The sequence below is a fragment of the Haliotis asinina genome, chromosome 13 (assembly GCF_037392515.1).
Source record: "Haliotis asinina isolate JCU_RB_2024 chromosome 13, JCU_Hal_asi_v2, whole genome shotgun sequence".
NCBI classification, from domain to species: Eukaryota; Metazoa; Mollusca; class Gastropoda; order Lepetellida; family Haliotidae; genus Haliotis; species Haliotis asinina.
The window spans coordinates 28,357,885-28,502,063 of record NC_090292.1 but is presented as its reverse complement, the minus strand read 5'-3'; the positions used below and the strand labels follow the sequence as shown (position 1 = coordinate 28,502,063).

The following is a 144,179-nucleotide window of genomic DNA, read 5'->3' as shown; positions in this document are numbered from 1 at the left end:
ATATTTACAACATGTTTTTTAAAATGTATCCTAACATACTGAAACACATATTAAAGTTACGTATAGTCTCCCTGCTTTGGTATGCATAATGAATGAATGAATGAATGAATGAATGAATGAATCTCTTTATTTCCTCCAGACTGCAGTCCGAAGATCATTGTAAACATATACATAAAATATTTACACATCATTATCACAGCAATATATCTACAATACATTCATATAGTCATATATAACTATATCATATGTACAAAGAAAAATAATGCAAAATCTAGAATGCAAGGTTTGGAGAGGGAAGCAATGAATATAAGTATTTACAGAAAAGGACAATCATGCATCTCCATGACATTTCATCAATATCGTTAGTTATTGGTAGTTCACCCCCAGAAAGAAGTGACAACATTTCATCTTCAGATAGTAGTTCTATTTGTACATAAACATCCACATCAAGGAGATCAATGAGTTTTGAAAAGAAGTTGTTTCTGTTGTTCATAGAGTGTTCACAGTGTAGAATTATGTATATGATGACATATTCCTCTTGTGACGGCTGACGCCGTCGGTTCCAAATGCATTCCCGTGCTTCAAATACTCAATAACACCCGGAAATTGGTCAACACATGATGTTTATCTCCTAAATAACACACAGTTACTTTATTCCAGCATGCTTTAAATGTGAGAAAAACGTATATATTTCCACACTCTGGTATCAGTTAATTCAAAAATCCTTCTAAAATCCTTCTAAAAAACGTGATTTTTGTGTGTATACTTCCCCTTTAAAGTTTTAAAGTAATTATTTCGTTTCGTTTTCATTACTAACTTCCAAGACAATTATTCAACAAGTTTCGGGACTGTAAACTCAAAGGACCAATTGGGCGGATCACATAACCAATGCATTCAGAACATGATAACACCTATCCATAACACCATAAGTCGGCTATCTTTCTGCACTGCTCCTCGGGAGCTGTACATTGATCCTCGAGAAAGAAATACGTGCACAAACTCATGTATGTGTCATTTACAAGATCATATAACGACATCGTGTGGGCGTTGACTCAGTCCTTAAATGGGACTATGGGAGACTTGAAATAACATGTCTCAGTCATCTGATATCACAGATATGGGGCAAAAGAGAGGTGAAAGAAAGAAAGTTTGTACACTAAACACAAAGAACGACTCTTTGATTCGTGTCTGCACAGGTATGTATACAAGTAATAACTACAAAGTACAAAAATACAACAACAAATGAGAATACGAAAAAAAATATTTATGGTTGGACGTTACTGCACCTTACTAGACACCCCAGAACGAGGCCGATGGTCATGTGACTCGCCAGTACTAAAAGGTAAAATCTTCGCCCTGCTCCACAAGCCCTCCACCTACAGATCTGGTCACACGGGAGCTATTTCTCACTCACAATGCAGGCCGAATTTGTTACAAGTTTTGGTGACAAGCGGAAGCTTGTGAGAAATACTGCCGAGAAACCATTCGCTGCCATAGCAAACCTAGAGGGTGTTGGAACTGGATTTCTTTCTAAAATTGATGATACCTTTGTTGTGGTTACTGCTGGACATTGTCTACAAAAAGAGGAACTTAGCATTACCTTTGGAGAGAATTCCCCAACAGTTCAACCATTTCATCCTCTTAAGATCCGAGTTAACAAAATATTATTTGGTCTCCCATCAAACTACAACAAATGCTCTTCTTCGGACTTCGGCATCATTTTACTGAAAGACCAAAATTATTTTAAAGAGAAAAATATATTTCTACCCTTGGAAATCGAGAGAGGACAGCGCCCGGTGATGATGTCCGACTATCCAGGGCTCAATACTGGATACCCTGTGAAAACCCAGTGGGACATTGAGGTCACAGACTGCAGGGCAGACGGTGCGTTTCTGTGGTACAGGGATGCAACAACGGGAGGAAACAGCGGGTCTCCCCTCTTTGTGAACCAGAATGGGAACTACGCTGCTGTTGGAATTCATATCGCGGGTGATTATGAGTAAGAACTGTGGTTTATTCAGTGTTATAGTTCAAACTGATTATTACAATCACTCTGAACCATTATCCAATTCACATTTATGTGCGCTGCGGTGCAACTGTAAGGCCATCTAATACTAAACTACAGTCGAACCCCATTGTCTCGAACTCGGTTGAGACGAATTCTCGGATGTGTCGAACTGACATCTCGGTCCCTGCCGATTTCCTTATATTTATCATTATTTTTACCCTGATGTGTCGAACTAGATGTGTCGAATTCCCGGTTGTGTCGAACTCATTTTAGGGTCCCCAAAGGCTCTAACAAGTACAAATTTACCCTTTTGTCTCGAACTGTCAAAGCTGGTTGTTGCAACTGAAAACTGCAGTCGCGCAATCGGAAGTCATCCTCATAAGATCAAAAGTAACGATTAACGGACTCAACAATCAAGTGACATGTTTAACTACGCATCTATACACACATTGTCAGCACACTTACCAACTGAACTTTACTCAAACAATTAACCATAATTAAGTTGTTATCAGTGACACGTTGATCACGGACCGACAGGATATCTCTAAACAAACAATGGCGCATGTTGTTGTCATGTGACAGTCTATGTTAGCGGTCATGTGATTTCCTTGAAAATACAAAATGAGAAGTGAGGAAAACGGAGTTGGATTATCTAAATTGATGTTTTGTTTTTGGTGTAGTATTTAAGGTGTAGGATCAATTTTTTTAACCAGTACGGTTAGTAACATGGCAGAGCAATTCAGCGAAGGACCCGATCAGCCCTGGCACCGGAGAAACCTAACAATGACAGCGATCCCGAGAGTGACACTGAATCTGATGAAATTTAACCACCCACCCCTACCCTAGCTGCAGCATGGACCGCCCTCGACACCCTTACCCTTATGTATGTTCATATTTAGTTTCGCCTTTTGCACACAATCGTTTTTTAAACAAACGTGATTTGTGTACCTCCAGGAGTGTAACTAAACAATGTCATTTCGAAAGTTGTCAATTGTAACACATGTTGAGTTGAATCTGGGATTCAACAGTGGTAACAATGGTACAGAATCAGAATCTGTACTGAGCTGAGAAAGTACAATTTCAATTATCTTACCCCACACATGAATGTCACATTCTGATTAGCTAAGCGCTATTCTATTATTTTCAATGCACCCCGCTTACAGGCGATTTATTACTTTCAATGTACACCGCTGGGAATTCCGAATTATTCTGGTGCTTCATGGTAGTACTTTTTAATAACATTGAATCACGCATGAATTACAGAAATTACCGATGTTTTGCGATTGAAAATCGATGGCAGGGAGATAACTCTAAATCTGTTTACCCTGTGTCGTCTGCAAAATGGCGATTCGCCTCGCATTCAACAGAAGTGCTTCAAACACTTCGAAATTAAAATTCAGGTGTTCGGCAAGATAAATATGTTGCTCACTGGCCTCTCGCGGGCTATGGGCTCATGTACCCACAAGGTTTGCGGGATCGGGGAACATAAATAAACCCCGAGGATACATGAGTCCTAACCCCCTCGTGACCAGTGAACAACTTGTAACGTACTTTTTTCGAAGGTTGTAACGCACTGACTATATGGGATCAGCAGTAGATAGAGATTGGGGTCGGGACCAGGGGTTGATGATCACGGACGACTTTTGTTTCTGTTTCAGCTCAAACATAGGCATCAAAATAACCAAGCATGTTATAGATGCTATGCGCCGGCTTGTCTACTCCGTGAAACGAAGATTAGAATTGGAAGGTAGCGTAATCCACAAACATGTGTGAATGATCCAAAACGTGAAACGGACGCATATCACCAAACAATCTCTGTAGTCATATGTGCCATTTACGACCTGTGAAGGTCTACCCGGGGTAGAATAGGCCTTCAGCAACCCATGCTTGCCACAAAAGGCGACTGTGCTTGTAGTAAGAGGCGACTAACGGGATCAGGTGGTCAGACTCGCTGACGTGGTTGACACAGGTCATCGGTTCCCATTTGCGCAGATCGATGCTCATGTTGTTGATCACTGGATTGTCTGGTTCAGACTCGCAGAGGAATGTGCATCGTTTTACCTCGAGCATGGTTAAGTGCACATCCTTCTACCCTGACGGTACGTTTGGTTGTGCTTGATTCTACCTCGCGTGTGGTTGTTTGTGCATCCTTCTATCCTGCAGGCGTGGATGAGTGTGCGTCCTTCTGCACTGATGGTGTTGATTTGTGCCCATCCTTCTACCTCAAACGTGGTTTATTGTGCATCCTTCTACCCTGACGGTGTGTTTGGTTGTGCTTGATTCTACCTCGCGTGTGGTTGTTTGTGCATCCTTCTATCCTGCAGGCGAGGATGAGTGTGCGTCCTTCTGCACTGATGGTGTTGATTTGTGCCCATCCTTCTACCTCAAACGTGGTTTATTGTGCATCCTTCTACCCTGACGGTGTGTTTGGTTGTGCTTGATTCTACCTCGCGTGTGGTTGTTTGTGCATCCTTCTATCCTGCAGGCGTGGATGAGTGTGCGTCCTTCTGCACTGATGGTGTTGATTTGTGCCCATCCTTCTACCTCAAACGTGGTTTATTGTGCATACTTCTACCCTGACAGTGTCAATGAGTGTGCATCCTTCTACCTCGCGTGTGGTTGATTGTCCATCCTTCTATCCTAGATGCGATTGATTGTGCATACTTCTACCACGAGCGACGTTGATTGTGCATCCTTCTACCTCGAGGGTGCTTGATTGTCCATCCTTCTATCCTACATGCGATCGATTGTGCATCCTTCTACCACGAGCGACGTTGATTGTGCATCCTTCTACCACGAGCGATGTTGATTGTGCATCCTTCTACCCTGACATTGTGTATCATTTGGCATCATTTCATTTTAGGGAGGAGGGGGCATTTACGTTGTGCATGCTTCTCCATTAAAATCATCTTCAAAGTCATAAATTAGGAACGGTTCCCAATCATCTTCAAAGCCACAAATTAGGAACGGTTCCTTATCGTCACATCAGCACTGTTTCAGACACAGTGAAGGGCGATTGATACCAGTATATGAGTCACAGAATCTGACACAAGTTCTCACGTCAGTCGATGACTGTCACTCGAGTGTTTGTGACACGTACTACCCTTTACCTCATGCGTTATGTCATATTCTTTCAGAAGAACGAGTCATCCAGAAACAAGAGGTGAAACGCACTTTGATGGAACTAGCAGATGAGTTGGACAAACAACAAAAAGACATCCGCATCGCCAAGACCAGTTTTGCATCAGCTGGAGTTGCATCTGCTGGTGCTGCTATTGCTGGGGTAATCCTGCTTCCATTTACTTTCGGGGGATCCCTTGCTCTAACTGCTGGTGGTATTGCTGGTGGCGTTCTCAGTGGAGCGGGGACTTTGGCCACAAACAAAGCTGAGAAGATCATAAACAGTCAGAAAATGAAAGCTGCCCAGGAAGCAATAAGAAAGATCAACGTCTCTCACACTCACTGCACCAACGTTGAAGGGGAAACAGGTGGGCACCGTGCTGCTGCTACTGGCATAACCACAATGATGAGCATTCTTCCACCTGTCCTCATCGGGCTAAACATTGCAGAGATTGTATCCAACAGCATCAAGATTGACAAGAAATCCCCATCAGAAGTTGCAGAACAGATCAGGTCAATCGCCCATGTGCTCGATTAAGGAATTGAAGCAGATATCCTAATGCCCCAAAGTGATTTGCTGTTTTACTGTTTGTTGTAGTGAAAGCATGATGAACAAGACACTACAGTAAACTGTCTCTGTTATTGATAGACATCACCAGGAACAGTGATAACACACATTTTAACACTTGGCGTTTAACTCAGTTGCTCCTTCTAATGGTGTCGAATAGCTTTCCGCCTTCTAATCTGTACTTAACCAGTCTAATATGCTGTTTGGATCCCTATTTAAGATTCTTCATACAAATAAAAAAATATACAGTCTTTTATGTTAACAGAAACAAAGGAAATATATATGTACTGTAGCATGTGTTCATATTCAGTATGAAAATATTGTTTACAACTATATACATGTATCTATTTTCTTACCTTGGAATTTGTATTTGAAATTATGAAAAGTTGCCGATATTGTACCAAAACTGAAGAGCATTTTTTTCAAGTATGATTTCACTTGAAACATCAGGAAGTTATAAAACTCATATAGTGCATAACTGCTTCCCACTACCCCCTTTCGCTAAAAGTTTCTTAAATAACTATTGAAGTTACTTACATGTTATCGCTATGTTTTTGTTTTTCCTTTCAGTTAATTCTTTGAGCTACTTGTAGTTGAAGTAGTTTGGTCGTACTGAGTTTGTTGAAGATAAAGTGTAAGTCTAAATATATTTTGAAGTGATATTTGTAAACAGACATGGCTCTTGCTTTGTGCTTTTCCGTAGAAAATTTATATTTATTTATTATTTTTTTCAAAGTTTTTGCTAACAATAAAATATTTCAAGAAAATTATTAATATGTACCTTCCTAATTTAAATGATCGTTATCTGATTCATGACAAGAACGTGTTCCGTTGATCGATGTTCATGATGTCAATCAGTGGATTATATATAGCTAGAGCATCAAGCATTCATACAAACATAAAATGTAATTCGTTTATGGTATACAGATGTTTCAAGTGTTGCAAGTGCTTAATGAACAGGCCAATATTGTAATTTCACAATAAACTTATAAGCTTGTGCCCACTATTAGTCGTTTTATTGTTTGGATGTAGCACTTGGTGCCTGCTTTCGGCAACTTCATAAATTTTTCTAAGATTTCTAAAAGCACCCTACCATTACAACACATTGTCAAAGGTCATTTGGTCGAGGTTTTGCCATTCAAAGCCTCGATGGAACTTCCTCAAAGTTTTATTTGTCCATCAGTAACAACACATACGTCCAGTTCGTACGTACGACCATGCAGGATAAGTGTAGCGGTTCTCCAGCATAATCATAACTTGACAGTGATTCATATACACAACATCGAACTCTCAATATAATATCAACAAAAACGCTAAATGAGATATACAGCAGAAAGTAACTAAATTGTTTATTAGTGGTTTATGTACAACGTTATGTAAACATTTACTATAACAATTTCTGTTAGCTCGACAGACCGGTACTATTTTGTCGACAGAGCAGATACCTCTCAGTCAATGGGGCAGACACTGTTTGGTCGTCAGGGCAGACACCATTTACTCAACGGGACATTTAGTGGACAGGAGTAACGCCAGTCACTTAAACGACAGGACAAACAACGACAGGGCAGTTCGAAGTTTGCAGACACCATTTCGTCGACAGCGCAGAAACTTCTTAGTCGACAGGGATGGTAAATGTGCTCAACAGAAAGACCACTGGTAAACTGAAAACAGTTGGTAGACCACAGCCACCTTCAGGGTCTAGAACAACAACAGAGAAGACAGGATAGAGCACCAATTCTCTGTGAAGCGCAGCCATTTGTTGATATTCCTGTCGCACTTAACCTGTACCTACAGGATTTGAGATTTGTAGTTAAAAATACGTTCGCTGGTAAATATCAACTCAGAGGCATCAAACAAAGTTAAACGGCACGCCTTCATGCTTATTTGACTTATTTGCACAGATGTTTATTTGACTGTCCACAGATGTTCATATAGATTGAATCTATCACCAAGCGTTTGTCGCCAGACTGGGTACCTGTCTCTGCAATGTAACACACGATAGAGAATCCTAAAATCTTTTTGAAATTATAGCATTTACAAATATTCCTTAATGTTGTTCTCTTATGAGAAAATAAATAATGTCGTTAAAATGGGTTTTTTTAAAAAAAATGAAAATTAAACAAAAAATTAGATTACCAGTTTACATTGTCTCTAATATATGCGTAATCTACGATACTGCTGAATCAACAATATTTAGAACACACATACATTATTAAAACGATGTGAAATAGCCGAAGAAGTAATAAGGAACATGTGTTGAGACTAAACAGTTACTCAAGATGCCTTTACTATTAAATCATAATTAGAGTTTATGTCGTTTAGGTTTTTAAGGATGTAATCTGCGTGACGTACATGTCAATGTAAAATGCTGGATATAACCGACAACAGCGAGGCAAGCGAGTCAAGAGGATGCAGCAGATATGTAGTAATATGTCACAGATGATATATACAAGGAGACAGCTTGTAATACTCAATACACGTAAATGTAATCTCTGTGATGTAACATACGTGATGTGATGTGATCCATCCACCTGGCAGCCCCACTACATTCTTTTCATATACAACTAATGTCTATCATCAATATAATACCTATTACACAAAATCCATGAATTTGCTAGGCTATGTTTTGCAAGCCGCCTTGACCTTGGTAACGGATTTACACAGAATAAACATTCTTAACATTATCGGACAACCTCTAATAATACTATACTTCGTTACTTTTGTTGGGCATCTATTTCTATTGTTTCATCAATACATATATATTGGTTTATGGTACAATTAATTTATGGTGTACTTTGTAGAATTTATGATAATAAGTGTATCGTAAGCTACAGAGCTACCATACAATGAGGGGTAACGTAGATTACTGAAAGTGTCATGTTTCTCGAAGTACTTCTGTTTCGTCATCAGCAAGAATATTACAGATTTCCGGTCAGTAGTGGACGATAGTCTGTATTTCTTAAAAGGGAATATCAACATTATTGTAATTACATGTATGTTTTCTTAATCTTAATTCGATTTGTAACAGAACTTAAGTAGATTACACAACACAAAGGATGCCTGCATCCTCAAAAGACTGTAACAGGCGAAGGTGCCATTTGCATCAGAGTATGGTCACGAGGGGGCGATGGGTTGACGTGCCCTCTATGTTTGTTCATGCGCCCTCAACCCATTGACCCCTAGGAACCAGTGAACACCTTAACCAAACTATTCCAACACAGAGTTCCCGAATGTGAGCGGATACCTTTTGGTAGTTTCACAATTTACATAAGTTACTTCATAGATTCTCATATTCTCCTGTTTTTCAAGATGTGTTTTTGACAAATTATACATCATTATGAACGGAGTAAAAGCCACATCTTCAAACGTATTGAAATTACCGAAAATGGTACCACATTTTAGCTGACGTCATGTTGTGTGCATTTTGTGACGTAAGAAAAAGACGACACTGGTATGTTGATTAGTATATATCTCTCCTAAAACAATTTTCATTGATTGTGTAAAAGGTCTCGGCTTCTATATCAGAATTCAACACTCTCTAGACAAAACAAAATGAATGGTTTTACCATTGAAATAGTGTCCTGAATATTTCAACAATTTGACCTTTTCACTGCGTATCTTATTGTGAGCAACACGCGCACCTGTTTGGCATCAATTTAGCGTAAATGGAAAACGCTATTTCACAACACCTGAATATTCATTGAATATTCATTTAGGATATATACTTTTCTTCTTATGATTATGTAATTATCCCTCTTCATAAGTATGCAATGAAAGGTACAAAAGATCTCCTTTATACGTTATCACTATTAGAATATTGACGTAAGGTTTGTCCAAATTAAGACATGATCTGAGTTACATATTTTTAAACAATTTTCGTTTGAGTTAGATATTCTGCCATCACAATATGTTTTAATCGAATTTGAATTGATTGATAACAATGATAATGAATCATAACACGACTTTGACAAACTCGCACCTGGTCAATCAATATTCATAACTGTTTTGTCTATAAAAATGACACAAACAAACTAAATGAACAAGACAATTCCTTGAACTATGTGTGCCTATACATTTCATAAAATGTACAAATCATTTTCATGAATGTTATCACTTGTACTTATAAGGTTGAATTAAATCGCTGTTTATTAACCTGTTCATATGAAACTGTAAGAATACTTCCAGCGTACTGAATATCGTACACAACCGGAAGTAGAGCACATGTTGCAGAAATGTACATGCACACACATTTGAAGAATGTTAATTTTGAATTGATTCAAACACAGATACAAATCGTTTTTTAGCCACTGCTAGATTTAGAAAAAAAAACAGATTTAGAGTTCTCCCTTCCATCGATTTGCATTCGCAAAACATTGGTAATTTCGGCACATCATACGTAAGTCAGTGGTATTTGAGATAGAGATTTACTACCACGAGGTACCGCATGAGTTGCCACTGGCAGCGGGGTACATTGAAATGTACCTCGCTTGTAAGCGGGGTACATTGAAAATAACAGAAGAGCGCTCAGCCAGTCAGACAGCGACATTTCTGTGTGTGGTAAGATAATAAAGAATGTAGCAATGACATTTTACACGGTTACATAATCTATCCTCTCTTTTTAGGTTGTCCTGTGAAGGTCCCGGGGTAGAATAGGCCTTCAGCCATAAAAAGGTGACTATGCTTGCTGTAAGAGGCCACTAACGGAATCGGGTGGTCAGACTCACTGACTTGGTTGACACATGTCATCCTTTCCCAATTGTGCAGATTGATGCTCATGTTGTTGATCACTGGATTGTCTGGTCCAGACTCGATTATTTCCAGACCGCCGCCATGTAGCTGGAATATTGCTGAGTGCGACGTAAAACTAAACTCACTCACTCACTCACTAATTGACGAACCCGTGAAAGTCCCGGGGTAGAATAGGCCTTCAGCAACCCATGCTTGCCATAAAAGACGACTCAGCTTGTCGTAAGAGGCGACTAACGGGATCGGGTGGTCAGACTCACTGACTTGGTTGACACATGTCATCGGTTCCCATTTGCGCAGATCGATGCTCATGTTGTTGATCAGTGGATTGTCTGGTCCAGACTTGATTATTTACAGACTGCCGCCATATAGCTGGAATATTGCTGAGTGCGACGTAAAACTAAACTCTCTCACTCACTAATTGACGAGCAGCTAATCTTACTCTGACTTTCTCTAACCTGACACATAACAGATGTGAAACATAACAGAGGTGACACATCACAGATGTGACACATAATAGATGTGTCAGTATTAATGCATTGTTTAAAAGATGAAGAGTGATCACATTTATTATATTACATGAAGACATTGTTTTATCAGTATCATTGTCGAAACTGTTTTCGCTGTCAGGGGTGAAAGCGTGTTGTAATTTTACAATGTGCAGGTTCAAATGGCTCAGTCTACTTAGGATAGGAAAGTTTTTCAAGTCAATTTCGTTGGTGTATGTCTTTTAACCTTTGCGAAAATATACTAGTAAACGTAGGCGGAAACTTTCTGCTGATAGCACATGTGACTAAAAAGTGTTATGAAAAAAAGATTCTTTACATTCGTTACCCAATTCGCGTGTCCATTTCTATCACGTAAAAAACATATTTGGAACCAGAACAGAACACTGCACACGCATGACTCATACAATGTTTGAAATATCTTAAATTTGTGCCGCGAGAAATTTGAACATCGGGGGTGTTTGGGTAGCGTAGAGGTTGGCTCGTCATGCCAGGTTCTATTCCCACATAGATCTAATGTGTGATGTCCACATCTGGTGATTCCAGCTGTGGTATTGGAAAATGCGGCGTAAAACTAAACTCGCTCACTCACTCACTCACTCACTCACTCGAACTTCCTGGATGAAATGGTACCTGGATGCAAAGACATTTCATATTTATTGCTTGGTAAGATGGCTCTCTTGCAGTTACCAAAACCAGTTAGTCAAACAAAACATGCCAGGGCTCCGTTTCACAAAGCTCTCCTAACTCTTCTCGTAGCATTGCACTCCCTGTGTTACAGGGTAGGAAGTACGAATGCTATGAGAAAGGTTATGAGATCTTAGGCTTACGAAAGCTTTGAGCAACGGGGCCCAGGTATGTAACTTTGTTTAAACATAGTTATGGCGGTGCAGACGACATTACGTGTTGAAATCATCCTCAAAACTGGACACATACTTAAGTGAGACCTTGTGTAAGTAAGTCCTTCGTACTCGTAGCTGTCGTCGCCATTGCAGTCGCCGTTCGTCGTATTCGTGTTATGCTTTGTTCTGTGACAGATTGAAAGTGAGGGACGCCGAGAACGTGTTAGAAGTAACCACAGCAGGTAGAGCCCAGTCGTACTTCAAAGTAATGGCTGTTTAGAAACTGAGAGATGTACTGGGGTAATCATTTTCTATTTTGCAGTACAACACGGTAAGCAAGTGTGATGGCCCTCTTCATTGACGTCACGCTCAATTGTTTGATGACGTCACAGACGACGAAATGCTGAAACAATGTTTGCCAGGAAAAAAGTATGTGTGTAGTTATATATTATATAAATAGATTAATACACGAGCGAGTGGTGTCATATTGTTTTTACGAAACTCGTGTCAGAACAAGTACATATTATATATATATATGCATTTTTCTGACACGAGTTTCGTAAAAACGATATGACACACTCGCGAATGTGTTAATTTCTTTATTATCCATTTGTATCTAACTTTTTTTTATTTCTAAACAACTCCACGTAATCCGAAATCAGCTGTTGTCGTTTGACGTAAAGGTCAAGGTCGTGTAAGAATATAATGATACGGCACTATAGACGTACGCTCCCTGTGTAATGCTACTCAGAAAAGAGCGCGACATATTGACTATGTACTCTTGCACGAAGACAACAAAATGCAATCACATTTTGAATTGAAATTTAATCTTTGTCAACTTAAGCAAGTGTAAGAATTGTATAACTGGAAACATTGTTAATGGGAAAGTTATTCGTCGTCAGAAGAGTGAGAGGAGAGCGAGCAACACGGCGACGGTTTGTAACGTCTCGGTCAATTTTGATGTGGAATGTCCCCCCACCCCACCCCCGATCCCGTATACTTGACCTCCGAAGATAGTGTGAACAACATCACTAGACAAGGTTTTGCTTTTGTATGTGTTCGACATGCATTGGGATGTTAGATTTATTTCGGACAAACTGCCGATGACGGAACGATTGAAGACGCGCGACGCGAACATGGAAACATGGCAGGCTGATTTCCGGTCGAAGACAACAGATTTCCCAGTTCCCCAGTGTTGTGCATCAGAAAGACGTGAATAATTCTTCACACTCTGTACATTTGTATGTGCAGACACTTGCATGATTTACGTTGGAGCTACGTTATTGTCTTGGAACTTCTGAATCAAATGAATGCGGGCATTGTGATTAGTTAGCCGTTTGTCGCCTGTGACGTATGCTCCACTTGTCGTTATCGAGCCGAATTTACTTTTACCCTTTCATGAAATCTCATATCAATAAACACGGTGTGTGAACAGTTTTTTGTTTCTGTTTGTAACGTTTTGTTTCTGTTTGTAACGTTTTGTATTTGATAGCATTTCATTGGTTTGTTCTCGTAGTAGCGAGACTGAACATTCGTAGTAAATTTGTAGTAAAAAGTTATGAATGAAAAGAAGTAGTTCCACATTCCATTGGGGTCATGGAGGTCATGGTCAGATAACTGACCAATGAAATTCGTTTTAGGGTTTATTACAATTGTGCAACATATGATTTTTATGTACTCGGTTATGTTTCACTGTATGGATAATAACTCTTTTATGTTCCACCATATAGATGACGTGTGTTATCGTTATCCATGGAAAGTCAAAGTTTATACGCAAGATACTGTAGACTGGTTCCCCTGCCCTATTCCGCGCTGCGCTCTCGCTGCACTTTGTGTAGCCAGCTTGCTAGCTTGCTGAGCGTAGCATAGGCAGAGTACCAGTCTAAAGATACTGTCACCTCACGATGAGTGATGGTTTGGGCCATGTATCCATCACTGGTTTTGTTCTGATTGTTTCCAGGGTAACCAAACTTGATTCCTTCTCAGACAAGAGCAAATCCAGTTCAAGCACCAAGTGGCACCCAATCTGGCATGAAGTAATCATCGTCAGTGAAATGAGAGGCAAGCCAAGAACCGGCTCTGGGGTAATCTTTGTAGTACACGGTATATCCATTACCCAGCCACGCGACCCACCACCCAAAAGTCCCCACTGTCACGATCATGTGATCACACAAAGTCAAGGTCGCAAAGTCCAAATAAGGATTTGTGTTGTCCATTAGAACAACATCCGGGAACTGTAGATTTTCCCTGCACCATCTTTTGTCATCGGTTGCAATAAGAAAAATGGGATCACGAAACTTGGTCTTCATGTGTCTCATAGCTTTGAGCATGTAGGACAAAGGGGCCGATGTGTAGCCAAGCTTCCAGTCCCGGATCATGTCTGTCCTTCGTACATGAAACCCTACGACCGTTCTGTTTCCATACTGACCTGTGTATTTCTGGAAACATTGAGCACTGAGATCCTTGTATTTTTGAACGAACGTAAACTCTTTTCTGATTATAGCTCTGATAGAGTAGAAGTACTTCCACGATTGCATGTACCCCTTTATCTCGATATTCGAATCAGACAGGTTGTATAGCTGGCAGTCATATGACGCATAGTTCGTCTCATCGAAACGTATCATGTCCTCTTTCTTGACATTTCCTATGAAGGATATGTTGAAGAGTGTGGTAAGACTTTGGGTTGTTAAAGAGTTTTCCAAAACCGGAACTCTTCCCGACAAGAAAGCGATTCCCAAGAGGGAGGCATATTGAAACATGTGGTTTCCTAGGCGACCTTTCAATGATATTGTCAACATCTTCTCTTGAGGTTTGGCAGTCCGCCATCTTGTCAACACTTTGTTGATCGTTGTGTCAGAAAATGAGAAGTTAAAAAGGCATGTCGTGTTCGTTTGTATATTATATGAAGACATTATTTTATCAATCTCATTGTCGAAACTGTTTTCGTTGTCAGGGGTGAAAGCGTGTTGTAATTTGACAATGTGCAGGTTCAAATGGCTCAGTCTACTTAAAACTATTATCAGCATTGTTAGGTTTATAAGTAGAGCGCCGAAGACAAGGAAGAGCTTTTTAATTTTCATGGTTTCAGTCAAAGACAGAACAAAGCAAAGACTTGCGAGTCAAATCGTGGATATATAAAAGGGGTACAATTGTTCCAGAGGTTCACAGGTCGTTTCCAGTGTGCTCAGTTCCGCTTATACGAAAAACACTGTGTTCATGATCTGATTTACCTCTCGAGGTATCCGTGATTGGCTGTACCTTCCGTGATTCACTCAAGGGCCTATTCCTTGGCCAGCGTGGCTGACATTTCCTTATGAAGATGCCGACAAGTCGTTTGCTTCCTTGTGTTCTTCGAATTCTAAGTATAAACCTTTGCGTTTTTTAAACAGCATCACCTGAAACTGATCATCCTCATGTTAGACTAGGGCGGCATGTGGATAAAGTGCTTGCTCGTTACGCCGATGTACCGGTTTCGATTCCAACCATGGGTAGAATGTCTGAAACCCATTCCACATGCCTGTCTCTGGAATATTGCTCCATGGCGTAAATCCAAGACGCGAGTTTGGCTGTTAGTTACAATCAACAACAACAAGCGGTTGCCAAGAATGGACTGCAATATACAGACCCGTGCCAGTTATATTGGGCCACTTGACGTAATTTCCATTGACTTACGTATTATTTCAGTGTAGCATAAATAATTTAATGGACATAATGATAAGACCCAAGTCAAAATTTACACATTAGTGAGGAATCATCTTTCTTATTATTTCTAATTTCTGCTTAATTTTCCGTTGCTTATTTATCGAATGACAAAAATTTAATCAACATACGTTCAGTGCCGTGAACACCTTCAACATGGCGGCCCATGGGATTGTGCATTGTGGAACCGTAGGTGAGTTGATAAATGTGATGTCTTTAGTTAAATAGTGGTCGGAAAACTGAAATGACATTGAGCAGAGATGATTTCAAATTTGCCTGTCAAATTTGACAACGATCCATTCTAAACCCTCTTCGTGAAAATTACTAATGCTGCACTGAAATAGCATGATACACAATGGAAATGACGCCACGTCGCCTAGTATGGCGAGTCTTTACACTGAACGTCCCGAATGTTCTTCAAACGAGCTCTGACGTCATCAGAACATCGCCAAATCGCATAACAATGTAGCCACCTGGCACTGAAACGTCAGATAGCATTTGGGAGTCGTTTACTTATAAAGCTTGAAAATGTTTTTTTTAACATTCTCTCCCAAATGTGGTTCGATTTTTTAAATTATATTTTTTCCCGCTTTACAAGCCTTTACAAGGAAGGCAAGGGGTTAAGCACAGAAGCTACGTTTATAACGAACTCAAAAGGACCACTATTTGTAGTTCAGTTTGTCAAAGGCGCCCTTGTTATTATCAGTGATCATGAGGTAAGTTGTTCAGACACATAGATAGTATTTCACTCATACCGTGGCCATTTTTTTAAAAACATCTTGCTGCATAAAATCAGATTCTAGAAAGCTGTCGGCAAAGGAATTAAAACAATTGTAATATAAGAACTTAACTGAACTGAGTGAGGCTATATGCAGTGGCTGAGTGGGTTAGATGGCTGATTAGTGAGTGATTGAGTTTAGTGTTATGCCGCCTTTAGCAATGTTCCAGATATATCATGGCGGGTGAGACCAGAGATGGGCTTCACACATTATATCCATGTGGGGAGTCGAACACGGGTCTTCGGCGTGACGAGCAGACGCTGTAACCATCAAGCTACCCCACCGCCCCAAGTCACCATACAACAGTCCTGTATTTTTAGGTACTTCCACTATTACTAACACTCTTTAAAAAGGCCGTTTAAGGGTGAAGCGTTTTTCCGTAGATTTGCTTGTTTCTGGGGATCAAATGGGCTTCACACATTGTATTTAGGTGGGAATAGAACGCGACCATTCATTGTGCCGAAAGAACATTTCAACCACTAGGCTACCTGGGTCTATATTTTCGAAGCTCTCTAGAGCTAAGATAGTCGAAAGTTAATGTTAGTGAATGGCACTCATGACTATCTTAGCGCTAAGAGAACTTCTGTATTTTAGACAAAGTTTTCTACTTCTGAAATCATGACTACACAATATCACTTGGAGAGTGACCGCATGCATCGTGTATTGTGATCGGGATTGTGCTCTCTTGTCAAAGGAAAAGCTTCAATCCAATACAACTTAAATTTCACCGTTTACAAGAAAATATGTTTTTCAAAGTGTAAGTACATATAGTTAAAACATATATATATATACTTACATTACGAATGCGTATTACGCTTGCAAGCGATAGATGTCGTCTGTTCGTGGAGAGTCGGACTTTAAATCTGTTGACAGGCGTTGTTCAAGTATCATCTGGTATTGACAAAATGAATCAATATCGAAAGTAATTAAATGCTCACAAACTCAATTTGTATACATACTGTGAACACGTGATAACTTCATGCTGGAAACTGAATGTGCCGCGTTTATTTATAGCGTAATTAAAATATTCTCACACACGGGTGCATGAAATTGCTCCACGGGCGAAGATATTCGCGTTTCATCATAAGTCATGTGTTAAGTGTTGTAAATAAATGAAAGCACAGCAGCAGGTATCAAGACACATGAGGTAACTATTCTTATCTGATTTTTTGTCATGAGATTGCTACAATATCCCGCCGTTGGGCGAGACAATTTGCCCTACTGGCGATAATATGCTCCACAAAGAAACTTTGAATACTTTGTGTCCGAAACATACCCATATAGAGCAAAGTGTGATGCTCGTGGATAAATCTGGCTTACGGATGTAATGAGCCTAAACTACCCGTTTTCAACTGAATGCATTTCTCCCAGTGTTGCGTTTTTGCCCAGCATATTTTCATTTGCTCAACGGTGATGATCCATCTGTCAACACATGTTGCACGTGCATCGTCAGGAGGCAGCTAAAGTAGCATTGCCTAAATCAGTCCCAATGGTCCCAAACTGATCTCACCTAGGAGACATCATTTTGACAGATTTTGTACAATTCCCTGACAATGCTATGACGTCATTAACTTGATGACGTCACAATGCTGTGAGATCGATGCCCTACATGCCTCACGGCAGAACCGTGTTCAGAGATATACATTGTTATTTAAAACTAATGCAGAGTGATTTTTGATGATAAATAAAATCTCAACGCTCTTTGAAAAAAGCAACCCGAAAGCCACCTCGGCAAACTCGTTTTTTGTAACTTTATGAACCCCTGGTGATATATTTGATATCAAAAGACACTTAAAATTGGATCAGATGTTACCGACATATTTGAAAAAATGGAAGGAACAGAAAGGTATATAATATAAGGAACCGTAAGCTCGATCAGAGATGAAGGAAATTCGACACACGGACGAACATGTGTATCGGTGTCACTGGCATCGATCAAGTCATGCCAAATATGCACGATCGCCTTCAGATCATACGATTTGGAAGGTCATGGAAGGACGCTGAGTGAGTGAGTGAGTTTAGTTTTACGACGCACTCAGCAATATTACAGCTATATGACGGCGGTCTGTAAATAATCGAGTCTGGACCAGATAATCCAGTGATCAACAACATGAGCATCGATTTGCACAATTGGGAACCGATGATATGTGTCAACAAAGTCAGCGAGCTTGACCACCCAATCCCGTTAGTCGCCTCTTACAGCAAGCATAGTCGCCTTTTATGACAAGTATTGGTTGCTGAAGGCCCATTCTATCCCGGACGTTCAAGGGTCATGCGTGATTCAAGCCCACACCCTCAGAATCAGGCCAGCTCACAAAGTCAGCCGCCTATCCCGCTAAGCCATTAATCCTGGATGGGACCCAACCAAAAACGTACTAGACTATAATGTAACGTACACTTATCAGAGGGGTACACAAAGTACGCAGTCTAGACAACCAGATGTCCAACTTCCATTACTGTGGAAGTCGCGGTGGCTGAGGGGACTAGGTGCCTGACTCTGTGTGCTGGCGATTAGGTGCCCGACTCTGAGCGTGTGGGTTCGCATCTAGAATGGGACTCAAACAAAATAGTACTAGAATGTGTACTTTACTAAGAAAGTGTAATCCCAAATATGATACATGTTACATGCACACAACCCCCCTCCCCCCCCCCCCCCCCCCCCCCCCCGCCCCCTCCTCCTCTACACACACACACACACTTATGTCTTATGTCTTATGACATACGTTTATAAACACATTGTGGGACGCGTTTGCGCCAAATGCATAACAACCACGACATCATCGACGGGATTCGGATTATCTTAATGACGATTGCTCTCACGATTATATATCGAACTGAACTGCGGAAAACGTTTGTGCGGTTCTTTTTATGAAGAGTATATCTCTGTTAGCCATAAAATGGAGCAAGTGCTGCACATTCAGCTCATCCGGTGACCTGAGCAGCTGTGCAATGTTGCAACCAATATTTATATATTATATATCAATTTTCTTTTTGTGTCATACGAATGAATCTAATCAATATGCTAGTACACAAGCCTTATAAAGAGTGGACCCGAGAAGACCGGACCGGAGAAGACCTGGATTAGGACTGGTCTTCGGCAATCCATGCTTGTCGTAAAAGGCGACTGTGCTTGTCGTAAAAGGCGACTGACTCGAATTGGGTGGCCAGGCTCGCTGACTGGAGTGACACATGTCATCGTATCCCAAAATGCGTAGATTGATGGCCATGCTGTTGATCTCAGGATTGTCTGGTCCAGACTTAATTATTTACAGATCGGCGTAGAGCTATAATGAACAGTGAGTGTTCTGTCGTTTTCAACAATGTTTATTATCATGCTAGTATTTGTATAGCGCCAATACCCAACTCAACTGCCCAAAGCAGTCTTTCCCTCGATCTTTGTATGTCAATCTCAAACGGCAAATTGTATTATTTATCTCAACTCGCTGGCAATATCACGGCGGAGGGCACCATGACACACCACCACGTCGAACAAAGTATCCACCTTCACACAACTGACATCTGTCAGTCTCCACCTCATGCTGATAAGATTCGATTTCTCAGCGTCAGTTCCTGTGGATTATGAACAGAGTGATATCTCACTTAAAACTGCTGGCCAACATCGTACTAACGAGACTACTACTAGCTGTGGTAATATTTCAAGTGAGTGAGTGAGTGAGTTCAGTTTTACGCCGCACTCAGCAACATTCCAGCTATATGGTGGCGGTCTGTAAATAATCGGGTCTGGACCAGACAATCCAGTGATCAACAACATGAGCATCAATCTGCACAACTGGGAACCGATGACATGTGTCAACCAAGTCAGCGAGCCTGACCACTCGATCCCGTTAGTCGCCTCTTACGACAAGCATAGTCGCCTTTTTATGGCAAGCAAGGGTTACTGAAGGCCTCTTCTACCCCGGGACCTTCACGGGTCATATATTTCAAGTGTGAGTGAGTGACTTGATAATTTTCAAATTGAGTTAAATGTATTATTTATAAAATTAGTGTAAATTTCCAACATAGCTGAAACCATGTGCCTACCTTTGTCCACAGTGTAATATCTTTAACCTATTTTAATCAATAACATGTCTCAGATAGTAATAAATATATTGTAAACTGTGATATCTGAAACTATTAAATATTTAAAATTATTTATTTGATTAAATATTTAAGACTCCAAAAGCTGTTAAACAGGAAACATCTTGTCCATTTCCCAGGCTTAGCTCTAGAACAGCTTCATTCTCCAGCAAATAACGCTTATCATCTCACCACCATTGTGTCCTGTCGTCTTGAGCAGCAGCCCAGAGCCAGACCAAGGAAATTCGGCTACATCAGCAAAACAACATCACGACACGATTCACACGAGGAAATTGAACTTTTCAATATTTACATGACAACCTGTTTCCCCCCGTGTTTCAAATAGAATGTTCTGGAGGGTGTTCTCAAATACACAGATTGGGGTCATTATTTTGTCAGGTCGTGGCTCGTTTGATACTTGTCAAACAGTAATGTATGATCTCGGATGTATATTTTCTCGATCATTTTCAATTAAATTCCAAATTTTTTAAAAGGACACTTACAGTTGTGTCAAAATATCAGTTTTTGGAAGGCTTGAAGAATCAAATAAGATGAAATATCAGGAACATATTTGAACAATCACAAAATAATCGATGAAATAACGAGAAATTTGCTGAAATATTAAAATCATGCCACTAACGAGGAACCAGCTTTATTTTCCTCCATAACCCAGTGACATATTCTGCATTTCCGACCCGTGAAGAACCCGGGGTAGAATAGGCCTTCAGCAACCCATGCTTGCCATAAAAGGCGACTATGCTTGTCGTAAGAGGCGACTAACGGCATCGGGTGGTCAGGCTCGCTGACTTGGTTGACACGTCATCGGTTCCCAATTGTGCAGATCGATGCTCATGCCGTTGATCACTGGATTGTCTGGTCCAAACTCGATTATTTACAGACCGCCACCGCAGGAATATGGCTGAGTAAAGCGTTAAACTAAACTCACTCACCATAACCCATTGGGTAGCCTAGTGGTAAAAGCGTTCGCTCATCACGCCGAGGACCCGGGTTTGATTTCACATACAGGTACAATGTTTGAAGCCCATTTCTGGTGTCCGGCCCTGTGATGTTGCTGAGACACTGCTAAAAGCGAAGTAAAACCATACTCACTCACTCCACAAGCCATAGTTTGTTATTTAGCTAGTGTTGCTAAGGTACATTGATTGTACATTGTTCTTGATGTCAAGACACAGTAACAGGACAAAAGGTAAGGATTTAGGCTTTTATTAAAATAAGATTGTCAGCTCAAAATACTACAAAGAGCTCAATGCACTGTAAAGTTTATGTACATTTACATTAAAACAAAATAGTCGTTAATATGTTATAGCCATGCACGAAAAACTGAGATCAATGATGACTTATTTACAAGTATACCCTTTGATCAGTTGCAATGCATTAAACAAGGACGGACCACTTCTAATGACATATTTACAAAACATTTTGAAAGACTCCTTCCGTTTCCCCATATTCTTTCTTCGGCAGATTAACAGAGGCAACACTAAGTCGTTCAAACCTACATATTATCCTTAATTATGGGGCCTTTTGTTACTTTTGTCAGTCCTCTAGTAAAGGTTTTGTTATATAAATATTATTTGGAATGGCAGAACGGGAGGAACTGTTACCAATATTTACAACAGGCAAGACCATTATAACTACTTTTAACAGTTGTTTTTCTGAAAAAAAAATCAAAATAAAAAAATCTGGAAGCAGACCTTTCTTCTGTAAATTATAGAGTCCAGACTAAACAATCCTGTGATTGCTACAATGAGGGAACATCGACAATGTACAGCATTATGATGCACCTCCATGGTCCAGTCAAGTCATCTAGGGACACAAGGGCAAAGGGATGATAGCCTGGTGGTAAAAGCGCTCATTCGTCATGCTGCAGACCCTGGTTCGATTCCCCATATGGATACAATGTGTGAAACACATTTCTGGTGTCCCCTGCCATGATATTACAGGAATATTGCTAAAAGTGGCATAAAACTAAACTCATTCACTTACTCCAGCCATTCAACTAGGGTCTACACCTCTTTCAGCAATATTCTAGCAATATCAGGTCAATGGACACACAAAATGGGCTTCACATATTGAACACGTACTGGGAACTGAACATAGGTTTTAGGTGAGATGAGCAAACGCTTTAACCACTTGGCTATCCATGGGACAAACCCCACAGCGAAGAAATTGCAATATTCACAACTGGACAACACATTTTGCAGTTAAAATGGCCTTGGAAAAATACATTATAAAAAACACAGATGCTAAGATGTGTAAATTGTACATTAAAAGCAGTACTGAGAACGTTTTTCAAAATATTCTGCTGAACATGTTCTGAAAATTTACAGCATATTGCAATACATTTCAAACATTCAACAAAAATACATCTATAATACAGAATTTGAAATCGTCCAGCAATTTAAATTCAATATACATTAGGCTACATAAAAAAATAAATGTTTCTTGGGCACATTTTTTTTTCAAAAGTGACAAGGGTGATAGAACTTTAAAAAATGTTTTTTTACGAAAAAAAAAGTGACCAGGGAGGCATATGCTTTTGATTTTCTCTCTCAGAAATACAGCTTGGAAAGTTTAGAGCGTGTTAATGAGTTGTAGATTCAGTCACACTCGTTCTTACAGACACTCATTCTTATTGTGGACAAACGGATGATCGGGATGTGGCAAAGTAAAAGATATCTATTTTTTAATGGCAATAAAAAATTGTTACGTGCACAAATAAAAGTGACATGCAGGTGCCCGAGAAAAATTTCACTTTGTTTTATCTAGCTCTACAATGTGCTCATATACATGGATTATCTCATGCGTTTAACATTTTGATTATCAACATACATTGAACATCTGTAAAAATATGATTCGATGAATTATTTGGGACATCTGTTATCAAACAGTAAAGGAAGAAACTTGTTAGTTTAGTTTTACTCCATTTTTAGCAACATTCACACACTGAACACATGTGGGGAATCGAACCCGGGTCTTCATACCAGTGTTTGAAATTCCCTGAAAATGCCAGAAAGCCCACAGGGTTTGTAACTAACAAATGTTGCCAGCCCAGCTAACATGTAACCAACCAGCCCTGCTAACATGTAACCAACCAGCCCTGTATTAAAAATAGGAAATTGAGATATGGTGTTTAGAAAAAGAATTAATGAATTACTTGTAGTGAAGTAAACTTTAACATCTGTAAAATCAAATTAAATAATATCATAACTTGGTGGTAACTGTTGATTCGTTTAGTGTCACTGCCATCAGAATCAGAACAAATGAAGAACATTATTCACTGGCTGGAAACATTCTCTAGACGGTCAGAGTCTTGCCTGTAACCTCCGCTTGAAATGTATCCTTTATTCATTAGGATTGTTTCAAGGATTTAGGGTCTTAGAGTTAGAGTAAGGATTTTGTTTAGGGTTAGGGTAATGGTTAGTGTTAAGGATTTTTGATAAATAAACATTTGTTCTTTATTATTGAACGATAAAACAGAACAGGGATTAGGGGTGGAAATTTTTCCACACATACCCTTGGAAAATGTATTGGCGCACAGGGCTGGTTATAAAATAAAGTTGTAAGTACACCATCAAACTAGCAAACAACGGGCTGCCGGGCAGATGCTATTTCATACACTGTTGTTTGGCGCAACAAACACGTGGGGAATCGAACCCAGGTCTTCGACGCAACGAGCGAGCACTTTAACTACTAGGCTACCCCACTGTTCGTACACAATCGACAGTTTATGTAAGCAGGGATTGGGTAGTACTATGGCACTAGCCTAGTGGTTAAAGTGTTTGCTTATCATGCCAGGGAACCGGGTTTGGTTCCCCACTTGGGTACAATGTGTGAATTCTGGTGTTCTTCGCCATGATGTTTCTGCAATATTGCTATAAGCAGCATAAAACCATACACACTCATGCATGCCACACAGCATGTGTTTCGTATTCTTGCTCATGTCATCTAACAAAAGTAGTTCCGACAATGCAGCTGTATTCATTCACATGTCATCTAACAAAAGTAGTTCCGACAATGCAGCTGTATTCATTCACATGTCATCTAACAAAAGTAGTTCCGACAATGCAGCTGTATTCATTCACATGTCATCTAACAAAAGTAGTTCCGACAATGCAGCTGTATTCATTCACATGTCATCTAACAAAAGTAGTTCCGACAATGCAGCTGTATTCATTCACATGTCATCTAACAAAAGTAGTTCCGACAATGCAGCTGTATTCATTCACATGTCATCTAACAAAAGTAGTTCCGACAATGCAGCTGTATTCATTCACTAAAGTCAATACATAACAATGTCCTGTGCTTTGTCTACCGTTTAGAAATTGAAAGGAGTGCTTAGATTTAGGTGAAAAGCTCCAGTCAATATGAAACAAAACATTTTTTGTCCATTCCATTTCATGCACTCTCTCAATAAAGCAGATTGGTCATTGTATGTAAAATTTTAAAATGCCATAAAGTGAAAATCAAAATACCCAGGATCAATGACTTCCTGTTTCAAAAATCCAGAGAGGGTTTTCTTTTAACCAAAAAAACCCCCAAAACATGTGGTCCCCTGTCATGGAGAGTCATATTTTCATGTAACACCATTAAGTCAATGGTGGTGTATGAGGGGATATCAAAAAGTATCGATCATCACCCAGGCAATGATATGAATGCAACTGTTTTTATGTTTCATTTTACTATATAATAATCTGTCAACCTCAAGCAAATTGGTTTGCTATGTTCCAGCCTCACGTTCCCCATTTTGTTTGGTATGCCCCAAAAACGCAAAATCTGTAATAAATGCATCACAAACTTCAAGAAACAAACTATGCAAGAAACATTTTGTTTGAGTGAGATAGGCAGAAGTCCACTAGAATAAAACTTATATATTTGAGTACATAAAAATGCAATTTTAAACTACAATTGCTTGATAACGTGACTCTCCCCTCTTCTTGTTTACTGAAAGAGCTTGTTTTGATGACATTACACCCCCACTTTCAGAAGACACAATCATACAAACTTAACTGATTCTGATGTTTTCACTATTCATATATGATGCCAAACTAAAAAATGAATGGTCACACAAGTGTAAGCTCCCAAAATATTGAAAACAGTGCCAACTTGAATGTCTGAACACAATGTTTGTGAAAGATCAAAAAGAGGGTGTCCTTAAAAATCAGCCCATCTAAATGTAAATTAAGCAATCCAAATCTTTGGCTGTTGATTATGACGGGAATTCATCCAATACCATTCTGAACATATTTTATATATTATCTGAGGACAAACCATTATTCAAGACGTACAGAATGACATATCGTTTTCGTTCTCTGCAATCATTTTACAAATATTATACCCCAAAGCTGTGATGACTTGTATCTCATGAACAATATTACCCACATATGTGAAACTTTGGATATGACTCTGCTAATGATCCATTAAAATGAAATGTAAACTTTACAAACATTGGACATTGAGAATATACTTGGGCACACTACTTTTTGATCATTCTCTTCCCACAGAGGTTACTTGTCACATCCTCCTACGAACCTCTGTTCTAATACGACCCTTTCATGGTGCGAGTGTTCAAGACTTGTGATTGGAGGCAATCAGATTTAGTAGTGCAATCAGCGACCTTGTTTCAAAAGTGATCGTTTGCAAGATCTAGGTAATTGTCGGATGCATCGTGAAAAATAGAACCACTTCCCGAGCGCGATACTCAAATGTTTCTTCTAGACAGAACTCAGTCATGTCATATTTGTTTCTCCACATTGCTTGCATTTGTAACCTGTGTGGGAAGAGAATGCTTTTTGATATCCCCTTGCAACATACTGAATTCAGCAGTTGCAGCTGGTGTTGGAGGTTAAACACTGGGCGGAATAAGATAATATGGAATGACATGGAATAGGATGGAACAAGGTTGAATGACATGGGATAACATGGTTAGACATGGATTAAGGTTGAATGAGATGGGATAACATGGATAGAGTAAAAATGAATGAGATGGAGTAACATGGAGAGAGATGGATTAAGGTTGAATGAGATGAAGTAACATGGAGAGAGATGGATTAAGGTTGAATGAGATGGATTACCATGGATGGAGTAAAAATGAATGAGATGGAGTAACACGGAGAGAGATGGATTAAGGTTGAATGAGATGAAGTAACATGGAATAACATGGAATAACACTGAATAAGGTTGAATGACATGGAATAATATGAAATGACACTGATTAAGGTGAATGAGATGGTATGACATGGATTAAGGTTGACCAAGACAGAATAACATGGAGTGACATGGACTAAGGTTGACTACGATGGAATAACATGGAATGTCATGGATTAAGGTTGACTAAGATGGAATAACATGGAATGGCATGGATTAAGGTTGACTAAGATGGAATAACATGGAGTAACATGGATTAAGGTTAAAGGAAACAGAAAAATGTGGGATCATGGCACCAAGATTTTCCAATGCAGAATTGCGCCAAAGATCATCCTAAAAGATTTCACTGCACAGGATCTTCCCACTTAGGATCAACCGTCAAGATGTCCAAAGATAGGTTAACAGATCTCTCAAAACATGTTTTTCTCTGCACAGGGTCAACCCCGAACAGGTACTGCACAAAGGATCTCAGTTCGGGATCAATCCACAACAGGTGCTCCCTGCAGGATTTCTCTTCAGGGTCAACCCTCAACAGGTGCTTCCCATAGTATTTGTTTGGATTGTTCACTCGCTGAAGAATCTTTCTGCACAGCAGTATCCTTACAAAGTGTCTGTCCTTGGACCTATTCCTTCCATGTAGAAGCTTTCTGTACAGTGTCACCCCTACAGGACATCCATGTACACAGGATCTCCTTGGACTGGAACATGCTCTGAAGGATCTTCTGTACAGTGTCACCCCTACAGGACATCCATGTACACAGGATCTCCTTGGACTGGAACATGCTCTGAAGAACCTTCTGTACAGTGTCACCCCTACAGGACATCCATGTACACAGGATCTCCTTGGACTGGAACATGCTCTGAAGGATCTTCTGTACAGTGGCACCGCTGTGGGTCGTCCATGTACAAGATCAGAGCATCTCCTTGGACTGAACACTTTCTAAATTTCTTTCTGCACATTGCCACCCTTACAAGGTGTCCCTGAGCAGGATCACAGGATCTCCTTGGACTGAACACTGACTGATGCATATTTCTGCACAGTGTCACCCATTCCACATGTCAGTGTGCAGGATCACAAGATCTCCATGGACTGGATCACTTGAAGCCCAAAATATCAATCACCATTCCATCCTATGGACCGCCTGAGTAGAAACACTCAAGGCAGAATCACCTTACACTGGATCGTTCCCAAAGGTTCAGTCTTCAGGACATCACTGCATCCCTGAGTCTTTCTTGCCTCAAGACTGGGAATGCAAATACATCAAGCTGAATTGTCCATTGAGCTGAGTCGTCAAAGCATCAGACTGTGAACACATCATCAGTTTATGACACATACTTTACTGTTCCTGGGGGTGGGGGGAGCTGACGGCAACTGTGGCGTACGTCCATTTGCCTGCATTCGCTGCTGCTCTGTCTGTAGCTGATTGAGCTGGGTCTGTAAAGATTGAATGAAGATGAAGATGAAGTGACTAGAACACTATACAATCATAGCAACCTAACTCGCGTATAAGAGGTCATCTCAGACAATCTTTTTAAGATCGTGTTATATACTTATATAATCAAAGATGTGTCTTGTATACCCCTGGGGTGTGAATTGTAAATCCTCTGTATGTGAACTGTAATCCCAAGGATAAGAAATGTAAAGTTGGTTGGTTAAAAATCAAGCAGACCTCTGCTGTGACTTTGCACTGGTCATTTCTAAACCTAGGATATTATTCCTGATTGATACAACTTTTCTTGCTATCACTGATCGTAAACTATGACATTACCAGGACTACATCGAATATATTGTGGCAAAAACTGGTTTAAACCATGTAATCCTTCACTATCTACCTTAGTGGTTTTATCCACTAAGCTACAAAGGATTGCTGTGAACAATGAGACTGTCAGCACGAAATGTGTGTTCCTCAAAAGACAGATAGTGCAGCACAGGTAGCGTGTGCATTGTGCATGCAAGACGAAGTGTTGGTTGTTGGTTGCATCTCAGTTGATGCAAGCTTTTCCTTCATTTGCGAGCTGTCTAGTGAACGTTCTTCTGCTCAGGGTGTATTAATATCGATCGTTTTATATCATTTTAAAACATATTTTGCGCAAAAATGGTTGATAAGTTGGAGAAACCTACTCAGGTATACTAGGGATTAAGAACCCTGAGTGTCGGGAACATCCCTCCACACAGGGTTCAGAATCTCCAATAAACCCTTGTGGTCATGCTTTCTCCTATACATATACCTCTCCACACTCACATAAAGGTTCTCTCCACACTGACATGAAGGTACTCTACACAATCATATACCTCTCCACACTGACCTGAAGGCTCCCTACACTTGACCTGAAGATTCTCTACACAATCATATACCTCTCCACACTGACCTGAAGGCTCCCTACACTTGACCTGAAGATTCTCTACACAATCATATACCTCTCCATACTGACCTGAAGGTTCTCTCCACACTGACCTGAAGGTTCTCTACAAAATTATATACCTATCCATACTGGCCTTAAGGTTCTCTCTGCACTGGCCTGAAGGTTCTCTCCACACTGATCTGAAGGTTCTCTACACAGTTACATACCTCTCCACACATGACCTGAAGGTTCCCTCCACTCTGACCTGAAGGTCCTCTAAACACTGACCTGAAGGTTCTCCACACTGACCTGAAGGTTCTCCACACTGACCTGAAGGTTCCGCACAGCCTTCTGATTGTCCTGTAGTGTTGATGTCTGAGATTCCAGTTCTGTCTTCAAGCGGGAGATCTCCATCTGCAGAGCCTGTTCTCTCTCCTACAAGGTACAACACACAGACACTTCTTAACATGACCAATGTGGTTTCATTGCCTTCATTGGTGTCGGTCTCCTCTCTTCCCCTGTCAAATTACAAATGCCAATACATTTCCTCCTATATATGAATCTTCCTTCCATCCAGACTAAAAATGCCTATACAATCCAGTATTTGAGGAACATTCTATTTATGCTTAACATGTACTCTGACTTGTGCTGCAAGAGGCCCGCCCGCATCTGATACATGTCACCATAATACAGGTGAAAATCCCACTCCCAATACAGGTGCTATTTCCACTCTGACAGCAGGTTCCCCTACCATAATACTAAGGGTGGTCCACCACCCTGCAGTTGCCTATCACCTGCATCTCTTACTCAACAGTAAAGGCACTCACCACAGGTTCTCTTCCTACCCCTTGAAAAGGTGCCCCTTCTATAACATTAAGGGTAGTCCATCACCTTAATGTTGCCTATCACGTGCACACTTCCATCCTGCAACAGGTGCCCGTCCCACCTCACCTGGGCATGTTTCTGCACTTCCAGCTTCATCTCCTCCTGCTTCTGTCGGTGTTCCGCCTCCATTTGACGAATTCTCTCTTCCGCTTGACATTTTTCAGCCTTCAGTTGCTCCAGCTCGCTCTGACAAGACAACATTTTGACAAGGCTAGACAAAGCAAAACTGATCCAAAGCTTCATCTGTTTTCACTCTCAAATTTGTAACACGAGGAAGTAAAATTTTCACAACATGCAAATATAAGCTTGAACAAGTCTCACTTGCATTAGTGATTACTGATGGGCTCAGGGGACTAATTGATATTCATAAAAAGGAAACATCAAATTAAACTAGAAGCAGGATTTTGTTGTTATGTTTGTTAAATCAACACGTACACCACTGATTCAGTTTCTTGACTCATAAATCTGCAATGTAAGAAGAAATATTCAGTTTTGATGTCATCTGACTTTGTGCCTGAGACAAAATGATGAAACTGTTTTTTTGTCATGATATGAAACCAGTGACAGTTCTGACACAATTCTCTTTCATCAATCCTCTGACACAATTCTCTTTTATCAATCCTCTGACACAATTCTCTTTTATCATTACCACTGAGACGATTCTCTTTCATCTAGTTCTCTTACAAAATTCTCTGTTATCAAGTTCTGTGGCCTAATTCTCTTTCCTTTAGTGTACTGACACAATTTTCTTTCCTCTTATCCTATGACCTAATTCTCTTTCATCAAGTCCTCTGCCACAGTTCTCATCCATCTAGTTCTCTGACATAATTCTCTTTCTCTGCTTCATTTGACATGCAGCCCCAGCCTACCATCAAGCATTCTCTCCTGATCTTAAACATGCTCTCACTTGACCACAAGTGACTGCTATATCTAACACAAAGCCCATGACAGTCCTGACTTACCATTAAGTCCTTCTCTCTCCTCTAACCTGTGATGTCTGACACAAAGCCCCTGACAGCCCTCACTTACCATCAAGTCCTTCTCTCTCCTCTTAACTGCAACATCTGACACATAGCCCTTGACTGTCCTGACTTACCATTAAGTCCTTCTCTCTCCTCTTAACTGTGACGTCTGACACGAAGCCCCGTGCAGCCAGCTGCTCTTTCAGGGCCGGATCATGGCTGAAGACAAATTATCAAGGGGTAAACATTGCCATATATATGTTTGCAAGACATTGCCACGAGATGAACAAAATATTAACAACTTTGGTGACAACATTTAGTTCCTCCCCTGGTCACAATGTTTTACAGACCTTTTTTCCTTCCCTTATACCTAGAGTGTTCCTCTTCCTTCATAACTACCCTCTTCCCTCATAACTACCGCCTTTCCTTGTAACTACCCCCTTCCCTTGTACCTAACCCCTTCCCATACCCAAGTACCTATCCTTGTATGTACACTTTCCCCTAGCCTCATATTTATCCTTGCACCTACCCTATTCCTATACCCTTGTACCTACCCTATTCCTATACCCTTGTACCTACCCTATTCCTATACCTTTGTACCTACCCTTTCATCTAGCCTTATACCTAGTCTTAGACCTACGATTTTCCTATACCCTTTTATCTACCCTTTTCCTGTACCCTTGTACCAACCCTTTTATTCAACCCTTACCCTGGCCACATATCCATGACAGTTCTTTAGCAACGGTTCCGCCACTGTTTGGGTTTCACACTAAGAGAAGGTGTGGAACATTTCCCTTCTTTCCCTTACCCTTGTACCTAACCTATCCTTACACCTACCCTTTTCCCGTACCCTTTTCTGTCATGCTCATGCCTACTACATTCCCTCTGTACCTACCCTCATATCTATCCTTATATCTACCCTTTTCCTATACCTTGTACATACCCTTTTCCCCTACCTCATACCTACCCTTTTCCCCTACCCTTGTATCTACCCTTTTCCCTTAGCCTCATACCCACCTTTTTTTCCTACAGTTGTACCTACCCTATTTCCTTATCCTTGCACCTACCCTCATACTTATTCCTGCTCATGTCCTTTTTCTGTACTCTTGTACCTACCCTTTTCCTGTACCCTCGTACCTACCCTTTTTCCAACCTTTTTCCCCTACCTTGTACCTACCCTTCTACCCTTCCCTTGTACGTACCCTTTTCCTCTTGCCTCATACCTACCCTTTTCCCCTACCCTTGCCTTGCCCACGTATGCGTGAGAGGGGTTTAGCCACAGCTCCACCACTCTGTTTGGGCTTTACACTGAGAGGTGGTGTGGAACACTTCCGTGGTGTAATGAGTATTTTTCCTTGAGTATTTTTCTTGGCTTCCAACACCGGTCCATCACTGAAAATGAGAACCATGAATGACTAAGACAGACAGCAAGGGCAATTTGAAAACAGGACCCTTAATCTCGAAGTGTTCGTAGCCTTAAAAATTCTCAACTTTGATTGTAGCCAATGTGTTAAGAATGGGCTTAAGAAGTTTGTAGTGCTACGAACGTTTAGAGAATAGCTAGCCAGTTTCAAATATCACAGTACATCGGTTATTGTTTACAGTGTATAGTTATTGTTCCCTTCAAGGCAACACAAAGACTGCTCCCTTAAAATAACAAAATGACTGCTCCTTCAAAGACTGTTTCCTTAAAAAACCCAAAATGACTGGCCCCTTCAATGCAACAAGAAAAGGTTCACTCCAGCACAGACTTTACATAACATCATTGCCACAAGCTAATTTTATCATGTGATCAGACTGTTTTTTATGTTTGTAAACATACTCACAAATTATAAGAGTCTGGCCTAATTGCTTGCTTATATTGGTGCTTTCTTCATATTGTTTTACTTTTCTAAAACTGAAACAGTCGCGTACATCTCTATGGTCTGTGGCAGAGGTACAATGCTGGCCACAAGGAATTCCTTCAATAAAACTAAATGGCTGTCCCTCCAATAAAAACAAATGACTGTTTTCAATACAACAAAATGACTGTCTGTTTGGCTAAACTAAATGAGTATCCCTTTATAAAAATAAAATGACTCCTCCCTTGAATACTACACAAAGACTTTCTCCTTCCATAAGACATAATGACTGCTCCCTTGAATACAACATAATGACTTTTCCTTCAATAAAACAAAATGATTGCTCCCCGAATACTACACAAAGACTTTCTAGTTCAAATAAAACAAAATGACTGCCGACTTGAATACAACACAAGGACTTTTCCTTCAGTAAAATAAAATGCCAACTAACTTCAATCCAACAAAATGACTGCTTCCTTGAATATGACACAAAGACTTTTTCTTTCAAAAAAACCCACAATGACAGCTCCTACAATGACTGATCCCTCAATACTATACAATGACTGACCCCTTTCCTAGTGTTGCTTCGCTTGAGCTGCTGTCCGATAGGTGATCAAGAGCCAGATCTACACTCACAGTGGATGCTGTCCTGTTCCGTGGCGTCTGAAACACAATCACATCCCATTCTTGCTCTGCCTCGTTGATTTTTATTCCAAAGCTTACCAGTGATCAGTGAATAAATTAACTCTATGTCAGAAATACTCTTAGTCTGCCTCAGTTACGAAGACATTTTACGGCCAAATTCAGTGAGAAAATAATACATCATAAAAGAAACATTCACTTTTCTTGTTAAAACACACAATCATCTCTACTCCTGATCTGAAAAAGCGGACCCATTCAATTTATATGAGGTCAGACAGACAAATCATGTTTCATTACAAAATGGCTAGCCTTTTCATTATGACAAACCAATCTGATTTACGTATTGTGAAGATCTGATGATAAATATCAAATGAGTCTGAGTGAGTGAGTGAGTTTAGTTTTACACCTCCCTCAGCAATATTCTCCAGCTATATGGAGGTGGTCTGAAAATAATTGAGTCTGGACCAGACAATCCAGTGATCAACAGCATGACCACCCGATCCTCTAAGCCGCCTCTTACGATAAGCATAGTCCCATTGTATAGCAAGCATGGGTTGCTGAAGGCCTATTTTACCCTGGACCTTCACAGGTTTAATTATTAAATGACGTTTCTAAACAGGAACTACTTGTTTGCATGACTGACTGCATGATTGACTGATAGATGGATTGATTGTTGTTTAACATTTCACTTTGCAATATTACAGCTAAAAACTCAAGTCTGGGTCAAACAATCCTGTGATCAACAATCCTGTGATCAACAGTATGAGCATCAATCTGTACAATTGGGATACGGTGACATGTGAAAGCCAAGCTACAAAGTCTGACCACCTGAACCCTATACTTGCCCCTTACAACAAGCATGGGTGGCTGAAGATCATGGGTGAGAGAGTGAGTGAGTTTAGTTTTACGCCTTGCTCAACACTATTCCAGTTATATGGCAGCAGTCTGTAAATAATCGAGTCTGGACCAGAGACAATCCAGTGACCAACAACATGAGCATCGATCTGCGCAACTTGGGACCGATGAGGTATGTCAACAAAGTCAGCGAGCCTGACCACCCGATCCCGTTAGTCGCCTCTTACAACAAGCACAGTTGCCTTTTATGGCAAGCATGGGTTGCTGAATGCCTATTCTACCCCGGGACCTTCACGGATCACAAGCATTGGTGGCTGAAGATCAATTCTAAGGTGGTTCTCATTCTTAATGAGTCTAAAAGAATATAACTAAGGTTTCTCATTCAAATCTGGAAATTCTGCAGATTTGGGACAGAATCTAAGACACAGTATATAGGCCTAAGCAACTCTCTGTACAATCAAGTTACTGTCGCTAACTAAGTGCCAACTAGTCCTTGTAAAATCCCTTAATGCCCAGTGCCAGGCAAGGCAACAAGAAGCACAATGATCACGATGCATCTAGGGAGCAAACTGTAGTCTTCTCCTCTCCAAAATGGTTTCAAGGTCAACGTTATCTCTACTCACCTTTTCATCCCTGACCTTTTGCCACTGAGGCCTAAAGAAGCCATAACCTTCTGCTCTCTGAAATAGTTTCAAGGTCAAGGTCATCACAACTTACCTGCCTAGTGACCCATACCATTCTGATGCCCAAATTAGTTTCAAGGTCAAGGTCATCGCAACTTACCTGTTCATCCCCCGACCTCTTGTTGCTGAGGGCCAGTCGTGGACTCAGCTTATCAACTGTCTTCACTGAAACAAAAACAATAACTTCAATAAAAGCCATGTCTGCCATACATCTGGTCCATCACTGACACAAAAGCAAGGAGAGGATGGTAATAAAAGGAATAAACCACATATTCTTGTCACTTAGATACTGTGTCTGTACCAGCACCAGGAAACCACCGACAAGTGTTGTTACAGTTTGTAATTTGCCGTGACAAAAAGCATAACAAATCCTCTAAGAACCAGCAAAATATAACACCGACAAATCTAAAAAATTCAATAATATACTGAGCAAACCATGAGCAAGTTACAATGATTTGCAACAGAGATTTCTAGTACAATGTGACTTAGTCAAATCTAAAGTAATGGGTCACAAATATGATATCAATTCACCAAAGCCTTGGTTTTCATTGAGAAACAGTTGTACTAAATACATAGCGAGCAGTCAGGAACAAAAGTGTCAATCTTGTACGTAGGTCAGACGTTGACAATCAGACAAACAGGCAGACAGATGTATGTAGACCAAATGATAAACACTGTAACTTTGAGTATAAGACAGTGTGTGTGTCCCATCATCACAATAACCAACCTTTATATATGGTCACAAATTCTTGAACATTTGAGCACAGTGTGACCACATTGCCATAAACTTAGAACTTTCTCGTTCTGCCTCGTGTTTAACAACAGTCAAGACACATACTCATGTACAGAAGACAACCTAAAGGGGAGGCAACTCTAACAGCTACCTTAAAAGGCTTGATGCTAAAATAATGTTGCCACTGAACACATAATAACTATCACCTATTCAGTGAGAGAGTGAGTTCAGTTTTACACCACTTTTAGCAATATTTCAACAATATCACAATAGGGGAAACCAGAAATAGACTTCACACATTGTGCAAATGTGGGGAATTGAATATGGGTCTTTGGCGTGATGAGCAAACTATTTAAGATCACCCAACTGCCTTTACTGACAAGGTGTCGTATAGCGTAGTGAAATTTATTACATAATCTACATTTCATGTTTACATTCAGGATCAAAATCAGATCAAAGGACTGGGAAGTGACTGGTCCTGTGCAACAAACAGAAAGCCTTCTGTTTCACGTTTCAGCAATATGGCGTCATTCACGCAAAGCTCTCTACAGGGTTTCTCTTTTCCTCAACATGAACTCAGTGTTGACATGGTGCAGAAAGCCTTTCTTTGATCTGATGTCTCTTGGTTCATATTCATTTCAGTACCGTTCAGCAGTATCGCACCATTAACAAAATCAACATTGCCTCACTGACAAGCGACAACAGAAATCAAGGTTATTTCATCCTGTCAGTGATGCCACGATACATCCATACTTTTTCTTAGATGACATAATTACTGACGCATTCAAACCTGCACCAATATTTAGTTTTGAAAGTGTCGGTTTAAATATGTTTATGCATTGTTTGCATTTTGCAATCGATTATTTTCTCTAAGACTCATATTTGGGCGACTGACAGAGGTAAGTCATATTATTATTATCAGAGGCATTATGTTTTACAGATTAAGATTGAAATGCAGCAGAGAGGGTTCGGGTGAGCTTGGCACAGTCAGGCTGGTAAAGCTCATCATCAGCTCAGGGCCCTCGCCCCTTCTACACACAGCCCAGACAGCAAATGGGACTTCTCCCAGGAAACACTGCCTAGTCGAACCCACCAAGAACCTTCCGGAGAATATGGAGGCTCCCCAACACTGCAGCCTTCTGCATTACCCAGACTGTCAGAAGGGCTGTGTTCCCAATGGAGAACCCGGGCACTCTCGTGATCTGCGCCAAGAGATCAGGAGGTACCAAACCAAGGGCACCGAGAACAATGGGGAGCCTGACGAAAGTGTACTTGCGATGCAAGCGAGACATTTCAAAGGCGAGGTCCGCATATTTATCATGATTTTCCTGAAGCTTGCCAATCATCATCATTATTATTATTATTATTATTATTATAGGTAGTAAAAGTAGTAGTGACATTATTATAATTATTACTATTATTATTACCTGGGGTTAGTTCCCTGTTGATCTGTATGCTGGACATTGAACTGTCAATCAGTCTCATCTCATCCTCTGATTGGTCACTTGTGTCGTCTGCCTCATTCCCATCATTGCCGTCCACCTCCAGACTGACCAGCTCTTCACGCAGCCATGTTGGTATCTGGTTGCCGTAACAACAGGTTTACTTAAAATCGCTTGTTTTATACAAGACTGTTTTTGTTTCAGTGACATGAAACATGGATGTTTCATGTTTCATTATGAAATCATGGATGGAGATATTGATGTGGATGTGTAGATACTGATGCATGCTCGATATCTCCCGGATACACTTTCTGATGACTCTTCTCTATACCATGGATACATCTACGGCTCAGTCCTATAATTTTGTTACCTCTCTTTGCTTGCTCCGCATTCTCACAGTTGCCAATCAGGTAAGCGGCCAATACAAACAAGCTTGGCACTATCAACAAAGAGCGGTCGTAGCTGCAAAGGTTTGTTTGAAGAGCGATTCAGATTTTGGGGAATCATAGAGACAAATTGACGGGTCTGAAGCTTTGAAAAAATATATGCAAGAGCTCCTTCTACATCTTTCAGGAAACCTATGCATGGTTTGTGTTGCCAAGTTTAATTTAAGAATCAAAAGTGAGTTGTGATTGGTTCGCTCAACTTCCCGCGTAAACACCTGATTGGATAAAAATCCAGCCAAGGCGGGCAATAATTTCATCGGCCTGAGCTGTAAGAGCATCCAGGGTATACTGGAGACTGATCTGCACATATACCCTAGGAATATCGAGGTTGATATTAATGTAGAACCCTACTTAAATCACTAGGTTCATACAAGACTGTCATTTGATCTTTGAGCTGAAAATAATTACAGGAAAAAAATGTCATATTGTACAATAGTCTTATATGGAGAACAGAGAAACACTTTACTCCTGAAAGTGACCCTGAAGACATCTTGATTTGGCAAAAAATGCATTTGAATATATTTGCTTCAGTGTTGAATTGTTCTGTGAAATATGTGGTCACTGGTCATAGGGATGATCATGGATGTAGGTGGAGATGTGGATGTGGATTAGGATTTGGATGTAGATGGAGATGTGGATTAGGATGTAAAAGAAGTTGCAGATGTATATGTGAATTTGAATGTGGATATGGATGTGTAAGTGAAGTTGGTCGTATAGACCTTTCCACGGCTTATTCATGGGTGCAGCCATTTTGTGGCTGCAATTAAGCTGCTGCAACAATAAACTGGTCTGTGCTGTTTGTAACGCCATGCAAGGAAGTACGACGTTGCAAACATGTCTAGATGGAGCCCAGTCAACGCTTATGCGACAGTTAAGCAACGTCTCTTTACTGGGTCAATTCGATCTTGTTTTAAGAATGTCTGATATCGTGTAAAACAAATGCTGAAGGTAAAAAAAAATATATAAAGTACAAAAGTTTAAAGAAATGATCAGGTAATGTCAGTATCATGTGCACTTTGTGGTAAGTCGGCGATTGTAATTTTGCATGAAAACCGAAGGTCTTTTAACGCCGATGTATTTAACGTGAAACTGTTAGTCCGCACGTATCTTATAAAGCATGTGTTCTGAACTTGAACTTGCATGTATTTTCAAATCTTTCTTTCGAGGGCATTTAATACTTTCAAAGATATTCCCCTAATCTTGTCTGTTTTTATTATGATTTGTTGTTTCAAGAACCATCGCCAGTATTATTTATTCATAAAGGTTATGTCAAGATTTAGATGAGTAATATCTAACTGAATGCTCAGAAATGACTACTTACTTCTTAAAGTTAATAATAAATCACAATGTACCAGTATGGAATGTATATGTGTTTTTGCTTTTTAAGAAAATTATCACTATATTGATCTGCATTTACAGTTCATGTAACTGTCTGAGCGAGCTTTCTATTTTACAAGCCCAATATTGTGGCCCCCTCTTTCAAATGAAATCAGGAACACGTCTTCAATAGAAACTTTTATGTCTCTGCTAAAGACTCATCTGTTCACTGCTGCCTTTCTGTAAACATTGAACTAATATTTCATATACTGACTATTTAATATGAACTATTTACTTTGCAATATTGTCAAAGCACCACTAAGCATCTTGATGGTGGACATAAGGTGCTCTATAAATATATTAGAATTACCTACACTTATAACGAAATGTTTAAACCGATGAAGCCAGAGTGCTGTTGTCACACATATATCATGGAACCATTCATACATTGATAGAAACTTGTGAGAGTTCCCTTGTGGCCCAAGTGGTGATTTATCAGTAAAAATACTTTTTGTGGCCACTACCTGCAATGTTTTTTCCCCAAATATCAGTGACCCAAAGACAAAACTGTTGGCCATTTGCCACTGGTAGTTTGTATCACCGAACATCACTGTTTATATAATCTTATACATATATCAGTCTAAGGATTACTGTAAAGTGTGAATTACACGTTTGCATTTATTGAACATCTATAGGTTGGTCTTTCAACATAAAACAATGAAACAAAGGTCAAGGTGAGGTGAACACTCAGTTTAATGATTTAAATATCAATTCAATGTCATTATGAGAATATTTATTTATAATCATTCTATTGGTGAAATATCATATTGCAGAATCATTACATCCCTTTAGCTTAAAGGTCACACGTAAGGCAAAACACACACATGCAGATTCTGTTACCTCTCCATATGGTGCCTTCCTTGTGTCACTATCAAAGAGGAAAGTTAAAGCATAACAGTCTATTTTATATTTACAACAATGAACGGTGAAATCTCTTTGACTCATAAAGATACTACATAATTGTCACAAAACCTACAAGTGTAATACATCACTAGTAGGACTGCATTGCACATTATGTTAAACTAAATGTACACTAACCTTCCTTTTATATCCCAAATGTAAGACTGGATCAGGATTTTGTTTTTGGGATGGCAATCAAAAAAGGAACTGAACATATCTGAAGAAAAGTTATAAAAATAAAACAATTACATTCTAATTAGGCCAATGTCACTCGACTACCTACAATGGGTTATGACTTTTTCAATACATATTTTTTCACTCCTGGTAAACACTAGAGCCTTTATGTTTTTGTGAAAAAAAGAAATACTGACAATAAAGTCATTCTTTACTGCTGTGTACGGTAATGATACATGAATGGTAAAGTAACTATGTAATTAGTGTAAGCTAATTAAATAACATAAATATTACGTAAAGATATATGCAATTCTGTGGCACAGCTTTACTCAACTGTACAGCCCTGTACTGCATGAATAACAAAATATTTCAATGTATCTGATTATCAGATGGGATAACCTATTGTGCCACTAATTATCTTGATAAATAGATACCACACTGCTATCAGATGGGTGAAAATCGATCCGATTAACACGTGACATCCAAATATGACGACGATCTTCATTCACATAAAACCTATGCGGATGATAGAGAAACAGACAGGGACAGTCCTTCCGTGGCATTTTTATGGACAGTAAAGAGCGATTCCTTCCATATTTGCAGATTTCTTTGGCTGTTTTTACAGTCTGTCACAGCACAAATTGTCCCTGATCCACGTTCATAAGGTCTACTTTTGTCCTTAGGTATATTTTCAAAGAAACCAGCAAGTTCCAAGACGTCAAACGTCAATTTCAATTTGCAGCTGCTTAATGGCAGACAACACTAACGCCATCACAAAGTGGGAAAACTGCAGTCAGCATGAAGCACTGCTCCGTGGAAAGGCTTATATGTGAATTTGAATGTGGATGTGGATGTGGATGAACATGGAGATGTGTAAGTAGGTGTAGTTGAGGATACTGATGTTAGCAGAAGTACTCACAGTACAGAAGTTTGCTTGTTTGCTTCACTCAGCTATATAGATATTAGTGTAGATCTTGACATACTGGCCAACAAGGACCAGAGAGCGTGTTTACTAGAAGCAGTGCTCCGCTATGAGCAACCCTATTTAGTTTGTGACAGGTAGAGCAGAAGGAAGCTAGTGCACTGCAGTGCATGACAATGAATTGATTGAGGCATTTAGCAGTGCATGCCTTGCCCATAAGACTCTCATATGGTCGGTGCAGCAAGTCAGTAACTTGACTGCGGACAACCTGGGGCACCTTCACTCCCAATGGTAAGCACAAGTTGGCGGCACTCATACATGCTAATATGGATCAATTATCAGGTTGTTGCTCATATTATCCTTGTTTGCCAGTAGATATTGACATAGCTGATGAGGATGCAGAGGAGAATGTTGATGCTGGGTTAAGTCAAGGAAGCTGATGCAGAAGTCCACTAAGAGGTTTATTTGCTGTTTGTTTAACACTGTGCTCAACGATTTAGATGTCACTGTTAGATGCTGGTGATGACCCTGAAGCTGATGAGAGAGACAGAGACAGGGAGAGAGTCGGAGAGAGAGAGAGATAGAGGGAGAGAGAGACACAGAGAGGGAGAGGGCGAGAGAGTGTGAGACAGAAAGAGGGAGACAGAGAGAGGGAGAGGGAGAAAGACAGAGGGAGAGAGAAAGAGGCAGAGAGAGGGAGAGAAAGAGGGAGAGGGAGAGAGGGAGAGAGTGACAGACACAGAGAGTGAGAGACAGAGGGAGAGAGACAGACACAGAGGGAGACAGAAAGGAGAGATAGAGAGACACAGAGAGAGTGAGAGACAGAGAGAGAAAGGAGAGAGAGACAGAGGGAGAAAGAGAGATAGAGAGGGAGAGAGGGGGAGTGAGCGACAAAGAGAAAGACAGAGAGAGGGAGTGAGGGAGAGGGAGAGGAGAGACAGAGAGGGAGAGAAAGTGAGAGAGACAGAGAGAGGGAGTCTGAGAGAGAGGGAGAGAGGGGGAGAGACAGAGAGAGAGACAGACATAGAGAGATAGAGGGAGAGAGTGAGATGTAAATGCAAACTTAGACAGGGATGGACATGGAGATATGTAGGTTGAGGTTTCTTTGTTCAACACCACACTCAGCAGCATAGATGTGAATGTAATGATAAATAATATTAATGAGAGTATTTATATAGCACTGACTCCCACCACACAAAGGTAATGCTCAAAGCGCTGACAATTCACAGTTCATATGCACAAAACAATACACGGATTTATGAAAGATATTGTTGAAAAAGGTGTGTTTTGGGTCTCTTTTTGAAGCGTGTCAGAGTAATTACTAGTTCTAGATCAAGAGGCAGAGAGTTCCAAGGGCTGCAGCTGCATACTGAAAGCACCAAACGATTTGAGTTTTTAAGTAGACATCATCATGAGAGAGGACAGTCCTGGAGGGAGTGTACAGTATAATAAGTTCTTGAATATAGACAGGTCCTTTGTTGTAATTTGCCTGATAAGTGAGAATCAGTGTTTTGAATTCAATATGTTCAGGAACGTGAAGCCAGTGGAGAGATTGGAGAATGGGTGATAAGAGACAAGATGTCTTGTCTCTTGTTATAATATGTAAATGTTGATGCTGATGCTGGTGTAGACTACTGATGTGGGTGTAGATGTGATCATCGAACTCACGGATCCCTTGGAGTCAGATGCCTCTGAGGAGTAGTCATCCCCACCCTCCCTGCTGGAGGCTGTGTGTTGCTGGGAGTCACTCGACTCACTCTGTGGTTTGTTCTTGGAGCGCTTCCTGTTTAACGTTAGAGCCTCTGTTAACATGGGAGTTGGTGCATAACCAGTCACTTCAGAATTATCAGGAAGCATTTGAAATAATACGCTGTATCAACAATTTGTTAGTCTGGGAGTACCTGTATCACAGAGAACGTTCAGCAATTCTCGATCGGGGAAAACCCTGTTTTATGAGTGAACACGACATTGAAACTGTTGACATTAGTGGAATGAAATGTCAGTTACTAATCTGTGAAGTTTTTGAAGAGCGAAGCATGTCTAGTTGTGAAATCAATCTAAAATCCATCTTAAAGATCACAGAAGAAAGCATTGAAGAATTCATGGGCAGAAATAAGTGTCCACATGTCGTAGTACCCACTCACCTGAGGCTGCGTTTCTTCAGTGCCTTCCGTCGGGGTGGCGGTGCTGTCGTCTCCAGTTGGACAAAGAGATTCTCCCCATGACAGAAGAAGTTTCCCAGTAACACCTTCTCATTTACCTGCTCTATCCTGTAGACAACATAACAACAACCATCTGTACCTCTATACTCAAACACATCTGTATCATTCTAACCACACCCACTTGTATACCTGTAACAACATCCACTTGTATACCTGTAACAACATCCACTTGTATACCTGTAACCACACCCACTTGTATACCTGTAACCACACCCACTTGTATACCTGTAACCACACCCACTTGTATACCTGTAACCACACCCACTTGTATACCTGTAACCACACCCAACTGTATCTCTATAACCATACCCATCTGTATCAGTGTAACCAAATCCAACCCACATTTCTGTAACCACACACCACCAAATATCTCTGTAACCACACCCACATATATCAAACCCACCCATATCCCTGAACCACACCCATCCATATCCATGTAACCACACCCACCCATACCCCCGTAACCACACCCACCCATACCCCCGTAACCACACCCACCCATACCCCCGTAACCACACCCACCCATATCCCCGTAACCACACCCACCCATATCCCTGTAACCACACCCACCCATATCCATGTAACCACACCCACCCATATCCCTGTACCACACCCACCCATATCCCTGTAACCACACCCACCCATATCCCTGTAACCACACCCACCCATATCCCTGTACCACACCCACCCATATCCCTGTAACCACACCCACCCATATCCCTGTAACCACACCCACCCATATCCCTGTAACCACACCCACCCATATCCCTGTAACCCACCTGATGATCTCCACTGGCTCCAGGAGGACAACACAATCATCTCTCATGATCTCCTTTTCTCCTTTCTCTCTCTCCTTTTCCTTGTCTTTCTCTTTCAGGTTCTCCCTGCTACTGGCACTAGTTGATCGGCGGGGTACACTACCTGTAGAGAAGGAGAAGACACCTCACCTCTCAAAGGATGGTCGTTCACTTCCCTTCTAGGTTCTTTATGGCTCTAGGTCATTACTCTTACAAAATCCTGTATAGTGGGCGAGCTGGTAAAGGCACAAGGCTTGTGAGCCAATGAGTTTGAGGTTGCCGGGATAAAGCTCTGATGTGACCAGGTGTAAAAACCTTGGAGTCAACTTTGTGTGCAGATTCTTTCCATGTTATCACAACCCTGTAGTGTACAGTAACAACCCTGTAGTGTACAGTAACAACCCTGTAGTGTACAGTAACAACCCTGTACTGTACAGTAACAACCCTGTGCACAACTGTGTGGATATGTACACTACACAAATATCCTATGTTTACAAAATCATGAAAATCCTAGGAAATGTGAAGCTTCAATGATGTTTATTTCACTCAAGCAGCAACATGCTGTGCCACTGGCATCAGCGTACTCAGTCAGTGAGTGTGTATGGTTTTATGCCACTGTCAGCAATATTTCAGCAATACTACGGTGGGGGACACCAGAAATGGGCTTAACACATTGTACCCATGTGGGGAAATCGATCCTGGGTCTTTGGTGTGGCGAGTGAACGCTTTAACCACTTGGCTACCCAACCATCAACGAGATGTATCAGTGGACTCAATCAGTAAAGTGATCGCAGCACTGCAAGTAACAGAAGTCTGAGGTAGAGTCCCTGAGTTTTGACAACAAGATATGCTGAAGTTGCCTTGTAGCGCTGGTATCAACTTACTCAGAGGTCTGAAGCCTGGGTTGAACTCTTCCTGTGGTGTTGTGGGCACTCCGCTGTCGTTAGCTGCAGACATGACGCTGTCACAACTTGTCTGTCGACTTGGTGACATGGGGGCAACGTCTTCTCCAACCCTCACAGCATCAGCGTCAGAACCTGCAGCAACAGCTGCAGGAGTGAAGGAGAGCAACATGAAGGTAACATGACCAAGGCTGCATATGTTCTGGAGGGTCCAGGAGGAACTGATGTTCCCTGACACAGTTCCCTGATGTTCCCTGACACAGTTCCCTGATGTTCCCTGATGTTCCCTGACACAGTTCCCTGATGTTCCCTATGCACAACTACAACAGTTTCACGGAAAGTACATGTATTCATGCTGCACAAGATTCTATGCTACGTAAACTGCGCATGATCAACAGAAATTTTAGCAAGTTGAATTTTTGACACCCATGGCAAAAGTTATCAATTGATAGCTCTCTTGTAACAGATATAAAACAAGGGGAAAAAAAGCTAAAATAAGGCAGTGAATTATCCATTCACAATGAATATTTACAAGATAACAGCTTCTTCATTTCAAGTTTGAACTTTAGCTACTTAGCTGATTACAATGGAATTTCATGGTTGGTTATGTGCAAGGTAAATTAATACTTAGATAGTTTAATGCAGTTTTGATGTATCTACTGATAATAGATGATACTGAATCATAGGACCGCTCATAATTTATGGCTGGGAGGTTGTCAACCATTTTGTTCTTGGGAGGTAGAGGTTCATCAGTTTTGCAAACATATACTTTGGGTGTTGGTGGCCAGCAATTTCATACAGGGAGGGGGGAGGGTGAATTGATTTTGTACATGACATGCAGAGGGTTGACTCATTATTTATATAAACCTTTTGGGGGTTCATTCACATTGTACATCACTCTCCATAAAAATCATCATCACACCCACAAGCTGTAAATAATGAATGGTCCCTAATGTTGTCATAACCAATATAGATATGCTAATGGGAAAAAGTAACAGTGCATATGATAAAAATGGATAAACAAATGTCATTTGGAAAGGAATAATACTCCAAAGTTGTGCCAAACAATCATAGTTTTGATAGTAAATATTACCCGTAAAAGCTGAAAAATATAAATGACATGATATTTCTCAAGGTAAAAAAAACCATGTGGCTTGAGATACTATTCTTTCCACTCACTGTATCACAAAATAGTTCCTTGGGTGGGTTTTAACTAATCACTGATAGATCATGGGTAAATGTGTGAAAAGCTGATAGCTATTTCTGTATAAAAAACAGGTATTTTTCCAATGTGGCTTTCCTAGGAGGATACCATTTCACTGATAGGTAACGGACATGGTACTAGTTTTGCACTCAACCAGATGGTTTGCTGGTTTTCCATGTCTGACTATTGAGATGTCTGACAGATGGGAGGATACCATCTAAATCCCCATATATAAGTTTATCTCCAATATGAGGAGAGTTAAATTGAAATAATGACAAAGGTTACTGGCCTAAACAACTCACCATCTTGACTGCCCATTGTCTGTTGTTGTTTTCCATGTCTGACTATTGAGATGTCTGACAGATGGGAGGATACCATCTTAATCCCCATATATAAGTTTATCTCCAATATGAGGAGAGTTAAATTGAAATAATGACAAAGGTTACTGGCCTAAACAACTCACCATCTTGACTGCCCATTGTCTGTTGTTGTTTTCCATGTCTGACTATTGAGATGTCTGACAGATGGGAGGATACCATCTTAATCCCCATATATAAGTTTATCTCCAATATGAGGAGAGTTAAATTGAAATAATGACAAAGGTTACTGGCCTAAACAACTCACCATCTTGACTGCCCATTGTCTGTTGTTGTTTTCCATGTCTGACTATTGAGATGTCTGACAGATGGGAGGATACCATCTTAATCCCCATATATAAGTTTATCTCCAATATGAGGAGAGTTAAATTGAAATAATGACAAAGGTTACTGGCCTAAACAACTCACCATCTTGACTGCCCATTGTCTGTTGTTCCTTTCCGCTGTTCAGGCTGGCGACACTTGCCGAGCTGTGTGTGCGAGAGTTGGTGGCCGAGGCTTTTCTTGGTGTGATACTCTCAAGTCGGATATCATCCTTTGAGATGACGCTGGAGGACACATTCGTGATGCTGCCGTTTGTGCTTGACCGACTCGTGTTGTCTTCTACAGCATGCTGGGATGGCATCTTGAACCTCAACCCCCAGTAGTACAGCTCGTGGTCACGTGTACTGGCCACAGTGAAGTGTTCTCCACACTGGATACGCTGTAATGAGTGAGTGAGTGAGTGAGTGAGTGAGTGAGTGTGTGAGTGAGTGTGTGAGTGAGTGAGTGAGTGAGTGAGTGAGTGTGTGAGTGAGTGTGTGAGTGAGTGAGTGTGAGTGAGTGTGAGTGAGTGAGTGAGTGTGTGAGTGAGTGAGTGAGTGAGTGAGTGAGTGAGTGAGTGAGTGAGTGAGTCTTTCACGTGACAACCACTGGGCTCACCCAACACTACAGGTCTGTGTACTTTCCACACAGTGTACAGAACCTAACAGCCTTTAGACTCGAGAACCTGTTAATATGTCATACTTCACATAGTTGAGTCTCTTAAACCATAAACCCTTGCTTCTAAGTGGCGACTAAAGGGATTGGGTGATCAGACTCACTGCCTTGGCTGACATCATGACTGTGTAGAATGGTTCTCATGATGCTGATCACTGAATTGTCTGGTCCAAACTTTAATATTCACTGCCATAAAGCTGCAGTATTGCTCAGTGTGGTGGTTTAACAACAAAAACACCAACAAACTCCAGTCTTGGGAGACCTGACTCCACGGTCCACCACTGTTGACCAAACGGTCTGAGGGTGTACCACTCTCTACAAAGCCACAAAAGCTTAACATTCCAAGGGAGACAACTCAGTGCACCGCGCATATTTGGGAGGTATGAACATTATTGTAGTCATCATCTAAATTCAAAACTGTCTGACCACTTTAATTAGAATGCATGATAGGCATCATGATGCTGAATACGCTTCCCCCAAGGGAGACAAATCTACCAAGCAAGCAATAAGAGAGTTATCTCCCTTGTTCATCACAACAACTATACAGAACAGCAGAAGAAACGCATGTTTTGCAAAACAGAATCTCATAAAAGTAAGCGTTCATGTTTTTGACTTTTATTTAAAAACTTTACAGAGCTGCTTTTATTTTGCTGTTCAGTATGCATGCCGCTCAAAGAAGACTCTCTTCCCCCAACAAAATCATTTTCGTTACTCTGAATTTTTAGTGGTGCAATAGTGAATTGTAATTGGAAAGTTAAGTGTAGTCCTACTATTCTTGTATCCTGAAAAGTTTTGATAAACAGACAAAACATAAAATCATTTCAGAAACAGAAATATTTCAATTTGAATGGATTGATGAATCTAGTACTCATTTCCTTACATTGACACACTTGTCCTGAAGAGGTTTGACCTCTACTGGGGTGTTTGATGCCTTGGTGTTGCCCACGCCCAACTGACCCTCAGTGTTACGCCCGAATGTGTACACATGACCAGACGCTACACGCACGGCAGTGTGGTGCGGGCCGATAGAGATGTCAAGGACGCGGTGTCGTGCCAACGCCCTCACCGGGGTCAGAACATTGCGACCTTCAACCTCTGTCTGAAATGAAAAGAAAACAACGTTCTTGTACCAATTCAAGTCATCCCTGTCACAGAACCACCTTTGCTATACATCACCAGAGCAATGTAACACCACTGCTGTTTGTAGATAATCTCCATGGTATACATCTGATAAATCTCCACTATACCCTGAATGCATCTAAGGCTCTGCCCGATAATTATATTAACTCCATTTGGCGACTTTTTGCCAATCAGATAAACAGCTGTTACAAACGAGCTTGCCAGTGTCAACAAAGATAGTGGTCACAGCTGCCAAGGTTTGTTTGCAGTGTGTTTCAGATTTGGTTGGACATCATACACACAGATTGACAGGTCTGAAGATTTTAAAAAGTATATGGAAGAACTCCTTCTACTATTTCCAGAATACCTCTGCATGATTTGTGTTGCCAAGTTTAATTGGTTAGATAATTTAAGAAGTGAAGGTGAGTTTGTGATTGGTAGTTCAACTTTCCAGTGTAGACACCTGACTGGTGACAAAAGCCAGCCAAGGGAGGTAATAAAATCATCCAGCCCAGCCGTACATGTATCTTGGGTATAGTGGAGATTTATTGGAATGTACAACCAGGAGATATCAAGGACGGTGCTGGCTGGACCGGGATGATCTGACCATCAGTTCACTGGTACAAGGACAATGACAAGTAAAGACAAGAGTCATCAGAAGATGACATATTCCCCCCCCCCCCCCCCCCCCCCCCCTCACATATTTGAAAGGACAAATCATCCGACAATTACTTATTGTGTTTTTAGACCAAGTCTCAATTGTTTCCATGGAATTGATGAAAAATATAAATGCCATATATCTGCAATCAGAAAAAGTCATCATTTCAAGATTTGTCTTGCATATCTGCCAAGATCTTTTGAAAGATATGAAATGGTTTTTGAGTTGTGCTCCAAGAAATGAAGTCAGCAACGTGTTCATGGAACCGAGAAAATAACACATCATAATAACCTGTAAATAGCAAAAAGCACCACTTTAGGTTCCGATTGATATATCTACCAAGTTCTGCAGAAAAATATTGAACAGTTTTTGAGTTCTGCTCCGCAAACAAAGCCCATCCCTCCATTTTGAGACTAAGTCCGAAACGTTTCCATAGAAAAGGAGAAAACAATAAATGAGAAAAACATGTAAATAGCAGAAGGGCACCACTTTAGGGTCTGCCACACATATCTACCGAGTAACACTGACAGATATTAAGAAGTTTTTGTTGAGTTCTGCTCCGGAAACCAAACACACCTCTCACTTTTAAGACTAAGTCCGAAACGCTTCCATGGAAACCGAGAAACTAAGAAATCACAAAAACCTGTAAATAGCAAAAGGCACCACTTTGGGGCGTGCCACACATATCTACCAAGTTTTGCAGAAAAATATTGAACTGTTTTTGAGTTCTGCTCCAGAAACGAATCTCATTCATCCATTTTGAGACTAAGTCCGAAACATTACCACATTACAATTTACATACCGGGGGGATAACATTCCTCTTTATAAGAGTCTCAAGACATTGGTAATAATGAAGTGCCTGTATCACACACATGTGCAAGCTAAAAGCAAAATGGCATTATTACCCTTTCAACCATGTGAGGTGCTAGAAGGTTAACAGTCATGACTGATTCCAACAGGTACCCATTTTCAGCTGGTGAGCCCAAATGTGTCATGTGTTCTTTGCTGTTGGACTGGACTAGAAACTATGAGTCACCCATCCAAGGACTGTCTGTGACCAAACAGTTGCCGAGCATATAGCATGTTGTAGTTTAAGGCTGTTCAGTGGTAGTCACTATAGTCCGTTTGGCTCAAAAGTGGATTGATGAATTGCAGTCTAACTCGAACACTAATAAATATAAAATGTTCGGGAGGTTTTGCGGCCAAAATGCACCACCTGCATTTCCTGGTGTGACGTGTTGAGGAAACACACCTTGCTTCATGAAACAGCACGTATGTCTCGTGGGGAGACCGTCGACGAGGGGACATGTGACTGACCCTGGGAGTCAGTTAGATACCAGAGCTTGTCAGTGTAACATCTTATTTTGAAACATAATAAAGTTTGAAACTAACCTGACATTTCTGCTTTTCCTCATATCATAAAATACTTAATGAAACGCTGATCATAATCAAAACATCATACCAACTCTTTGACACAGTTCACTATTTGTTACGAGGGAGGAGTGCAGAGCTAGGAACAGCCTGGTGTGTGAGAAAAGATGGAGACAGCACAGGAAAATGGATCAATAATTTTGTCAGCACTTGTGCACATGCTTCTTGAACACCTGGCTGTCCATATATCTACATGAATGCAAAGACTGTTTGTGTGTCTTGGGGAACATGACTGTGGGCGAAGGCCTGATAACTTGTTTGAGTATACTTACCTTCGTGAAGATGTTCTTCATAGCCATGAGAAACCCCTGCCTGTTGTTCAGCCCCAGCTTATTGTTCTCATTACTTCCACAGGCAAACACGCTGCCGACGTCTGACAAAAGCATAGTTCCATCATTGCCGCAGCGGACATCGCGGAACACCACTGGCTCTGAGATGGACACTTCACCTGGCTGACAACTGTACAATAAGTGAGTGAGTGTGTGAGTGAGTGAGCGAGTGAGTGAGAAAGCGAGCAAGAGAGCGAGCTGGGGGTTTTACACATCAGAACTGAAAAATACATTTTAAGAACCAGTCGCTTTTAAATTCAGAACAAAACTGCACGAGTTGCATTCATTTTCTTTTAGATCCTAGATAACATATTTTCCAGTTTCATTCACTATGATTGTCATGTCATTCATAGAATTAACTCCAAGTACAACTGTAACACATACCCAGGTCGAGTAACCCAACCTCAGGTGCAAGTATGCAAAATTATCATAGTATTATATCATAGTATTATATTATTATTATATAGTATTATATATAGTATTATTATAGGATATCTATATAGCGCACATATCCATGAAACTATTGCTTGCTCAAGGCGCTGGTATTTATTTTGCTCGATCACTGGATACCAGTTTCAGTGTCATATCATATTATCAATCTCAACTCCATGGGGATTATACATCTCTAAGTGTAACACTGGCTCATAACTGCCATGCCTAAACACTTCATTCAAGCGAAGGACTGAAAATGGGGAACCCATGAACACTTCCAGCAATAGACCACTCACATGCTGACTTCATTGCCGAGGCCCAACTGTCCAGAACTGTTGTCACCCCATGAATAGACTTCTCCCTCGCTGCCGACAGCAACTACGTGACTTGGTCCACACGCTAACGCAACTACGTCAACACTGAAATGTGAATACAGTCAGACTTTGAACGTAGAATAATGGGGTGAACTGAGATTTGTCCGGAAGGTTTCAAATATTTGCAAATAAAAATGCACCGAAACTTTTGAAACAATTATTATCCCAACTTGGTGATTTGCATTCAAAAGTGAAGAATGAGCCAAAATCAGCAGCCCATGGTTGTCCTTTGAGGCGATGAACAGGATCAGGTTGTCAGGCTCACTGACCTAGTTGTCACTGTATGCAAAGTGTACGGATCAATACTCATTGTCTTCTTGACTGGAATGGTATGTGATTGTATGCCAATGCTCCTGATGCCAATCACTGGATTGTCTGTTCCAGGGGCTAGATTTTAGAAGCTCTCCTAGTGCTAAGATAGTCGTAAGTTAATGCTAGTGTATGGCACTTACGACTATCTTAGCATGAACAGAGCTTCAAAAATCTAGGTCCGGACTTATTTCCAGACCGCTATCAAAACAAATAAGGAACTTCCTATCCTGTAAGAGAATCTGTGTACCTGAGTAGAGTCTCTATGAGGCGAGGTTTGGAGGTGGACAGCCAATCGTCATGTCCGAGACAACCTCTTGACCCATCACCGCAGGTGAGCACGAGTCCGTTGTCACTGGTGAACAGACTGAAACCATCTCCACAGCACGCCCTGAAAGCACATCCCAGATGGGGTGAGTGAGTGAGTGAGTGAGAGAAGCAATCAAGCAACCAATCAACCAATAAACTAACCAACAGATCAACCAAGCAACTAACCAACCAGTGGACCAACGTAATGAACACAAGAGTGATCAGAAGATGACATATCCCCCCGGCCCCAACATATCTACCAAGTAACACTGACAGACATTAAGAAGTTTTTGAGTTCTGCTCCGGAAACCAAACACACCTCTCACTTTTGAGACGAAGTACAAAACGCTTCCTTGGAAACTGAGAAACTAAAAAATCACAAAAACCTGTAAGTAGCAAAAGGCACCACCTTAGGTTCCGACTGATATATCTACCCAAGTTTTGCAGGAAAATATTGCACGGTTTTTCAGTTCTGCTCCGGAAACAAAATGATTACGGACAGACGGATGGGGGACGGATGGACAGACGAGTCGTTGACTATATCCCCATGCATTACATGCCATGGGGATAAAAATGAATGAACAAACAAGCATTGTAAAATGAAACAAGCGCCATCAGAAGATGACTTATCCCCCCGGCCCTCACATATTTGAAAGGACAAATCATCTGGCAGTTACTTGGTGTTTTCTTAGAGTAAGTTTGAATCTTTTCCATGGAAGTCATGAAAAATATAAATGCCATATATCTGTAAACAGCAAAAGGCATCACTTCAAGATCTGTCTCATATATCTGCCACAATCTGTTGAAAGATATGGAAACGAAGCCTATCACTCAATTTTGAGGCTACCTCAAAACTGTTTCCATGGAAACCAGGAAAAACAAAAATACCAAAACACTGTAAATAGCAAAAGGCACAACCCTGTGGATCTGTCTCAAATATCTGCCAAGTTTTGCTGTAAGGTATTGAATAGTTTTCGAGTTGTGCTTCGGAAACAATGCCCATCTCTCCATTTTGAGACTAATTCCGAAACTTTTCCATGGAAACCCAGAAAATTATAAATCACAAAAATCTGCAAATAGCAAAAGGCACCACGATGGGGTCTGCCACATATATCTACCAAGTTTTGCTGACAGATATTAGGAACTTTTTGAGATGTGCTCCGGAAATGAAACACCCCTCTCACTTTTGAGTCCGAATCGTTTCTATGGAAAACGAGAAACTAAGAAATCACAAAAACATGTAAATAGCATAAGGCACCATTTTAACTTCTGACTGGTATATCTACCAAGTTTTGCTGAAAAATAAAGAGCGGATTTTGAGTTCTGCTCCGCAAACAAAGCCCATCCCTCCATTTTGAGACTAAGTCCGAAACGTTTCCATAGAAAAGGAGAAAATAATGAATGAGAAAAACATGTAAATAGCAAAAGGGCACCACTTTAGGGTCTGCCACACATATCTACCAAGTAACACTGAAAGATATTAAAAAGTTTCTGAGTTCTGCTCCGGAAACCAAACACACCTCTCACTTTTGAGACTAAGTACAAAATGCTTCCATGGAAATCGAGAAACTAAGAAATCACAAAACTGTAAATAGCAAAAGACATAAGATATTGTTATACATGTATGTAATATTTTGTCTTACATAAGGTGTATAAATTTTGCTTTAAAAGCCACTTGCCACTTGCCACTTGACTGATTTCCCACTTGCTCTGATGTGTGTGACATAGAAAGTCATGACGATGTAATTATGAAAGTATGAATCAACATAGTATTTGATGTTAATGTTTACTGGACTATTTATCGAGATGTGACAAACAGCAACAAAAATACATGTACTTTATTATCATTGTAAAATTTAATAGCTACATTTTGAGCAGAAATGAAATGAAATCCAAGTTTATTTCCAGTTTAAAACTGTGAGCGAAAAATTATTTAGTAGCCCGAAATGAAAACTGACTTGTCCCGGCCATCAGGCGATAGTACTTTTTAACCCCTGCTTACATTGATATTGACTTTCCTTTCAAAGCTTCGACTAATTCTGGTCGTGATCGACTTGTCGTGTCCCCATGTCCTAGTTGACCTTTTGACCCCTCGCCCCAAGTAAAAACTTGACGTTCAGTTGTCACGACGATCACATGGTCTGGTCCTACAGCCATCTGCAATGCAGTCAAAGTCAGTGAGTTTACATCATTTACACATAATTTAAATCACATCATAAAAGTCCAGTATGATGTGTGTCAGACATGTTTATCACTTTTGTAAACACTAAGCTTTCAGATTCTTTGCACTAGCATTTTCCTTCTCCACCTGCTTTTTCATATCAGTTGATTGGTAAAGAGTGAGTTACTTTAGTAAGTTACTCTTGCAACTATGCCATTTCATCTTTTTCTAATATAAATTTTACCTGTCTGATTTTCATTCTTGGCGGCAAGTCTGTGAAACAGGTCAGGTTCCCAGTGGCCGATTCCATGTAGTACAGCACTGACCTGGAATATACAGAGTTTAGCAGTGTAAGACATGGCACCATAACGCCAGACTTTGATTCATAAATCCATCAGAATTCAAAAGCATAATGGAAGAAAAACATAAGAAAGATTTTTTTCTGCATACGAAAATTAAGAAAAATGTACACATAAATAAACATACATTCCTGGCACTATCAATGTAATTATATTAAATGTTACAAATAACACCAGTTTAAATAGATCAAAATTACATCAAAACACCATGAATTATGAAAAAGTGAGATCATTGTTGCATATATCAAACGCGCAGCAACCAAGTAACTTGTGACTAAGTACTGCTCGTCTGTTCCCAATTAACAATTAACATGATTTGAAGAACATTGAACACAACATTGTAAGTACAACATCTGTTGTAGGCATAGGAATGAATGAATGAGTGAGTGAGTGAGTTACTTCACATACATCATAGTGGTGAAGTGCTGAAGTGCGGAACCACTGAGTGTGCTCATTGATTCTGCTGCACCCATTTCATCATATTCAAAGGAACCACTGAGTGACCACATTGATTCTGCTGCACCCATTTCATCATATTCAAAGGAACCACTGAGTGACCACATTGATTCTGCAGCATCCATTTCATCATATTCAAAGGAACCACTGAGTGAGCGAGTGAGTAGGTTTTTATGTCACAGCGAGGCACACAAGAAATTTACATGTCACACATTTTTCCCATGTGGGGAATCGAACCCAGGTTTTCAGCGATATAAGTTAATGCTTTAACCAATAGCCAACCCCACTGTACTGTTGCCAGGAATGATTAACTTTGACTGTAAACTCCGAAATTTCTTTCAAAACATTATCAACATTATAAGAAATTGATATCACGATATACGACAAATGATATACGGTGACATCCTACAATGTAACCACTATAGTGTACCAACCACATGTATATTTATTTTTGCAATACGTGTGTATTTCACATTGTGCTGTAAACAAATGAACAACAATATCTCACATGCGTGCATTAAATAAAATGTGTTTTTCCTAAGTTACAATTATTCTAAACAATGCGAGTGAGTGAGGTTAGAACTATATGGCGGTGATCTGTAAATACTTGAGTCTAGACTACACAATTTAGTGATCAAAAGCATGAGCTTCGATTCTACACAAAGATTGACATAAATGGATCTTGTAGTGATCCATTTTGGGGTCTGCAAGAGGAAGAAATGTTCCCAGTCTGGAAGAATATGGCACACTTCACTTGATTGCTATAAAAAAAAAATACCAATCTCATGGCAACACTTTCCTTCCACTTTCATGATATACACAAAGAAATTAGTTAAGCACCCCCTAACATATCTCATGATTGAATGAGCCCAGATGTTTACCCTTTGGAGCATATCTGTGCCATGACTGGTTGTTATGTGATTTGTCGTCATGTACAACAATGGGATATTCCTGTACAGAACCTGGCCTCACTGGAAGCTGCTTTACACGAGCAGCAGCGTAGACTGCCCCTTCAGAGGATCAGGAGGCTTACAGGGGGTATGAGGAGGAGAGTGCTAGGGATCCTTCTGTACAGAACCTGACCCAGCTGGAAGCTGCTTTCAACGAAGAGTGGCGTAGACTGACCCTTCAGAGGATCAGGAGGCTTACAGGGGTATGAGGAGGAGAGTGCTAGGGATCCTCCTGTACAGAACCTGACCCAGCTGGAAGCTGCTATACACAAGCAGTGGCGTAGACTGACCCTTCAGAGGATCAGGAGGCTTACAGGGGGTATGAGGAGGAGAGTGCTAGGGATCCTCCTGTACAGAACCTGACCCAGCTGGAAGCTACTTTACACAAGGAGTGGCGTAGACTGACCCCTCAGAGGATCAGGAGGCTGACAAAGGGTATAATAAATTCAACAATAAATACTCCAGGGCCATACTTGTACAGACATGTTTTTGTATGAAAACAACATAGATTCCAAACATTTTGTCGATATTCTTAAGAGTCAAAAGATCATACAGGTAAAACCAAAGTCATGTCTTTCCCTGCTGGTCACAACAAATTTCATGTACGTGTTGAAAGCCTATCGTTGTAAAACTGCACGTGTGCTTAATATCGTTCTTTGACTTTGAGTATAGTTTCATTTTCATGAAGAAGTTGAGGAATATGCAGGTTTGCACTAGCTCATATCAAGAAGATTGAAACCCCAACACTGACAGGTTAATCAGGAGGTTCACTTGACATAACCTCTCATGGACACGTCCTCAGATCTTTGTGTGTAGAGGTATGGTATCGCAAAAAATCAGACTGAATGACCCTGATGCTAGAATCAGGGGCGTAGCTACCATCTTAGAAGAAAGCCCCGGGTTACATATGATTGCTGCTAGAAAGGCTGGGCAAGCCCTAAATACTATCTAGACATACTGGACAAAATAAGTTCGGGAAATTGGACATCACACTGTATTATCAATCTCAACTTCCTGGGGAGTATCAAATATCAATATCAAAGTAGAAGATGGTTATAAGTCTTAGCTGATGAGTGCAGAGGGAAACGGAAGGGTGAATGGGTTTTCAGTATTTTTTTTCTTTTAATTTTGGTTTTTTTTTATGCCATAAATCAGCAATATATGATGCTGGAATATTCAAGCTATATGATGGTAGATGATGAGCGGTCAGGCATTGAGTGGATATGGAGATATGCTGCTTTTAGCAATATTCCAGCAATATTCCAGCAATATCACGGCAGGGACACCAGAAATGGGCTTCACACATTGTAACCATGTGGGGAATTGAACCATGATGAGCAAACGCCTAAACCACTTGGTTACCCCATTGTCCCGCTCATCAAAGAGCAGATGAATGAGTGAGTGACTTTAAATGCAATGTTGCATATGCATTTCTCCAGCCATATAGTACTGAGACTATGTTTACAATGAGACAATCCGGTCAATGATATCCATGCTTAAAGGTATGAACTTCATTGATTAGTTGAACTCGGCAAAATTCCAGCTATATGGTCTGTAAATAATCTAGTCTGGAAAAGACAATCCAGTGATTGACATCATGAGCGTCGTTCTATGTTACTGTGTCAACCAAGGCTGCCAGCCTGACCATCTGATCCCATTAGTTGCCTTTTATGACAAGGATGGGTTGCTGAAGACCAATTCTAGCCCAAACCTTCATATGTTAATGCACTTTAGATACAAAGACGTGTCAACCGAGTCAACAGCGTGATAACCCGCTGACATTAGTGGTCTCTTATGACAAACATGGGTTGCCGCAAACCAATTCTGACAACAAATTTTCATTGGTCAGATATTTGTAAAAGCTAGGATAGGTTGTATTGTGGCAGGTTAGATTGTACTTTACCACTGACATTTGATTGGGTATCTATCTATCACGAGACAAGCAATGAGGACAATGAACACAGCAACATAACGGAAGGAGCAGAATATGTCCAGGCTACATAACAGGGGAAAAAATATTATGCCCTGTATTATCGAGGATGGATAGGAAAGGACACAGAAAACATTGAATACCTTTTCTCCATTCTTTTTGGACTGATGCAAACAGGGAAGAATAAAACAAGCTGAATATGAATGACAACAGCAAAAGCCAAACAGGGTTAGCAATCACAAGGAAACAATCTGTAGAAGACTGCTGGGGATTTATCCAGATTCCTAACTAAGTGCACCTGCTGGCAATTTGGGAAAAAAATGTCATTTTGTTCAAAGGTGGGATTTATTAATGTTTGTATTTTCATATTTATTGTTGATCCTACAAAAAATAATTATACAATAACCTGCAATTAGACAAGTTCGCCTTTGTTGATTTTCTTTTCACTCCTCAATCCAAAAATTACATTAGTGAGGGAGTTGAGTTTTACGCCACACTCAGCAATATTCTTGTTATATGGCGGCGGTCTGTAAATATTCAAGTCTGGACCAGACAATCCAGGCAATCAACAACATGAACATTGATCTGCGCAGTTGGGAACCGTTGACATGTGTCAACCAAGTCAGGGAACCTGACCACCCGATCCTGTTAGTCACCTCTTACGACAAGCATAGTCGCCTTTCGTGGCAAGCATGCGTTGCTGAAGGCCTGTTCTACCCCGGACCTTCACAGGTCCAAGCATAAAGGAAGAGGCATAATTCTAAGAACGTCAAAACAGTGACATTAAGATATGACTTTGAACGGTACAAATTAGCAACAACAAGTACTCTAATAAATCCCAGTTTGCAACAAAACTAAAAAGAAATTCCCAACAAATCAACCAAGGAATCTTAGTTTTGATAGTTTTAGATAATGGACTTGGATCTGTTAGCATACATAACAAGCATTCTCATCCTATTGTTGAAAAAAGAGATGGATTTACAGTACAGTGAGTGACGGAGGTATACACCTCTTTTGGCAATATGGGGGCACACCAGAAATGAGCTTCATAGATTGTACTCATGTGGGGAATTGAACCCGGGTCTTTGCAACACTACTTCATAATCAGCATCTCCATTGTGACAAAACTTAGGATCTCAAGGTCACGCCAGCTAACCTTTGAACGACCTATGACCATCCCGTCAAATGCGAGACAGATGAACAGATTTCACCAATCAGACAAAGGCTACAGTTTAGGGTTTGGTGGAACTTTCGAAATTCCCATCACTGACATCGATCTCTCAACAAATGAAAATTCGAATCACACACAGATATTTGATCTGCAGTTTATATGCTTAGCGTTTTCTCATTTAACTTATATTTCTGCAAGTTGATATCCTAGAATATCGAGAAAACCCTGTTCTCAGTGACCCATTGTTGTGGTGTGTTCCATGTGCATCACTCAGAATCGATCTTATGGAAAATAGCTTTCGAAATCGCTCGAGAACAAATGTTTTCAAGATAAAGTTCAAAAGGTACCTGTCAATGTCAGCTCTCACGATTTAGTAAGATGTGTTCAAATGAAAAAGTTAGCTGATGCGACCTTCTACTTGGGTTTGTTAGACTCAGTATAGCAGTGTAACGAATATTACTGAGCCAAAGTTTACATAGACTGGTTCATACAATACAGGCTGATATCATAAATATCTAATGGGACAAGATGAACAATGACAATCAACCAAATTTCTTGGCCGCATAAAATCGTTCAAATCACAGATAAAACCAGTCTTTAGAGTTAGAATTATGTCAGTCTCAACATCATCATAGGATTTTGAAGGGACACAACTCTTGTCTTAGACGACTGGCAATTAGAAAATCAAAATTATAGCAATTTTGGATTTAAATGATTGCTCACAGGAACCTGGGACACTGAAATGACAGCATTCTGCACAGGATTGACACATATTTTCATCTATACACAACTTTCTTTTCTTAATATTAAGACATTTATAGTTTTGCATACATGTGATGTTGAGATGTGTAGAAGCTTCACACTGAATAAATAAATTAGCAAATGTTAATCGAAACATTTAAAGATAAACATGTCTAAAGAAGCGAGGGAAGGCAAAAAGAGTAGTAGTTGTCTCCCTTGGGAGCAGCCACAAGATTTCATAGTTTGTCAGACAGTGAAAAGGTATTTTGACAAACCTGATTTTTATCTTTTTGCTGATATTCTCTGTTGACATCATGAGTTCTTCTTCAGGGTCAGAGGTCTCTTCCTTAAACTGGTTCATCAACTAAAACAAATACAACATACATCACTGGTCAGTAGAATAACAATCAACTACAAGAGACAAAGCAACAGTTAATGTGGAACAACAAACAGTGATCTATGTGGGGCAGTAAACAAAAGTCAATGGTGGGGGGAAGAAGAGAGGAAGAGACAAAACAACAATCAATGGACAGAGACAAAATGACAATCAGCTGGAAGGGACAAAACAATCATATTGGAGACAAAACAACAGTCAAAAGGGAGAGACAAAACAACTCTCAACTGGGAGAGACAAAACAACTCTCAACTGGGAGAGACAGAACTAATATTAATTGGGAGCGACAAAGTAACAGTCAATGGGGAGAGACAAAAGAACAATCAACTGGAAGAGACAGAACAACAGCAATGGGAAGAGACAAAACAACAATCAATGGACAGAGACAAAATGACAATCAGCTGGAAGGGACAAAACAATCATATTGGAGACAAAACAACAGTCAAAAGGGAGAGACAAAACAACTCTCAACTGGGAGAGACAAAACAACTCTCAACTGGGAGAGACAGAACTAAAATTAATTGGGAGCGACAAAGTAACAGTCAATGGGGAGAGACAAAAAAACAATCAACTGGAAGAGACAAAACAACAGCAATGGGAAGAGACAAAACAACAATCAACTGGGAGAGAAACAAAACAACAATCAACTGGGTGAGACAAAACAGCAATCAAAATCGAGACAAAACAACTGTGAGAGACAAAAGAACAATCAACTGAGAGAGACAAAACAATAGTCAATGCAGAAAGACAAATCCACCATCAACTGTGAGAGACAAAACAACAATCAAAATCGTGACAAAACAACTGTGAATGACAAATCATCAATCAACTGTGAGAGACAAAAGAACAATTAACTGGGAGAGAGAAAAAACAAGTCAGTGGGGAGAGACAAAAGAACTATCAACTGTGAGAGAAAAAAACAACACTCATCTGTTTGTAAAATGACAATCAGCTGACAACCAAATCCTTGTATTATTTTCCCCTGGATCAGCAAGACTAAGGGAGATAATTAGGTTGCAAGAAGATGGCCAGAGCTGGAAATCCTATGTTTAAGTCAAAGAGATTGAAGACGGTTTTATACCAGAATTTGCCTTCACACATTGTACATATGTGGGAAATAGAAGTCAGGTCTTCACTGTAACCAGCAAATGCTTTAACCACATGGCTACCCCATCGCCCCGTTTACCTCTGGTACATGCTGATACATAATGTCATTGGCACATGGTCTCTCCTCCGGGTCCTTGTTTAACATATCCATGATCAGGTCCTTGAAGCCTTGACTATAATTACCCTTCACAGGAGCAAACTGGCCCTGCAACATGAATTTCAAACCTTGGAATAGATCATCAATTTAAATGGAATAACCAAGCAGTTTGTTAAGAGAAGGTTTGCAGTGAATAATTGTACTAAATGACCCCAAACCATTTGTCTTGTGAAAATTTAAACTATCTTGAGTGGATTTCAGTTAAAGGTTACATGCAACCAAAAATTCAAATATAATAAAAACACAGTTATCACTTATTCATGACATATAAAATGCACTGCTGATTAAGAAAAAAACAAATAAACAAAATTATAAGCATATAATTGCAAATCAAAAGTGCAATATTTTGTATTTGGGTTTACCAGTCTAAGTAAACTTAGCCTCAGTGTATTTCGTCACACTCCACCGAGAGTCTAACAAAACCTAGTAGAAGGTCCCATCAGGTAACCTTTGAGCGACCAATGACCATCCAATCAAACACGAGATACCGAGAGCCATGATACCGAACCCAGTCAGAGCCAATGGGTGTGCACTCAAGTGTAACGATGCCTTGCCATTGGCCAGATCATTTACCGGCTCTTTGTTTACGGTGTATAAACCCAACATGTGTTAATTTCTAATTGCATGTGGTCAATAATTGAAGCTGTGCATTGCATATTGTCATTAGCAGACAGGCAGGCAGACATGTAGGTGTCAATAAACCAGACACTGAGTTTCTTTGTAACAGAGTCCGCTTATCACAATCAACACAGAATTTTTGTGTACGAGTAGATTATTTACTTGTTTTTGTACACAACCAAGATTAGTCTACTGCTCATGACCTCATACTCCGGGCAGGTATACTGTTTCAAGCACTGCGAACCTATTCACTGTCCATGTGTAATGAGAGCAGCATAGCTGATGAAACCACTTTTCCCCTCAGACCTGGGGCAAAATCAGTGAATTGTTTGAACTCCAATTTCGCAGGCTTTTTTTCATTGCATTTTTTTAACTTTATAGGTTGAATTGGCAGTTTTGATGATTTGTTTCGGTAAGTGCATACCGAAAGGTATCATAATCTGCAAAGTTGTGTTTTACGTTGCACGTGACCCTCAACGGTAAATTCAAATGGAGCACCAGGTTTATGCAACATACTAAAACAGCATACATTAGGAATAAATATTGCATACTGAAAGTCTTTTGCAATTTTGAGAATGTATTGTAATTAAAATTCTTTCCTTTTTGAAAGACTGTTCATGCAATTCCAGCTCTTCCATGCATCAAATTAAACACAAAACCGGATTTGTTTAGATGTTTCAGACATTTATTCAACCCCTGAATGAGGAGGCTGAGGTGGCATGTTTTTTCAGCAAGATTAGAGCAATATCAGTACAGGGGATGGGGAGTTCATTTGTTGAAGCCATACAAAGCAATATTCCAATAACTGTAAACTGTCTTATTTCCGTGCCTTTAAATTTTCACGAGTGATGGTCACTAAACCTTTTCACACCTTCTTATTTTTGCGAGGTGATCTTGTTACAGGGGCCTCTCTGAATGTTTTTACACGACATGCAGGTGCATGACCGTTGAGCTGTTATAAAATAAACACATTTGCGAAGTGATCTAACAACAAATTAATGTAATTGATTTCAGAATTATTCCTTTTTAATTAGATGCTAGAGCAATGAATGTAGAACGTGATTGAGCCGTGTTAATCCAGTTTAGCCCAGCGGTGACACGTGATTGAGCAATGACATCTGTATTGTTTTTGTGTTGTTGACTTATTCTTGCGTCATGAAGTCTGACGCGAAGTTCGCGAAAATTAAACGGTCATGAAAATTTGGCTGTTTACAGTATATGGTGGCAATCTGCAAATAATGGAGTCTGGGAACTGATAATGTTTCAAAAAAGTCAGCAAGTCTGACCAGCAGATCCTATCAGTCACTGCAATTCTAATCCGAATCTCAGATGTGTTTCACACAGTGTTCCCTTGTAGAGCACTGAAGAATCTGCAAGCAGCAGAACTACTTTAACTAAATTTAACCACTAGGTGATCACCAGGACGTAGATTTCCAAAGCTCTCCTAGTACTAAGATAGTCGTAAGTTAATGTTAATGAATGGCACTTACGATTGTCTCAGCATTAAGACAGCTTTGAAAATCTAGGCCATGGTTCTACTTTAGTTGAGAGGAGTTACCTTCATTATCTTGTTGACCAGTGCTGGTAGGTTGGAGCCTTCAAACGTTTTCTGTAGACAGGCCATCTCATATAGAATACAGCCCAGAGCCCAGATGTCCGACTTGAAGCTGTACTGTTTACCTTCACACTGTAACAAAAACAAATGAGAGTGTAAAAACACAGAAATACAGTAAGTAATGTTATTTGTTGTTTGTTTTTTAACACGCCACTCAGCAGTATCAACACGTGAAAATTCAGGTTAGAACTGGTTTTCAAGAATCATGTTGTGAGAAGAGGCAAATATCATGCTGGTCAGGCTTGCTAACTTTTTATGACACATCATCGGTTCCCAATTCAGAAATCATGCTGTTGATCACTGGACTGTCTGTCCCAGACATGTCACTGTAACCCAATTGTGTATACTGATGCAAATGATGTTGATCATTGAATTGTTTACAGATCATCGCCATATACAGAAACATTGCTGAGTGCAGCATTAAACAACAAGAACTAGTCTTTTAACAGGATTGATTGAGACTCATGCTGTTAATCACTGGATTGTCTTGTCCCGACTGAACCATTTACAGAGTGCTGCAAAATAACTGGAGTATTGCTGAATATAATGTTAAACAAAAAATAAACTAAACATGCAATATCCATGAAGAATATCTACGCATTTACAGTATGAGTGAGTGAGTTTATATTTAACGTCACATCGGGAATATCGCTGCCATATCGTGATATTTATAGTATGAACATTCTGATACTCTATTGTTGTGATTGCTGTTAAACATCAGCCAGACAGCAAAACACAAAAAAAAAAAACACTGAAAATTTAGAAGGGGGTCTTTAGGGGTATTTTACGGCAGATTTACATTGATCTAAAAAATGTTCAAAATTGAACCATAATCTCAGAAATCCATAGATCCGTGGAAAATTGTCATGTCTGATCAGACTTAGCAACAATTAATTCTATGCAGCTTTATGTTCTCACCATCTCTGGGCTGATATAGTAGGGTGTACCCAGTACAGTAAGTGCTCCCTTCTGGGCCGAGCTCATCATCTTTGATATGCCAAAGTCCCCAACCTTTACAATACCTTCCTTTGTCAGGAAGATGTTGTCTGTCTTCAAGTCTCTGGAACAAAAGTAACCCAATGCCATACCAAGTCAAAAATCACTTATCTTACCTTTAAGTACTTTCATTTCACTGGTCACTGATGCGTTAACAAGTTTCCCTGTCGCTTGAAAAAATATTACCTGCTGCCATGGTAACTGCCAAACTCTCCGCGGAGAAGCTGTATTGTTAACCACTGTATGATGTCATAGTATGTCGCATGGTCTCCGAAAACCATTTAACCGACTTGATCAGCTGTTTTTTCAGTTCACTATGTACACATTTAATTTTCTGACTTTCACTGCATGATTTAAACTACTTCACAAACTGAATCATTTGCACATGCAACTTGAACACAACTAACCATTTTTATAGCAGTTTTAAAGGGGCACTGTTGAGGAGCAATTTCCGTGGACCGGTGGTTTCTTTTGTTATTGTTTTTCTTCCGTGAGTACCCGGATGATATCCCAGAATTTATGACTGGTTCATGATCTCTGCTGCACCTCCCATATGCGCAAATGATAGTTTATGTGTAGACTGATCAACAAAGATGAAGTCATTTTACTTCGCTATTATGCAAACAAATCAAACACCTTGAAGTTTACTCATCTGCCAGTGATATAAAAAAACGTTAGGACTGAAAAATAACAAAGTCAGTGTACTTGTTTATATTTTGTCTTATAAACCTAATCAGTTCCTTGCCACATGGTCTGCTTATACTTACAGTAAATTTCTAACATGATTTTAATATCTAAACATTGTATAGATTGCCAACGTGAATCATATTTTACACACACCCTATTTGCGACCTAGTGCATGTTTTCTGTAATACAGATTCTGCTGAATGCTACAAGAAATAAATTAAAACAAAATGCAAATATTAAATTTAAGACAGATGAAAGTTATAGCAACAATGTTAGGCTATTACCTTGTTCAGGAATGTATCCATCAATATCCACACAAAATAACGATATTCCATTCATCTGCAGCTGGTGAATAATCCTGCTCTATGTCTTGTGTCTTTCAACAGTCTAATATCCAAAAAAGTGACACATCGTTTGATAAGTTTTCACACTGGTGTATACATAATCTCACTGGTCACCCAGGACAGCACACCTGGTTACTAACTGTATGATGTCTGCCATTAGTTAGCCAAAAATGAGCAACAATCCGTCAAGGCAGTGGTGGTTAATTCTTTGTAGGAAGGATGTTGTTTTTACACTCGTACTTTACGACAGGGTGTATTCAGTATAGATTATGTAAATCTACACTCATAAACACTGCCTTTTTGACAAATCTGCTGTGGAAGTAATTAATCAGTGTGTTATCGGTTAATCCTTTGATCGATGTCTGTTTTTGTAACTCAGTTGTTAAACCCTCTTGCATCACTTACATGCACATATTACATAACATGCAATACATTTGCCAATACAGACCCTAATTTATAATGTTGAGTATTTACTCGAGACAGGAGAAATACCAAATGGGAACCTATATCGAGTAGTTATAGTGGTGTTACTACTATTTACATCCATTATAAATTCCATACCAACGGAACTTCGTTGTTACATAAGAAATGCACATATTTATTTGCTGTGTACTTGGCTAAATGGGTATAATCAGGTTTTTTATGTAAGAAAGTTTTCAGATTTACAAATGGAAAAGTCTTTATTATTAGTTTACGAATTCAGATATATCAACTGTGCGTGTTTTATTATCATAGATAATAAACCAGGGTCGTAGCTATGACAGCTGGGCCAACCCCCAAAACTATCTAAATATAAAGCTTTGCAATCTTTCAGACTTATATGAAACAAATGGCTTGCTACATGTATGTAGACATCATATTTTCACATGACATGATTATATATCGAGGTAAAAAACACAGAAAAAGGATCACATTGGATCAGTCACTATACCATCTAGGCATTGGAGAGAAACTACACTGCTGGGATATTTTGTGACAATCAGATAAGGAATACCATGGATATTTTTAAATAACGGTACGTGATGGGCATCCGGCCTCCTCACTTTTTTGGGTGAAGAAATTCTGCTAATGTGGACAGGAGCCCAGTCCCTTTGTCCGTCATGGTCGGGGGAGCAGGTGTTGACCAATTTTCTGCTTGGTTTCGTAATTAGGCCGTTGGTGAGAAACATTATTCGCTCCGCATCAGTGCCCCTTTAAGCTTGTCAGAATATAAAGGAAAACCAAGTTCTATGGAGAGTCAACTTCTTCATTGCAATGGTTGTCACATTGCTTGATGGAATTTGAATGATGAACGCCTTGTGTGGAGGTTACTAACTTCATGGCCATTGCTTGAAGGAATTTGAATGATGAACGCCTCTTGTGAAGGTTATTTAGTTCATGGACACACTTGAAGGAATTTCTATGAGGAACACTTGCTTGATAAGGTTATTAAGTTCATGGACATGCAGGAACAAATTTGAATGAGGAATGCCTGCATAAGAAGGTTATTTAGTTCAATGACATGCTTGAAGGAATTTAAATGAGGAACGCCTCTTGTGAAAGTCATTTAGTTCAATGACATGCCGGAATGAAATTTAATGAGGAATGCCTCTTTTGACGGTTATTTAGTTCATGGACATGCTTGAAGGAATTTCAATGAGGAATGCCTCTTTTGACGGTTATTTAGTTCGACATGCTTGAAGGAATTTCAATGAGGAACGCCTCCTTATGAAGAGTTATTTACTTCATGGGCATGCTGAAAGGAATTTGAATGAGGAACACTTCTTGTAAAGGTAATTAAGTTTATGGACATGTTTGAAGCAATTTGAATGAGGAACACTTCTTGAAAAGGTTACTAAGTTCATGGACATGTTTGAAGCAATTTGAATGAGGAACACTTCTTGTAAAGGTTATTAAGTTCATGGACATGCTGGAAGGAATTTGAATGAGGAACACTTCTTGTAAAGGTTACTAAGTTCATGGACATGCTTGAAGCAATTTGAATGAGGAACACTTCTTGAAAAGGTTACTAAGTTCATGGACATGCTGGAAGCAATTTGAATGAGGAACACTTCTTGAAAAGGTTATTAAGTTCATGGACATGCTTGAAGGAATTTGAATGAGGAACACTTCTTGTAAAGGTTACTAAGTTCATGGACATGTTTGAAGCAATTTGAATGAGGAACACTTCTTGAAAAGGTTACTAAGTTCATGGACATGCTTGAAGGAATTTGAATGAGGAACACTTCTTGAAAAGGTTATTAAGTTCATGGACATGCTGGAAGCAATTTGAATGAGGAACACTTCTTGTAAAGGTTACTAAGTTCATGGACATGCTGGAAGCAATTTGAATGAGGAACACTTCTTGTAAAGGTTACTAAGTTCATGGACATGCTGGAAGCAATTTGAATGAGGAACACTTCTTGTAAAGGTTATTAAGTTCATGGACATGCTTGAAGGAATTTGAATGAGGAACACCTCTTGAAAAGGTTATTAAGTTCATGGACATGTTTGAAGCAATTTGAATGAGGAACACCTCTTGAAAAGGTTACTAAGTTCATGGACATGCTTGAAGGAATAAGGAACACCTACCTGTGTAGAATATTGTGCTCATGGATATGCCTGATTGCCGCAACTATCTGCTGGAACATTGTCAGAACATCTTTCTCATCCAGAGGTTTCTCCTGGGATGACAGGAACTGGGCCAGGGTCCTGAGCAAACAAGATCCATTTGAAATCAATGTTTATTCCTTGAATGGTTTCCCACGTGAAACTGAGAAAACTGATGGGAAATCAAACCTAGGTCAATGGTTTGGTGAGGAATTAAGTTGGAAATTTTACAATTTTTTTCCAACGTCATCTTTGATTCAGAATGATAACAAAATGAATTGTTCCAAAATATCAGCTGATGTACATGTCACCACACATGCATAGTCCTAAGTCCATCATCACGAGTGCAATGACTGCAGACATTTGAAACCATGTCTCTGACTGATTTTGGAATAAAATTTCCATGCTGAAAATAATTTGATTAATCTAACAGCAAACTTGCAAACTGCAAACCAAACCTTTCTACTGCTTGACACGTATCAGATGAGCCGGCGCAGTAAATTCATTTGTGACAAGTAGGCTGGGCAGGGAGTGTAGATGAATATACTGGGTTGCTTGTTTAAAATGGAATGTTCTGGAGGGCAATCTCATACATGCAAATTGAGGTCATTTGTCAGGTCTTGGCTAATCTAATACTGATCAAGCAAAAATACAAAATCCACCACAATCCAACCAACCCGCCATCAGCATACTCAATCTCGATCATGAGCACACCATCCTCCTCGAAGCTGTCGTAGTAGCTGATGATGTTTGGGTGGTCCAGCATTGCAAGGACGTTGACCTCGTTGAGAGCCAGCTGCCGTTCAGCAGCGTTCAGGTCGTGCATGTTGATTTCCTTCAGGATCACTAGGTAATCGTCATCTTTCTTCTTGTACAACACTGCTGCCCCGTACGCCCCTGGAACCAATACACAGAACTGGTGTGAGGATTTATTGATATGCATCGATACCACGATCCATGGTTGCCGATACAATGAATTGATACAACATATTACACTGTTGTATATCATGATACAATACTGAAAATGGGACATAATACATGGATGTTTAACTTTGAATATTGTAGTATCGCGACTGAGATTTCCCAGTATGCATTCCTCCCTGCAACACTGAGTGGAACGATGTAAACTTTCCTCACTAGGCCTTTTTTCATCTGTTTGCTGCAGCACTCTGTGCTGCTCCCCTTATAACTAGTTGTCAGTTACAGCATACATGTGACCACTTTAAACAATCACCCTTGTTCTTGGAGCCACTATCATATCTGAGTAGTGGGGAGGTTGGGAATCCATTGCATCTTGCAGGATAAGTATATAAATACACAATTTATAGTTAAAATTTACAAGCAATAAAACTTAAACTATCTCGTGGTATGCACTTATTCCCCTGTCAGATGCCCTTGATTTTCACTATAATGATCGAGATCTAAATCCCATACTCTAATTTATACTTACGAATAATGAGATCAGGGCGCATGTCAACGAAGCAACCGTAGTGCTACAACTATCATTACTCCTATGCTATATCACAGACTTTATGAATGCTGTAGACGTACAATAACTTTGTGAAGTGTGCCCCAGACAGTCAGACTCACCAACTTTTACTAATACTTGTCATTTTATGCATAGAGTGATGCTCATGATGTCTATCTTTAGATTATCAAGATCCCAGGGATAAAATAAAAATAAAATGCAATGTTTTCAAAGGTGGTCAGACTCATTGCCTTATGAATGCCTCTCATCGTATTTAGATTGCAAGGACAATGTCAGTCACCAGACTGCTGACACTGTATCATTTACACTGACCTTGTTTATGCATGTCTTTATAATCACACACTGATGCTCATGATGTCAACCACTAGATTGCTGAGACTCAGTTAGTTGGAGTCTTGTTGAGAATGGTGTTACACACAAGAAACAATGTAAAAAACAGAATATATACATATAGAAACGCAAATCATATCATGCTTCTGGTATACCTTTGCCAACAGTCCTGATCTTCTCAAATCCTGCGAGAGTCTGTTGATGTCGTCCACTCCAGTTTCTAAGCTTTTCTAGACGAAAGTACAGTTCTCCCACACTGTGTAACAGAGAATCAGAAATTTGACAATACTTGTTTCATCTTCCATTGTGCACTTTCACTTTTCTTCACACCACAGTACTCCAGTGAAGGTCCCGGGGTAGAATAGGCCTTCAGCAACCCATGCTTGCCATAAAAGGCGACTATGCTTGTCGTTAGAGGCGACTAATGGGATTGGGTGGTCAGACTCGCTGACTTGGTTGGCACATGTCATCGGTTCCCAATTGCGCAGATCGATGCTCATGTTGTTGGTCACTGGATTGTCTGGTCCAGACTCGATTATTCACAGACCGCTGCCATATGGCTGGAATATTGCTGAGTGGGGCGTAAAACTAAACTCACTCACTCACAGTACTCCAGCTACATGCCATTGGTCTGTAAACAAGTCTGGACCAGGAAATCCAGTGATCAACAGCATGAGCATTGATCTACACAACTGGGATCCGATCACATGTGTCAGCCAAGTCAGCAAGCTTGACCACCCAATTCTGTTAGTCGTCTGTAAGTCTGAAGTCTGGGAATGTAGACGAAGAAAGAAGCCACAATATTGACCCATATAAGACCACTCAATAATCATGTATGATGTACAGAAACATTTACACATCATTTGGAAGAATATTATCAAAACAGAATCACAGTTCATTCACTGATTGCTTAATAACAAAATGAATATATTTACAAAAAAAAACAAGCATTAATTTTTCACAATCGTTCAATTTTTCATCAGTGCAAGTTTCTCAATGCTTAATGGGGAAGTGTACACGAAAATAATCACTTCTTTTCTATGTGAACCAACTTGGACTTTTTTAATTACTCAATATTAAGGTTTGAAAATATACACACATTTTTATTACAATGAATGTATAACTTTTCTTTAAGTGCAGAGAAATGTTTATGCCATTATGAGGCCTCTGTTTGTGGAGCTAAACAGGTCACAGTTACCACCCTTTGATTATGACATAATTGGTGCCACCTCATTTCGACTGATCTTCTGTCTAGGCCCAAAGCCAGAAGGTGTAAATACTGACATTAATCACATGAAAACACAGATGCAAAAATATGAAAGACAGTGTAAGCAGTAAGGTAACGTATCACACACAGTTGTGTGTATTTTCATTCATAGTCTCACCTCAAAGAAAATGTCAAAAATGTTGATGTGCATGTGACATCACTATCAGGAAGTGACTTTCTCAAAATGGCGTGTTCATTGACATGAGTATGCAGGATGTTTGGGAGGAAACTTTCGTTGTTTCCAGCAATGTATACTCAACACGCACAAGAAACGCAAGTTTTTTATCCAATAAGAAACAAACTCAGACCTAAATGGATATGGGTTTTTGGCATATAGTGATGCCTGATGGTGTCACCAGTAATTATTGTTGCAGTGTGGAAGGACTGAGCATAAACATATCAATAGAAGGAATCACCAAAACGCACCATACCAATGAACAAGTGGGTATCATGCACAAGCTTCTCTTGAAATCCAACTTGCATGAATTGTCACCATCATTTGGTCCTTTACTCCATGTTCAACAATGCCACGCTTACATCAAATTGAAAGAAATCAGGCTATCAGACGTTCAGAAACTGAGTGTCTGTCCAAAATGGTGCCCATCATTTCGACGTAAACAAAACCACAATTTACTGACTCGAGCATCAATACAATGCTAAAAAGGCCACAGATTAACTTCTTTGCAACAGTCGTCAAAGAGTCATGACCCGTCTACAAGATCGGAACCTTACACATCAATACAATGCTAAAAAGACCACAGATTACCTTCTTCGCAAAAGTCGTCCAAGAGTCACGACCCGTCTACAAGATCGGAACCTTACACATCAATACAATGCTAAAAAGACCACAGATTACCTTCTTTGCAACAGTTGTCCAAGAGTCACGACCCGTTTACCAGATCGGAACATTACACATCAAGACCAACAAGATCTGCTCTTGTCAACTCCTTTACCTTTCCCAAACTTAATGATGTCATTATTCTTGGTGGCCAAAGAAATGTCGTCCCTCATTTTCCTGTTGTCTAACTGACCTTGTTTGCATTTCTTGTCTTTAATATTGAAAATTACATATGTATCTAGTTTATACTTGACTTGCGTTACTTTTGCATGTGAGTATATATGCAAAAATGTGACATGTAAGGAGTCATATTCATATGACGTATTCTGACAAGCATGTTGTTATTATCCATTTTGTTTCCACTGTGATCAAGGGCAATAGTCAGAATATGAGGAGAGTTTGTGAGTGAGTTTGGTTTTACGCTGCTTTTAGCAATATTCCAGCAATATCACGGCAGGGGACACCAGAAAATGGGCCTCACACATTGTACCCATGTGGTGAATCGAACCCAGGTCTTCGGAGTGACGAGCGAACGCTTTAACCACTAGGCTACCACACTGCCCCAGAAATGAGGAGTGCCGTCATCATTGTATGTAAGTTTGCATCAGTCGTGGTTTCGTGCTTAAGGAAACTATAAATCTTGTTTTGAATCATGGAAACAATTAGAATATACTTATCTTTATCTATCTCCTGCTACAATGCTGTTCAGATGAATGTTCTAAAACATTTTAGCAAGTGTATGAAACGAATAGGAGAACAGATCACTCACAGTCTGAGAAAATGAAGCACAGCATAAAATCTGAGATGAACTTTGTTTACATTTCAAACAAATGGCCCTTTCACAGCACGACACCTGATATATTTGGTTTTGGTGACAAAGACCGTTTGTGATTTTATTTGGAACTGTATGAGGAATTCAAGGATTCATGTAGGGAAGATGGTTTTGAATTATAGTTGTGATGTCTTGGGCAAATCGACATTCGTGTTGTTTCCTAAACAATATCAGCGATTCTCGGTTCATAGACGATGTTTCAGAACAATCACTGGTGATTTGGACAAACGATAAAAATACAGATGATCATGATGATACATTTTTCTTGTTTTCTGGGGTTTCTTTCATTAAAAAAGTCAATTCTCCCTGCGAAATTCGACATTTTAATTCAGGCATACTATAAATTACGAAAGACTCAGTGAATCTGCCCTGCAATGAGCAGACATGATATCATAGAAAAACGAATTTCAAACAGAATTCAAAAGTGCGAATTGTATCTACAAATGTCCATCTCCAATTTGTGTGTCATGTGCGATACCTGCAACCTTCCATGAACGAACAAACATGCACGCCTTCTTTGTCATTTTTTTTTACTCAACCAACTACCCATGATACAAGATTAGAGTTACCTCCCTTTAGGTACGCCGTTACTGTCAGAAGCAGCCTGCAAATGACTATATTGATGCTTGTAGTGTTCACTAAATTATCTCCAATCCAGTATCTTTGGGATGTATTTGCATATGGTTTCAACATCTAAGTGAAGGCTGAAGAGGGGGGACATATATACAATTTTTGTAGCAATGACCCAAATGCAGAATACTTTCACATTCACCAATGGCAAGCTAGATGTAGTGCATACATGTGTGTTTAGGTGAAAGAAGTTACTGTTGGTTGGAAAGACGACCGAGTCAGGTTGAATGTTATACAGTTTGGTTGCATCGTAACACTTTTTGTACAATGTCACGGTGTGGAACCGACCACATTACTAGCTGATGGCCACGCAACAGCTGAATTAAACTAGAAGCCTGTACATCGAGGCACAAGAACCACAAATACACCTGCAGCTCTTGAAATGGGTCTAATAAGGTGTACCAATGTCATTCGTTTATCATTTGGGCACCAGTGACTTCATTCTCATGAGACCTAAGCCATGGTGTGTTCACTGTGGACATAATACTCTTGGCTAATGTGGGAGCATGGAATTGATATAAAAGCAAAAAATAAATTAGTTACTTCTGACATCTGTTTTGTTTCAGCTACAGAACTACTTGATAAACATTCCTTATGATGAAAAAGTGGAAGACGAAAAAGTTAATTTTCATGTACACTTGCCCTTTGCATAGTGTTGGAAATTGGTTGAAATCTTACAATTGATGATTGCTTTATTACTAACAAGCCATCATCAAAACTTTTGTTTGAAGATTTTTTTTCAAGTTTTCTTATCCAGGTTGCAGATATGTATAACATGACACAATCATCGAGCAAATTTGGTCAGCGTCATTTTTCAGATTCTCCTTTCCGGGTTGCTATTGCAGATATGTATAACAGGATGCAGCTTGTTACTTCAAAGTAATTACTAATATATCATGAACATAAACTTCCTGGAATCTTCAAGAAATATTCAGTCATGACTTTGCAGTAAGTGAAGTTTTCTACGAATTAAAAACGTTTTCAACTTAAGAACTTTTAATATATGTTCCACTGTCAAGTGTTTTAAACACTAAAACTGCAGTTCCAAAATTATTCGTGTTTGATTATGGGAAAAAGTGATCAATTGTTTGGTCGTGTGGTCATTGAGAGCTATCTTCTATTACTTCAATAAATTAGAACACAACCACTTAAATAAAACCCTGAAAGTTCAAACACATCAACACTAATATGAATCACTAACTATACCTGCTGACTCGGAGGTTTTCCTCACTCTTCTTCATACTGGAGTCTACTGCAGCAAAGTCCTTGTAGGCAGCCACTGGCACCTGTAAAACAAATACAGAAACTCACACTATAAATGACTTAAATATTGACTGACATAGGAGAATATTCCTGAGTAGGTGACAAATGTTGCTAAATTTAAATCCAATATACCAGATGCACTACCAGTCTAAAAATAAAGAAACATAAATTCAAAATTTTCACTGCCCCAGTGCAGTATTAAAGGAATATATTGACTGGTCATGTCTCACCCCCAGGACACAATCAAATCATCCAGTACACTCACCCCCAGGACCACGGCCATGTCCTCCAGCAACAGCTTGATGTCTCCATGCTGGTAGACTGTGCAGGCCAGGAAGTCCAGTCTGGTGCCAGTCTGTGTACAGTCCATGTGTTGCTTCACAATCGTGGTGAAGAATTCCTGAATGGCTGGCTGGTCATTGAAGCTCTCCCTGCTCAGCACCTAGACACAAATGAGGTGGATTGTGGGTTAAAGGGTGTCATCGTTCAGTGACATTCAATCCCCAGACATGAAGCTAGCAAAGTTTGGCTAGCAGTAGTCAAATAGTAACAAGGGCTGTAACAATGCATCGAACTATCAATGGATTGCAATTGCGGACAGCAACAGCAATTAATCGATGATACAAATGAAAAATTATCAGTGCATCAATAGTGTGTGCGACTATCAGCTCCCCTGAAAACCAAACAGGCCTACCAGCACCGCCTAAAATGTGTCCGATAATAAACTGAAATCAATGAAGTCCAATGTCTGATTCATGAGAAATGGCTAACAGTAGTAGTGAATAACAACACTAAAACCTATTGACAATGATGATGAGAGAATAATGATACCCAGATTCAAACGCTTGTGGCACATTAAGTTAATTACATCAACTAACCAAATCTGACCAGCTTTTATTAACCAGGTTAGACAATGATATTCAGTTCTAACCAAAAACCAAACTGTTGATCTCCGTCAAGAATCAGTTCCTACCCGATCGTCCTTAGAGCAGAGATATATGGCGGAGCTAGCATGGTTGGAACAGCTGAGGATCCACGCCATACTGTGCACCTTCTTCCCTCCGAGTGTCTGCCCGATCAGATCTGAAAGGAATAACAGTAAATGTCCAAAATGAATTTCTACTGGACCAACGACATAACAAACTGGCTGTTATATCCAACAGATGCTTTGGCAATGTTTATTAATTGTTGTAAAGACCATAGTACCGGAAATGACCAAGTCAAAAACACAATGCCTGTGAGTTTTCTGTATCAGTCGACGTGTTGATTGACACAATGTACTGTTTGTTATGAGGGAAGAGTGTAGAGAAAGGGATTTTTAATTTCGACTTACTGCGCAATTCATCGAGAGTGATGGTGTCATAGTTGTACTGAACGTAGGTGATGTTGCTGTGGATGGCGTTTCGGATGATGGAACTGTTCCTAATCTTACTTGAGACAACCAGCAGTCTAGGTGGCAGCTTGTCCTTTCCTCCATAGATATCATCAATGTCAACTGCATTGTCACGGACAACAATGTAAGTATCATCATCCCCGCTGTCTGCCTGACGACTGCCATTTCCTGTATGTAGTTCCGGCACGGACAGGAAATTTCCACTGGCTGGTGGAACAACTGACTGTGACTGAGTCCGCCTGTGCTTCTGAACCCTGTCGTTTCCATCATGGCTAGCGCTGGATGTCAGATTCTGTAAAGATCTACTTATCTGTCGATCATTGTCATTGCCAGGTGATGTGCTGTCTATGGGAAGTCCTGCAGTCTTGTCACCTGATTGGTTCATGCCCGGTCCTACCAGGAAGCAGTCAGCCTTTCCTTCTCTTCATCCTAGGACGGTGTCTCATCTGTTAAGGAAAGAAGAATTCAGTTGGGTTTAAAGACACACCGTCACACATTTTAAACAATATTTTGGCCTATATTTTATATATTGGGGGAACATGTACTCACTTTAGCTTCCTTTTGATTTAATAAAAGACTTATTATCCCTTCCAACTGGCCAAAAGTCAATAATTGAAACTTCAAGGCAAATACTTTCCAAATAGCTTCTCTGTGGGCTGATAGTATTAATGAGAGAAATGCATTACTATCACATACTATTTTCTAAAAAAAATAACTTGCACCTGGTGCAAATTTGACAAATAACTAGGGTTGTACCAGTGAGTGAGTGAGTGAGTGAGTGAGTTATATGGGTCAATATTGTGACTTCTTTCTCCGTCTATATTCCCAGACTTACAGGCGGCGACTAACGGGATCGGGTGGTCAGACTTGCTGACTTGGCTGACACATGTCATCAGATCCCAGTTGTGTAGGTCAAAGCTGTTGATCACTGGATTTTCTGGTCCAGACTTGTTTACAGACCAATGGCATGTAGCTGGAGTACTGTGAGTGAGTGAGTGAATGAGTCTAGTTTTACGCTGCACTCAGCAATATTCCAGCCATATGGCAGCGGTCTGTGAATAATCGAGTCTGGACCAGACAATCCAGTGACCAACAACATGAGCATTGATCTGCGCAATTGGGAATCGATGACATGTGTCAACCAAGTCAGCATGCCTGAAAACCCGATCCCGTTAGTCGCCTCTTATGACAAAGCATAGTCGCCTTTTATGGCAAGCATGGGTTGCTGAATGCCTATTCTACCGGGACCTTCACGGGTCAAGGTTGTACCAGTAACATACACATAATAACAAAGCATTAAAGCCTTGTATACTTACCAGCGATACATAATTCTATATGCAGGCAATACTTTTAGCTCATAGAGTGATTTCACTTTAGTGTTGAAGAAATAATATTTATGACAATCATGACTGCAGATGACATGTATTGTTGAATTTCATGTCATCAGCATTATTGCACCTTACTATTTGATAATAACTTCATTCATAGGACCGTTTTACTACTATTCTGTATGTTGTCATGAATTGGGTACGATTTAAACGTTGTGATGCACTTTATTTTGTAATCTGTAAGTGTCCATTCTATACCTTCCTTCACATTTCTGTGTAATGTCAGTTCTCAAACTCTTGTCAGTAATCCAGTTATTTGTGGAACATATATTTTTAAACCATGCCTAACTAAACGAGCACTGCTTGCTTGTTACCTGTAAGAAGGGAATAAAGAACTATAAATAATGAACATGAAACAACATGAAACAGGACAAGCTCATTCCAATCGGAAAGAGTTCCGCCGGACACCCCCTCTTAATAATATCAATATTTCCACATTCCCCGGTGTAAAATTCCAACACCGAAATGTGTTAACTGTTTTTATACCTGGTTTTAGTTTATTGACTGCATAATTAGGGTAGGGTATGCATGTCACTTTACAATTTTGGCTTTTGATTGGGGTGAGGCGTACGGAAGGGTCTTTTACCTTCCAGGAAATATGACAATTATTGTTGTACACGTCGTAAAGAAAAATCCACTTAGCAAATCTATTTGCAGTTTCACATACGAGGTTTACTGCAAAAAAAGACACGTGCATACATACGTACATACTGGTATTTAAACAATGATCGAGTATGGAAGACAAAATTCCACGAAAAGTGAACGAAAACAGAAAGCAGTTTTAGAACAAATTAAAGACGTTAAAATAAACTATGACCTAAAACACTTATTTCTAACACACCGCGCCCATGACACGCATTGGCACTGAGTAAAATTCATTTGTACTTTGCTTTTTTGTTGCGTGACAACTCTCTGGGGTGTACTGACTGACACTGAAATACCGTTGAAACAAAGTCGTGCTTTATATCAGTATACACTGAAATCGAAAAACCACACGCACCTGAAACCACTGTAAACAATCCTGCCCTGTCACGTCTCAACAAACCGGAAGTGATGGTCATATAACAACATAGTGCAATATATTCTTTCTGTACAGGCTTAAACTTGAAATACAGTACAGTTCTGCAGATAATATTCCACCAATACATCAGTTTCCTAACATTACATTTGAGGCATACGTTAATTATTCGCGATACATATTTGACATATTAATGCGCACTGGCAAAGTTAAACTGTATTCCCCAGTGTCTAGCGTAGCGTTTATTCTTGCACCATTCGTAACTGCTCGTGTCATTCCGGCAAGGCGGATGTCTTCTTGTTGTAGGCCACGGAAGGAGACGAGTAGTTACGAATGATTCTTGCAACATTGCGCAGACAGTGTACCAGTTTCCAAGTTGGCTGATTTGACTGACGACCGGGATAAGTGACTTGGGTTTTACGCCCGTCCAGCTTCGAACAATAGTGTCAATAATCCAGTATATGTGAAATATCTGACGTTGCACAACCCGGATCTTCAGCTTGACGAACAAAATTTAAACTATACAAAGGATTCCCCGACCACAGCTACAAACCAGCATGAAAATTCGAATATATGGAATCAATCCAAAAATTAAGACATTCATAATTTCATAATTTTCATTATAAACTAATTACACATACATTTCAAGATTTTTTCAAGAAAATATTACTGCCGATCGTTTATGTAAATATGTGCAATGTTATGCGTTCATGATTTTCATCTAAAAATTTCGCCAGTAAACTGATAATTTAAAGTAGATTATTGTTTTGTCAGGTGATATCTGATCTGAACCTTTGCAAAAAAAATGTAGACCTCTACATTGCTATCACAAGTAATGTCTTGTTAATGAAAGATATGATATTATTTTTCATGTTTTCCTAATTTTACTGTTTAATGTCCAACGTATGTACCAGATTGTGGCAAAGTAATTCAGGTGTATGCATGGCTGTGTAGTTCACTTCGAATTCATTCATTTATGGCTATTTAGGCGAGTGAGTTGTTCTACTCTGCATGTAGACAATTCCCGGAGTATCACGGCCGTGGATGGGCCCCACGCAATTTACCTGTGTGGAGAATCGAACCTGGGCCTTGATTTGATGAGCGGTCGCTCAAATCATTACACACACATGCACAGTCCTTCAAGACGACATAATTGTCCACAATGAGGAACGAGGGTATACATATTAACACTGTATTACTACCCTATCATTGAAAGCGGCGTTATTGGAGACTCAACCATCATTTATTTTTCTGTAATGCATTTATGTAGGCGATGGAGTAGCCAAGTGGTTAAAGCGTTCGCTCATCACGCTCTGAGCCTGGGTTCTATTTCCCACATGGGCACAGTGCGTGAAGTACATTTTTGGTGTCCCCTGTCGTGATATTGTTGGAATATTGCTAACAGCGGCGTAAATCCATGCTTACTCACTGAAGCGACACACGTCAGTCAGTCAACGGTTTGAAATAAAATCTAAAATCTATAGAAACAGGTGTTTTCCCGTCATACTTAATTGACATCCTTTCATACTTAAAATCTGGGTTTTGATGTAGTCTAGTGGTTTAAGCGTTTGCTCGTAACGCCGAAGAACCGATGTTCGATTCCCGGCATGGGTAACCCATTTCTGGTGTTCCCCGCCGTGATATTACGAGAGCATACTAAAAAAACTAAACTCTATTCTAAAAAAATTTGTATCATAGTCACAACATATAGTTCTGAGCGTTGCTATGTAGTAGAAAGACTCTACATGTGCCTTAAGTCTCATTCCCTGCCAGACACTTCAGGTCCCAATATATGGCAAGTCAAATCACAATAGAGATACATGTATCAGACAATACAAGTCAAATCACAATAGAGATACATGTATCGGACAATACAAGGTATTTACTCGACCTGTGAAGGTCCGGGTTAGAACTGGTCTTCAGTAGCCCATGCTTGATGCTCATACCTTTGATCACTGGATTGTCGGGTCCGGACTGTATTAGGAACAGACCGCCGACATCCAGCTGGAATATTGCTGGGTGCGGCGTAAAACGTAACTCACTCACTCTATCAATCACTCTATCACTCACTCACTCACTCACTCATTCACTCACCCATCCATCCACCCACCCACCCACTCACCCACTCACTCACCCATTGGGTTTAAACTCGGTAATGGTCAATTTGTTGAAGAAACAAATGCTTGAACTGTTGACACCAAAATTCTACGCATACCTATAGGTTTGGCCGATCCCATGTTATCTGCGTAGACCAAGAACTGTTGTCAGTGCTAAGTATGATGTGGGCCGTTCTTGTGGTCGCCTTGTGTGCAGCAGCAGTTCACGTTGCCCATGGCGTTCTGCCGTACCAGAACACACATCTGGACTGGAGCGCCAGGGTGGATGATCTCGTCGGCCGAATGACCTTGGAGGAGATTCAAGTCCAACTGGCCAGTGGTCACGGTGAGTAACCTAAACTGACGCACAAAATAAAGTACACACTTGGTCCTTTGGAATTATTGCATAAATATTCTTTGTATATATAAGACACAGGAATATTTTCGTACCGTTTTGATTGTGACACAGCATCCCACAGCATCCTAGATTTTAGTTACAACTCTTTGTTTCATATTATTTGTATTGTATTGTATCGCATTGTATCCACAAAAAGAAACGCACAGACGAGAAATCTGTTGCGAAAATGTTGTACATGTATTTTCAAACGTGTATAACTCGTCCACAAATAGACTTTAGTGCATGAAATCTTACTATCAGTTCAGAAGAAGGTAAAGTCTAGTATACAACCAAGTGGTTACTTTTCAATAACGGAGACGCTGAGCGCGATGGTGACGACGTAGCACAAAACAGACGACGAGTTTCCTGGCTCTCAAACCAATCTCTTTCAACCTGTTCCGTACAGTTTGACCGGATATCCTCCGAAGACCAGGTTCTCTGGTTGCTGTGCTCTCACGCGTGGCAGTACCCGAGACGAGTAGTTACGAATGCCGCGGCAGTACGATCACGCAACTGTAGTACCCGGATGTACAGATCTTGGGCTGCAGTGGTAACACGAGCTCTGCCTGTACGGGGACGGTCGTGTGTTATGCAGGCATATTGAAGACTCCGGATTGAACAGGTTGAAGAAGGAGAACACTGTGCTCACTCTGTGTTCATGATGTTTCATGATGTTAATGTTGATGATGTTTCATGTGTTGTTAATGTTGATGATGTTGGTACTGTACACGTCAGGCGAGTCTCCAGCAATCAAACACCTGGGAATCGATAACTACTCCTGGTGGACCAACTGCGGTCGTGGAGATGTTGCTAGGAACGCTACCGGCTTTCCACAGTTTATAGGACTTGGGGCATCCTTTGAGTGAGTCTCTTTGTTAAACTTTAGTGATATGAGTGATAACCCTTGTGTTATTTAACCTCTTTGAAGTGTACACATAGAATGGTCTACACGAAGTTGCTTATGCAAGCAATCACGAGTTTTTTTTACATATTTTCGCAACTGTAGGTGATATTTTTAAGAAGACAGCAGCTAACAAACAATCCAAGAAAAAACCCAAACAAACCAAAAATACCCAACTAAAACCTTTGTCGCCGAAGACCCCGATCCTTACATGGGTACAACGCGTGGATCCGCTGTCAAGCGTTCCATGCCGTGATATGGTTGGGATACTGCTAAAAGCGGCGCAAACCCCGACTCACTTACACACCCAATACACCCTTCAGTGCATGCAATGCCTTCAATGGTTCAATTGGTTTGACATAGGATCAAATTTGATACCATAATACCAGCAAGTGATTGTGATCGGGGTACCAGACTCTGTCAAGGGGTTGATGCATGCCTCGGCATCCCTATTGCTCATGACACCAATCACTGGACTGCCCTGTTCCTAATCAGGTCCAGTCAAAAAGGGGTGGTGAGGTAGTCATGTGGTGAAAGCGTTAGCTCGTCACGGCGAAGGCCCCAAATCTATTCCCCCTTGTGGGGACAATGTGTGAAGCCCATTTCCGGTGCTAGCTAGAATACTGGTAAAGGCGGCGAACCAAATAAACTCTCTCTGTTGTGTCGGAGTTTGATGTGTGGAAATCTAGTATTAAAGTATCAACTTGGTTCCCGCATATACCATATTTGTCATCAGTTTGCGGTAATGTCGTCCTTCAGATAAGCAGAAGTGTATCCGCAGATGTTCGATGATTGAATGTGCAGTGAGCTGAGTGTGGAGTAGTTACACGATAAAACAAACAATAAATGCATGTGATCGTTTTATCGTTTTATCTCATGTTATTTAACATTTAAATGATAAATTACACCACTTGTGGTGTTGCCGAGATCACGTGACTTTGTCTTCAGTGCGGACCTAGTATACCGGATCGCGGAAGCCACGAGTATTGAAGTGCGGGCCTATCACAACTACTTCGTGGCGCACCATGAACGTATCAACATCCACAGAGGCATCAGCTGCTTCAGCCCCAACGTCGACGTCTTCAGAGACCCCCGGTGGGGCAGAGGACAGGTACACACTGTCATTAATCCTCTCAATGCTGCCGTCGAACCCATTCGACAGGAGTGCAGGATAGTGACATCTCCAAATAAAACTTGCAATAATTATTCAACGAGTCGGATTTACGTGTCATATGAATTATGTATGGAATGTACTAATTCTCACCTTTTTAAATACATAATGTTCAATACGTTTGTATACCTTAAAACGAAACGCCCGCGAATTAAAAATGAGATCGCCGAATTTCTCGGCACGCAGTCGAAAATAACGGCCATTGTTGACTTCCAGCGCACCACCATCGTGTGGTACCCAGTCTAATATTTTCTTCATAATGAAATATTTTTTGATAGTTTAATCCATATTTTTTGTTCCTTGACGAAGAGAAAGCCCATAAGTTTCCCATTTTCTAAAAATTACTAACTTTCGGCTCAAATAATTATAAACAAAACCAATCTCAATGTTACATCATCGATTGGACGAACAGGAACGATCATGGCAACGGCGGTAAACAAACAACTCCACATGCATCGTGATGCCGAAGGGAATGTGCCATCCTTTTGACATATCCAACTATTTTATCTGGAATTAATTACACGGTGTTAATAGGTAAATGTTATTGTCTCTGCACAGAAATTACCATATTTAGCGATTTTATTTTGATTTTGTTTGATAAACCTTCCAACATTCACAAAGTTGACAGCCGTAGGTGACCCGAAAGGGCGTGGCCAAACTCGCGGTCTTTCTAAGTTACAAGATACGAAGGTTGTTTGAAAAAACGCGTTCATACGCAGAATCTGAACACATATACATTGAAAGAAAACGACTCAATACCTATATAATGCAGATCATGAAACAATATCACAATATTTGTAATTGTACCCACCCTTGATGAAACCGGAAGCACGTACACGGCATGGCACTCGTGGAAGTAAAATATGAACGAGTTTGAAAACGACCATTGATACATTTTCTAAACGGATTCAAATTCCCGTAAGATCCATACTATACACCAGAATTACCTTTCAGTCATCCTCAGTTATTTACTGTTAGTTGTGTTCAATAGCAGTTGTCATTTGTTGCTTGTGTTGTAGTATTTCTCCTCAAGTTAGCCGTCGATGTGTTGATCTTTAGTTTAGCAAATCCGAAGTCGATGATTTTCGCGGTCTATTTTTTTCGAAGAATGTTCTGACACGGGGAGACTTATAAATTGTCAGTGTGTCGTAACAATAACATTATAATGCTCTGTGTATATCGTCACAAGAAGTACAATTTTGATGATTGAAGATGTCATGAAAAAAAATCATTTTTCCTTGTGCAGAAACGAACGAAACCAGAGCTAGTGTGAGAATGTAACGTACAGTAAATGTATTTCATAAAAATTAATTACTGCTTAGAAAACAACTGTCATCGTCTTAGAGAATCAGTATTTATTTTAGACATTAAAACAGCTAAACACCACATCTTTTGTTCACGAATTTGGAGCAAAATTGAAATTATTTTGTTACTCCAAACGGCAGAGCTTTCGGAGTTAATTCTACCTAGTATAATGCAGGTAATGTTTCAGATCAAATTGTTTGACGTGTGTGCATATTTGTGTAAAAAAAAATCATGTCATGTGGCTCAGTCCGTGGCTCCATAAAGCTTTTAGATATTGCACTAGTGCAATCTGAACTGCAAAATGTACCTCATGTTTATGGCCATACTTTTTAAAGTGTCTATGTTCTTATTTTACTGTTATAACAGACTGATGATCCAAACTCTTGGAGCAGTGATTACACTGACAGTGATTGAAAGACAGACTCATTTGTTTCTTGTGATGAAATTTTATGACGTAATATGAAATTATCATACCAGACCTAGAATAATTTTGTTGTAGTGATGTTTTGAATATGGAACATCAAAACTACAAGTGACAGATAATTAAGTGCTGAGCAGGAGGTGCAACCTGTGTTAGTCTGTGGCATCAAGGTAATCATGTGGTGGCACCAGGGACAAGTAGATTTCTTTTTTCCTAATACTGAGCTCTGCAGTGAGTGGTTTTTGTTGTCCAGTTTGGAACTATTCATTATGATTTCAATTTAGATTTTTTTCATTGCAATACTTATATGACAAAGACATATATATCAAATGCTTCCAGATCTTAAACCAAAGACCTTGGCATTTTGTTATTCAAAGAAGACTGTTCTTGATGTTTCTTGTTTTATGATGGTTTAGGCTATTGAACACTAAATAATTGGAGTATCACCATCAGACACTTCAGCAAACAGAAACAATCCTTGAAAGTTCAATAGACTCATTTGATATTGTGACATTGCTCCTAAACCCAGGAAAAGACAATAAGGTAGAGTAATATATATTTACAGAACATGAAGCCTGTTTACTTTCACCAGAGACAATATAACTTATTATATGTATATGGTTTCTTTTTTTATCAAATGATAACATTTTCTGATAAATATACTGTTACTGCAACAACATAAATGACATTAGTCATGTGCGATTCAAAATAATTCAGTAAACAAAGTGGTACTGTTGAAAACAAAAATAGCTCATCACCCATTTGTATTTGATGTACATTTTGGCATGATATTATAAAGAAATAAAATACACAAAATAATATGTAACATCTATCCATATATTTTATGGCATACATGTAGTTGTATTTAAGAATTGTGTAAAATTGTCAGTTTTCAACATTACTGAAAGACATTAATTATAATTTGGTTATTTACACGTTGCTAATGCATTGACAGACTTTAAGTGTCTTTGCCCTTGTCTATTTTGGAGAGAAAAATAATTGTCATATTATTAATATCAATCAACATATGAAAATATATGAAAAGATTTAAAGTTGTAACCAGTTATGAAACATAAAACATTGACAAATCTATCATAATTATTCAACAAGAACGTTAATTTATTGCATAAAATTATGAATGTAATTCAACTTGTTCTGAAGTGAGACATATAATTTTTCCAATCATGTAATTTGAACGCAATATTTATCAAATCATCTCCGATGTTATGTGAAACTATAACTGAAAATATATTTTAGTTAATAAAACATGTATACTGCAGTTGCTACTACACTAAATCGTCACAAAAAGAAAAGCATGAATGTTATTTTGAAACACAAATGCCACGCCCATATCCGCGCACCTGTTGTTGAGAATGATGTTTGTAAACGTTTTTGTGTCGGACCATGTCAAAAAACAGAATGAGCTAGGATCAACATGCATCACAATTATATCTTTGCTGTCATTATATTCAGTGGACAATAGAGTAATGTGCCTAATATGAACAAACATTCAAATAAAGATGCTGAAAAACTTGCATCGGCAGTGTTGATCGACTACTGTTTCCGGGTCACGGGAGCATACAAGGTCAAACTGGTTCGGCTATTTGCGAATTATATAGTAAAAAATACACCAAGAAAAATCTATGAGCTCTGATTAATCATTTTAGACAGTTATTTGTGCTAAAGTTGGGTTTGTTAGACGAAATATCTCCAACTTTTCTGTTAATATTCAATAACGAATGAATTTCCTCAGACAATCCCTGTCTGTGACATCACATCCGGTGACCTTTGCATTTACTAGAAAACAAGTTAGATTTCACGATCTTAATTTTCATATGTCTCTCGTCATACTAAACGGAAAATGATACATGGAACACTTGTAGAATGAGAAATGCTCCCTCTTTCGCCAGGTCTTACACAGAAGAGTTCTGTAATATTTCTTCTGACTAAAAAAGCTATATTTTATAAAGGAGTTGGACGAAGCGCGCCATGTTTGTTTTTCGTACGTGTAACACGATCTAACACCGTCTTTTTGCGGGTTTGTGCAAAACTTATTGAACCATAACACTTGAAATTTGCACTCATGAATGTTTATAAATCATGTATTTTATTCTGCTATTTTCATGACATGACACGTTTAAATAAACGTAATCGTGCCATTTCAGTGAGACCTGTCATGGCATCGAAAATATGATTTGTTTACGACGAACGTTTTCGATTATTTTTTTCAGAATTAATTTTTAATTTGTCGTCGCGCGGATATTTGCCGATACAAATATACGAAATTAAAGTCAGATACTTATGAAATATCAGTAGTAAGAATATTGAAATCGGTTTGCGATAATTGAACAATTTATACGGCTCCTAATATAAAATGCATCCGGCTGTCAATCGAGCAGTTCAGTTAAATTCAATAAAATTTACTTTATTTATGTTTGTCTTGCAATTAATATCTGTACGTTTGAAATTGTCTGGATATTTTTTGATAATAATGTTTATTTTTCTATCTAGTATTAATGGGCTGAATATTTTTTCAGTTGTTCCTTATTTAGTGACACACCGACTGTTTGAAATCACCCACCCTCTTCTCAGCGCCTTATGCTGAAATTAATTCAGCAGGCTAAAGGTTAATCCTCTCAATGCTAGATCTACCGTCGAACCCATTCGACAGGAGTGCAGGATAATGACATCTCCAAATAAAACTTGCAATAATTATTCAACGAGTCGGATTTACGTGTCATATGAATTATGTATGGAATGTGCTAATTCTCACTTTTTTAAATATGTAATGTTCAATACGTTTATATACCTTAAAACGAAACGCCCGCGAATTAAAAATGAGATCGCCGAATTTCTCGGCACGCAGTCGAAAATAACGGCCATTGTTGACTTCCAGCGCACCACGCCGTGTGGTACCCAGTCTAATATTTTCTTCATAATGAAATATTTTTTGATAGTTTAGTCGATATTTTTTTGTTCCTTGACGAAGAGAAAGCTCATAAGTTTCCCATTTTCTAAAAATTAGTAACTTTCGGCTCAAATAAATATAAACAAAACCAATCTCAATGTTATATCATCGATTGGACGAATAGAAACGATCATGGCAACGGCGGTAAACAAACAACTCCACATGTATCGTGATGCCGAAGAAAATGTGCCATCCTTTTGACATATCCAATTATTTTATCTGGAATTAATTACACGGTGTGAATAGGTAAATGTTATTGCCTCTGCACAGAAATTACCAGATTTAGCGATTTTATTTTGATTTGGTTTGATAAACCTTCCAACATCCACAAAGTTGACAGCCGTAGGTGACCCGAAAGGGCGTGGCCAAACTCGCGGTCTTTCTAAGTGTCAAGATACGAAGGATGTTGGAAAATATGCGTTCATACGCAGAATCTGAACACATAAACATTGAAAGAAAACGACTCAATACCTATATAATGCAGATCATGAAACGGTATCACAATATTTGTAATTGTACCCACCCTTGATGAAACCGGAAGCACGTACACGGGATGGCACTCGTGGAAGTAAAATGTGAACGAGTTGGAAAACGACCATTGATACATTTTCTAAACTGATTCAAATTCCCGTAAGATCCATACTATACACCAGAATTACCTTTCAGTCATTCTCGGTCATTTACTGTTAGTTGTGTTCAATAGCAGTTGTCATTTGTTGCTTGTGTTGTAGTATTTCTCCTGAAGTTAGCCGTCGATGTGTTGATCTTTAGTTTAGCAAATCCGAAGTCGATGATTTTCGCGGTCTATTTTTTTCAAAGAATGTTCTGACACGGGGAGGCATATAAATGGTCAGTGTGTCGTAACAATAACAGAATATTCTGTGTATATCGTCACAAGAAGTACAATTTTGATGATTGAAGATGTCATGAAAAAAAAATCATTTTTCCTTTTGCAGAAACGAACGAAACCAGAGCTAGTGTGAGAATGTAACGTACAGTAAATGTATTTCATAAAAATTAATTACTGCTTAGAAAACAACTGTCATCGTCTTTGTGAATCAGTATTTATTTTAGACATTAAAACAGCTAAACATCACATCTTTTGTTCACGAATTTGGAGCAAAATTGAAATTATTTTGTTACTCCAAACAGCAGAGCTTTCGGAGTTAATTCTGCCCAGTATAATGCAGGTAATGTTTCAGATCAAATTGTTTGACGTGTGTGCATATTTGTATAAAAAAAATCATGTCATGTGGCTCAGTCCGTGGTTCCATACAGCTTTTAGATATTGCACTAGTGCAATCTGAACTGCAAAATGTACCTCATGTTTATGGCCATACTTTTTACCTACTTGCACACTGTCTATGTTCATATTTTACTGTTAAAACAGACTTCATCTGGGAAACAGACTGATGATCCAAACTCTTGGAGCAGTGATTACACTGACAGTGATCGAAAGACAGACTCATTTTTTTCTTGTGATGAAATTTCATGAAGTAATATGAAATTATCATACCAGACCTAGAATAATTTTGTCGTAGTGATGTTTTGAATATGGAATATAATTAAGTGTTGAGTAGGAGGTGCAACCTATGTTAGTCTTTGGCATCAAGGTAATCATGTGGTGGCAAGTAAATTTCTTTTTTCCTAATACTGAGCTCTGCAGTGAGTGGTTTTTGTTGTCCAGTTTGGAGCTATTCTTTAAGATTTCAATTTGGATTTTTTTTCATTGCCGTGTGTATATGGCAAAGACATATAAATCAAATGCTTCCAGATCTTTAACGGAAGACTGCTCAGTCCTTGGCATTTTGTTATTCAAGGAGGACTGTTCTTCATGTTTCTTGTTTCATGATGGTTTAGGCTATTGAACACTAAATAATTGGAGTATATCACCATCAGACACTTCAGCAAACAGAAACAATCCTTGAAAGTTCATTAGACCCATTTCATATTGTGACATTGTTCCTAAACCCAGGAAAAGACAATAAGGTAGAATAATATATATTTACAGAATATGAAGCCTGTTTACTTTCACCAGAGACAATATAACTTCTTATATGTATATGGTTTCTTTTTTATCAAATGATAACATTTTCCGATAAATTTACATGTACTGTTACTTCAACAACATAAATGACATTATTTGTCATGTGCGATTCAAAATAATTCAGCAAACAAAGTGGTACTGTTGAAAACAAAAATAACTCATCACCCATTTGTATTTGATGTACATTTTGGCACGATATTATGAAGAAATAAAATACACAAAATAATTTGTAACTTCTATCCATATATTTTATGGCATACATGTAGTTGTAATAAAAAATTGTGCAAAACTGTCAGCTTTCCACATTACTGAAAGACATTAATTAAAATTTGGTTATTTACACGTTGCAAATGCATTGACAGATTTTAAGTGTCTTTGCCTTTGTCTATTTGAGAGAGAAAAATAATTGTCATATTATTATCATTTAACATATTAAAGTATATGAAAAGATTTAAAGTTGTAACCAGTTATGAAACATAAAGCATTGACAAATCTATCGTAATTATTCATCAAGAACGTTAATTCATTGCATAAAATTATGAATGTAATTCAACTTGTTCTAAAGTGAGACATATAATTTTCCCAATCATGTAATATGAACGCAATTTTTATCAAATCATCTCCGATTTCATGTGAAACTAGAACTGAAAATATATTTTTGTTTATAAAACATGTATACTGCAGTTCTTACTACACTACATCGTCATAAAAAGAAAAGCATGAATGTTATTTTGAAACACAAATGCCACGCCCATATCCGCGCACCTGTTGTTGAGAATGATATTTGTACACGTTTCTGTGTTGGACCATGTGAAAAAAACAATAAGCTGGGATCAACATGCATCACAATTATATCTTTGCTATCTTTATATTCAGTGGACAATAAAGTAATGTGCCTAATATGAATAAAAATTCAAATAAAAGATACTGAAAAACTTGCATCTGCAGTGTTGATCGACTACTGTTTCCGGGTCACGGGAGCATACAAGGTCAAACTGGTTCGGCTATGTGCAAATTATATAGTCAAAAATACACCAAGAAAATTCTATGAGCTCTGATTAATCACTTTAAACAGTTATTTGTGCTAAATTCAGGCGAAATATCTCCAACTTTTCTGTTCATATTCAATAGCGAATGAATTTCATCAAGCAATCCCCGTCTGTGACATCACATCCGGTGACCTTTGCACTTACTAGAAAACAAGTTAGATTTCACGATCTTAATTTTCGTCTGTCTTTCGTCATACTAAACGGAAAATGATACATGGAACACTTGTAGAATGAGAAATTCTCCCTCTTTCACCAGGTCTTACACAGAAGAGTTCTGTAATCTTTCTTCTGACCAAAACAGCTATATTTTATGTAGGAGTTGGACGAAGCGCGCCATGTTTGTTTTTTCGTATGCGTAACACGATTTAACACCGTCTTTTTGTGGGTTTGTGCAAAGATTAATGAACCATAACACTTGATATTTGCACTCATGAATGCTTATGAATCATGTATTTTATTCTGCTATTTTCATTACATGACACGTTTAAATAAACGTAATAGTGCCATTTCAGTCAGACCTGTCATGACATCGAAAATATGATTTGTTTACGACGAACGTTTTCGATTATTTTTTTTCAGAATTATTTTTTAATTTGTCGTCGCGCGGATATTTGCCGATACAAATATACGAAATTTAAGTCAGATACTTATGAAATATCAGTAGTAAGAATATTGAAATCAGTTTGCGATAATTGGACAATTTATACGGTTCCTAATATAAAACGCATCCGGCTACCAATCGAGTAATTCAGGTAAATTCAGGAAAATTTACTCTGTTTATGTTTGTCTTGTAATTAATATCTGTACGTTTGAAATTATCTGGATATTTTTTGATAATAATGTTTATTTTTGTATGTAGTATTAATGAGCTGAATACTTTTTCAGTTGTCCCTTCTTTAGTGACGCACTGAGTGTTTGAAATCACCCACCCTCTTATTAGCGCCTTATGCTGAAATTAATTCAGCAGGCTAAAGGTTAATGTGGATATCTCTAGCAATCCGTAATATTTGAGAGTGAGTGAGTGAGTGAGTGAGTGAGTGAGTATAGTTTCACGACCATTTTAGCAATAATCCAGCAATATCACGGAGAGTGACACCATATATGGACTTTACCCATTATAGCCATGTGGGGTATCGAACCGGATATTTGGAGTGACGAGAGTACTCTTTAATCATTAGGCTATCTCACCACCCATTACACAAGAAATGGACTCCCGATGTGGGGAATCAATTCTGAGTCTTCCACATTAAGTGCCAACGCCATAATCACTGAGCTAGCCTGCGGAGGGATATTGTCATTGACGTTGGTAGTTTAAGAGATTCCATAAATACAGCACTATACTGACGATTGACTTTGGAAAACAATATTTTTATGACTGTGTATATTCGTAAGACTGACATGATATGACAACATGCTGATTTGATGTTTGGAGTTGTGGAAGAAAGTTGTGAAGCTTTGGGAAGTTGGACCTCGTCTTTGCTGGACATCTGCATCTGTTAGGGTCTCAAGCAGAATATGTTTGCCGGAAAGGACCCATAACTTCACCACTAGGTCGGTACGGATAAACTGGTATCATAGTACCCGACTTGGAGGTTGCTATTGAAATCTAAGTGGCTTGTCTGGAAACGTTATTTACACACAGCGCCGTCGTAAATACTGACGTACAAAAGAAAGTACACATCTGGCGCTTTGGGAGTATTTTTATAACTTGTTATCTTAAAAAGATTACACGACTGTTGTGTACATGATGCAAACCAACAAGGGTGAATGTCAGTTTACATGAAATAGTGTTGTGTTGCAATAGACAAACAAATAAATGAAGCCGCGTTCTAAAACTTCATCACTCAAGGTCATCACTCAAGACACGCAGTTACACACGCATTGTTTGGACACTATCTGTGACAGATCTTAGACTGAATGTAAAATATAAAGAGTACCGATTTGTGGGTGAAACGTACTACAAAAAGAGGATAAGAAACATCAATGATTTGTTAAGTTTTGTTTGTAGGATAGCCAGCGTGTTTTGCGCCGATTTGAGAAAGCCATTGCTAGTGCACATGTGGTGTTTTGGGACTGTATTAACCAACACAAAGGACACTTTGAAGATGTTTTTTGGATTGTGACTTAGAAACAAAATTTTACTTACAAAGCACTAGCGGATCTACCATTATAGACAAAAGCCGAGCATTCACCTGATATTTACTTGAAAGGTTGGACAAGCCCTCAATACTCTCTACTTGCTGTGCGCCTGACGAGTTTTGTACTTCTGTTTTAACGTCAGTGTAGTCTGATCAGGAGCAACGACCGAATTAATGCAGAATTGATGCTTGTACTCCGTTTCCACTCTCTCAACATGAAATCTCATGTTTGGAATTGGTACTACCATTCCATTCCGGGGATGTGGGTTAGCCTAATGGTTAAAGCTGAATACTCGAGTTCGATTCCCCACATGGGTACAACGTTTAGAGCCCATTTCTTGTGTACCACATCGTGGTATTGCTGGAATATTGCTAAAGGTTCTGACAAACAATACTCACTCATTCACTCACTCAGGAGACATTCGGGGAGGACCCGTTTCACGTCGGCGAGCTCGGCTACGTCCACGTAAAGGGCCTCCATGGAAAGGACCACCGTTACTTGAGGACCAGCGCTGGTTGCAAACATTACATCCTGTCAGGGGGACCTGAAGACTGGCCCGTGAACAGACACGAATATGACCCCAAGGTGAGACTTGCTATATCTTTGCGACTGCTGTCCTGTTTTTTAGGGTATGTCGTGGCCTATCTTGAAAGTATCTCATGGCAACTAAATTCCAGTTAGGCCACAAGAAATTAATCATAAGATTTTAGCCCTCTTCTTTCAAACTTATCTGACTTTTTTCTGTCTTATTTTTTTATTTATTTTTTTTGTGTATTATATTTGATTTTCATGTTTCATGTTGTTACATAAATTCATTCACATTCTTATTTTATTTTTATTTGTATTTTATAAATTTTGGTCGATTTTATTTATGTCTTATTTTGTTTTATTTTATTTTGCTTCATTAATTTAAGTTTATTCTGTTTTATTTTTGTTTCATTAATGTAAGTTTATTCTATTCTATTTTGTTTCACTAATTTAATTAATCTGATTTAATTTTATTTAATTTATCCAAATAATTGCGTCAGCAATTGTTCTAATTTGGCAGCAAATGTTGTCCCCGTGACTAGATTCTCGCTTTAATATGCATCTCTCATGGTTGCTTGGTATGTTAGTCAGCCCTGAGTAGGGGCTGTATTCTCAGACAGAAAGCAGTGTATACACCTGGAGATTTCCACGTACCTTGCGACAAAAGAATGGGCTGTTTGAAAGTGAGGCTGTTTTACAATCAATTTATGTGGCATGGAAATATCTGGATGGCAGTGACCGACTGAGAGTACATACCACACTGTTCCACAGCTGGAATCTGAACGCTTCGGATAAAGAATTTGGATAGATAACCCCAATCTTGGATTGTTGTGTAATGTGGGTGTGATCGTATTCCAGGACAACAGAAGATATACATCAAGTAGTGACCTTATTCCTATAAACGTTATTAAAAGGTAACCTGCCAATAGCCGAAACACAACAGACGAAAAGTCAAAAACAAAAACAAAAACAATAAATAAATAAATAAATAAAAATACATGCAACTAAACTGAACAGCAAAAGAAACGCAATTTTCGAAAAATCTAAAAAATCTAAAAAAGTAAGCTTTCAATTTTATGTCATCTTTTTAAAAACTTGACAAAAGCAGCGTTGCGTTTCTTTTCTGTTCAGTATATATTATCGTATCAGATACATGTATATCACTATCGAATACACATGTGGTATTTGTTTTTAATGAATTTGTGAATTCCTTCTTTTGACTGGAACTTCATGATCGATTCGAATAAATTCCTGAATATTGAAAATGAATATGAAAAAAAAAAAATAAACAACATAAAACAGGAATGAATATTTATATGTCACACGGGAAGCTTAGAAAAGGTTACAATTCCATCGGGTCAATCTACCAGTTCACAAATCGTTTTTGATGCACCATCTTTGAAAGAATCCGTGAAAGAATCTTTGAACGTCTTCGGCATATGTGTGTATCCGTCTAATGGCGCCACCAGTTCCTGAAGAATCTAAATCGTTTGCTTGTAGCCACTTGAGCTTTCTAGACAAGCAGGACCCATACGAAACGTGGATAGATAAAAGTTTTTTAACACCACACTCGTCCATATTCCAGCTGGATGTCGGCAGTCTGTAAATAATCGAGTCTGACGACAATCGAGTTTAGAGCAGGTATATCCTTTTGAGAATTGAGTTAGAGCATGAGCTTCGATCGGTACAGTTTGGATACGATGACGTATGTCAACCATATCAGCGAACCTGAACACTCGATCGCGTTTGTCGACACTTACAACAAACCAATTCCAACCCTGGTCTTCCTAAAGTGTCTGAGAATGAAGGAATATAGATGAGTATAACGGTTTATAAATGAAGGAATATAGATGAGTATAACGGTTTATAAATGAAGGGATATAGATGAGTGTAACGGTTTATAAATGAAGGGATATGACAAACCTGAACTGTTCGTGTTGGACCAGGTGAGCACACGCGACTTCAGAACGTATTTCCTCCCACCGTTCAGGAGATGTGTCGAGGCAGGAGCGTCCAGCCTAATCTGTTCCTATAACCTGTAAGTATATATTGGCTACATCACACACCTGTGTTGGACGAATATTTAATGACAACCCTCTCAGAACACTGGATACATTTCATTAACTGTATTTTACCATCATCTCAAATTCTTTACGAGATGTAGGATAAAACATTGTAATGGTTGTGTTGTTGCAACCATAAGCCACTACATTAAGCTGAGCAGAGTTCCATCCCTTTAACAAGACAGGATGCTCCGTTTGTGTTTCCGAAAACTGGTGACTGCATCTTTTAGATGTGATGAAAGAGACGATAAACCCGAAATGAATCGATCCTACTAAGCAATCCTTCCTAGTATGAAATATGTACTGAGCATATTTCAATATGTTGCATGACTTTTGACCATGAGTATATCCCCCACAGCGTCAACGGCGTCCCGGCGTGTGCCAACAAGAACATCCTCACCGACATCCTCCGAGGGGAGTGGAACTTCGACGGCTACATAATAGCTGACTCGGGCGAGATCAAGAGCATGATCACGAAACGCCATTACTTCAAGACCAAGATGGAGGCCGCGGTGGCCTGCCTGAAGGCTGGTTGTAACATCGAAGTGGAAAGAGACTCTGATAGAGTGTATCTGACGTTAGGTGAGTGAGAAAGTGTGAGTATTATTTGACGCCGCCTTTTGTAATACTCAAGCAATACCACGGCGAGGGACACCAGGATTGGACACGTTTTTTTCACACGTCGGGAAAGAACATTCAGGGCCGATAAAGTGAGATGGGAAGACAAGGGACAATCTTGGTGTTTTGCATTTGGTTCAAAATGATATTGACCGTTTTTTTCAAAACGACAAGATTAATGATAATGGATGGTATTAAACATCGTATGCAATGTCAGAATAGTAGGTGTCAAAGTGAGTGAATGAGTGAGTGAATTAAAGTTTAACTCCGTTTTTAGCAATATTCCAGCAATATCACAGTGGGGGACACCAGAAATGTTTTTCAAACACTGTACCCATCGAACCCCTGGTCATAGGCGTATCCATGTGATGTAGCTGTCCAAATTCAGTTGAACCTGACAGAGAACAAGTATTGACGTGGTAGGACTAACTGATTATGATGAAGCAATGACCGTTGATGAAGAAGCTATAATTATTGATGAGGGGGGATAACCGTTGATGACCAAGTGATGACCGCTGATGATGAAGCGATGACTGTTGAGGATGATACGATAACTGTTGATGAGGAAGCGATAACCGTTGAGGATGATGCGATAATAAATTTTGACGACAAAGCAAGAACTGTTGATGATAAGCAATAACTGTTGATGATGACGCGATAAACGTTTATGAAAAACGATAACCGTGGATGACAAAACGAGAACTGATGATGATAGTGCAATAATTCTTGATTATGACGCGATAAACGTTTATGAAGAAGTGATAACCACTGATGACAAAGCAATAACTGTTGATAAAACGATAACTGTTGATGATAAAGCAATAGACTTTTATGATGGCGTAATAAACGTTGATGCGGAAGGGGTAAGTGTTGATGATTAAGTGATCACCGTTCATGATAGAGCCATAGTTGTTGATGATTAAGTGATCACCGTTCATAATAAAGCCATAGTTGTTGATGATTAAGTGATCACCGTTGATGATAGAGCCATAGTTCTTGATGATTAAGCGATCACCGTTGATGATAGAGCCATAGTTGTTGATGATTAAGCGATCACCGTTCATGACAGAGCCATAGTTCTTGATGATTAAGCGATCACCGTTGATGATAGAGCCATAGTTGTTGATGATTAAGCGATCACCGTTGATGATAGAGCCATAGTTGTTGATGATTAAGCGATCACCGTTCATGACAGAGCCATAGTTGTTGATGATTAAGCGATCACCGTTGATGATAGAGCCATAGTTGTTGATGATTAAGCGATCACCGTTGATGATAGAGCCATAGTTGTTGATGATTAAGCGATCACCGTTCATGATAAAGCCATAGTTGTTGATGATTAAGCGATCACCGTTGATGATAGAGCCATAGTTGTTGATGATTAAGCGATCACCGTTCATGATAGAGCCATAGTTCTTGATGATTAAGCGATCACCGTTCATGACAGAGCCATAGTTGTTGATGATTAAGCGATCACCGTTCATGACAGAGCCATAGTTGTTGATGATTAAGCGATCACCGTTCATGACAGAGCCATAGTTGTTGATGATTAAGCGATCACCGTTCATGACAGAGCCATAGTTGTTGATGATTAAGTGATCACCGTTCATGACAGAGCCATAGTTGTTGATGATTAAGCGATCACCGTTGATGACAGAGCCATAGTTGTTGATGATTAAGTGATCACCGTTCATGACAGAGCCATAGTTGTTGATGATTAAGTGATCACCGTTCATGACAGAGCCATAGTTGTTGATGATTAAGTGATCACCGTTCATGACAGAGCCATAGTTGTTGATGATTAAGCGATCACCGTTCATGACAGAGCCATAGTTGTTGATGATTAAGTGATCACCGTTCATGACAGAGCCATAGTTGTTGATGATTAAGCGATCACCGTTCATGACAGAGCCATAGTTGTTGATGATTAAGCGATCACCGTTGATGATAGAGCCATAGTTGTTGATGATTAAGCGATCACCGTTCATGACAGAGCCATAGTTGTTGATGATTAAGTGATCACCGTTCATGACAGAGCCATAGTTGTTGATGATTAAGCGATCACCGTTCATGACAGAGCCATAGTTGTTGATGATTAAGTGATCACCGTTCATGACAGAGCCATAGTTGTTGATGATTAAGCGATCACCGTTCATGACAGAGCCATAGTTGTTGATGATTAAGCGATCACCGTTGATGATAGAGCCATAGTTGTTGATGATTAAGCGATCACCGTTGATGATAGAGCCATAGTTGTTGATGATTAAGCGATCACCGTTCATGATAAAGCCATAGTTGTTGATGATTAAGCGATCACCGTTCATGACAGAGCCATAGTTGTTGATGATTAAGCGATCACCGTTGATGATAGAGCAATAGTTGTTGATGATTAAGCGATCACCGTTCATGACAGAGCCATAGTTGTTGATGATTAAGCGATCACCGTTGATGATAGAGCAATAGTTGTTGATGATTAAGCGATCACCGTTGATGATAGAGCAATAGTTGTTGATGATTAAGCGATCACCGTTCATGACAGAGCCATAGTTGTTGATGATTAAGCGATCACCGTTGATGACAGAGCCATAGTTGTTGATGATTAAGCGATCACCGTTCATGATAAAGCCATAGTTGTTGATGATTAAGCGATCACCGTTGATGATAGAGCCATAGTTGTTGATGATTAAGCGATCACAGTTCATGATAAAGCCATAGTTCTTGATGATTAAGCGATCACCGTTGATGATAGAGCAATAGTTGTTGATGATTAAGCGATCACCGTTCATGACAGAGCCATAGTTGTTGATGATTAAGCGATCACCGTTGATGATAGAGCAATAGTTGTTGATGATTAAGCGATCACCGTTCATGATAAAGCCATAGTTCTTGATGATTAAGCGATCACCGTTCATGATAGAGCGATAGTTGTTGATGATTAAGCGATCACCGTTCATGATAGAGCAATAGTTGTTGATGATTAAGCGATCACAGTTCATGATAAAGCCATAGTTCTTGATGATTAAGCGATCACCGTTCATGATAGAGCGATAGTTCTTGATGATTAAGCGATCACCGTTGATGATAGAGCAATAGTTGTTGATGATTAAGCGATCACCGTTGATGATAGAGCAATAGTTGTTGATGATTAAGTGATCACCGTTGATGATAAAGCCATAGTTGTTGATGATTAAGTGATCACCGTTGATGATAAAGCCATAGTTGTTGATGATTAAGCGATCACCGTTCATGATAAAGCGATAGTTCTTGATGATTAAGTGATCACCGTTCATGATAAAGCCATAGTTGTTGATGATTAAGCGATCACCGTTGATGATAGAGCCATAGTTCTTGATGATTAAGCGATCACCGTTGATGATAGAGCAATAGTTGTTGATGATTAAGTGATCACCGTTGATGATAAAGCCATAGTTGTTGATGATTAAGTGATCACCGTTGATGATAAAGCCATAGTTGTTGATGATTAAGTGATCACCGTTGATGATAAAGCGATAGTTCTTGATGATTAAGTGATCACCGTTGATGATAGAGCAATAGTTCTTGATGATTAAGTGATCACCGTTGATGATAGAGCCATAGTTCTTGATGATTAAGCGATCACCGTTGAGGATAGAGCCATAGTTGTTGATGATTAAGTGATCACCGTTGATGATAGAGCCATAGTTGTTGATGATTAAGCGATCACCGTTCATGATAGAGCGATAGTTGTTGATGATTAAGCGATCACCGTTCATGATAAAGCCATAGTTGTTGATGATTAAGCGATCACCGTTGATGATAGAGCAATAGTTGTTGATGATGAAGCGATCACCGTTGATGATAAAGCGATAGTTCTTGATGATTAAGTGATCACCGTTGATGATAGAGCAATAGTTCTTGATGATTAAGTGATCACCGTTGATGATAGAGCCATAGTTCTTGATGATTAAGCGATCACCGTTGAGGATAGAGCCATAGTTGTTGATGATTAAGTGATCACCGTTGATGATAGAGCCATAGTTCTTGATGATTAAGCGATCACCGTTGATGATAGAGCAATAGTTCTTGATGATTAAGCGATCACCGTTGATGATAGAGCCATAGTTGTTGATGATTAAGCGATCACCGTTGATGATAGAGCCATAGTTCTTGATGATTAAGCGATCACCGTTGATGACAGAGCCATAGTTGTTGATGATTAAGCGATCACCGTTCATGATAGAGCCATAGTTGTTGATGATTAAGCGATCACCGTTGATGATAGAGCCATAGTTCTTGATGATTAAGCGATCACCGTTGAGGATAGAGCAATAGTTCTTGATGATTAAGTGATCACCGTTGATGATAGAGCAATAGTTGTTGATGATTAAGCGATCACCGTTGATGATTAAGTGATAGTTGTTGATGATTAAGATTTAACAGTGCTAAGGAAGAACTACACGCTGCTGATGAAGCGTGAGTGAGTGAGTGAGTTTTACGCACCCCGCACTCAGCAATATTCCAGCTGTATGGCGGCGATCTGTAAATAATCGAGTCTGGACAAGAGAATCCAGTGATCAACAACATGAGCATCTATCTGCACAATTGGGAACAGGTGACATGTGTCAACCAAGTCAGCGAGCCTGACCACCCGATCCCGTTAGTCGCCTCTTACGACAAGCATAGTCTCTTTTTGTGACAAGCATGGGTTGCTGAAGGCCTGTTCTACCCCCTCTGTTGAAGCGATAACCGTTGATTATCAAGCAATAACCTTGAGCTTCTGCGTGTACATTGATGGAGGAGGTGGGGAGCCTGGTTAAAGCGTTCGCTCGTCACGCTCAGGTTCGATTCCCCACAGTGTTTGAAGCCCATTTGGAATGTTTCTAAAGGCAGCGTAAAACCCAATTCACTCAATCACTCTTTCACAGCCACGTTTTCCCACTATTGCAGCTGATGCAGTCAAGCAAGGGAAGATATCTGAGAAGTTTGTCCGGGACCAGATGAAGCCATTGATCAAAACACGAATGAAGTTGGGGGACTTTGACCCTCCCAGCATGAACCCCTACAACAAGTTGTCCATAAACAATGACGTGTTGACGAAGGACCATATCGCCATTGCCCTCGAGGCAGCCATGAAGAGCTTTGTCCTGTTGAAGAACCAGAACAACTATCTTCCTATCAGAAATAAACTGAATAAAATAGCCGTGAGTATTGTGTGCCATGCATGATTGCTCACGCCATCATCATCATCATCATCATCATCATCATCACCGCCGCCGTCGTCGTCGTTAACACTGAGGACCACTCTGTTATCTCAACTTCCTGTTCTCTAGAATGTACAAATACAGAATATACAGAATGGTATATTAGAACTATACTCATGGAAAAAAAGAATCGCAGCATCTGATATTTCATAGTATTAATATGTTACCATTTACCACAGCAAAGGTACATACACGAACTTCAATTAATTTACTGTCTGGAGAATTCCCCTTCACGGTGTCGCAGTACCGTTTACCATGTGTACATATGTGTCTCATGACTATTGACATGATTTTGTAGTTTTAAATGTTTATACAACGTTCCTCTAGCACTCAATATATACCCCTGGAAACAAATAAGGAAACACATGAAAGTACAAGTGTTCCTTTACTCTTTATCAGGTTTCTTCACAAGGAATACATAGCACTGTGAGTGGAATTTTGGAAATACATAAAGGGAACACTTGTACTTTCATATGTTCCCTTATTTGTTTCCATGAGTATTTATGGCCGATGTGTAGTTGCAACATGTACTTTGACCTTTGAACATCTGCTCTGATCCCTGATTGAGAGAAAAAGTGAGAGAATTGGAGGGTCAGGTGGAGGGGAAGTACTACTGCTGCTGCTGCTGCTGCTACTACTACTACTACTACTATTGCTGCTACTACTACCGCTACTACTACTGCTGCTGCTACTACTACTACCACCACTTCTACTACTGCTGCTACTACTACTGCTACTACTACTACTACTACGATTACTGCTGCTACTACTACGATTACTGCTGCTACTACTACTACGATTACTGCTGCTACTACTACTGCTGCTACTACTACTACTACGATTACTACGCTAGTATGCTGTTATATGAGTTTGGGTTTTTTATCAGATGAGGTTTTTGTCAAACGTAGAGTACTAAAGATGACCTTGACCTTGACATCTGCCTAGGTCATCGGCCCCATGTCTGACAATAAAACGGAACTCACGGGAGACTATGCCGCATGGACAGATGGAAAATACGTGGAAAGTGCTCTCGATGGGTTGAAACAATTAGCCCATCACGTCAGCACTGCCGCTGGCTGCAACGACGTGAACTGCCAACACCTCGACAGCCATAGCGTCGTCAATGCTCTTAATGGTGTCGATGCGATATTCCTTTGTCTTGGAGGAGGCAAGTTTACGAGTAAAATATACTCAACACAAAAACATTAAGGACTACACCAATTCAGTATCAAAGTATTTAATAGTTCATAATATGATCCACATAACAGATAAATATTGAAGGTTAGGGAGGTCCTTAACCTTTTTTGTTGTGTATATGATACTGGCAATGACAACAACAGTAAGTCTGACTGAACTGACGCACAAAAGAAGGTGAAGTTAAACCGTTGGCATGATGGTGCTAGTTCAGTGTTATACCACACAACAGAAAAGCATGAATATCCAACTCAGACACATCATGTGTCAAGCAGTTCTTGTTGTACAAACTGTATAATGCCGAGCGCCAAAAAGCACGGCGTGTTGATGCGACGCGGCCTGGAGGGACGCTCTAACGGAGGCGGTTCGTACATAAGAAATTTATTTATTATTTATTTATTTATTTATTTATTTATTTATTTATTTATTTATTTATTTATTTATTGTGTGTGCATTACAGCACATATCTTAACCAGTAATCCTAAAGCAAAAACTGTGTACTTTCTTTTGAATGTCAGTATATGTGAACTTTATTATCTCAGGTCAGACCCTGGAACGAGAAACTCACGACCGCCACAGTACAGGCTTGCCTGGACATCAGCTGGACCTTCTCAAGGCCGTTGTCAGCCATGGTACGAATTACGTCATCGATAACCGATGATTATGTCGTTAAGTAATAACAAGTGTATTGTCTACGACTGTTATGAGAAATAGTCCAAACCCACCAAACCCACCCACCCACCCACCCGAATTCAACCTGCATGCCCATACTGTATTTTTCCTGCCAGCTGAGCTAGAGTGAGTAACTGAGTAAGGTTTTATGCAGCTTTTAACAATATCCCTACAACAATCTATCTGCTATGGGGGTGGGGGGTGGGGGGCAGGGCACCAGAAATAAGCTTCATACATTGTACCCATGTGGGGAATCGAACCCGGGTCTTAGGCGTGACGAGCGAACGTTTTAGCCATTAGGCTACCCCACAGCCCCTCGCTTAGCTGGAAGTGTGTCGCTAAGCAACAGACAAACAATATGTTGTCCAAGGTTCGTACAAACTATCAAGCCATCACGTTTGGGGCCTTTTATGGGTTTTCCGGGGCTCAGTCAACAATTGTAAGGAACTATAGAAAAATATAACACATTAGTAGTTCAGTACACACAAGATTGGTCAAATGTGGGACTGGCCATCAAAGGGAAAACACTCTTTGCTTCACTGTTTTGCGATGGTGTTTAATCATGTATTAGTTTCCTGTAAAACTCGTAACTTTACAAGCTTTGTTAAGTATAGAGTCTTTAAGGGCAAATCACTGGCGATTAGGGCCTTTTCAAAGCTAAAAAGAACTCAGGGCCTTTCTAAGCTCATTCTCTTCCCACAATGGTTCCTTGTCACATCTTCCTACGTAACCTCTGTTCTAACACGACCCTTTCATGGTGCGAGTGTTCAAGACTCGTGATTGGAGGCAATCAGGTTTAGTAGTGCAATCAGCGACATCGTTTCAAAAGCGATCGTTCGAAAGATCTCGGTAATTTCCGGATGCATCCTGAAAACTAGAATCTCTTCCCGAGCGCCATACTTAAATGTTTCTTCTAGACTGAACTCAGTCATGTCATTTTTTGTTTCTCCACATTGCTTGCATTTGTCAAGTCGATGTAACACATGTTCTGATTGGACATAAAAAGGCAGATAAATCTGCTGCCATTTTTTGCCGCGAAGGGATTTTATGAGAACCAAGAAATATGGCCGTATTAGAACAGAGGTTCGTAGGAAGGTATGACAAGCAACCTCTGTGGGAAGAAAATGTTCTAGGCTAACATGTCCCAATTTCAGGCCTCTTCAAGCCCGGCGAAACCTGTTGCCTCCCTGAATCGCAGCGAAGTGAGTGAGTTTTGTTTTACGCCGCACTCAGCAATATTCCAGCTATATGGCGGCGGTCTGTAGATAATCGAGTCTGAACCAGACACTCCAACGATCATCGGCATGAGAACTAATATTCGCAGTTGGGAACAGATGACATGTGTCACTCCAAGTCTGACCACCCGATTCCTTTAGTCGCCTCTTACGACAAGCATGGATTACTGAAGGCCAGTGTTCTAACCCGAACCTTCACGTGTACAGGTGTACTAAGTATAATATACAGTGAAATTCTGATGACGTTTTTGCTTCAGTGGGTATCTCCTCTGCTGTTTCAGTTCAGGGTGGTCCGAGTATTATTGGTAAAAGGGCTTCAGCACCGCCTATCGTGCTTCTCCTGTTTAATGGTGGACCACTCGAAGTGTCGTTTGCCGCATCCAATCCTCACGTAACTGCGATACTCGACTGCTTCCTGCCCCATCAAAAAACGGGGGAGGCAATCAGGAGGATTCTGACGCACGATGGCGCCAACTCCGTGCCCTCGGCTAAATTACCATACACCGTGCCGGCCAGTGATAGTCAGGTGAGACATGAACAGCAGTCATGTGAAACAATCGTGTCAAAACATGTTATGCAGGAATTGGGAAAAAGAACTTTGACAACGGGCCATTTTCAGGATTATTAGCCATTTTCTGAATTTAGAATGGGCCACTGCCATAGTATCAATAGTTAACTTCAAATTTTTAATGGGCCATTTTTCAATCTAATGTCTTTCCCGATCCGAGGTTATGTGAAACATTCATGTGAAAATGCATTATGACAAACGGTCATGTGAAAATATGCTGGGCAAAATTAGTCAGGGATATTTGTAAACTTTGAAATTAGGAATAATTATGCATTTATTCATTGACGCACTGATAACATATCAGTCATAAAATACTAATATCCCTGACTTATTTTGTCCAGTATGTTATATGAAACATTCATTTGAAAACGACACTGTGAAAAAATATATTGTGTAAGAGTGTATATTGTGAAACAGTCATATGAAAATATGTTGTGTGAAGTATTCAATTGACAACGTTAAGTTGACGATCATGTGAAAACATGACATGTGAAACATTCATTAGAGAACATTAACAATCATGTGAAAATATATGTGAAACATGTGAAAACATGTAGTGTGAAACAGTCATGTGAAAATATATATGTCAAACAGTCATGTGAAAATATGTTATGTGAAGCATTCATTTGTGAAAATATGTTATGTGGAACATTCATTTGAAAGCTTTAATAATCATGTGAAAAATATATGTGAAACGGTCATGTGAAACCTTATTATGTAAAACTGTCGTGAGAAAGTCAGTTAAGCGAAACATTCGTATGAAAATGTGTCAGATAGAAGAGTCATGTGAAAATATGCTGTGAAAAAGTTATGCCAAACATTCATAGTTAAAGTGGTGCAGTGGGAACATATTCAGAGCTGTCTTCGGATACACAGAATATTTTGATTGGTGACCCTGCCATAAGTCCCCTGAAACAGTCACTCAGAGGTCCAGATAAGCTGCGTATCCGGATACAAGACGCTTGGAAAAATTTACAATTACGTATTGAAAAAAAATTGTTTCAAATGTTTGATATGCAAAAAAAAAAAAAAATCAAAACATATGTGTACGGAAAAAATGTATAAAAATCGCTGGCGTAATAAAAGCGACTATTGCTATCAAGCTGTACTGTTGGTATAGGACCACCGTTGTACTGTTGGTATAGGACCACCGTTGTACTGTTGGTATAGGACCACTGTTGTACTGCTGGTATAGGACCACCGTTGTACTGTCAGTGTAGGATTAGTAATTTGTTATGAAATCATTTCCATGATATTTAAGTTGATTTTTATTAGGTATGACATAAGGAAGAACATGCTGAAAATCACAGAAATACCTATATAGTATTCCCAGAAATTATTGAGAATCATGTTGTGTCATGTAACTCATTACGTTTATTAACTTCTGGCGTTTTACTTACATAAACATGTTAAAACATCATCCTTTTACAGTCTCAGTCTTGTTTTAGTACTTTGTTAGACCTCCTCAGCAACGCATGCCTGAATACGCCTAGGCACACTACCCATCAAAGTTTGTAGGTAATCGTGTGACAGGGTATCCCAATATTGGACCACCTCGGCCTTCATATCTTCAATATTTCTCAGTCCCTTTTGGTTTATTCTGTCCTTCATGACTCCCCACACATTCTCAATTGGGTTTAGGTCTGGGCTGTAACTGGACCAGTCTAAAACTTGAACATTTTCGCCCGACAACCACTGTTTTGTGTAGCGCGCAGTGTGTATTGGGTCATTATCATGCTGGAAAATCCAATCATCTTCATACAATGTTTGTGCTGTCGGAAGAAGGTGACCATTTAGAATGTCAACGTATCTTTCTTTTGTCAAGTTTCCCGTGAAAACACACAATGGCGTCACTCCGCGAGCCGATATGCCACCCCACATGTGAAACTTCGGACTATGTTTTGGTCGCTGGTAGATAGGTTTGACAGTATCTTTGGTCCAAATTTTCACACAATTAGGGAAAAGCCAAACAGAACTTTCATCCGAAAAGAAAACATTATCCCAATCTTGATTTTCATGAGCCAGACACCAGTTTAAACGTTTTTCCTTTTGTGCATCTTTCATCAACGGCGAGGGAATTCAACGTTTTTTCACCCAATTAAGTAATTCCTGCCTAACTGTTTCATTGCATACCTGAGGATTTCCTCTGCTAATCATTTCATTTCTGATGTTCTTAACACTTTTCAATTTGCCCCTACTCACAATCTGCCCAGTCTTCGGCGATCCACAACACTGAATTTCCTAGGCCGACCTGCCCCTGCTTTGTGCTCTATCCCGGTTCCTGTTTGAATATTCTTCAAAGTTCTGTATACTGTAGACAGAGGAATACCATGTCTACAAGCTAACACTTTAGCATCAGCCTCACCCCTTTCAAAATCATCTAGAATGAGCTTTCTTTTCTCTCTTGCTGTAAATTCTGCCATGTCAACACAGGAAGCCATCTGCTCAGACAAGGGAGATAACTCTTGACGTAATGAGCTGCCTTCTAAGCCTTCAAGAGTTGTCTCCCTTATTTAGTATGCTTAGTGCATAGTGAAAGCCCTTTTTCCAATCTTAGCATCATTAGAAAAAAACAAAGATTTTCTCAATAATTTCTGGGAACACTGTATATTTGAAAACGGTGGGTAACGGAAAATGAAGCACACTCAACATTCATCATACCGACTCAAAAAAAACAAACAAACAAACAAAACAAACGGTACAGTAGAGTACACACATGAGCTTAATCTTACCTGAAGCTCTGCTGTCAGTCTACGGCTTCGTTGCTACCACTATGTTCAAAGCACATTGAGGTGGCGTTTCCTTAGGCGAATGACTTTTCGACTTTTGTCTCCTCTCATCCAGCACTGGATGGATACCCGGTATTAACTCTTCTGTCAGCCTTCACTCGTAGCTGTATCTACTCACCACTGTGTTAAGAATGATAATAACAGTATAAAGATAACAATATAAGCATGATAAGGGCCCTCTTTGATCCAGGGAACATGCATGTACATGGATAGACAATGTTGGAAACCTAGCCAAACCTTTACAGGGTTTTTTATACTATGTCCAGAAATTATTGAGAATTTTAGGAATATGTTTGATTGGATTTCTAGTATAAACAGCCTTGACGAGCTATCAAGCGCTTGGTTTCATTCAAGAGAAAAACTCTGTTTTCCTTTTCATTAATTTGTGAAACGTTATCCCCCTTTGTCCCCTTGCTAGCAGACGACATTTTCAGTGATCCTCAGTATGAGTTAGAGATGAGAAAGTTGATTTTGACAGACAGACATCTTTATTCAGTTACAGGGCCATGGCCCACATTACAGAATAGAACACCAATATATAGTTTGTTTTAGAGTATTATAACAAGGACGTCAGATCAGCTAAAGTGATTTTTTTTAAAAAGAAAAAAGCAAAAAAAAAAAAAAAAAAAAAAAGAAAAAAAAAGCAAACAAACCCAAAACAACAGGCATCCCTTTGTCCATTGTTTATCGTATTTTGAAATATTGCAAATACATGTAGGTATGGCACTGAGCACCAGGGAGGCGCACGTAGGCCCAGAAAATTGACTGTCTTTGAAGGCGGCTTGATATTCTTGTTTTTAAAAGCAAACGAAGGGGTTTAGAAAATATATGCCTGGATATGAGTGATAGAGGAACTGGTTGTCTGTAAGGAAACAGAACTGAGCTGCATGCAGCAGGTCAGCAGAAAAGTCGATAGAGGAACTGGTTGTCTGTAAGGAAACAGAACTGAGCTGCATGCAACAGGTCAGCAGAAAAGTCGATAGAGGAACTGGTTGTCTGTAAGGAAACAGAACTGAGCTGCATGCAACAGGTCAGCAGAAAAGTCGAGGAATCTGGACCATGAAACCTGGACGAGAGGGGCAAAGGTTGAACTGATGCTTACAGCATAGAAATGTTAACTGGGACAATGTGATTTTGTCAGATGAAAGTTCGGTGTGGTTGTTTCCTAATACACTGAAATTCTGGACCAAACAAACTGAAAAACCTTTGCAGCAGCGCCCAAAGTACAGTCCGAAATTTAACATGTGTTGTAGCATACCTGTGGTATACGGGCTACGCCCCTCCGTGCATTTGAAGGGAATATGAACAGTGAGCGGTACCCATATATCCTCGAGGGACATCTACTTCCATCTGCTGACGTGTTCTATCGAAATTTTTGAATTTTCCAACAGCACAACGACGCAAAACGTCGTTCAAAGCATTCAAAGTGTCGGACTCAAAATATGACATTATTAGGACTCAAAATATGGCATTATTACATTGGCCAAGCTATAGCCCTAGCCTAAAATCCAACAGAAAATATTTCGTGACTTCTGAAGAAAAGTGTCAATAAAAAAATCTTACAATTATTGGTGAAGTGAAAGAAGAGGTGTCAGCCCACATAGCTGCCGATACTGACTTGACAAAACACTAGTAGTAACTGTTCACCTGTCTTTGAATCTGGAGTCAAGTTCTGCATACCGAAACATAAGTCTCATTAAACTATTCACAAAATGACCTACTTTTCAGACGATCCGAATTTTCTCGTGTGAATATGTAAATTGACACCACAAACAACTCTGGTCAAACTGAATTCCAATTCCTTGTTTCATAAGAAAATGGTATTTACAAATGAATTTTATTCTCTAATTTATGTCGAGGTTGAGGGTTGCGCTTATTGAACGTAGTTCTGTAACGCAGAATGAAGTTGATGTAATATCAGTTCCGCCAGAGCTCCGCTAAACGTTTCTAGTGGCAGAGTCTCGGTTTGATATTTCCACGATTTCCTGGTTTCCGGTTATCAGAGCTCGCTGTACGATATGTACGCCGTACGACATATTTACTAGGATTAGAAAGAACTTAGTGTTGCAATATACAACTGCGTAGGCTTATCAGATCACACTGATTAATATTTATGCATCCAGTTAAATGACATAGTCTAAAAATACTGTACTGGTTATCGCATTAAGCTGCACAATAGGACAGAGCCAAGTAAATAGGAAACGAGACTGTTCTGTAATCAATGTTTTGACATGTAATATTCATGTTTTATACGTGAGTACTGAGTGACAAAAATACAAAACTTAAATCTTCAAATTCTCAATTTCTGGTCATACTATATAATGTATATCTTTATGAATGTTTATAATTATATGTTGCGAAAAAAATAAAATCCACGGTTAATAGGACTATAGTCAAAGCGTGTATTATTTCTCCTCCGAATTCCAGGTACCGCCAATGCTCGACTACTCAATGGACGGTCGTACTTACTGGTACTTCAAGGGAGATCCACTCTATCCGTTCGGATACGGACTTTCTTACACCACCTGGCAGTACTCTGGTCTCCAGTACAGCCACAACATCAACGCCGGCGGCGACGTCAAGGGTCAGGTCGTCGTTCACAACACCGGTCACTATGACGCTGAAGAGGTCAGGAGAAGCACATATACTGTGTAAACTGCAGTACAAGAGTGAGTGAGTGAGTGAGTGAGTTTGGTTTTACGTCGCGATCAGCAATATTACAGCTATATGGCAGCGGTCTGTAAATTATCGAGCCTGGTCCAGACAATCTAGTGACCAACATCACGAGGATCGATCTACGAAATTGGGATACGATGGCATGTGTCCACCAAGTCAGCGAGTCTGACCATCCGATCCCGTTAGTCGCCTCTAAGACAAGTGTGGATTACCAAGGACCAATTCTAACCCGGATGATCATGGGTTTGGATGCAGTATGATGTTACATAAAACAACTTTCATTTGTTTCAGATCGTCCGAGAATGAGTGTATATATATTCTGTTTAATACCGAAGTCATCAAACTGAAGAATATAAACCCAAATTGATCTACTTTCAAACACAGGCTGGCTACACGCCGTCGCCGCCTGTAGAACCACAGGTAAACTGTAGCGCAAATGGGTTGCACAGCATAGAGAAAATTACCTGTCTTCTTACATGCGAGTGAAGCGAGCAAAGGTTGGCAACGTACATCCCTCGCTTCGTATCGAAAAATATTTTGCATGTCAAGATAAAATTTCGCCACGGTCAAAGATACACTCCCTTTCCTCACTTGGTTCTGCTAAGAAGATTGGTCACTTTCTCTATGCTGCGCATCCCATTTGCGCTACAGTTAGCCTTTGGTTGAACGTAACATCACACTGAGTAGCATGACGTCATAGCATTGTTATGATGTGACGTCTCCGTGACAAAGTGATATTTTGCCCAAGGGCGTCGTATGAAAAATATGAACTTTGATATATTCGCCCTAGGTAATGAGACAGCATTCAGTTGTTTAAGATCGTTCAGGAGAATGTGATATCGCGTAAACCCACCTTCGACTGTTTCAGATCGTCCAGGTGTACGTGTCATGGACGGACAGCTCTCTGAACTTGCCCAAATACAAACTGGTTGCGTTCGGGCGAGTCCACGTCAGACATGGTTCACAGACAACCTTCAAGTTTACAATCAGTCACAAGAATCTGGCTGTATGGGGTGACAAGGATGGGTGGAAGGTTCTGTCAGGTTGGTATGGCGATAGGGTAGCCCATTCTCTTCCCACAGAGGTTACTTGTCACATCTTCCTACATAACCTCTGTTCTAATACGACCCTTTCATGGTGCGAGTGTTCAAGACTCGTGATTGGAGGCAATCAGATTTAGTAGTGCAATCAGCGACCTTGTTTCAAAAACGATCGTTCGCAAGATCTCGGTAATTTCCGGATGCATCGTGAAAACTAGAACCACTTCCCGAGCGCGATACTCAAATGTTTCTTCTAGACATTGCTTGCATTTATCAACGTATTCTGTCACACGTATTCTGATTGGACAGAAAAAAAGGAAGATAAATTTGTTGCCATTTTTTGCCGCTGGGGGATTTTATGAGAACGGCGAAATATGGCCGTATTAGAACAGAGGTTCGTAGGAAGATATGACAACTAAGCTCTGTGGGAAGGGAATGAGGGTAGCCTAGTGGTTAAGCTTTCGCTCATCCACACCGGCGACCAGGATTCAATTTCCCCCATTCTAGACAGTGTCCACTGTAGTGATATTATTAGCGGCCTTAAACTGTATTCACTTACTCCATCATGAAGCTTGAAGATTCGGTGGGGTGGCCGAGTGGTCAAAGCGTCCGCTCTTCACGCCGAAGACCCGGGTTCGATTCTCCACATGTGTTTAATGTGTTTCTGGCGTTTCACATCGCGGTATTGCTGAAATATAACTGAAAACTTTCAAACCACACCCACTCCACTCCAGCATCAAGTATTAAAATTTTTTTTAAAAAAACAAGAAAATCAAATGATTGTGGAACTTGCAAACAGGAAAGCAATGGATCAATCTTATTTCTTAATGCAGAATAGGGGCGATATGGCAGAAAAGAGGTTGAAGCGTTCGCTCGTCACGCCAGGGATCCGGGTTCGATTCCCCACTTGAATCCCAATTCTGTCTCCTACCATTGCTGGAATGTTTCTAAAAGCGGCCTAAAACCATTCTCACTCACTACTGCAAAATAGGCAACATGCAAACAGTGAATCTATAAGATCTATGTAGATAAATGTGCACAGAAGAATATATTTGTTTTTGTTTTTTATTTAACGTCGCACTCAGCAACGTTACAGCTCTATGACGGCGACGTGTAAATTATCCAGTTAGGACCAGACAATCCAGTGATCAACAAAATATTTGTCAGTACAGCGATATTGTAAAACAGATGCGCAGTTGCATGGTAACTGTTAAGTGTTCATGTTTAAATGTCACAGTATTTTAGTCTTCTTTCTTAAATCCAAATTACCAGGACTCACAATCTGTTTCAATACCTGAATAGTGATCTGGGTTACTGGACAAGGCCACTCGTGTGAGTGAGTGAGTGAGTGAGTGAGTTGGGTTTTACGCCTCTTTATTCCGCAATATTCCAGCTATATCACGGCGGTGGACACCAGAAATGGGCTTCACATATTGTAACCGGGTCCTCGGTGTGACGAGCGAACGCTTTAACCACAAAGCTGCCCCACCGCCCCTGTGACACTCTATTGAAAAAAACAACAACAAAATGATTAAAAAATATCTACTTTCTTTCGTACTTCAGTTTATGTTGGCGTTTGTTTTGCAGGTAAGATGAACATCTACGTTGGAGGCCAACAGCCACATCAGAAGAAGGCCATGAGTTCCAATGTTTTGAGTGGACAGTTCACCATAACCGGAACAAAGATTCTTGGAAAATACTAGGATGTAAATGCCAAGGGACTGTTTCTGTAATTAAATGATATTTTTTGAAATTAAAACAAAAATAATTGTCATTATCTTTGTACCAGTTTTGTTATTCAGACTCATAATCGCTACCGGGTGTTTATTGACTGCATATTCCGGTGATTGACATCATGAACATCGATCTGAGTAGTTTGTTGCGATTGTATTTGCCACATTGGTGACAGCGATGTTTACAAAGTTTCGTGTGGACCGACTTATTTAACCATGTAAACCAGCTGCTCTTTCGTTTTACAACACTCATCGAGGCGAGTGTTAAGTCTTTCACTTTATATCCTGTGTTCGTTCTCTCTGGGGATCTGTTCAGATCGTGTTTTCACCTTTATTGCTTCATGTCCATGTTTTCAGTCGTCATGGGCAATGAAGTGTCTTCTGAGTCACTGTAGGACCTCTGCCGATACCATTGCCCAGCTACATAGCAGGAGAAGTCGACAAGGACCTGCATTTTCGAAGCTCTCTTGACCCGTGAAGATCCGGGTTAGAATTCATCTTTAGTAACTCATGCTTGTCGTTAGAGGCCACTAACGGGATCGGATAGTCAGACTCGCTGACTTGGTTAACACATGTCATCGCATCCCTATTGCGTAGATCGATGTTCATGTTGTTGATCACTAGATTGTCTTATCCCGACTCGATTATTTACAGATCGCTGCCATATAGCTGGAATATTGCTGAGTGCGGCGTAAAACTCAATTCACTCACTCTGATACTTGTAAGTGCCATACATTAACATTATCTTACGACTATCTTAGCTCTAAGAGAGCTACGAAAATCCAGGCACAGTTTTGGGATGCTGTGCAGTAATGTTAGTCAAGCCATAAAAGTTGTGGCAAGAGTACAGGGTTCAAGGTACAGATACAAGGTACAGATACAAAGTTCGGGTACAGGGCGTAGGTTGAGAGTATGAATACTGGAAATGGTTAGAGAACGATACCATTGTTCAGCTACTTGGCCGGAGACGTGAACCAGGTGCTTTAATGATGCAGCGCCATAAGCCAAGCCATAGAAGTTGATTGTGGACTAGATTGCCCCAGATTACTATTTTTACGAGTTCAGTAATAGCTTTTATTGTCAGTTGTATAATCACTTGGGCAACGAATGTGCAAGTGTTATGAAAATGTTGATAATGTTTTTTTATTTATACCGATAAAATGGTATTTTGGATGATGATTACAGTACCATATTACACGGCCTAGTTGAAAGAAAACATAGTTATTTAGATGTTTGTTTAATTTGTTTAAACTACTCGTCTCACATTCTCTTCCCACAGGGGTTACTCCTGTCATATCTCCCTACGTAGGAAGATGTGACAGTCGTAACCTCTGTGGGAAGAGAATGCTCGTCTCAATGAAGTTATTAACAAATAAACACCCCAAAAAACTAAAAGCGAAAAATAAATAATAAAAAATGAATGAGAAGACTAGGAGAGAGGTTCTCATTGTTAGAAAACATAGTATCCTAGACAAACTGAACACACCACAGTACTCCAGTGAAGGTCCCGGGGTAGAATAGGCCTTCAGCAACCCATGCTTGCCATAAAAGGCGACATGTTTGTCGTAAGAGGCGACTAACGGGATCGGGTGGTCAGACTTGCTGACTTGGTTGACACATGTCATCGGTTCCTAATTGCGCAGATCGATGCTCATGTTGTTGATCTCTGGATTGTCTGGTCCAGACTCGATTATTTACAGACCGCCGCCATATAGCTGGAATATTGCTGAGTGCGGCGTAAAACTAAACTCACTCACCCCCAATCCTGATATTACCACCTCAGACACATGGAGGCGATCAGGAATGTTTACAGAGTCAAACTGTTTGGTATCTCTCTGAACCTCTCACTGATAAGTCCTCTACCACCATACTCTCAGATCTCAAGACCAATGCCTCCTCTCAGTTTCCAAAGTTCGTCTTTCTTCCTTTGGCAAGAGGTCTGTCTATCCAGTTCGCTGGTCCTACTCTGACGAATTATCTCCCTCCCTAAACATTGAAAACTTTCAAACTTATGTTCAAAACTTTCTTTTTTTCCCAAAGCCTTTTTTCTAAAATCAACCTTTTTGTCACCAATTTCAGTGTATACTTATTTTACTTTTTCTCCTTTTGCATGCATTGTATGTATGCTTCAGTGTAGCTCCCTGAGCATGAACCAGTGGGTTTATAATATATTACTTTTTTTAAAAAAAACCAAAACAACAACAACAACAACAACAACAAAAAAAAGCATTTAATTCTATTTCCCTGAGTACCTTTTTTTTAGATTGTGTGGTGTAGACTCGATTACGCACTGACCGCTGTCCTTTAGCGGAAGTACAGTGAAATCAGCCACCACCGGCACCTGTCTAATGAGGCACATTGTCAAAACCGGCATTTTATTTCGGACCCGTGGGGTGCCGGTTTAGACAGGTTTCACTGAATTGCTGACAAACGCTCTTGTGATGACACTCCGACCTGGAGAGGTCAAAGACCTGTACACAGGTAGATTTTATGACCAATGATTAGTATCACTCACTGATCTCATATGAAAAGAATTATGTCTTTGTCATCGAATGTTGGAGAGGTATAACCCGCCTCGAGTCAGCAATCTTTGTCCACGTAAATTGTTGCGAGTTCAGAGCGTCAGTCCAGTCCGAGTGGCATCGGTGGTCAACGAAACTACGTCATCATGGACAGCATGTTGAAGGGTTTGATTCTGGTGATGATTGGCGTTTCCATTACTTCAGGAGAGAAAGAGATGTCAGGTGAGTGGTGTGTATTTAGCGTTATGTATCTTTCTGTGGTAGTTGTGTAATTGGTGTACAGGCTTTGTAATTTTCAGTGTTAAACCGAATGGTATCTTAATTTGTGAAATAAATAAATAAATAAATAAATAAATAAATAAATAAATAAATAAATAACCATACATACATCGGTTATCTTGTCTTGAAGCATCTACGTTACCTATCGTTATCAGTCTGGCACGAAAACCTACATACCCCCTCTTAAATCTAATGATGATCATGAAAGTCCGTCTTGTTTCTCCGATAGTTAAAAAGCTGAACGTCTACCATATTTCGGTAAGAGAACAAGCCCTAATTATATCCAAATATGAAATTGAAGATGTCATTAAATGTTTGCATATGGAAAAAGACATCCGGTTGTGACAGATTAAGCCATCAACTGTTGAAACACGTCGTATACTCAATAAGTAATGTCTTATGTTTGTTGTTCAATATGTCCTTATAAACATCTACCCATGTACCCATCTGAGTGGAAAGTTGCTAATGTCATGCCTCTCTTCAAGAAAGGTGATCCATCTCTAGCTTCCAACTGTAGACCGGCATAGACCGATATCCCTTATGAGTTGCGTTGGAAAAGTATTGTCTTCCTAAGCATAAAAATGTCTGATAGCCTGTCCACCCAAACCCACTATTCTCCTTTCACGGCAACCATAGGTCACTGTAGAACCCGGATTTTAACCAGGATCTACACGGGCACCGAACAGTGCGCAAATAGACACTGACCCGTTAGCCCGTGACTAGCAAATCTCCAAAGTCACTGGCCCGACTGACGAGTGCATTTTCAAGGCATCATTTTGTGAATATCTCATTCTCACTCTAAACATAAGTTTTAATACTCTTTTAAATTATGCAAGATGTTGGCCTGATTGGAAAGTATTTCGCACACTGACTCTTGATCCATTTAGTTCTAGTTGTTCCACCTACACGGGGGCGGTGGAGTAGCCTAGTGGTTAAAGCGTTCGCTCGTCACGCCGAAGACCCGGGTTCGATTCCTCACATGAGTACAATGTGTGAGGCCCATTTTCTTGTGTCCCCCGCCGTGATATCGCTTGAATATTGCTGAAAGCGAGGTAAAACCAAACTCACTCACTCTACCTCCACGCATAGGTAGCTAATGTCTTGTATAAACGCCCACAAATCACCAGTGCCGCTTAGATTACACATTTTTCATACGACGCCCTTGGGCAACATATCACGTTGTCATGGTGACGTTATGTCATGGACAATGCTTTGACGTCAAGTTTCTTCTGTGACGTAGACGCTCTACATACGGCGACTGAGGGTAGCCAGCCATTTTGTAAAAGTAGATTTGGGTTTATTTTTCTCAAGGTGACGACTTCCGTAATATATAGAATATTATGCCGTGTTCATATTGTTCTATGTTTACGACACTTGTGCCTCAATATTGTAGGGGCACTCGTGTCGTAAACACAGTATGACATAGGCACACGTATGATATCCTCTACTTTTAACCTGTATTTGATGGCTCATCGATCAGTGTGGCGTTCTTCAGTCCAGTGATTTCAAATGATCGATTTTGACCGTGAGGTATCAAAGCCTATAACAGTGTAGCGGCCAAATCAAGCGAACAGTCATCCAATTTCAGAGCCGTCTTTGTGTCAGAAAGCCATTAATTCCAGTGGCCCATTAACCCCAATAATCCCTTAAATATTTTAAAGCCAGGGCCTAGATTTTCGCGCTATAATAGCTTCGAAAATCTAGCCCAGTATCATATAACGGAAGTGTGGGATTTTGAAATTATAGGTAAAAAACAAGTATGATACCAACTGGGAACAGCTAGTGAATGAGTCTCCAAAATATTTACTTTCTTCTCTATTTTCAGAGGCATCAATTGTGTACTTTTTGAGAGTGGTTCATCTGAATTCTAGGAGTTCGTGAATGAATAATAAAACGTACAACTTCATGGATAATATGTCCTTGTTTATTGCAGAGAGCGACGTTTCTGTGTAGGTTCTTACACCGTTAACATGTTAAACGTTTTATGCAATTAACAATTAGATATTTTGTATGCTTCATTATCTACATGTAGTAGTCATTATCTGCATGTGTACGTGAGATAGGGAGACACATAGGTGGGGGTGGGGGTGGGATATAGAGAGTCTCAGAGAAAGAGAGGGTGAGTGAGTCTAAGAGAGAGAGGTGGAGGGTTATAGAGTGTCTAAAGGAGAGAGTGGAGAGAGAGTGTCTACGGGAGAGAGAGAGAGAGAGGTCTACGAGAGAGAGAGAGAGAGAGAGAGAGAGAGATGCGGCTCTATGCTATCCCGATTTATTACTTGTCTTTTCATGTGCTATATTTGAATCTGGGAACGAGAGATAGGGGGTGAGAGAGAGAGAGGGGGGAGGGGGTAGAGAAGGTGAGAGAGGCTAAGAGAGAGAAGGTGTGTGAGAGAGTCTAAAGAGAGAAAATCTGAGAGACACGGAGAGTCTTAGAGAAAGAGATACGCCTCTTTGCTATACCAACTTATTGCTTCTCTTTTCATATGCTATATTTGAGTCTGGGAACGAGAGATAGGGGGTGAGAGAGAGAGAAAGGGGGAGAGAGAAGGTGAGAGAGGCTAAGAGAGAGAGGGTGTGTGAGAGAGAGTCTAAAGAGAGAAAATCTGAGAGAGAAAGAGATACGCCTCTTTGCTATCCCAACTTATTGCTTCTCTGTTCATATGCTATATAACATGCCTCATAGTATTGCTCGTGTTTAGCCGTATCCCTTTATCTGAGTCTGACTTTTTATGAGCAACAATTATTTCATGTGCTGTGGCTGACTGCAGACAGGGTATGAACAACCATCCGTGTGTATTGAATCGGTTCTAGTAGACTGAGAATGAACATGCCCTATCACATCATCAAGGAAAATAACACCCTTTACCTTCATTAGCATCACTATCGTCACAAAAAGTGGGCAAACTCCGTACTGTGCGTTTATTAGACCCGCTCGCCTGTACTAATTCTCACGGCCCTGTTTGAAGCTTCAGCTATGATGGAGTTTGTTTTGATCCCATTCACTTGGTTTTATGACGATGTTTTGCAAGCTAGAGTCAGTGTGATCAGTTATATAAACTAGCATGGTGTTATATATTCTGAACAAAGAGGTCAGTGATCATTTCTGCTTTGGGGCTGATTTTATGGTTGTTTTGGAGATTGAGCACAGAATTTCATGAAATAGTATCCTCGTGTAATAATATATCATGTACATGGCATGTTTCGAAGCTAATTTCATAATAAAATATACAGAGGATGTCACATTAGTGCCCATGTCATGCACGGGTGCCTAAATGTTGGCATTTCCCGAGCGAACAAACCATTGCAAAAAATACTGGGGGTGGTTGATAAAGATCTCTGTATATATTACAGATTATGCAAGCCACCCTTGTATTCGTGAGTGTGTGGAGGGAGCGCCCCCTATGACGTGTACCTACGACTTCACCGTAGAATACTACTACGTCTTGACCAAAGCCTGCTACGACTGCCCATACAACGTCACCGACTGCTTCCGGCCGCACTGTGTCGCTGCTGACGGCGTCGAGAGAGGCATCATTACAGCCAACAGGATGCTTCCAGGACCTGCTATACAAGTATGACACTAAGTATGACACTAAGTATGACACTGGCGTATGCCTGAGATGGATGAGGAGCCATTGCACCTGATAAAGCGTCTTTAACGTTAACGTAACAATGAAACTGCACTTGACAGTCAGCGATGGCGTTTTACTATTATGACGTCATAAGTGATATCAATAGTTATCATCATTTGCAATGACTCACAAGGCTATGCCACTTGATTAGTGCATGAAGCGTGACGCTGGGCGCGTGCGTATGTCAGTGCGTGGCTTCCTGCACCAGTATGCTGTACATTATTACCCCAGACACAGTTTACTGACTAGTGTCATCCAGTTATGCGATTCACCAAGGGTAACACCTATCCCTAAACGTCTTTTGGTATCTCGGGGATCAAATCCTAACATGACTGGCACTATCCGTTTCACCATGGACGCACAACATTTCGGAAACACACCCCTGTAAGGATCAGGGTTAAAATTAGTCTTCATCAAAACCAGACTGATCCGATGCTCATGCCGTTGATCACTAGATAGTCTGGTTGAAGTGTTGTTACGCTACATCTCCATTTAACGTGTTGTCACATTTTACGTATGTTGTGAGTCCATAGGCAAGTGGCTTTGTTCGGAATGTGTATATGTGTATCTGGTCACCAAGCGGTACATGGGTACCCGGCAGGAACATATATACATTTTCTGACGAATGGCATACTGTGTTTCTCATGTACAGGTGTGTCATAACGACATGATCATCGTCAACGTGCACAACAAGCTGGAGGGGTCGGAGGGGACGACCATCCATTGGCACGGTGTCCACCAGAAAGGTTATCAGCATTACGACGGCGTCAGTATGATCACCCAGTGTCCCATCACAGCTCACTCCAAGTTCCAGTACAAGTACGACAATTACCACCCGTTAAAGTCTGGGTTAGAATGTGTGTCCAGTTACCCATACTTGTCGTAAGAGGCGACTAACGGGATCGGGTGGTCAGGATCGCTGAGTTCGTTTTCACATGTCATCGGTTCCCGATCGCGCAGATCGATGCTCATGCAGTTGATCACTGGATTGTCTGGCGAAAACTCACTCACTCACTCACTCACACTTAATGATGATAACAAGGACACTTTTTCAGCGCAGAACTCCTAACCTCACGAGCAAGCCGTAAGCTCAATGCAGCATGACGGGCAATAGTACCTCATTTAATCCAAGCTGCCCGAGGGGCCCTAGATGGTTGATAGTCATATGACTTATCCCACCGGGTACCCACTTACTGTTGGGTGAACAGTGGCAAAACGTTAACTGATTTGTGATCTGCGCTCTATGCACAAGAATAATCATATTTAATATATGTAATTATATATGTCTGTTTCCTGAGGGGTGGCAAGATGAAGACCCGGGTTCGATTCCAAACACGTGTGAATCCAAATTTCGGGCTTCCCCAGCAGTCATACTGCTGGAATATTGTTCATAGCGGCATAAAAACTTTTTCACTCCAGCACAAATGTAAAATTGTAGCCAATTCGCTTAGACGTAAGACGTTTTACGCCGCTTTTAGCAATATTCCAACAATATCGCCAGCGGGGGGACACCAGAAAATGGGCTTCACACATCATTCGTAAAGAAGATAGGGCTCATTGACCTTCAGAACACAAACTTTTTACATTTCTTGAGAGGCATTTCAGAAGTTGTAAAGATGAAGGAAAACCAAATTCTATGGAGTCTTCTATTACTTTTTCATTGAGTGAGTGAGTGAGTTCAAATTTATCGTCACATTGGCAATATTTCGGCCATATCGTGACACTAGTCTATTGGAATGAGTGCGACGTGTCGATGTAGGAACTAACAGCGTTATCAAACAAGTTGACTTTCCAAAGAACCTGGTTTACAGTCACAATCGCAAACTAAACTCACATTTTTTTCAAAGGTTCCAAGCAGGAAACAGAGGTACCCACTACTGGCACGGTCATGCTGGTGTCCATCGCTGTGACGGGCTGTTCGGGGCGCTGATCATCCGGGAACCTCTGTCACGTGATCCAGCCTCGCACCTGTACGACCTTGACCTTCCCGAGCACACTATGATAGTACACGACTGGCTTATGGAGCTGACCATTAACAGATTTGCCGGCCACCATCACTCCCACTACGACAATAAACCTGCGTCAATGCTCATCAACGGTGATGACATATTCTACAAACCCATACTTGCTGCCAGTATACAACTAACTTAAATGGTTCGGGTTAGAATGTATCAGTAACCATGATTGTCGTAAAGGGGGGCTAAGCAAGCTCGCTGACTTGGTTGACTCATGTCATCGATTTCCAGTTCGCGCAGATCGATGCTCATAATGTTGATCAATGGATTGTCCTACTCCATTAGTTACAGACTTTTAGCTGGAGTATTGCCGAGTGCGGCGTAAAACTAAACTCACTCACTAACTCAGGTTCACTTTTCAGATTCAGGTTATCAGGTCGAAGATAATAGAATATAAAATAAATGCCACATTTTTTACCATCAAGAAAAATACTTAATTTTTCTTTCAAAACGGCTTAATACTTTTGCTCGGCAGCAAAGCATTCATCAAAAATATATACCATACAAACAAAGTTGGGGATATACCATTTTGTGAGCATACCAACAGCCAGTGCCAATGCGTATGCGAAAAAGTAATATATGTCCATACAGATGAAACATTTCCAAAGGAAATAAATAAATTGTCACAGATTTCGATTAATTACTCTTCATCATCTGTTTCCTCCTTGGATTCAGCATTTGCCTTTTATCAATCTTTTAAACCCAATATCGCCTACTTTATTTTTCTTTTGTGTTTATAGGCCGGGGAGTGTTCCGATTGTTTCCTAGTTCAGACACCAACGAGACGATTCACACCCCATACGCGGTGTTCAACGTTCAGAAGGACCGGAAGTTCCGCTTCCGGGTCATCAGCAACGGCATCATGAGCTGCCCCATCCAGGTCTCCGTTGACCACCACGATATGATCATGATCGCCACCGATGGCGTTCCACACGAACCCGTCGTCGTCAGCTCCTTCAACATCTTCGCTGGAGAAAGGTATGGTGGACTGTTGGCTTTTTAATGTGCCACATGTGTCCTTTTCTTTCGTTGTGAAGCAAAGTGAACCAACACTTGGCAACACTTTATGTTGGCACTTGGCCATCAGGGCCTGCTGGTTTAAAATCTGCAGGCCCATTTTGTTGAATTCAAACCAAAATAGACTACAATGTATACGCAGTTTCTACAAAATCAATTTGCGAAGCCTATGGCAGAGAGAGGTGTTTTTATTTCTTGAAAACTGGTGCTGACGTTCCCATGCGCAATGCACTGAAATACCAGGAAGTGAAACTGTTATCCTGACGTGAATGATCACGGGTGATTCCCGTTAATAAAGAAAACAAATATGGAATAGATTATAGTTAAAAACAAGCAAGATAATTACTTAAGGCCACAATCGCCTGCAAATATCTGAAATTGCCAACCCGAAACAGTAACGACCGGCGCTGGGACTCCGGGCCGGGGACTATTGCGAACGCGGTTGGAGACACCTAACTCACGCCTCAATGACAGACGTTTTGTCTCGTTTAATATCTGGAGAGTTTTGTTTATTTGTTGCTATTCTGGACCAGAATAAACAGTGATCAACAGCAACTCCACCGATCTTCGCAACTGGGATACGATGAAATGTCAAGTCAGGGAGTCTGACGACTAAAGTCAGCGAGTTTGACCACCAAAGTCAGAGAGTCTGACCACCAAATCCCGTTACTCGTCTCTTTCCATAAGCACGGGTTTCTGAAGACCAGTTCTAACCCGGATGTTCATGGATCATAGCAAAAAAACAGACACATAATTATCCTCATATTAGTGTCTGTTCACGGGCCAGTCTTCAGGGCCCCTCGACAGGATATAATGCTTGCAACCCGCGCTGGTCCTCAGCTAACAGTAATCCTTTCTTTGGAGGCCCTTTACGTGGGCATTAGCCGAGCTCAGATCTTCACGGATTGGGGTAGATACAATGCTTTAATAACTGTTTCAGCTCTGTTGTAGGTCGTCTGGATATTATTTTACTAACGTTCTGAAACAATTATATTCGGCAAATAATGATCTTAACATAGAAAAACGCTTGGAGATGCTTGCAACAGAGGCAAAGAAGTCGCGCGGAATCAGTGATTAATCAAACCAACCCCCCCACACACACACACACACAAAAAAACAAAAAAAAAACAACAACAAAACAAAAAACAAACCCAACCAACCAACAAACAAAATAATAACAATAATGAAAATAAAACGTAAAACCCGTCTTTTTGTTGTTAACTGGACTTTAAGAGAGAAATACGACGTCACACTTTCGCCATTTGTTGCTGAAAACAAACACGTGTTTTCCCCTTAGAAACAATTTTAATCTTGTTATCGAGAAAAGTTCTGAAAGTCATTGTTTACGACTCGTAGAATGTATCTGAGAGTTACTCTTAAGACTTAAACGTTCAAAGATAACTCTGAGAGCGAACCATTAACTGAGACCGATATTGGGTATTCTAAAAACCAAGCACGAAGAAAATTCTGAGAATATTTTTATTTTGTCAGCAAGAACCATACGTATTAAACAATGTGATATTACGCTCGCTGGTTATCCAGTTGTACGTTTATGTTGCCAGGTACGACTTTATACTGGACGCTGGATTCGAACTCGAGGTCTGGGACTCTGTGGTGCCAAGTCAACGAAGCAAGTGGCTATCTTGAGGTATGAGAACGCCACGGAGACAGAATCTAGTGGGCCGACTGACTATGACAGTGGTCGGAGGGAAGGGAAGGTAGGTACACAGCTCATGACACGTGTGAGTGAGTGAGTGAGTAAGTGAGTGAGTGGATGAGCGAGCGAGTAAGTGGATCAGTTAGTAAGTGAGTGAGTGGGTTAGTAAGCAAGTAGGTGTTGGGTGTGTGAATGAATGAACGAGTATGTTAGTGAGTAGGTGTGTGAGTGAACGCGTGTGTGGGTGTGGGAGTGAGTTAGTAAGTGAGTGGGTGAGCCAGTGAGCGGGTTAGTTAGTCAGCGGATGGGTGATTGGGTGCGTATGTGAACGATTGTGTTAGTGAGTAAGAATGTGTTTGAGTTAGTGTGTTAGTAGGTGAGTGAGTGGGTGTTTAAGTGTGAGTCAGTGTGTTAGTAAGAGTGAGAGTGGATGGGTGGGTGTTTCGATGTGTGAGTGAGTGAGTGAGTTCGTGTTTGGGTGTGCGAGTAAGTAGATTAGTGAGTGAGTGTGTGGGTTAGGTAGGTGAGTGAGTGATGAAGTATGTAAGAACACATCTGTGTGTTTGTTTATTGTCTAACTCAGTAGGACTCCCGTTGTTTTTTTTTGTAGTGTTTTTTTTTTTTTTTTAAATCAAAATGTAAAATCAAACCAGTGAACATGGCAATCCTATTCACCTGATACCCGTAATCCTACCCAGGAACAATGTTAGGGTTCCTTGTTAGTCAGTTATATAAATCTGAGAAATAGTCCATTGTTCTTATGATACTGAATGTGAAGATGATGAATGACACTATTGGTGGGTGTACCTTACTAACATGTTTAATAATTAAGTAAGCGTGTTATATTTGAAGCCGCATTCAGCAATATTCCACCAGTATCACTTCAAGTGACAACAGAAATTTGTCACACATATTCTTTCAATTTGGTAAGAGCGAACAACTTTCCCGCAAGGTCACTGTCAGAAAGTAGTTATGTGCTTTTCGAATTTCAACTATGATAAGAAAAGTAAGCCTTTAAAAGTACGTCTTGCCCTTTCAAAAATAATATACACCCGCCAGAACCACTCGATTTCGTTTGCTCCCGTAAGTGTATATTTTTCATGTACCGAACCATTTTACTATGTATAACATCATTGCGCATTCATGTTTAAGCTGCTGAACCCCTTGAACCAGAAGGGCACCGCAGACATGACCCCCGTGTCATGGCTGAACACCACCCAAGTTGACTCGATACACATGAAACAGGTGCCCGATAAGAAGTTTTACGTGGCTATGGACTTCAACAAGGTAGACAACTACGTGTTCAACCACGAAGAGTTATATCCCTTGGCTGCCGTCAGCCGGCATATGAAGCTCTACCTGCCACAGGTGAATCACATCACCAATATACTACCTCCTGCCCCACTGCTGTCACAGTATGGCGACATACCCAAGGTGAGAAAGTAAACAGAGATTACTACACGAACAAATGCGCTGTTGACTGACGTCACATTCAGTTGGTTAATGACGTCACAGACGACGAAATACAGAAACAGTGGTTGCTGGACAAAATTATGTTTGCATATGAGTGAGTGAGTTTAGTTTTACACCGCACTCAGAAATATTTCTGCTATATGGCGGCGGTCTGTAAATAATCGAGTCTGGACCAGGCAATCCAGTGATCAACAGCATGAGCATCGATCTGCGCAATTGGGAACCGATGACATATGTCAACCAAGTCAGCGAGCCTGACCACCCGATCCCGTTAGTCGCCTCTTACGACAAGCACAGTCGCCTTTTATGGCAAGCATGGGTTGCTAAGGGCTTATTCTACCCCGGGATCTTCACGGGTTTTGCACATTATATATTTGCACACACACACACACACACACACACACACACACACACACACACACACACACACACACACACACACACACACACACACACACGCACACACGCACACACACGCACACACACGCACACACACGACAAGCATAGACATTGAACACACGTGTGTGTGTGTGTGTGTGCGTGCGTGTGTGTGTGTGTGTGTGTTTGTTTTAAAACAATTATAACAATGTATACGTGTACAGATAGCGCTTGTTTGTTTGGTAGTAAATACTACTAGCCAAGTATATGCTACTGTGGACTAGACTATCCAGTGATACACATCATAAGCATCGGTATACATACCTGGGGGGATAGTCAGTGGGGAGAACTGGCATGCTATAGGTGCTACTGCTATATTTAAACTGGTGCTATATTTAGACAGAAAGATCTGGAAAGTGCTACAACGGGCTTATTCCACAACCATCTGTTTTAGTATCGTTGCCTAATTTGTATGGGGGAGTTACGAGGGTTATGGGGGTTGCAAAACACGTAAAGGCAACAGACAAGGGTAAAATTATTGGCAGCAGTAACAAGAAACAGACTGTTTGGTGGCTTTTCGATGACGATGTTTTCAATGTGGCACTTGCTGTTTTTGAAACCTGAATAGTGTCAGCGTTAATGCTTTGTTATCAGCGAGGTATCTAATCCACCCTTGTATACTGTATCTACGCAAGTATACTGATCATAGAAAGAAACACAAAGTTTCGGAAAAATAAAATCTCATAAAAGTAAGCCTTCCTGTTTATGTCTTCTATGTATTTAAAAACTTGACAAAATCCAGAATTGCGTGTTTTTGGCTGTTCGGTATGTATCGAATCTGTCAGCAACAAAGGAGCCTAACTCTTAATCACTTGTCATGGTACAAGGTGGCCTCGAGAACCACTGGCATCTATTACGACCGCTTCAGACATTGCCTGTCACTTTGGCAGCGTGACACGTGGTCATCTGTCATCTGCAAAGAACGCATATTAGACACAGCCGCGAGCACAATGGAGATTTTCTACTACCTCTGTCCTGTCTACACTTTCAGCCGAGTGTGTGTGGTTTTACGCCGCTTTTAGCAATATTCCAGCAATATCACGAACGCGAACTCGTTAATTATTAATAATCAACGTCCCATCCCTTCGTGAGGCGGTGGGGTAGCATATTGGTTAAAGCGTTCGTTCGTCACGCCGAAAACCAGGGTTTGATTCTCACTTGGGTGCAATGTGTGAAGCTCCTTTCTGGTGTCCCCAGCTGTGATATTCCTGGAATGTGGCTTAAAGCGGCGTAAAGTCATACTCAGTCTATCCCACTTGTATCTGTTCCCAATATACATGATCCGATATCTTCCCACAGGACATGTTCTGTGGCTCTCACAACACGAAGAACTGCAGCAGGAAGTACTGCGAGTGTATATACGTCCTCAGGGTCGACTTGGACGACACCGTGGAGATGGTCCTGATTGACGAGGGCGTCACCTTCAACGCCAACCACCCCATGCATCTGCATGGACACCACTTCCGGGTTGTCGCTATGGACAAGGTACGGTGTAACGTCATTCGTCTGTTCTTTTGTCATCGTGTATCACTTGTCTTCTGTATCATGTAAACGACAGCGACGGGGTAGGCAGACTGGGTAGAATTGTAGCGCTAACGGCCCGTGTTTGTTTTTACGATGTTATTGGTTAACCGGGGAGGATGTTGTCCTCTGTAGCTGGAATGGTAAAATGGTACTGACTCGGTGACTCAGTTTGACAGTCTCTGGGACAGTTTTTACTTAATTTCGTATTACGCTGTTGACATATGGTTATACTACAGCGGAGGTAAAGATACACGGTTTCACTCCTGAGTGAATGTACCCGGGCATTCACCACAGGTGAAAACGCTTTTACCAAGATGATGCCCCGCCCCCACGCCCCTCAGATGTTGTTATGTCTATAACGACCCCAACCATATTCCTTAAATATGGAATGCAACCCTTAGGTCACTACACATTCATTCATTCATTCATTCATTCATTCATAGACTCACACACTCGTAAATGCAGCACCCACCCATCTAAACCTCAAACCAGCCAGTCACACACCCTTCATTCATTCAGTCAATCACTCATGCATCCAATCACCTATCTACAGAAACAAATCAGCCAAACAGAAAACCTCTCATTCATTCATTCACTCATTCATTCATTCATTCACAGAAACAAAACATCCACCCACAAACCTTCTCACTCACCCACCCTTATGAACAACAGTTGAGCCGGTCACAAACCTGCTCACTCACTCACTCACTCATTCACTCACTCACTGAGAACCGTTTTATGACTGTATCACTCTACAAATGGAAATTGCTTAAATGCACCCGCTTTTAAGTGAAGATATATAAATCAATAAATTTATGTAAATATGTTATGTATAAATGTATCTCTCTGATGTATCAGTAGCTCTGCTGAAGTAACACAAATTATAGAAAAATCATTGAAGTATTATTCTATTCTGTCTATTCAATGCGACACGCTCATTGTAATTACCGCGTCTGTTCCCCAGGTGGGCACTTCCACCTCACTGCAGGAGGTCAAGAGGATGGATGAAGCTGGCCTGATAAACAGGAATCTGGAAACCCCCATAGCCAAAGACACCGTTACGGTGCCTGATGGAGGATACACAGTCATCAGGTTACATGCAGATAACCCGGGTGAGTGAACGAGTGGCTAGCTGGGTGGTGCGTGAGTAAGTTAATGAGCGAGTGAGTGAGTGAGTGTGAGGGTAGGTAGGTGAGTGAGTGAGCGACAAGAAAATGAAGGAGCAAAGAAGTTTACAAACAAACAAAAGGTTCTCTAATCCGATGTTCTGTATTAAGGTTTTTGGCTGATGCACTGTCACGTCGACTTCCACCTCTCCATCGGCATGGGTCTCATCGTGCAAGTTGGGGAGCTGAGCCAGATGCCCCGACCCCCTAAACACTTCCCTCGGTGTGGGAACTGGTACGACCAGGGAGCGGAAGAGGAGGAGGAGAAACCCAGGTGTCCCGTGAGTGGAGCGGCACACGACGGAAACACCAGACTGTTGGAGCTCGCTGCTCTCTCTGGCGCCATATTCAGCGTCTTTTATCTCAGACATTCCATCTAATATTAATTGTGTAGTTATGAAGAGTAGCGTCGCCTTGGCACAGAGGCAGGTCGAGAGCACGATTTGTATGTTCCACTTCCGGTTCCGGAACAACTGATAATAGGCATCTTCCTGTTTTCACCTATATAATAATCATCCAAACCACATCAAATGCTCTGCCACAATGTTTTGGATGCTCTGTCACACTAAAATGGCCAGTTTGGCAGATATATGCTCATGCTGTTGATCACTGGAAATTCTGGTCCAGACTCGATTATTTACAGACCGTCTCCATATAAATGGAATATTGCTGAGTGTGGTGTAACACTCACTGGAATGTTATATAGATAACGTAAAACCCAACTGACTCACTCACTTCGTATAAAATTAACAATGACTATAATATTCAAACCTTTATAAACATCCACTTTATGTATTACTCCATGTTGCACAGTGTTACATAGTTTTAGACATCACGTATCATGTAAGTTGTAGCATCTAAATAAGCTGGTGATGTGCTAGCCTAGTGGTTAAAGCGTTCGCTCGTCACGCCGGACCCGGGTTCTATTCCAAACATGGGTACAATGTTTGAATCTCACTTTTGGTGTCCGCACCGTGATATTGCTGGAATATTGCTTTAAACGCCGTAAAACTAAACTCACTCACCCACACATTCACTTATGTAAGCAACAAACCTCTATCTCAAATATGTACTATCCCAAAAAGGAAACGCACACGCGATTTCTATTGTATTAATCCTCAAAATATGACATGATTTTACACGAATGCACAATTAAAAAGTCGATTTTACCTGAAAATGTTGATATTGATGATATATCTTGCAAGGATAAGAAAAGCATCGCCACAACGCAACATAAATCACCTTCCAGTTGAAATTGTGCAGCAAAAAGAGCATTCACTGTCTGGCAATAAAAATCCAGATCGCTTTCGGAAATAGGCAATTTTTTAAGGGGATTCATGGTCAAATCACTACGTCACGTTTTGGCACTGTGACACGGAACTTCGCCATAGAATGAATGCATGCTGGAGATTACCAATCTTCTGTTGCCAGGCGTCTGCAAGTCATGGCTTTCAGTTCGCTGCACCCAAACAGGTATAACAAATGACCGTACAGGCAGACCTCGAGTTACCACTGCAGCTCAAGATCAGTACATCCGGGAACTACAGTTGCGTGATCGTACTGCCACGGCATTCGTAACTACTCGTCTCTCTCCGTGACCTACAAGAAGACTCGTACAACTCTCGTACGCCGTTATTGCCAAGAATCGTGGCAAACTAATCAAATCGCGCGTAGTAATTAAACCCTTTTCAAATCATGAAAATTGCGGAACCGCTGAACTGCTACATTGTACAAAGCACAGTTTAAGCATACATTTTGAGCTAACGGATGAACAACTTTTAACACTGAAACATATTTGCAAAGGGAATGACCGTATTGCTGTTTTGTCCACGGGATGTAGGATATTCTCAGAGCCATGTTTGGAAATTCAGAGTTATCTTTCCTTGATAATATATATAGTACTAGACTGTTTTCATCTCTATGCCCGTTTGCGCTTAGATAGGACCCAGTCGCAAACATACGAGGGATACGAAGGTATCTATCCAGCTTGCCGGAATGACACGAGTAGTTACGAATGACTGCCACGGGTGAAAACACAGCAGCCAGGGTGCGTGGACTCCAGAGGGTATCCGGTCAAACTGTACGGAGCAGGTTGCAATATCATTAAAAACATAACTCACCAATCTTATCACCTATAACGCCAACACATTTCTGAAAATAAATGCTTGGCTTGGTTAACTTGCGTTGAGTCACTGGTCAGTTATAGATTTGTAGACAAAAGAACATTGAATATAACAGCAGTGGACAAGCAGTCGCGAGTATCTGGCGAAAGGCGTCATTTTGTCATTTAAGATACAATGCAGATATAGTAGTTGCGCCAACTAGAACATGCATCTGTCGAGGATGATGCTGGAGGAAGATCATCAGTAGGAGAACGCACTACTTCGTCAGGGATCACTATCCACTCACTCCGGTGGCAGCTGAGGTTGATTTAGCATCATCAGTAGGAGGGGCACTACCCTTTCAAGAATCTCTATCCACTCACTCTGGCTGAGGTTGATTTTGGATCATGAGTAGGAGGGGGCACTACCCTGTCAAGAATCACTCTCCACTCACTCTGGTGGTAGTTGAGATTGATTTAGGATCATCAGTAGGAGGGGACACTACCCTGTCAAGGATCACTCTCCACTCACTCTGGTGGTGGTTGAGATTGATTTAGGATCATCAGTAGGAGGGGACACTACCCTGTCAAGGATCACTCTCCACTCACTCTGGTGGTGGTTGAGATTGATTTAGGATCATCAGTAGGAGGGGAGACTACCCTGTCGAGGATCACTCTCCACTCACTCTGGTGGTAGTTGAGATTGATTTAGGATCATCAGTAGGAGGGGACACTACCCTGTCAAGGATCACTCTCCACTCACTCTGGTGGTAGTTGAGATTGATTTAGGATCATCAGTAGGAGGGGACACTACCCTGTCAAGAATCACTCTCCACTCACTCTGGTGGTGGTTGAGATTGATTTAGGATCATTAGTAGGAGGGGACACTACCCTGTCAAGGATCACTCTCCACTCACTCTGGTGGTAGTTGAGATTGATTTAGGATCATCAGTAGGAGGGAACAATACACTGTCAAGAATCACTATCCACTCACTCTGGTGGTAGTTGACATTGATTTAGGATCATCAGTAGGAGGGGACACTACCCTGTCAAGGATCACTCTCCACTCACTCTGGTGGTAGTTGAGATTGATTTAGGATCATTAGTAGGAGGGGACACTACCCTGTCAAGGATCACTCTCCACTCACTCTGCTGGTAGTTGAGATTGATTTAGGATCATCAGTAGGAGGGGACACTACCCTGTCAAGAATCACTCTCCACTCACTCTGGTGGTAGTTGACATTGATTTAGGATCATCAGTAGGAGGGGACACTACCCTGTCAAGGATCACTCTCCACTCACTCTGCTGGTAGTTGAGATTGATTTAGGATCATCAGTAGGAGGGGACACTACCCTGTCAAGGATCACTCTCCACTCACTCTGGTGGTAGTTGAGATTGATTTAGGATCATCAGTAGGAGGGGACACTACCCTGTCAAGGATCACTCTCCACTCACTCTGGTGGTGGTTGAGATTGATTTAGGATCATTAGTAGGAGGGGACACTACCCTGTCAAGAATCACTCTCCACTCACTCTGGTGGTAGTTGAGATTGATTTAGGATCATCAGTAGGAGGGGACACTACCCTGTCAAGGATCACTCTCCACTCACTCTGGTGGTGGTTGAGATTGATTTAGGATCATGAGTAGGAGGGGACACTACCCTGTCAAGAATCACTCTCCACTCACTCTGGTGGTGGTTGAGATTGATTTAGGATCATCTGTAGGAGGGGACACTACCCTGTCAAGGATCACTTTCCACTCACTCTGGTGGTGGTTGAGATTGATTTAGGATCATTAGTAGGAGGGGACACTACCCTGTCAAGAATCACTCTCCACTCACTCTGGTGGTGGTTGAGATTGATTTAGGATCATCAGTAGGAGGGGACACTACCCTGTCAAGAATCACTCTCCACTCACTCTGGTGGTAGTTGAGATTGATTTAGGATCATGAGTAGGAGGGGACACTACCCTGTCGAGGATCACTCTCCACTCACTCTGGTTGAGGTTCATTTTGGATCATCAGTAGGAGGGGGCACTAACCTGTGAAGAATCACTCTCCACTCACACTGGTGGTAGTTGACATTGATTTAGGATCATCAGTAGGAGGCGACACTACCCTGTCAAGGATCACTCTCCACTCACTCTGGTGGTGGTTGAGATTGATTTAGGATCATTAGTAGGAGGGGACACTACCCTGTCAAGAATCACTCTCCACTCACTCTGGTGGTAGTTGAGATTGATTTAGGATCATCAGTAGGAGGGGACACTACCCTGTCAAGAATCACTCTCCACTCACTCTGGTGGTGGTTGAGATTGATTTAGGATCATCAGTAGGAGGGGACACTACCCTGTCAAGGATCACTCTCCACTCACTCTGGTTGTGGTTCATTTTGGATCATCAGTAGGAGGGGACACTACCCTGTCAAGAATCACTCTCCACTCACTCTGGTGGTAGTTGACATTGATTTAGGATCTTCAGTAAGAGGGGACACTGCCCTGTCAAGGATCACTCTCCACTCACCCTGGTTGAGGTTAATTTATGATCATCGGTAGGAGGGAGCACTACCCTGTCAAGAATCACTCTCCACTCACTCTGCTGGTAGTTGACATTGATTTAGGATCATCAATAGGAGGAGACACTACCCTGTCAAGAATCACTCTCCACTCACTCTGGTGGTAGTTGACATTGATTTAGGATCATCAGTAGGAGGAAGCACTACCCTGTCAAGAATCACTCTCCACTCACTCTGGTGGTGGTTGACATTGATTTAGGATCATCAGTAGGAGGGGACACTACCCTGTCAAGAATCACTCTCCACTCACTCTGGTGGTAGTTGAGATTGATTTAGGATCATCAGTAGGAGGGAGCACTACCCTGTCAAGAATCACTCTCCACTCACTCTGGTGGTAGTTGAGATTGATTTAGGATCATCAGTAGGACGGGACACTACCCTGTCAAGAATCACTCTCCACTCACTCTGGTGGTAGTCGACATTGATTTAGGATCATCAGTAGGAGGGAACACTACCCTGTCAAGAATCACTCTCCACTCACTCTGGTGGTGGTTGAGATTGATTTAGGATCATCAGTAGGAGGGAGCACTACCCTGTCAAGAATCACTCTCCACTCACTCTGGTGGTAGTTGAGATTGATTTAGGATCATCAGTAGGAGGGGACACTGCCCTGTCAAGGATCACTCTCCACTCACTCTGGTGGTGGTTGAGATTGATTTAGGATCATCAGTAGGAGGGGACACTACCCTGTCAAAGATCACTCTCCACTCACCCTGGTTGAGGTTAATTTATGATCATCGGTAGGAGGGAGCACTACCCTGTCAAGAATCACTCTCCACTCACTCTGCTGGTAGTTGACATTGATTTAGCATCATCAGTAGGAGGGGACACTACCCTGTCAAGAATCACTCTCCACTCACTCTGGTGGTGGTTGAGATTGATTTAGGATCATCAGTAGGAGGGAGCACTACCCTGTCAAGGATCACTCTCCACTCACTCTGGTGGTAGTTGAGATTGATTTAGGATCATCAGTAGGAGGGGACACTACCCTGTCAAGAATCACTCTCCACTCACTCTGGTGGTGGTTGAGATTGATTTAGGATCATCAGTGGGAGGGGACACTACCCTGTCAAGAATCACTCTCCACTCACTCTGGTGGTGGTTGAGATTGATTTAGGATCATTAGTAGGAGGGGACACTACCCTGTCAAGGATCACTCTCCACTCACTCTGGTGGTGGTTGAGATTGATTTAGGATCATCAGTAGGAGGGAGCACTACCCTGTCAAGAATCACTCTCCACTCACTCTGGTGGTGGTTGAGATTGATTTAGGATCATTAGTAGGAGGGGGCACTACCCTGTCAAGGATCACTCTCCACTCACTCTGGTGGTGGTTGAGATTGATTTAGGATCATCAGTAGGAGGGGACACTACCCTGTCAAGGATCACTCTCCACTCACTCTGGTTGAGGTTGATTTAGGATCATCAGTAGGAGGGGGCACTACCCTGTCAAGAATCACTCTCCACTCACTCTGGTGGTGGTTGATTTAGGATCATGAGTAGGAGGGGGCACTACCCTGTCAAGGATCACTCTCCACTCACTCTGGTTGAGGTTGATTTAGGATCATGAGTAGGTGGGGGCACTACCTTGTCAAGGATCACTATCCACTCACTCTGGTGGTGGTTGATTTAGGATCATGAGTGGGAGGGGGTACTACCCTGTCAAAGATCACTCTCCACTCACTCTGGGGTTGATTTAGGATCATGAGTAGGAGGGGGCACTACCCTGTCAAGGATCACTCTCCACTCACTCTGGTTGAGGTTGATTTAGGATCATGAGTAGGTGGTGGCACAACCCTGTCAAGGATCACTATCCACTCACTCTGGTGGTGGTTGATTCAGGATCATGAGTAGGAGGGGACACTACCCTGTCAAGAATCACTCTCCACTCACTCTGGTGGTGGTTCATTTAGGATCATGAGTAGGAGGGGGCACTACCCTGTCAAGGATCACTCTGCACTCACTCTGGGGTTGATTTAGGATCATGAGTAGGAGGGGGCACTACCCTGTCAAGAATCACTCTCCACTCACTCTGGTGGTGGTTGATTTAGGATCATGAGTAGGAGGGGGTACTACCCTGTGAAGGATCACTCTCCACTCACTCTGGGGTTGATTTAGGATCAGCAGTAGGAAGGGGCACTACCCTGTCAAGAATCACTCTCCACTCACTCTGGCTGAGGTTGATTTAGGATCATGAGTAGGAGGGGGCACTACCCTGTCAAGGATCACTCTCCACTCACTCTGGTTGAGGTTGATTTAGGATCATGAGTAGGTGGGGGCACTACCCTGTCAAGGATCACTATCCACTCACTCTGGTGGTGGTTGATTTAGGATCATGAGTGGGAGGGGGTACTACCCTGTCAAGGATCACTCTCCACTCACTCTGGGGTTGATTTAGGATCATGAGTAGGAGGTTGAACTACCCTGTCAAGAATCACTCTCCACTCACTCTGGTGGTGGTTGATTTAGGATCATGAGTGGGAGGGGGTACTACCCTGTCAAGGATCACTCTCCACTCACTCTGGGGTTGATTTAGGATCATGAGTAGGAGGTTGAACTACCCTGTCAAGAATCACTCTCCACTCACTCTGGTGGTGGTTGAGATTGATTTAGGATCATTAGTAGGAGGGGGCACTACCCTGTCAAGGATCACTCTCCACTCACTCTGGTGGTGGTTGAGATTGATTTAGGATCATCAGTAGGAGGGGACACTACCCTGTCAAGGATCACTCTCCACTCACTCTGGTTGAGGTTGATTTAGGATCAGCAGTAGGAGGGGGCACTACCCTGTCAAGAATCACTCTCCACTCACTCTGGTGGTGGTTGATTTAGGATCATGAGTAGGAGGGGGCACAACCCTGTCAAGGATCACTCTCCACTCACTCTGGTTGAGGTTGATTTAGGATCATGAGTAGGTGGGGGCACTACCCTGTCAAGGATCACTATCCACTCACTCTGGTGGTGGTTGATTTAGGATCATGAGTGGGAGGGGGTACTACCCTGTCAAGGATCACTCTCCACTCACTCTGGGGTTGATTTAGGATCATGAGTAGGTGGTGGCACAACCCTGTCAAGGATCACTATCCACTCACTCTGGTGGTGGTTGATTCAGGATCATGAGTAGGAGGGGACACTACCCTGTCAAGAATCACTCTCCACTCACTCTGGTGGTGGTTCATTTAGGATCATGAGTAGGAGGGGGCACTACCCTGTCAAGGATCACTCTGCACTCACTCTGGGGTTGATTTAGGATCATGAGTAGGAGGGGGCACTACCCTGTCAAGAATCACTCTCCACTCACTCTGGTGGTGGTTGATTTAGGATCATGAGTAGGAGGGGGTACTACCCTGTCAAGAATCACTCTCCACTCACTCTGGTGGTGGTTGATTTAGGATCATGAGTGGGAGGGGGTACTACCCTGTCAAGGATCACTCTCCACTCACTCTGGGGTTGATTTAGGATCATGAGTAGGAGGTTGAACTACCCTGTCAAGAATCACTCTCCACTCACTCTGGTGGTGGTTGAGATTGATTTAGGATCATTAGTAGGAGGGGGCACTACCCTGTCAAGGATCACTCTCCACTCACTCTGGTGGTGGTTGAGATTGATTTAGGATCATCAGTAGGAGGGGACACTACCCTGTCAAGGATCACTCTCCACTCACTCTGGTTGAGGTTGATTTAGGATCAGCAGTAGGAGGGGGCACTACCCTGTCAAGAATCACTCTCCACTCACTCTGGTGGTGGTTGATTTAGGATCATGAGTAGGAGGGGGCACAACCCTGTCAAGGATCACTCTCCACTCACTCTGGTTGAGGTTGATTTAGGATCATGAGTAGGTGGGGGCACTACCCTGTCAAGGATCACTATCCACTCACTCTGGTGGTGGTTGATTTAGGATCATGAGTGGGAGCTGGTACTACCCTGTCAAGGATCACTCTCCACTCACTCTGGGGTTGATTTAGGATCATGAGTAGGTGGTGGCACAACCCTGTCAAGGATCACTATCCACTCACTCTGGTGGTGGTTGATTCAGGATCATGAGTAGGAGGGGACACTACCCTGTCAAGAATCACTCTCCACTCACTCTGGTGGTGGTTCATTTAGGATCATGAGTAGGAGGGGGCACTACCCTGTCAAGGATCACTCTGCACTCACTCTGGGGTTGATTTAGGATCATGAGTAGGAGGGGGCACTACCCTGTCAAGAATCACTCTCCACTCACTCTGGTGGTGGTTGATTTAGGATCATGAGTAGGAGGGGGTACTACCCTGTGAAGGATCACTCTCCACTCACTCTGGGGTTGATTTAGGATCAGCAGTAGGAAGGGGCACTACCCTGTCAAGAATCACTCTCCACTCACTCTGGCTGAGGTTGATTTAGGATCATAAGTAGGAGGGGGCACTACCCTGTCAAGGATCACTCTCCACTCACTCTGGTTGAGGTTGATTTAGGATCATGAGTAGGTGGGGGCACTACCCTGTCAAGGATCACTATCCACTCACTCTGGTGGTGGTTGATTTAGGATCATGAGTGGGAGGGGGTACTACCCTGTCAAGGATCACTCTCCACTCACTCTGGGGTTGATTTAGGATCATGAGTAGGAGGTTGAACTACCCTGTCAAGAATCACTCTCCACTCACTCTGGTTGAGGTTGATTTAGGATCATGAGTAGGTGGTGGCACAACCCTGTCAAGGATCACTATCCACTCACTCTGGTGGTGGTTGATTCAGGATCATGAGTAGGAGGGGACACTACCCTGTCAAGAATCACTCTCCACTCACTCTGGTGGTGGTTCATTTAGGATCTTGAGTAGGAGGGGGCACTACCCTGTCAAGGATCACTCTGCACTCACTCTGGGGTTGATTTAGGATCATGAGTAGGAGGGGGCACTACCCTGTCAAGAATCACTCTCCACTCACTCTGGTGGTGGTTGATTTAGGATCATGAGTAGGAGGGGGTACTACCCTGTGAAGGATCACTCTCCACTCACTCTGGGGTTGATTTAGGATCAGCAGTAGGAAGGGGCACTACCCTGTCAAGAATCACTCTCCACTCACTCTGCTGGTGGTTGATTTAGGATCATGAGTAGGAGGGGGCACTACCCTGTCAAGGATCACTCTCCACTCACTCTGGCTGAGGTTGATTTAGGATCATGAGTAGGTGGGGGCACTACCCTGTCAAGGATCACTATCCACTCACTCTGGTGGTGGTTGATTTAGGATCATGAGTGGGAGGGGGTACTACCCTGTCAAGGATCACTCTCCACTCACTCTGGGGTTCATTTAGGATCTTGAGTAGGAGGGGGCACTACCCTGTCAAGGATCACTCTGCACTCACTGTGGGGTTGATTTAGGATCATGAGTAGGAGGGGGCACTACCCTGTCAAGAATCACTCTCCACTCACTCTGGTGGTGGTTGATTTAGGATCATGAGTAGGAGGGGGTACTACCCTGTGAAGGATCACTCTCCACTCACTCTGGGGTTGATTTAGGATCAGCAGTAGGAGGGGGCACTACCCTGTCAAGAATCACTCTCCACTCACTCTGGTGGTGGTTGATTTAGGATCATGAGTAGGAGGGGCACTACCCTGTCAAGGATCACTCTCCACTCACTCTGGTTGAGGTTGATTTAGGATCATGAGTAGGTGGGGGCACTACCCTGTCAAGGATCACTATCCACTCACTCTGGTGGTGGTTGATTTAGGATCATGAGTGGGAGGGGGTACTACCCTGTCAAGGATCACTCTCCACTCACTCTGGGGTTGATTTAGGATCATGAGTAGGAGGGGGCACTACCCTGTCAAGAATCACTCTCCACTCACTCTGGTTGAGGTTGATTTAGGATCATGAGTAGGTGGGGGCACAACCCTGTCAAGGATCACTATCCACTCACTCTGGTGGTGGTTGATTCAGGATCATGAGTAAGATGGGGACACTACCCTGTCAAGAATCACTCTCCACTTACTCTGGTGGTGGTTCATTTAGGATCTTGAGTAGGAGGGGGCACTACCCTGTCAAGGATCACTCTGCACTCACTCTGGGGTTGATTTAGGATCATGAGTAGGAGGGGGCACAACCCTGTCAAGAATCACTCTCCACTCACTCTGGTGGTGGTTGATTTAGGATCATGAGTAGGAGGGGGTACTACCCTGTGAAGGATCACTCTCCACTCACTCTGGGGTTGATTTAGGATCATAAGTAGGAGGGGACACTACCCTGTCAAGAATCAGTCTCCACTCACTCTGGTGGTGGTTGATTCAGGATCATGAGTAGGAGGGGGCACTACCCTGTCAAGGATCACTCTCCACTCACTCTGGGGTTGATTTAGGATCATGAGTAGGAGGGGGCACTACCCTGTCAAGAATCACTCTCCACTCACTCTGGTTGAGGCTGATTTAGGATCATGAGTGGGTGGGGGCACTACCCTGTCAAGGATCACTATACACTCACTCTGGTGGTAGTTGAGATTGATTTAGGATCATCAGTAGGAGGGAGCACTACCCTGTCAAGAATCACTATCCACTCACTCTGGTGGTAGTTGACATTGATTTAGGATCATCAGTAGGAGGGGACACTACCCTGTCAAGAATCACTCTCCACTCACCCTGGTTGAGGTTGATTTAGGATCATGAGTAGGAGGGAGCACTACCCTGTCAGGAATCACTCTCCACTCACTCTGGTGGTAGTTGAGATTGATTTAGGATCATGAGTAGGAGGGGGCACTACCCTGTCAAGAATCACTCTCCACTCACTCTGGTTGAGGTTGATTTAGGATCATGAGTAGGTGGGGGCACAACCCTGTCAAGGATCACTATCCACTCACTCTGGTGGTGGTTGATTCAGGATCATGAGTAAGATGGGGACACTACCCTGTCAAGAATCACTCTCCACTTACTCTGGTGGTGGTTCATTTAGGATCTTGAGTAGGAGGGGGCACTACCCTGTCAAGGATCACTCTGCACTCACTCTGGGGTTGATTTAGGATCATGAGTAGGAGGGGGCACAACCCTGTCAAGAATCACTCTCCACTCACTCTGGTGGTGGTTGATTTAGGATCATGAGTAGGAGGGGGTACTACCCTGTGAAGGATCACTCTCCACTCACTCTGGGGTTGATTTAGGATCATAAGTAGGAGGGGACACTACCCTGTCAAGAATCAGTCTCCACTCACTCTGGTGGTGGTTGATTCAGGATCATGAGTAGGAGGGGGCACTACCCTGTCAAGGATCACTCTCCACTCACTCTGGGGTTGATTTAGGATCATGAGTAGGAGGGGGCACTACCCTGTCAAGAATCACTCTCCACTCACTCTGGTTGAGGCTGATTTAGGATCATGAGTGGGTGGGGGCACTACCCTGTCAAGGATCACTATACACTCACTCTGGTGGTAGTTGAGATTGATTTAGGATCATCAGTAGGAGGGAGCACTACCCTGTCAAGAATCACTATCCACTCACTCTGGTGGTAGTTGACATTGATTTAGGATCATCAGTAGGAGGGGACACTACCCTGTCAAGAATCACTCTCCACTCACCCTGGTTGAGGTTGATTTAGGATCATGAGTAGGAGGGAGCACTACCCTGTCAAGAATCACTCTCCACTCACTCTGGTGGTAGTTGAGATTGATTTAGGATCATCAGTAGGAGGGGGCACTACCCTGCGAAGGATCACTCTCCACTCACTCTGGTGGTGGTTGAGATTGATTTAGGATCATCAGTAGGAGGGGACGCTACCCTGTCGAGGATCACTCTCCACTCACTCTGCTGGTAGTTGAGATTGATTTAGGATCATTAGTAGGAGGGGACACTACCCTGTCAAGGATCACTCTCCACTCACTCTGGTGGTGGTTGAGATTGATTTAGGATCATCAGTAGGATTGGACACTACCCTGTCAAGGATCACTCTCCACTCACTCTGGTTGAGGTTGATTTAGGATCATCAGTAGGAGGGGACACTACCCTGTCAAGAATCACTCTCCACTCACTCTGGTGGTGGTTGATTTAGGATCATGAGTAGGAGGGGGCACTACCCTGTCAAGAATAACTCTCCACTCACTCTGGTTGAGGTTCATTTAGGATCATGAGTAGGTGGGGGCACTACCCTGTCAAGGATCACTATCCACTCACTCTGCTGTTGGTTGATTTAGGATCATGAGTGGGAGGGGGCACTACCCTGTAAAGGATCACTCTCCACTCACTCGGGGGTTGATTTAGGATCATGAGTAGGAGGGGGCACTACCCTGTCAAGAATCACTCTCCACTCACTCTGGTTGAGGTTGATTTAGGATCATGAGTAGGTGGGGGCACAACCCTGTCAAGGATCACTATCCACTCACTCTGGTGGTGGTTGATTCAGGATCATGAGTAGGAGGGGGCACTACCCTGTCAAGAATCAGTCTCCACTCACTCTGGTGGTGGTTGATTTAGGATCTTGAGTAGGAGGGGGGCACTACCCTGTCAAGAATCAGTCTCCACTCACTCTGGGGTTGATTTAGGATCATGAGTCGGAGGGGGGCACTACCCTGTCAAGAATCAGTCTCCACTCACTCTGGTGGTGGTTGATTTAGGATCATCAGTAGGAGGGGGTACTACCCTGTGAAGGATCACTCTCCACTCACTCTGGGGTTGATTTAGGATCATGAGTAGGAGGGGACACTACCCTGTCAAGAATCAGTCTCCACTCACTCTGGTGGTGGTTGATTCAGGATCATGAGTAGGAGGGGGCACTACCCTGTCAAGGATCACTCTCCACTCACTCTGGGGTTGATTTAGGATCATGAGTAGGAGGGGGCACTACCCTGTCAAGAATCACTCTCCACTCACTCTGGTTGAGGCTGATTTAGGATCATGAGTGGGTGGGGGCACTACCCTGTCAAGGATCACTATCCACTCACTCTGGTGGTAGTTGAGATTGATTTAGGATCATCAGTAGGAGGGAGCACTACCCTATCAAGAATCACTATCCACTCACTCTGGTGGTAGTTGACATTGATTTAGGATCATCAGTAGGAGGGGACACTACCCTGTCAAGAATCACTCTCCACTCACCCTGGTTGAGGTTGATTTAGGATCATGAGTAGGAGGGAGCACTACCCTGTCAAATATCACTCTCCACTCACTCTGGTGGTAGTTGAGATTGATTTAGGATCATCAGTAGGAGGGGGCACTACCCTGCGAAGGATCACTCTCCACTCACTCTGGTGGTGGTTGAGATTGATTTAGGATCATGAGTAGGAGGGGACACTACCCTGTCGAGGATCACTCTCCACTCACTCTGCTGGTAGTTGAGATTGATTTAGGAACATTAGTAGGAGGGGACACTACCCTGTCAAGGATCACTCTCCACTCACTCTGGTGGTGGTTGAGATTGATTTAGGATCATCAGTAGGATTGGACACTACCCTGTCAAGGATCACTCTCCACTCACTCTGGTTGAGGTTGATTTAGGATCATCAGTAGGAGGGGGCACTACCCTGTCAAGAATCACTCTCCACTCACTCTGGTGGTGGTTGATTTAGGATCATGAGTAGGAGGGGGCACTACCCTGTCAAGGATCACTCTCCACTCACTCTGGTTGAGGTTCATTTAGGATCATGAGTAGGTGGGGGCACTACCCTGTCAAGGATCACTCTCCACTCACTCTGGTGGTGGTTGATTTAGGATCATGAGTAGGAGGGGGCACTACCCTGTCAAGGATCACTCTCCACTCACTATGGGGTTGATTTAGGATCATGAGTAGGAGGGGGCACTACCCTGTCAAGAATCACTCTCCACTCACTCTGGTTGAGGTTGATTTAGGATCATGAGTAGGTGGGGGCACAACCCTGTCAAGGATCACTATCCACTCACTCTGGTGGTTGTTGATTCATGATCATGAGTAGGAGGGGGCACTACCCTGTCAAGAATCACTCTCCACTCACTCTGGTTGAGGTTCATTTAGGATCTTGAGTAGGAGGGGGCACTACCCTGTCAAGGATCACTCTCCACTCACTCTGGGGTTGATTTAGGATCATGAGTAGGAGGGGACACTACCCTGTCAAGAATCAGTCTCC

At 40.9% G+C, this 144,179-nt stretch overlaps 4 protein-coding genes and 1 pseudogene across 4 annotated transcripts; 3 read left to right on the top strand and 2 right to left on the bottom strand.

Moving 5' to 3' along the window:
• The first annotated feature begins 1,319 nt into the window (after nucleotides 1-1,319).
• On the top strand, nucleotides 1,320-6,705 carry LOC137259786 (uncharacterized). Its single transcript, XM_067797398.1, has 3 exons — nucleotides 1,320-1,999; nucleotides 3,667-3,755; nucleotides 5,146-6,705. The coding sequence occupies exons 1-3, from the start codon at nucleotides 1,416-1,418 to the stop codon at nucleotides 5,664-5,666; spliced, it is 1,194 nt and encodes a 397-aa protein (XP_067653499.1). The 5' UTR covers nucleotides 1,320-1,415; the 3' UTR covers nucleotides 5,667-6,705.
• A 7,088-nt stretch (nucleotides 6,706-13,793) lies between these two features.
• LOC137259489 (galactoside alpha-(1,2)-fucosyltransferase 2-like) lies at nucleotides 13,794-14,870 on the bottom strand. Its single transcript, XM_067797131.1, has one exon. It carries the CDS (start codon nucleotides 14,868-14,870, stop codon nucleotides 13,794-13,796), a length of 1,077 nt encoding a protein of 358 aa, XP_067653232.1.
• Nucleotides 14,871-27,552: 12,682 nt separating this feature from the next.
• Nucleotides 27,553-78,913, bottom strand: LOC137259777 (uncharacterized). Its single transcript, XM_067797391.1, has 31 exons — nucleotides 78,862-78,913; nucleotides 76,414-76,919; nucleotides 76,054-76,163; nucleotides 75,346-75,522; nucleotides 75,024-75,103; nucleotides 70,406-70,506; nucleotides 69,109-69,328; nucleotides 68,414-68,533; nucleotides 64,734-64,875; nucleotides 63,759-63,887; nucleotides 61,505-61,630; nucleotides 60,200-60,288; nucleotides 54,562-54,643; nucleotides 54,159-54,313; nucleotides 52,098-52,238; nucleotides 51,461-51,583; nucleotides 50,676-50,862; nucleotides 48,076-48,294; nucleotides 46,626-46,920; nucleotides 44,619-44,783; nucleotides 43,717-43,858; nucleotides 42,860-42,985; nucleotides 42,384-42,498; nucleotides 36,882-37,035; nucleotides 34,822-34,886; nucleotides 33,110-33,204; nucleotides 31,928-32,092; nucleotides 30,835-30,919; nucleotides 29,805-29,924; nucleotides 29,184-29,288; nucleotides 27,553-27,945 (listed from the first exon to the last, which is right to left on the bottom strand). Exons 2-31 carry the CDS (start codon nucleotides 76,856-76,858, stop codon nucleotides 27,829-27,831), a joined length of 4,395 nt encoding a protein of 1,464 aa, XP_067653492.1. The 5' UTR covers nucleotides 76,859-76,919; nucleotides 78,862-78,913; the 3' UTR covers nucleotides 27,553-27,828.
• A 2,236-nt stretch (nucleotides 78,914-81,149) lies between these two features.
• Nucleotides 81,150-113,761, top strand: LOC137259781 (uncharacterized). Its single transcript, XM_067797394.1, has 13 exons — nucleotides 81,150-81,321; nucleotides 82,108-82,234; nucleotides 83,222-83,384; nucleotides 93,788-93,958; nucleotides 95,848-95,939; nucleotides 96,323-96,546; nucleotides 101,509-101,762; nucleotides 102,768-102,990; nucleotides 103,559-103,648; nucleotides 105,205-105,449; nucleotides 110,708-110,908; nucleotides 111,825-111,999; nucleotides 113,584-113,761. Exons 1-13 carry the CDS (start codon nucleotides 81,156-81,158, stop codon nucleotides 113,697-113,699), a joined length of 2,247 nt encoding a protein of 748 aa, XP_067653495.1. The 5' UTR covers nucleotides 81,150-81,155; the 3' UTR covers nucleotides 113,700-113,761.
• Nucleotides 113,762-116,397: 2,636 nt separating this feature from the next.
• On the top strand, nucleotides 116,398-129,832 carry LOC137259783 (uncharacterized; annotated as a pseudogene).
• The last annotated feature ends 14,347 nt before the right edge of the window (nucleotides 129,833-144,179 follow it).

What these genes read in the sequence shown, in the direction of transcription:
- LOC137259781 (XM_067797394.1), top strand. Translation starts at nt 81,156, where the DNA reads ATGATGTGGGCCGTTCTTGTGGTCGCCTTGTGTGCAGCAGCAGTTCAC. An exon ending in TGCCGGCCAGTGATAGTCAG is followed by an intron (nt 105,450 to 110,707) that starts GTGAGACATGAA and finishes TCCGAATTCCAG; the next exon opens with GTACCGCCAATGCTCGACTA. An exon ending in TGGGTGGAAGGTTCTGTCAG is followed by an intron (nt 112,000 to 113,583) that starts GTTGGTATGGCG and finishes TTTGTTTTGCAG; the next exon opens with GTAAGATGAACATCTACGTT.
- LOC137259786 (XM_067797398.1), top strand. Translation starts at nt 1,416, where the DNA reads ATGCAGGCCGAATTTGTTACAAGTTTTGGTGACAAGCGGAAGCTTGTG. An exon ending in CATATCGCGGGTGATTATGA is followed by an intron (nt 2,000 to 3,666) that starts GTAAGAACTGTG and finishes TTTCTGTTTCAG; the next exon opens with CTCAAACATAGGCATCAAAA. An exon ending in ACGAAGATTAGAATTGGAAG is followed by an intron (nt 3,756 to 5,145) that starts GTAGCGTAATCC and finishes ATATTCTTTCAG; the next exon opens with AAGAACGAGTCATCCAGAAA.
- LOC137259489 (XM_067797131.1), bottom strand. Translation starts at nt 14,870, where the DNA reads ATGAAAATTAAAAAGCTCTTCCTTGTCTTCGGCGCTCTACTTATAAAC.
- LOC137259777 (XM_067797391.1), bottom strand. Translation starts at nt 76,858, where the DNA reads ATGAACCAATCAGGTGACAAGACTGCAGGACTTCCCATAGACAGCACA. An exon ending in TCTGCTCTAAGGACGATCGG is followed by an intron (nt 75,523 to 76,053) that starts GTAGGAACTGAT and finishes ATTTGTGTCTAG; the next exon opens with GTGCTGAGCAGGGAGAGCTT. An exon ending in GAAAACCTCCGAGTCAGCAG is followed by an intron (nt 70,507 to 75,023) that starts GTATAGTTAGTG and finishes TCTGTTACACAG; the next exon opens with TGTGGGAGAACTGTACTTTC.